Source organism: Nomascus leucogenys, chromosome 13 (assembly GCF_006542625.1).
Source record: "Nomascus leucogenys isolate Asia chromosome 13, Asia_NLE_v1, whole genome shotgun sequence".
Taxonomy (NCBI): domain Eukaryota; kingdom Metazoa; phylum Chordata; class Mammalia; order Primates; family Hylobatidae; genus Nomascus; species Nomascus leucogenys.
The window spans coordinates 88,354,021-88,471,384 of record NC_044393.1 but is presented as its reverse complement, the minus strand read 5'-3'; the positions used below and the strand labels follow the sequence as shown (position 1 = coordinate 88,471,384).

Here is a 117,364-nt window from a genome sequence, read left to right as displayed (position 1 = left end):
CACCTGTAGTCCCAGCTACTTGGGAGGCTGAGACAGGAGAATGGCGTGAACCCGGGAGGCAGAGCTTGCAGTGAGCCAAGATCGCGCCACTGCACTCCAGCCTGGGCGACAGAGGAAGACTCCGTCTCAAAAAAAAACCAAAAACAAAAACAAACATTAGCCAGGCGTGGTGGTGGGCACCTGTAATCCCAGCTACTTGGGAGACTGAGGCAAGAGAATCGCTTGAACCCGGGAGGCAGAGGTTGCAGTGAGGCAAGATTACACCACTGCACTCCACCCTGGGTGACAGAGTGAGACTCCGTTTCAAAAACAAAAACAAACAAAAAAAACTGTTAATAGAAAAAAGCTTAAAGAATAAGGATATAGGCCAGGCACGGTGGCTCACGCCTGTAATCCCAGCACTTTGGGAGGCCGAGGCAGGCAGATCACAAGGTCAGGAGATCGAGACCATCCTGGCTAACAGGATGAAACCCTGTCTCTACTAAAAATACAAAAAAAAATTTAACCAAGCGTGGTGGCGGGTGCCTGTAGTCCCAGCTACTCGGAAGGCTGAGGCAGGAGAATGGCATGAACATGGCAGGTGGAGCTTGCAGTGAGCCAAGATTGTGCCACTGCACTGCAGCCTGGGTGACAGAGGGAGACTTCGTCTCAAAACAAAAAAAAAGAATAAGGATATAGAGGAAGAAAATATTTTTGTACAGGTGTATAATATTTGTGTTTTAAGCTTAGTGTTATTACAAAAAAGTCAAAAAGTTAAAAAAAATTTATGAAGTTACAGTAAGCTAAGATTTATTATTGAAAGAAAATTACTTTTCATAAATTTAGTGTAGCCTAAGTGTGCAGTGTTTATAAAGTCTCCAATAGTGTAATGTCCTAAACTTTCACAGTCACTCCCCATTCACCCAGAACAACTTCCAGTCCTATAAGTGCCCCATACAAGTACACCATTTTTAATTTTTTTGAAGCGGAGCCTCACTCTGTCACCCAGGCTGGAGTGCAGTGGTGCAATCTCTGCTCACTGCAACCTCCACCTCCCAGCTTCAAGTGATTCACCTGCCTCAGCCTCTGAGTAGCTGGGATTAATAGGTGCCCTCCGCCATGCTGGGCTAATTTTTATATTTTTAGTAGAGACGGGGTTTCACCATGTTAGCCAGGCTGGTCTTGAACTCCTGACCTTAGGTGATCCACCCATCTCTGCCTCCCAAGGTGCTGGGATTACAGGCGTGAGCCACCGTGCCCAACAATTTTTGTTTTGTTTTTTTTGAGATGGAGTCTTCCTCTGTCACCCAGGCTGGAATGCAGTGGTGTGATCTCAGCTCACTGCAACCTCCACCTCCCAGGTTCAAGCAATTCTCTGCCTCAGCCTCCCGAGTAGCTGGGATTACAGGTGCTCGCCACCACACCTGGATAATTTTCGTATTTTTAGTAGAGACAGGGTTTCACCATCTTGACCAGGCTGGTCTTGAACTCCTGACCTCATGATCCACCCACCTCAGCCTCCCAAAGCGCTCGTATTACAGGCGTGAGCCACTGTGCCCATCCAATGTTTTTAAATTTAATTTTTAAACCGCAGCCATGCTAGTAGAGACTATATATGTGCTGCTGAAGCAAGCACTATTTATCTTTTAAAAAAATTTTTTATTTTATTTATTATTATGGTTTTTTTGAGAAGGAGTCTTGCTCTGTCACCCAGGCTGGAGTGCAGTAGCGCAATCTTGGCTCACTGCAACCTCCACCTCCCAGGTTCAAGCAATCCTCCTGCCTCAGCCTCGAGTAGCTGGGATTACAGGCGTGAGCCACTGCGCCCAGCCTATTTATCTTTTACACCATATTTTTACTGTACTTTTTCTATGTTTAGATACACAAATACTTACCATTGTGTTACAGTTGCCAACAGTATTCAGTGCAGTATATTGGAGTCAAAATTAAAATATAGAGACGAATCTCTAAATTTCTCATGTTATTTGGGATACCAGAATTGCAACTTCAGGCATACAAACAGACTGACTGGTCTTCAATATGTCCAAAGAACAAAGAGGAGATTTTATAAAAAGGAGAAATGTTGGCCAGGTGTGGTGGCTCACACCTGTAATCACAGGACTTTAGGAGGCAGAGGCAGGAGGATCGCTTGAGCCCAGGAGTTTGAGACCAGCCTGGACAACATGGTGAGACCGCATCTCTACAAAAAAAATAAAAAATAAGCTGGGTGTGGTGGCCCCCAGCCTGCAGTCCCAGCTGCTTGGGAGGATGAAGATGGAGGATCCCTTGAGCCTAGGAGGTTGAGGCTGCAGTGAGCCATGATTGTACACCTGCACTCTAGCCTGAGTGACAGAGCCAGACCTGCCTGTCTGACAAGAAAAGAAAGGAGAAATGTTATGCATTGTTTTTCCAGGAAGTCCATTAGCACTCGTAGAGTGTTGGCACGCTCTGATTGGTAAGTGGCTTCAGTGGGTAAAACTAGATTTAGAGCTGCAGCAGGTTGTTTCAGAAGCCATTAGATAAAACTGGTTTCAGGTGACAGCAGGCAGCTTCGGCAGCCAGGCTGGCAGAGAATTACATTCTTGGAGCTGTGCTATGTGCTCTAAGTGCTTTTTCCCCCTAGCTTCTCAACTGTTTTAACTGGGTCTGATAAGAATGGCCCAATTCAAAAGGCCGGGTGTGGTGGCTCACACCTGTAGTCCCAGCACTTTGGGAGGCCAAGGTGGGCAGATCACTTGAGGTCAGGAGTTCGAGACCAGCCTGGCCAACATGGTGAAACCCCCCCCAGCCTCTACTAAAAATACAAAAATTAGCAGGGTGTGGTGGTGGGCGCCTGTAATCCCAGTTACTTGGGAGGCTGAGGCATGAGAATGGCTTAAACCCAGGAGGTGAAAGCTGCAGTGAGCTGAGATCATACCACTGCACTCGAGCCTGGGTGACAGAGCAAGACTCTGTCTCAAAAAAAAAAAAAGAATGACCCAAGTCATATGATCAACTTTCACAAGTAACATGCTGTACAGGTTTGTGGCCTAGAAGTAATAGGCCATACCATATGGCCCAGGTGGGTAAGAGGCCCTAACCTATAGGTTCGTGTAATTAAATGACGTTTGCACAATGATAAAATCGCCTAACAACAAATTTCTTAGACATTTCCCTGTTGTTAAGAGACACATGACTATTTAAAATGTATTTGATCTGAAACTATCTCTTTCGAATGCTACTTTATTGGGTTTTAATGTTATGCTGACTTCATTAAAAGAATAAGGACTTTCTGTCATCTAAGCTCTGGAGTAAACACCACTGATGTGTTTGGCAGGGAAGGCAAGGAAGTGCTCAGAGTCTACCAGGTCCTGTCAAGAGAACTGAGGACCAACCTGAAGAGGCTGTCACTGACCAAAGGCAGTTTTCTTTTTAAATTAATTAATTTTTGCTTTAAAAAATCTTTTTTTCCTACGATGACTGTGATTAAATTAAGGGTCTTCAAATAAAATGAGCCTGGGTTACCCAGGTGTACCCAATGTAATCACAAGCGTCCTTATAAGAGGGAGGCAGGCGGGTCGGGGGGTGAAGGAGGAGGAAGTTGGATGTCAGAAGCCGAGGTCGGAGGAGGAGGGAGAACTCAAAGATGCTACATTCTGGCTTTGAAGGGGGGAGGGAACCAGGAGCTATGGACTGCAGGAAGATTCCAGAAGCTGAAAAAGAGGCTGGGCACGGTGGCTCACGCCTGTAATCCCAGCACTTTGGGAGGCTGAGGAGGGCGGATCACTTGAGGCCAGGAATTCGAGACCAGCCTGGCCGATGTGGCAAAACTCCATAATACAAAAAATTAGCCGGGGATGGTGGCAGTCACCTGTAATCCTGCTACTCAGGAGGCTGAGGCATGAAAATCGCTTGAACCCAGGAGGTAGAAGTTGCAGTGAGCCAAGACTGAACTACTGCACTCCAGCAGCCTGGGCGACAGAGGGAGACTCTGTCTCAAAAAAAAAAAAAAGAACCTGGAAAATGCAAAGAATGGATTCTCCCCTCAAGCCTCCAGGGGGAAAGTGGCTCTGCTGACACCCTGATTTTGGCTCAGTGAGACTGCAGACTTCTGGCCTCCCCAGTGGTAAGGTACAAATTTTGTGTTGTTTTGAGCCTCTAAGTTTGTAGCAACACTATCAACTGTATCACAACTTTAAAAATATCTTAGACTGGCCATGGTGGCTCACGCCTGTAATCCCAGCACTTTGGGAGGCTGAGGCGGGCGGATCATCTGAGGTCAGGAGTTCGAGACCAGCCTGGCCAACAGCCTGGCTAACATGGAAAGCTCGTTTCTACTAAAAACACAAAACATTAGCCGGGTGTGGTGGTATGCGCCTGCAATCCCAGCTACTCGGGAGGCTGAGGCAGGAGAATTGCTTAAACCCAGGAGGCGGAGGTTGCAGTGAGCCGAGATTGTGCCATTGCACTCCTGTTTGGGTAACAAGAGTGAAACTCCATCTCAAAAAAAAAATAAAATTTAAAGAGCAAAACTCTGTCTTAAAATATATATATATATATATATATATATATAAATTATTTAGGAAGGACTCTATAGGCCTTGCCAGATTACCGAAGGGGTCTGTGAAACCAAAAAAGGTTAAGAACCCTTGATCCATCCGCCCCCTGTGATTTCACCCTGTCTCATGGTATTAAATACCATCAATAAGCCGATGATTCCAGAAACATATCTACAGGCTGGGCTGCTCTTCTGAACGTCAGATCTGGTCCCCTGCCACCTGTCAGGCCTCATGTCCCTTCTTCCCTGGGCTCACTCCCCTCCAGCTGTTTCTCAAGCCCACCTGTCACTTCTCCTTCCCTCTTCATCTCCTTCCATGGCTGAAATCACCTGCTTTGAAATCATCTGTGTGCTTGATTATGCGTAAGCTCCACGAGGACAGGATTTGTCTATGCATGAATCCACCCTTGGTGCTTAGAATGATGCCAGCCCAGCCTCACGCCTGTAATCCCAGCACTTTGGGAGGTTGAGGCAGGTGGATCACCTGAGGTCAGGGGTTCGAGACCAGCCTGGCCAACATGGGGAAACTCTGTCTCTACTGAAAATACAAAACATTAGCGCAGCACAATGGTGGGCACCTGTAATTCCAGCTACTCGGGAGGCTGAAGCAGGAGAATTACTTCAACATGGGAGGCAGAGATTGCAGTGAGCTGAGATTGCACCACTGCACTCCAGGCAGGGTGAAAGAGTGAGAGACTCCAACTCAAAAAAAAAAAAAAAAAAAAAAAAAAAAAAAAGAAATAGTGCCAGCCCATAGGAAATGCTTAATTCCCCTTAGTGGAAAGGAGGAGGAAGGGATGAACCTTCCTGAATCTCTTTGTGTTTGGGTGAATCTCGTCTCTTGTCTACAGTTTGTTGGTTTTGCTTTATTATTCAATCTAAGGCTTCATAGGAAGATTAGCCCGTTTTTATACTTATGGATAGGAGAAAATGTTTGGTTTTAGCGCTGTCTGCATATTTATGTTCAAAATATTTCACTATTTAATCTGTTTGCTCTGTAGGATGTGTAGCTTATAGTTTGGGAGTTTTGTGTCATTGTACTAGTGACTATTTTTATATTGGCTGCTCATGGTGCCATAACAATGTACCATAGACTGGGTGCAAGGTAAACATAAACCACAGAAATGTATTTTCTTCCAGTTCTGGAGGCTGGAAGTCTGAGATCAGGGTGTCCACATGGTCTGTTCCTGGTGAGGGCTCTCCTCTTGCCTTGCAGATGGCCACCCTCTCACTGTGTCCTCATGTGGCACAGAAGGAGTAAGCTCTTTAGTGTCTCTTATAAGGTCACTAATTCCATCATAGGGGCTCCTCTTCATGACCTCATCTAAACTGAATTACCAGCTGGGCACGGTGGCTCACGCCTGTAATAGCAGCACTTTGGGAGACCGAGGCAGGTGGATCACCTGAGTTCAGGAGTTCGAGACCAGCCTGGCCAACATGGTGAAACCCCATCTCTACTAAAAATACAAAAATTAGCCAGGCGTGGTGCTGGGCGCCTGTAATCCCAGCTACAGTTAATATTGTCAACTTGATTGGATTGAAGGATGCAAAGTATTGTTCCTGGGTGTGTCTGTGAGGGTGTTGCTAAAGGAGATGACTATTTGAGTCAGTGGACTGGGAGAGGCAGACCCACCCTCAGTATGGGTAGAGGTACCATCTAATCAGCCTCCAGCGTGGCTAGGATAAAAGGCGGAAGAAGTTAGAAAGAGCAGACTTGCTGAGGCTTCTGGCCTTTATCTTCCTCCCGTGCTGGATGCTTCCTGCACTTGAACATCAGACTCCAAGTTCTTCAGCTTTTGGACTCTTGGACTTATACCAGTGGTTTGCCAGGGGCTCTCAGGCCTTTGGCCACAGACTGAAACCTGTACTGTTGACTTCCCTACTTTTGAGGTTTTGGGACTTGGGCTGAGCCACTACTGGCTTCCTTGCTCCTCAGTTTGCAGACAGCCTATCATGGGACTTAATCTAGTGATAGTACGAATCAATTCTCTGTAAACTCCCTCTCAGGCCGTGGTGGGCAGACGACGTCAGGAGTTTGAGACCAGCCTGGCCAACATGGTGAAACCCTGTCTCTACTAAAAATACAAAAATTAGCCCAGCCTGGTGACATGCCTGTAGTCCCAACTACTCAGGAGGCTAAAGCAGGAGAATCGTTTGAACCTGGGAGGTGGAGGTTGCAGTGAGCTGAGATCATGCCATTGCACTCCAGCCTGGGCAGCAGGGCGAGACTTCATCTCAAAAAATAAACTCCCTCTCATCTATACATACATCCTCTAAACATCTAGTTCTGTCCCTCTAGAGAACCCTGACTAATACACTTTTATTTTTTCCTAGGACTTGGTATTATACCTTATCAGCATGTTGATCCAAGTCATTTTATTTTTAGAAAGCCTTCTTGGCTTATTTTATTTCTTTAAATATCTTCCCTGGCCAGGTGCCAGTGACTCACTCCTATAATCCCAACACTTTGGGAGGCCAAGGTGGGTGGATCACTTGAGATCAGGAGTTTGAGACCAGCCTGGCCGACATGGTGAAACCCTGTCTCTACTAAAAATACATAAATTAGCCCAGCCTGGTGACATGCCTGTAGTCCCAGCTACCCAGGAGGCTAAAGCAGGAGAATCCCTTGAACCTGGGAGGCAGAGGTTGTAGTGAGCCAAGATCACACCACTGCACTCCAGCCTGGGCAACAGAGCAAGACTCCATCTCAAAAAAAAAAAAAAAAAAAAAAAAAGTTTTTTTCCTGTTCCATTATTTTTGTTTTTGCCTCCAGGAATATTAACTAAATGTATATAGTACTTCTTGGATCTTCATGTCTATCATTTTCTGTGTATTCATTTTAAACTTTTGTCCACTCTACCTTGTTCTTTACTATTTTTCTCAATCCCAATGTATTTCTTTTTTCTTGGTCTTCCTTTTTATGATTTCAGGATTACTTCTTTTCAGTTGTGCTGCATCCACTGTACCTGGCTGTCTGTGATAGCTTTTGTTTTGTTTTGAGGCAGGGTCTCACTCTGTCACCCAGACTGGAGTATAGTGGCATGATATTAACTCACTATGACTTTAGCCTCCTGGGCTCCCTCAATCCTCCTGCCTCAGCCTCCTATCTGGGACTACAGGTGTGTGCCACAATGCCTGGCTAATTTTTGTATTTTTTGTAGAGACAAAGTTTTGCCATGTTGCCCAGGCTGGTCTTGAACTTTGGAGCTCAAGTGATCCACCCACCGTGGCCTCCCAAAGTGCTGGGATTACAGGCATGAGCCACCACACCCGGCTAAGTTTTGCATTTTTGTAGACATGAGGTCTCACTATGTAGCCTAGTCTGGTCTTGAACTCTTGAACTCAAGCCATCCTCCCACCTCGGCCTCCCAAAGTGCTGGGATTACAGGTGTGAGCCACCGTGCCTGGCCTATCAGTCATCTTTGAATGAGGCAAGTCTAGACCACTAGATGTCAGGAGTTGAAGGGCCTGGGCTATGCTCTAGGAGAGCAGCATTCACCTGAGTGGATAACCTTCACTCCTCCTGTCTGCCGAGCTCACTGGATGCAGGTTCATGGTGGACAGTTGCTCCCCTCCGCCCAACCTCACTTGCAGATTCCTTCCATCAAACAAGGCTTGTCTGTGTGACTCTGCATTCAGCCTCACCTCCTGTGTTCACTCCAGCTCCCTACCTGGGTCTGGGCAAGTGTCCCCCCCACCCCGAGCATCCTGTCAAGCTTTGCTCCTTGGCACGTCACTGACTTTGGAGAATTATGCTCAGCTGGCTGCCTCCAGGACATGCCCCTCTCCTTACACCCATTTAACATTCAGGGCAGTTGGCGTCCCTTCCTCATACTTTCATGGCTGAGGGTTTCAGATGTCTCCTAGTTTCCTTAGTGCCAAGGTCTGGATTTCTGCTGCTTGTTCTCCTTACTGCTTTGGGGTAGATTTGGAGAGAAGCAGCATTATTCTGACATTTTTAAACAGGAAGTCTTTCGCTGTGTGCTGCAGCCTGTCTAAACAGCCAGCCTCGGTTCAGAACGTGGCAGCCAGAGGAGAGGCCTATTCAATAGATGAATCAAGAGATTCAATACACTTATTTTTGCTCTGTTGCCCGGGCTGGAGTGCAATGGCATGATCTTGACTCAATCCAATCTCTACCTCCCTGGGCTCAAGGGATCCTCCTGCCTCAGCCTCCCAAGTAGCTGGGACCACAGGTGTGCACCACCATGCCCAGCTGTTTTTTTTTTTTTTTATACTTTAAGTTCTGGGGTACATGTGTGCAATGTGCAGGTTTGTTACGTAGGTTTATATGTGCCATGTTGGTTTGTTGCACCCATCAACTTTTACATTAGGTATTTCTCTTAATGCTATCCCTCCCCCAGTCCCCCACCCACCGACAGGCCCCAGTGTGTGATGTTCTCCTCCCTGTGTCCATGTGTTCTCATTGTTCAATTCTCACCTATGAGTGAGAACATGCAGTGTTTGGTTTTTTGTCCTTGTGATAGTTTGCTGAGAATGATAGTTTCCAGCTTCATCTATGTCCCTGCAAAGGACATGAACTCATCCTTTTTTATGGCTGCATGGTATTCCATGGTGTATATGTGCCACATTTTCTTTATCCAGTCCATTATTGATGGACATTTGGGTTGGTTCCAAGTCTGCTATTGTGAATAGTGCCGCAATAAACATGCGTGTGCATGTGTCTTTATAGTAGCATGATTTATAATCCTTTGTGTACATACCCAGTAATGGGATTGACGCCTAGCTATTTTTTGTATTTTTTGGTAAAGACAGCGTTTTGCCATGATGACCTGGCTGGTCTTGAACTCCTGAGCTCAGGTGATCTGCCCACCTTGGCCTCCCAAAGTGCTGGGATTACAAGCATGGGCCACCATGGCCAGCCTCAATACACTTATAAAAGAAATATAATCTGCACAGCTGATGGTTGTCAGTTGAAGCTGACAGACTGCTAGATGAGGGTCATATAAATAAACAATAAAATAGAGCCTGCTGTTATAGATTGAATTGTGTCCCCCAAAATGTTGAAGTCCTAATTCCCAATACTTATGAATGTGACCTTATTTGGAAATGGGGTCTTTTAAGATGAGGCCGTGCCAGGCACTGTGGTACGTGCCTGTAGTCCCAGCTACTAGGGAGGCCGAAGGGGAAGGATCACTTGAACCCTGGGGTCTGAGACCAGCCTGGACAACATAGTGAGATCATATCTCTATTAAAAAAATAGATGAGATCATTAGGTTGGGCCCTAATCCAATTTGACTAGTGGTGTTATAAAACACACAAATTAAATCAGCTATGGTGGCTCGCAGCTGTAATCCCAACACTTTTGGGAGGCTGAGGTGGAAGGCTCACAGGAGTTGGAGATCAGCCTGGGTACCATAGGAAGATCCAGTCTCTACTAAAAATACAACAGAAAAAAAAAAGCCAGGTGAGATGATGGCACACGCTTGTAATTCCAGCTACTCAGGAGGCTGAGGCACAAGAATCACTCAAGCCCGGGAGACCGGGGCTGCAGTGAGCTGAGATCATGCCACTGCATTCCAGTCTGGGCGAAAGAGCAAGACTCTATCTTTAAAAAAAAAAAAAAAAAAAAAAATGTGGACACAGAGGCAGACATGCCTGTAGAGAGCACATCATGTGAAAAAGACACAGGGAGAAGACAGCCAAGGGACACCTGACGCTACCAGTAGCCAGGAGAGAGGCCTAGAAACGGATCCTTCCTTGGCACCATGAGAGGGAGCACAGCCCTGCTCATGCCTTGGTTTTGGACTCTGACCTCCAGAACTGTGAGAATAAATTTCTGGGTTTTTGGGTTTAATTATTATTTTTTAAACAAAAGCATCAGGTTGGTGAAAAAAAAAAATCTGTTGTTTAAGCCATCCAGTCTGTGATACTTTGTTACAATACCCCTGGGAAACCAACCCATCATCACCTTTGTGTCCACTATTCCCAACCAACATCCGCATCCCCTCCTGTGCCGAGGCAGGGGTCCAGGAGGTTCATGTTACCCCGCGGGCTTTACGTTTCCAGAGTATCACGTGCTGGAAATTGGGGAGGAAGCAGGGAACTACTAAGTGTCTTGAGGGATGGCAGCTTGGGCAAAAAGAGGAAGACTGAGTCTCTGGCCCAGCCTGGAACCCCCATGAGTGTCGGCCGCTCTGCTCAGGATAACAGCCGAATCAGGTCATGCACACAAGGCCCTTGCCACTTGGTCTCGCCCACCTTTCAAACCTCGCCTCTAACTGCACACCCTGGTTTCTCCCTGCTCCAACCATCTGAACTGTTTCCCCTTAACAGCACCCCAGAAAGCTCCCTCAAGGCCCTTCCCCGTGCCCCCCACACCCACTCCAGAGACAAACACTGTCCTGATGTGTTCCACCACATCCATCTTCCCTGTTGTAGAGTTCGTAGAAGCATGTGCACTGCATGCGGCATAATGCTTCTGGAAATTCATGTTGCACATATGAACAGCTCTTTCTGTTGGATGGATATACAGTACTACGATGTGTTTATCCATTCACCAGTTGATAGACATTAGTCTTGTCTCCAGTCTGGGGTGGTTATGAATTAAGCTGTTAGGAACATGTCAGTACAAGTACTTGTATGGAAGTGTTTTCATTTCTCCCGGATTCCTGGGGATTGGATCACTGGGTCAGGTGCTAAGTATATAGTTCACCTTTTAAGAAATTGCCAAGTGGGGCATGGTGGCTCACGCCTGTAATCCCAGCACTTTGTGGCGGGGGCAGTTGGGGCGAGTGGGGGGCAGGGATCGTCTGAGGTCGGGAGTTTGAGACCAGCCTGACCAACGTGGAGAAACCCCGTCTCTACTAAAAATACAAAATTAGCCGGGTGTGGTGGCACATGCCTGTAATCCCAGCTACTCAGGAGATTGAGGCAGGAGAATCACTTGCACCTGGGAGGTGGAGGGTGCAGTGAGCTGAGATCGTGCCATTGCACTCCAGCCTGGGCAACAAGAGTGAAACTCCATCTCAAAACAAAAATTGCAAAATGTTTCCCAAAGAAGGTGTTTCATGTTCTATTTCCACCAACAATGCATGAAAGTCCAGGTGCTACAAGTCCTCACCAACACTTGGTGTTGTCTTTTTACTTTCAGCCCTACTGATCGGTGTATAGTGGTATCTAATTTAAAATTGCATTTCTGATCCAGTGCAGTGGCTCATACCTCTAATCCCAATACTTGAGGAGGCCAAGGCAGGAGAATCTCTTGGTCCCAAGAGTTCTAGACCAGCCTGGGCAACAAAGCAAGACCCTGTATATACCAAAGAAAATAGCCAGGAATGGTGGCACATGTCTGTGGTCCCAGCTACTCAGGTGGGAGGATCAGTTGAGCCCAGGAGTTCAAGGCTATACTGAGCTACAGTCACAGCACTGCACTCTAGCCTGGGTGACAAAGTGAGACCCCTCCATCTCAAAAATAAAATTGCATTTCTGAACAATACACGTTTGGCTGGCTCCATCAATCTCAGCTGGGTTCCCCTACATCTGCAGGTTGGCTTGGGTGGCCTTCTCTAGCCTGGCCTTGGCTGGAGCAGCCCTGTTCCGCGTGTCCTTCATTGTCTTCCAGCTACTGGGATAGGCGGGCATAGTCTTGTGACAATGGCAAGAGAGCCAAAAGAAACACGCAAGGCCTTTTGAGGCCTAGGTCAGAACTGACACACCATCCTTTCCCCAACAGGCCACTGGCTGGAGCCACGGAAACAGCCAAACTCAGTAGACGGGGATGGGGGAGTCTAGCCAGTCCTGGTGTAGATGGAGCTGCAGGCTCAGGTGGCAAAGGGCATGGATGCAGGGAGAGGCGAAGAACTGGACCAGAGATGATCTCAAACACACAATCCCTTCTGTGAATGTTTCACAATTTATGCCTAATAACTTGTAGAAAAATGACTGATGGCCAGGTGCGGTGGCTCACGCTTGTAATCCCACACTTTGGGAGGCCGAGGCAGGCAGATCACCTGAGGTCAGGAGTTGGAGACAGTATGGCCAATGTGGCAAAACCCCATCTGTACTGAAAATACAAAAAATTAGCCGGGTGTGGTGGTATATGCCTGTAATTCCAGCTACTCAGGAGTCTGAGGCATGAGAATTGCTTGAACCTGGGAGACAGTGGTTGCAGTGAGCTGAGATCATGCCACTGTACTCCAGCCTGGGCAACAGAGCGAGACTGTCTCAAACAAAAAACTAATGATGAATCTATCTTTTTTTTTTTTTTTGGAGACAGAGTCTCGCTCAGCTGCCCAGGCTAGAGTGCAGTAGTATAATCTCGGCTCACTGCAACCACCATCTCCCGGGTTCAAGCGATTCTCCCATCTCAGCCTCCCAAGTAGCTGAGATTACAGGCACCCGCCATCATGCCTGGCTAATTTTTGTATTTTGGTAGAGATGGGTTTCACCATGTTGGCCAAGCTGGTCTTGAACTCCTGACCTCAAGTGATCCGTCCACCTCGGCCTCCCAAAGGGCTAGGATTACAGGCATGAGCCACTGCGCCTGGCCAAACCATTCATTTCTAGAATGTTTGTAGGAAGAGTCTAGAGGCTGGGTCTGTCAGTTCTGCACAGTGGCGTCTTTCTCACAGATGGCATTTCCCACTTCACAGGGTGTTAGGTTGTTCTTCGTCCCCTGTCGAGTCAAGCTCCGGCCTCGCCTCAAACCCCTAAGGTCCTTGCACACACGGTCTGGGTGAGGCTGTGAGGATCCAAGGACACCGAGTGAAGTGAGGACAGCAGGACCCAGTGCCTGGCCATTCTAGCTGGGATCATCCACCTAGCAGTGTCATAGCCACCATCTGTGGTGACTCTGCCATGCTCCAGGGAGTGTGCGTGAGCAGTTTATGTACAGAGCGCATGGAATTCCCACAATGACCCGGTACATTAGTGGGTTAGTTTGGCTTTTAGAAACAAAAACCCAATTCCAAGCTGCCTACGCAAGAAAGAGAAATGATTAGAAGACTCAGGAGGGCCTCAGAGAGGCCAAGAATAGGGATACAACTGGGCCTGGGACTGGCTGGAGCCAGGCTCCTCGTGTCTTGCCTTGACCTCTCTTCCCGTGCCTGGGTCACTCGCTTCTGCAGTGGACAGCTTTATCTGCTCCTGGAGAACATGGCGGCACATGGCCACTAACAGCTGTCAACTTCCGCGACGTCCTCAGTTCAAGAGAACAGCCAGTCCAAGCTAGAAACTAGTCCCAAGGAAGGGCTGGGTTTGTTTGAAACAGGCTCAGGCACCCGCCTCTGGACCACTAAGCTGTCACTGTTACCAGTGTGGAAACGTCCACATTGACTAAAACATTCGTGTGACTGCAGAGGCGTGAAGGGGAGGTTCCCTAGACAGTGGGGAAGGACAGACGGAACGACAGCAGTCTTCTTCCATGCTTGCATTTTTATTTCCATTTAATAGATGAGACTCGAGGAAAAAAGTGCACAGGTGGAGTGTGCTGGTTAAGAGTACAGACCCGGCCAGGCTCAACGGCTCACGCTTGTAATCCCACCACTTTGGGAGCCTGAGGTGGGTGGATCACCTGATGTCAGGAGTTCGAGACCAGCCTGGCCAATGTGGTGAAACCCCATCTCTACTAAAAAATACAAAAATTAGCCGGGTATGGTGGTGCGCACCTGTAATCCCAGCTACTTGGGAGGCTGAGACAGGAGAATCACTTGAACATGGGAGGTGGAGGTTGCAATGAGCCAAGATTGCGCCATTGCACTCCAGCCTGGGTGACAGAGTGAGACCCTATCTCAAAAAAAAAAAAAAAAGATTACAGGCCCTATATAAGATCTGAATAGACACTTTACCAAAAAGATATACAAAAAGCAAATAAACACATAACTTTAAGTGGATAAGCGGTAGGATACCCTTACAATGGATTCTACTCAATGTGAAAAGGTGGGATGTGCTGATGTACACAGCACGGGTGAATCTCAGCAGCATCGTGTTAAGGGAAGGAAGCCGGCACGAAAGTCTGTATGCCAATGACTCCGTTTATATAAAGTTCTAGAGAAGATAAAGCTCATGCTAGAGACATCAGTGGTTGCCGGGGCCAGAGGTTGAGGAGAGGATTGGGAGAGGCCAGGAGAGAATTTGTGGAGAGATGGAACTATTCTATATCATGATTGCAGTGGTGGGATACACTTGTCAACTTATTATATGCTTAAAATTGGTGATTTTTTTTGAGACAGAGTCTTGCTCTGTCACCCAGGCTGGAGTGCAGTGGCGCTATCTTGGCTCACTGCAACCTCCACCTCCAGGGTTCAAGAGATTCTCCTGCCTCACCGTCCTGAGAAGCTGGGATTACAGGTGCCTGCCACCATGCCGGCTAATTTTTTGTGTTTTTAGTAGAGATGGGGCTTCACCATGTTGGCCAGGCTGGTCTCGAACTCCTGACCTCAAGTGATCCACTCCCCTCGGCCTCCCAAAGTGCGGGGATTACAGGCGTGAGCCACTGTGCCCAGCCGAAATTGGTGAATTTTACTGTGGGAAAATTAAATCTCCATAAAGTTTTTTTAAAAAAGGTAGCCATTATCATTTTTAGGCATCTCTTATAGGTTTTGTCTTTGAATAAACATAATAAAAATAAAGTAGTAGGTCCTGGGATTAATCTAAACTACATTCGACTCCCCCAGGCCCTATTATGATACTTTGAATACCTTTTTGACTTTTTAAAGCCTCAGCAATCTCATCTGTAAGTCTGGAGATGATAACTTCTAGCTTATAGATTTATTGTTATGAAGGATGAAGAGATGATGTGGATAACTCCTCAGCACTGGGGTTATCTAGTCTGACTTTGGTAAATGTATTATTATTGCTGCCCAAGGGCACACAGCTTCTAAGTGGCAGATTCAGGGCTCAAACCGAAGACTGTTTCCAAACCCCAGCTCCCGGCCGCCCGCGCCGCACCGCCTCACTAGCGCCCTCTTGCGCTAGTTCTATGCTCCCAAGCACACTTCGGATTCTTTGACTTCCCCTGTAAGAACACAGCGTGCTGATCAACAAACCAGAGCATCTGCTTCTATTTATAACTCTAAGTAGAAAATTGACATTCAGCTTTTATAAATACTTTTAAAAAACAGGAACAGGCTGCAAGTCTTTTGATTTGGAAACTCTGAATAGCAAGGAGAGGGCTCAGGCCACAAGGAATCCATACGGCTTAGGGAGGGGAGGGCAGGCTCTGGCCCCAGCAACTCATCTAGATGACTGCCGTGTAAAGGGGTTTGGCTGTTGATGCTCCCAGCCAAGGAGGGAAGGTAGGTGGCCAGTGCCTCCAGCTGTAAGCGGAAGCCCAGGTGTCACTGGTTGGGAGTAAGAGAAGGAGAAGGAGAACAAACCATGATGATAAGTTGGTTCTGAATTATGACCAGGCAAAGGGTGGGAGAACTGTGGCCACATTTGAGCTCTGATAAGAGCAAAACTGGAATCTAAATATTTAGATACGGAGCCCTAAAGGATGTACTTGACAAGCAATAAAAATCTTAGAAACACTTCAGTAATTCTCATGGCTTGCTTCTTATTCCAACTGCAAATTAACCTGGCAGTCTGAGAACATATTCTATTTTAACTTCCAAGCTCCTCACAGCAAACATCCTGTGTCTGGGACATCAGAAGCCTTTCAGCTCCTCCCAGCCTCAGGGCCAAGTACCACAGGCTCAGGGCTCCCCAGGGCCAGGTGCCAGCTGGAATCACCTGTGAGGTTAAAAAATGCAGGTGATGCTGGGCGTGGTGGCTCACACCGAAGTGCTCCCAGCACTTTGGGAGGCCGAGGCAGGGGATCACCTGAGGTCAGGAGTTCGAGACCAGCCTGGCCAACATGGTTGAAACCCTGTCTCTACTAAAAATACAAAAATTAGCCTGGTGTAGTGGCAGGCACCTGTAATCCCAGCTACTTAGGAGGCTGAGGCAGGAGAATCGCTTGAACCCGGGAGGTGGAGGTTGCGGTGAGCCAAGAATGCGCCACTGCACTCCAGCCTGGGCGACAGAGCAAGACTCCATCTCAAAAAAAAAAAAAAAAAAAAAAAAAACACAGGCCAGGTGTGGTGGCTCACGCCTGTAACCCCAGCACTTTGGGAGGCCAAGGCAGGCTGATCACTCAAGGTCGGGAGTTCAAGACCAGCCTGACCAACATGGAGAAACCCCGTCTCTACTTAAAAATACAAAATTAGCCGGGTGTGGTGGCACATGCCTGTAATGCCAGCTACTCAGGAGACTGAGGCAGCAGAATCGCTTGAACTCGGGAGGTGGAGGTTGTGGTGAGCCGAGATTGCGCCATTGCACTCCAGCCTGTGCAACAAGAGTGAAACTACATCTCCAAAAAACAAAACAAAACAAAACAAAAACCCGCAGGTACTCAGACTCCTCCCAGGTGCAGGATTCAATCTGAGTAAGCCGAGGTAGTGGTCCGAGTGATCCCGGGGCCTAGAAATCTGGAACATTTTTGCTTTACTTGGTGAGGATGCAGACTGAGTGAAAGTCTGGTCTGCTATTCAAGAAAGCTACTATTGTCCCAAGTTGGCAAGCCAAGAAACAGCAGTATAAACATTATTTAGAACTATGAAAACAAATACAAGAGGGAAATGCAGAAAGCACCTAAAGTGGTTCTAACCAGTGGTGTCCAAAGTCAGAATAGTGATTATCTTGAGAAGTGGGGACTATTAGCTTGGAGCCTCAGGGAACTTTCTAGGGTGTTGGAAATGGTCCGTATCTTGATCTGAATGGGAGTTGGGTGTTGGCCCTCCCGATCCATGGATTCTGCGTTGGTGATTTCAACCAACCTTGGGTTTAAAATATTTGGGAAAAAATCATTAAAAAAATACAAATAATATACAAACAATGTAACAACTGTTTACGTAGCATTTACATTATATCAGGTGTTATAAGTAATGTAGAGGTGACAAAGTATACAGAGGATATGTATAGGTTATGTGCAAATACCACACCATTTTGTATGAGACACTTGTGCACCCTCAGATTTAGCACTTGAACCCAGGAAGCAGAGGCGGAGGCTGCACTGAACCGAGATCGTGCCACTGCACTCAGACCTGAGAAACAGTTAGATTCCGTCTCAAAAAAAAAAAAAATTGGGAGGGTCCTGCAATCAATCCCCCACAGATACCGAGGAATGACTGTACATATATAAAAACCCATCAAGCTGTACTCTCAAGATTGTGTATTTCGCCTACATATAATTTAAACTTTGTAAATGTCTCCCTCCAAAGAGGAATCAGTTTACAGCGAGACTAAGCTGCAGACAGACTTTTTTTTTCTTTTTCTTTTTTCAAAGACAGAGTCCCTCTCTGTCGACTGGGCTGGAGCGCAGCGGTGGGATCACAGCTCACTGCAGTCTCAACTCCTGGGCACCAGTGATCCTCCCGCCTCAGCCTCCCAAGTAGCTGGGAGTACGGGCACAGGCCACTGTGCTGGCTAGATTTTAAATATTTTGTAGAGACAGGATCTCCCTTTGTTGCCTGTGTTGGGCTTGAACTCCTGGGCTCAAGCAATCCTCCTGCCTTAGCCTCTCAAAGTGCTGGGATTACAAGCGTGAGGCACCATGCCTGGTCAGGACTGATTTTTTTTTTAAAAACATACATTAACAAACTTAAAACCATCTCCACCTTTTTTAAAAACACCATATTCATGTATCCTTTGATAAAAATAGAAATTAGATGTTTTAAAAGGTCCACAAGAGTCTGGTGTACAGCCTGGGTTGAGAAGTTCTGACTTCAGAAATGCTTCCTGCGACTGCTTTTTAAAAATAGCTTCTAACCCTTTCTTTCACCAAGGTAAATTCTCATGAGTTTCAACCTCTACTTTAGAGCATATCTTTTGCCTTCCATAAGCAGAAGTTTGAAGAGAAGAGCTACGCAGTAGGTTGGTCTGCATGGAATTCCTCTACTTCTTCTAGTCTCTTCCCACCAGGCACTGCCAGCTGCTATTGTTTGAAACTGACACTCAACATTACCACCAGCCCCAGCTTCATGTAGTGGAGCTTTTGAGGCCGGGCTCTGACTCAGGCTGGCCTAGCGGATCGCAGGCCACAGAAGAGCAGCTCTGGATATTTGGTTTTTCAGTAGGTCAGGCATGGGATGGGGGTCCCCAAACAAGGTCTTTCCTGGTTTTCCTGGTAATTCTGATGCTAGTTGGTGGTCCAGAAGCCACATTTTGAGCTACCCTGCCTAAAAGAGTCCATACTGCCAACAGGAAAAAAAAAAAGTGTATATATTTTCAATCAGATTTACTGAGGCATAATGAAGAAAGTATACCCATTTTAAGACTACCTTTTGACAAATGTATGCACCCATGTAACTACTGCCAATCAAAATATGGAAGATTTCCAACACGCTAGAAAGTTCCCTCTCTGCCATCAATCCTTGGTCCTCCCTGAGCTCCGGCCCCAGACAAACCTGCTTTCTGTCCCTAGAAACCAGTTTTGCCTGTTCTAGGATTTCACATAAAGAGAATTGATTGTACAGTATGTGTACTCTTTTGTGTCTCGTTCCTTTAGCTCAGCTTTTGATTAGCTCAGCATGTTTTAAAGGTATTCATGTTGCTGCTTTTGTCAGTAATCCCTTCCTTTGTAGAGATTTATCACAATTTATCCTTTTTTTTTTTTTTTTTTTTTCCCTGAGACAGGGTCTCACTCTGTCACCCAGGCTGAAGTGCAATGGCGCAATCTCGGCCCACTGCTGCAACCTCCACCCCACTAGGTTCAAGCAATTCTTCTGCCTCAGCCTCCCAACTAGCTGGGATTACAGGCACCTGCCACCATGCCTACCTAATTTTTGTATTTTTAGTAGAGACAGGGTTTCACCACGTTGGCCAGGCTGGTTTCAAACTCCTGACCTCAAGTGATCCGCTTGCCTTGGCCTCCCAAAGTGCTGGGATTAGAGGGGTGAGCCACCACACCTTGCCTGTTTATCTGCTTTCTAATTGATGGATATTTCCGCTCTTATGAATACAGCTGCTATGAATGTTCAAATGCAAGTGTTTGACTGGACATAAGTCTTCACTTCCCTTGGGTACCTAGGAGGATTGCTGGGTCATATGGTAAGGATATACTTATTTGTAAGAAGCTGCCTGTTTTCCAAAATAGCTGTACCATGTTACAACACCACTAGCAAATAGGAGTTCTGGTTGCTCTACATCTTCATTCATACTTAGGTGCTGTCAGTCTTTTTACTTTTGATCATTCTAGTGGATGTGTAATGGGATCTCATAGTTTTAACTTTTTTTTTTTTTTTTTTTTTGAGACGGAGTTTCGCTCTTGTTGCCCAGGCTGGAGTGCAATGGCTCAATCTCAGCTCACTGCAACCTCTGCCTCCCGGGTTCAAGTGATTCTCCTGTCTCAGCCTCCCACGTACCTGGGATTACAGGCATGCGCCACCACGCCTGGCTAATTTTGTATTTTTAGTAGAGATGGGGTTTCTCCATGTTGGTCAGGCCGGTCTCAAACTCCCGACCTCCGGTGATCTGCCTGCCTCAGCTTCCCAAAGTGCTGGGATTACAGGCATTAGCCATCGCGCCCAGCAGTTTTAACTTTCATTTTGTAATGAAGGATGATGGTGATTCTCCTTTTATGTGCTTATCGGCCATCTGAATATTTTGTGATTCTGATTCAGAATGTTTAGAGATCATATTTTGTGGAACCCTGCCTTAAAAACACCCATATATATGGCCTCCAGAAAAGAACGACTTAAAGTGATGATTTATTTACTTATTTTTTGAGACAGGGTCTTGCTCTGTCACCCAGGCTGGAGTACAGTGGCAAAATCTTGGCCCACTGCAACCTCCACTTCCAGGATTAAAGCAATTCTCATGCCTCAGCCTCCTGAGTAGTTGCAACTACAGGTGCGCACCACCACGCCTGGCTAATTTTTGTACTTTTAGTAGAAATGGGGTTTCATCATGTTGGCCAGGCTGGTCTTGAACTCCTGAACTCATGTGATCCACCCACCTCGGCCTGGGATTACAGGCGTGAGCCATCACGCCTGGTCTAAAGTGATTATTTAAATGGAAAATCTAAGAGTTCCTCCCCCCAACTTTGTGAAAAAAAAGTTGAAAAACCAGTGATCTACTTAGATCTAACAGTGAACAATTTGTTACACCTGCTCTTTATGTGTTTATCAAATTGTTGAACTATTTAAAAGTAAGCTGCAGACATCCAGATGCTTCATCCTTAAATACTTTTAGCACTTATCTCCTAAGAATATTCTTCTATGTAATGGCAATTCCACCATTATACCTAATAAAATTAACAATAAATTCATATTCAATCCATATCCTAATTTCTCCAGTTATTCCAGCCTTTTAAACAAAGATCCAATCACAGTTCAAGCCCTTTTACTGATTATCATCTCTTCAGTCTCCTTTGTATTTCATTACCTAGTATATTGTCGTATTGATTTCAAGTAATTTGTATCAAACTTTCCGAACAAAAATTTCAAGAAATCAAAAAATGTAACTGGCCAGGCAGGGTAGCTCATGCCTATACTCCCAGCACTTTGGGAAGCCAAGGTAGGAGGATCACTTGAGCTCAGTGGTTTGAGACCAGCCTGGGAAACATGGTGTGATCCCATCTCTGCAAAAAAAAATTTAAAAATTTAAAAAACAAAATTAGCTGAGTGGGAGAGTGGTGGGTAGGGGTGGGGCTATTCAGGAGGCTGAGGCAGGAGGATTACTTGAGCCCAGGAGGTCGAAACTATAGTAAGCCATGTGCACCACTGCACCCCAGCCTGGGCAACATGGTGAGACCCTGTCTGAAAACAAAAAACAAAAAATGGTAACTCCTATATACCATGTTATTTGGATAACTATGGGTTTTTTATCTGTTACAATCAGCTTGAGAGATACTATGAGACTAGAATAAAAGGTGCTGGAAATGGGAGAGTACTTGCAGTTATCATCCTGCTTCATTCATTTCAGTCTTTTTTGTAATGGACATTTCTGTTGCTTCCTTCTTGCCACTCCCACCTGAGACCTACCTGTCACAATACTTTATGCCAGGAAGAGCCTTTCACTTAGAATCAAAAAGGTGTCGGCTGACTCTGTCCTATTAGTCACTCAGCATGGCTCAGCTTCCTACTCTGAAAAACGGGCATGATGGTGATAGAATATGGTCCCTTCGAGTAACCACAGGATTACTATACGAATCAAATGAGATCGTGTGGGTTAACGTATGTTGGAAACGATGAGGCACTTCATTCATTCATTCCACATTCATTGAGCATCGTCTGTGTAGATCTCTGTGCCAGGGACAGAGATGTGAGAAAAAGGTTGCGAGGTTCTGGGAAAAGTTGCCTTGCTCTTAGGAGACACAAGATGAAATGGTTTCTCTTCATATGGATATAGGGATCAGGTGCTAGTCCAAGATATGGAGCTGGCATGCAACTCAATCACATGAGCTGCTAAGGTCCCTTCAGAGTTTAAGCCCATTTGAGTGTATTTTCTTTTACAGGTAGCCAACAGCATCCAGAGACAGGTGTGAACAGCATTTGGGACTTGAATCAGTCTCCCAAAGGAGCATCAGAGCAGATTTTGATGCTGGCACCAGCCTTTGACTTCTGCTTGGCTGACCCCATCTCTTGGATCCCTGCTTGACTGACAGCCCAATTCTGTGAGTCTCAATGCTTTGCTTCAGCCTAAACCCTCCAAAGCTGGCCATTAGCTTGCTCTGATCCCCAGATATGCCTATAGACCCCAAACCTCTAACACCCTAATGTTTCTGCTGCTACCTGGAGAACATGCCAGTGTGCTGCCTGCTGACCCTAGAGCCCCCAAGGCCCCACTCATGCATGGCCCCAGTACTACTCTGCTGGCAGACCCCTGCCTACTCTCCCCTACTCAGCCTCTGCCCAGGGAAACCCTGTTCTCTCAGCTCTCTAACCTTTCCTAACTCCCCTGAGGGAGCAAATGCTTTTTCAAATAACAGGCAGTACAAAGAAAAATACTGAGAAAGGGCAACTTCATATTGCCTTATTTATACCCCCAGAAAATTTTAATTATCAACAGTCACGATATAATAAAATCATGATGTAGGCCGGGCGCAGTGGCACACACTTGTAGTCCCAGCACTCTAGGAGGCTGAGGCAGGCAGATCGCTGGGACTCAGGAGTTGGAGATCAGCTTTGCCAACACGATGAAACCCTCTCTCTACTAAAACTAGTCAGGGATGCTGGTACACACCTATCGTCCCAGCTACTCAGGGGCCTGAGGTGAAAAGATCGCCTGAGCCCAGGATGTTGAGGATGTAGTGAGCCGAGATTGCGCCACTGCACACCAGCCTGGGCAACAGAGTGAGACCCTGTCTTAAAAACAAAACAACAACAAAAAACAACCCACAGCATTTATTTGAAAAAACTTACAGGTAGATAACCATTACCTAAAAACCATTATTGAATCAAATAGCCTCTGCTTTTTCAGATACAAAACAGACAAGAATGTGTTTCAAACTATTTAAGTCAGTATAGCATGTGGTAGTGAACTAATTCTGGAGGTTCCTGGCTGTGCTTGCTGGTCTTATGTTGGGGGCAGGCACTCAACTAGCCCAGGGCAGCAGCTAATTTACCAGTTAAGGGACATGTTGCAATGGTTTCACAACTGGGACAGCCATAACAGCTGAACATCCACATTAGGTATGTGGTTTTTTTAATATGTAATATTTACTTCGATTTTTAAAGCTAAAAAATCCATAAATGGGCTTGATGTGGTGGCTCATGTCTGTAATCTCAGCACCTTGGGAGGCTGAGGTGGGAGAATTGCTTGAGCCCAGGAGTTGGAGACCAGCCTGGCCAATAAAGCAAGACTCCATCTCTACAATTTTTAGTTTTTTTTGAGATGGGAGTTTTATTCTTGTCGCCCAGGCTGGAGTGCAGTGGCACCATCTCGACTCACTGCAACCTCTGCCTCCAGGGTTCAAGTGATTCTCCTGCCTCAGTCTCCGGAGTAGCTGGAATTACAGGCATGTGCCACCATGCCTGGTAATTTTGTTTTGTTTTTTGAGATGAAGTCTCACTCTGTTGCCCAGGCTGGAGTGCAATCTCGGCTCACTGCAGCCTCTGCCTCCCGGGTTCAAACGATTCTCGTGCCTTAAGCCTCCCGAATAGCTGAGACTACAGGTGTGTGCTACCACACCCGGCTAATTTTTGTGTGTGTGGTTTTTGTTTTGTTGTTTTGTTTTGTTTTTAGTACAGATGGGGTTTCACCATGTTGGCCAGGCTGGTCTTGAACTCCTGACCTCAAGTGATCCGCCTGCCTCGGCCTCTCAAAATGCTGAGATTATAGGCATGAGTCACCATACCCAGCCTCTACGAATTTTTTTTTTTAATTAGCTGGGCATGGTGGTATGTGCCTATAATCCCAGCTCCTTGGGAGGGTGAAGTGGGAAGATCACTTGTGCCCAGGACATTGAGGTTGCAGTGAGCTAAGATCATGCCACTGTGCTCTAGCTTGGTGACACAGCAAGACCTTACATTAAAAAACAAAAACAAAAAAAAACCTATGAACATTTAAAAATTATAACCAGCATTTATTTGGAAAAGCTTAAATGATGTACACAATCATTACCTGAAAACCATTTTGAAAGAATTTACAACATCAAATGGCAAAAGTGTGGAAATTGTAATGCATACTCAGCGATGGCTCAAAAGGCCAATGTTGAAAGCTATCACTAAAAATAGATGCTTAAAATGTAACATGGAGGGGAAAGAGGGAACTTGGAAAAGATAAAGGTATATTGGTTTTAGGTCTAATAATCACAGGTAAGAAAGTCTTTATTTAAAAAACAAGCCTGGCAGGGGTAGGGCGGGGAGGGTTGCTCATGCCTTATACTCCCAGCACTTTGGGAGGCCGAGGCAGGCATATCACCTGAGGCCAGGAGTTCAAGACCAGCCTGGGCAACATGACGAAACCCCGTCTCTACTAAAAATACAAAAATTAGCCGGGCGTGGTGGTGCACGTCTGTAATCCCAGCTACTCGGGAGGCTGAGGCAGGAGAATTGCTTGAACCCAGGAGGCGGAAGTCGCAGTGAGCTGAGATTGCACCACTGCACTCCAGCCTGGGCAACAAGAGTGAAACTCCGTCTCAAAAAAAATAAAAATAAAAAACACACCTATTTAAGGAGGCTCTTTTCCTCAGTTTTAGTTGGTGTTGATAAGCTCAGCAAAGGAGCTTTAGGATAGTACTTGATGACAGTAAAATGAAGGAAACCTTACTGAAGGTAAAAACTTAGCAAAACACTCCCCAGAGGGACAAAAGTTTTTTGCAAATACAATATATTTAGTTATGTTTTCTACCAGTCACCAACACAGAAAGACCAAAAATTGCGTATGAGAAAGTGATATTAAGATTTGAGGTTTTATTCTAATTCAGTGGCATCAATCATGTAAAGAACCATGCGGTTGAAGTGGTCCACCGTGGCACGCAGCCCCACAGTGACGGTGCGCTTCATGCCCTGTTCGTGTTGGGGCAGCCTATACCATCTAGAAACCACAACTGCAGTAACCACTGATATACAGACCTGTGTTACTTCTACAAGTGTTCCATTCCAACTGTACACATGCTTTAGAGTTCAAAATCTAAGTCCAGATACACTATTATAATGGGCCAGGTCCAGGCATTCTTCCTCACAGCAACCAGCTAGTGCTTTTGATCTTACTCCAAACCCCAATGTACGAAATCTGAAGTGCTTGTAAGGATTTAGAACAGCACAGACTACCAGGAACAAAGGAGACACAAAACATTTCTCAGCAACCAAAAATAAAAGAAGGGAAACGGGCTACTGAGGCAGATGGATCTCTCAGATTAAATGCCATATAAATTGCATGTGTGGAACCAAATACAGCAGAAAACCCTCAGTTAATGAGGCATAGCTTGGTAAATTGGGAGCTTGATGAGGGTTTTTTAACGTCATCTGGTATCACTTAGAATGGCCTTGGTTTCCCATTCTCTCACCACCTTCACAGAGGCCCACATGCCTCTGACATCAAATCTGTCAAACTTGGGGATGAAGGACATTAACAGTTCTTGAAAGGTGACCTTAGTGATACCCACAGATACTAATTTCATTACTTAAGGAATTCGTGTTCCTCAGAATTTCCAGAATCACAAGTGATACCTGCCAATTACAGTTTAAGTTACTAGTGAATATACAACTCTTCAATGCAGAAACTTAAGTCTCATTATGTTGGTTACATATACTGTTTTTATTTGGGTTTGTTGAATGAGAATAACAACACCCCAGTTTCTTCTCCAGGTCGAGCCCTTCTCTATAATGGTCATTACAAACAACCCTGAAGTGGCTGGAATATAGTCAGCAAGGGGCCCACATGAACAGCTCATCTGGAATCTTTGCAAGTACATATTTATGTCCTTTGGTGCCTTGCACAGTAAGGCACTGTTAATGACGTAACAGAACAGAGGAAATGCCCACAGCAAATAGTTCTAGTGACAATTTACTAGACAAGTTACAGTTTAATAATGGTGGTGGTGATTGTTTCTTTCATTTTATTATTATTTTTTTACAATAAGGGTGTAGCCTTTATACTCCACACACACAAAATAAAACAAGTGCTTATTACGAAGAGTCCCTGCCCCCACCCCCCTAGAACATCCTGAACATAGCAATTCAACAGAACAGAAAAATCAAGACAAGTTTGATTTCAAAATTTCAACAGAAAAGCAAAAGTATGTAATGCAACAGCTGTTCAACTTCCAACTCTAAATAGGCACCATTAAACAAAAAACCCCAGTATTTTAAATTTCTCCAGCACACATTCCAGGATCAATGCTCTGAACTGTAATCAGCTAGTAATTCATAACGGGGTACAGCCTTAGAATGGAAGCTATATTGCTTCCCTGCCCCCTTTCTCTTACAATTGGAGAGTGTAGGTATTAAGGGATACAAAGTCAGAGGAAGAATTAAAAAGAAAAATGCCCAAAGCTGCAGCTGTTTGGACTGGGAAGACAGCATTTTACAAACGTTCAAAAAATCCCAAGGCAAGTAACACAGTTTGTTCACTATCACTCTTAACTTGAAAGAATAAAGAGATCAGCATCTTATTATATAAAACTGTACTTTCAGAACTGTATTACAGGTTCACCAGAAACTATGGATGTAGTTTTAGGCATCATCAAGGAAAACAGGTTCAGTTCAGATCAAGTTAAGATACTGTACATCTAGCCTAGCTGGATCTGGTGTCTGGATCTGCTCACTGTCACCCTGAACAGCTGTGAACTAAACAATAGTACGTAACTCCATAGGAAGCTTAAGGATTGAAGAAATGTACACAGCTAGTTAGATCTCCCCTGCTTCGCGCTCTTCAGAGCTCCTCCTGTCTTCTGATCTGCCATTAGCACTTTCATAGGACCTCTTCTTATCTTTCCGATCTCTGTCACGAGGTGATCTGTCTCTTGAACTCCTGTCTCTGTCACATGATGCTAAGTCTTGGTCTCTGAATCTTTCTTTTGAGGATCTGAAAGATATTAATTTGAGGAGCAAAATATGTTGGGAAACCCAAAAACCCAAATTAAAGAATAGGATAAATATTAAGCTCTTGATAGCTGAAGATATATAGAAGAATATACCCATGACAGAGGAGTCAGTTTTCTGACAAATTACAGAGCACTACCATAGTTGATAAGGGCATTAAAACAAGAAGATGGGTGAAAAACAGCTGAGGGGCAGAAGGCTAAAATAATTTCTTACAGGCTACTCTCATTATCTCAGAGACAACACAGAGTTTCTCCAATTCATAAAAGGTATTTTAATATAAATAATACATAGATAATAGCTTTAAAAAGTGAAAGAAATGTATTTATTATCTAAATTTTAAATGGCTTAGAATAGGGGCCAGATGGTGACTATCTGGGGTGCTGCAGGTCCATGCAATCTTTGTGGCAGTTCTTTTCTTTTTAGAATGTAAAAACCATCCATAGCTTGCTGGTTGTACAGGCTACTGGCCAGATTTGGCCTATCGGCAACAGTTTGCCAACACCTGACTTAGATAAAGAGAACTACTCAATTATTAATATGAATTTAAATAACCACTTTTAAAAATCTACTCATACTGAGTTAGCTTATTCAACCAACAAGGGGAAATAAAAAAAGACAAAGATGCTCACGCTAATAAATCTTGATTAGCCAAAGCTGTTTACTACCTTCTCCATTCCCATACCCAACTTCAATAAGAAAGGTAAATAATAAACCAATCAGAAGGAAAACCAAACATATTATGGAATCAGAATAAACATGGAATCTTCTATACTTCCAACATCTAAAATTGAACAAATTACATTTATTTGGTTCTTTACAGGTGACACAGTACTTTTACATAATTATCTCACTCAACCCATATTCAAAATTAGGATCTGAGGCACTACCAAGAACCCGAATAATACTTTCAGGAAAATAAAAAATATGACTGTTCAGTTTTAGAAATATAGTTAAGGAGGGTTAAACAAAAAGTGGTTCCAAAATGTCAACTTTGAACATTCTACTTAATGTTTTAATAAACTTAAAATGATATAAAAAGACTGGGCACAGTGACTCACACCTGTAATCCCAGCATTTTGGGAAGCCAAGGCGGGCAGATCACTTGAGGTCAGGACAACACCAGCCTAGCCAACATAGTGAAACCCCGTCTCTACTTAAAATACAAAAAATTAGCTGGGCATGGTGGTGCGCACCTATAGTCCCAGCTACTCGGGAGGCTGAGGCAGGAGAATCACTTGAACCTGGGAAGCGGAGGCTGCAGTGAGCCCAGGTCGCATCACTGCACTCCAGCCTGGGTGACAGAGCAAGACTCCATCTCAAAAAAAAAAAAAAAAAAAAAAAACATAGTGCCAAGTCTAGTGATTCCACGTCTACACTAGTCCTATCCATAGCCTTTGTTGGAATAAAATATGAAAAGAGATGGTAAAAATGACACTAGTGTCTAAAAAGACACTAGATGCTAAACAGTCCCAGTGATCAGTAATAAAACTAAAAAAATAGTATCAACTACTATGTCCCACACATAAGTGGTTTCCATATACTATTTTACTCAAACTACCAATCATCTTAACAAAGCAGGTATTCTTACTATCTCCACTTAGTAGATGAGGAAAGACAGGTGAGATGATTAAATTAGTTAGCCAAGGTGGGAGGTGGTGGCTCATGCCTGTAATCCCAGCATTTTGGGAGGCCAAGTCAGGGTGGATCACCTGAGGAGTTCGAGACCAGCCTGGCCAACATGGCGAAACCCTTTCTCTACTAAAAATACAAATATAACCAGGTGTGGTGGCCTGGGCCTGTAATCCCAGCTACTTGGGAGGCCGAGGCAGGAGAATCGCTTGAACCTGCAAGGCGGAGGTTGCAATGAGCCGAGATCGTGCCACTGTCCTCCAGCCTGGGCGATACAGCGAGACTCTCGTCTCAAAAAAAAAAAATAAATTACTTAGCCTAAACCAATGAACCCAAGTAATCTGACTTTGGAGTGTGCACTAAACATGTTTCAACAGAGCAAGAAGAAAGATGCAAATGGTCCTCATTTACGCAGGGTACTATTGCCAGGAAGAGGTCACAAAGACAATCTATATCAGAGACAAGTATTTCACAGTAGGGAAAGGAGAACAGCAAAACATAAAAGGCTTTCAATAAGAACTTTTTACCTTGAAAAATTAAACCCAAATCTGTAGCAATAACTTGATGTCGTATGAAATACCAAGTAGGTTTTAACAGCAATTATCTGATAATTTTTAGTAAAAACAAAGAATGATGCTTTAAAAGAGAATAATTTGAATTCACAGATGAGAAAGTGCTCGAGAAAAGCAAAACTTTTAATAGTTTTACAAAAATAATCCTCTTTATGAACATGCTGACATCTTAGATATGATCATGTATCATGTATGGTGGAAAAAACTCCTATACAACTTCATAAACGCAGGAAGCATCAGGGAGTAAAATAACACAATCTCAGATGAGGGGACTTCACGCCCATCCTTCCCATACCCACCACCAATAAAGACATTTAGGAGTTCAGCAACAACAACAACAGTTGGGCAGATTGATACAAGAAAATGTCTAAACCTTCCATCACCTAGCAGGATAATTCTGAAAATTCATTGTGCAGATAAGACAGGTAACTTTTAAAAAATGCTTATTTCTGAACACTGCACTGAGGGTAGACCCCCAAAATCAGTTGCAAGAGTGTGAGGTAAGAGGCCTACAAATCACTCTGTCCTTTACAAACTCCCTGCTCATTCTCTGCATTTGCCTAGGATAGTCACTCTATATGGAAGATCTTTTCGCTAGCTGATTCTACCTGTTCAAATTTTACCGACTACCTGAAGCCATTTTTGATTACTGTTATTTGTCTCATCTAAACTCTCGGATCATTTATTCTATGATATGCAGTTTCGCACTTTATAACGTGGTAGTCTTATGCCAGTCTAATTGTTGTCAAATATGTTGATCCTGTGTTCTAACTCGCATAGGAAACTTTTTTTTTTCTTTGAGGGACAGAGTCTCGCTCTGTCACCCAGGCTGGAGTGCAGTCATGCGATCTTGGCTCACTGCAACCTCCACCTTCGGGTTCAAGCAATTCTCCTTCCTCAGCCTCCTGAGTAGCTGGGATTACAGGCATGTGCCATCATGCCCAGCTAATGTTTGTATTTTAGCAGAGACGGGGTTGGCTGGCCAGGCTGGTCTTGAACTCCTGATCTCAAGTGATACGCCCATCTTGGTCTCCCAAAGTGCTGGGATTCTAAGTGTGAGCCACCGTGCCCAGCCTCATATAGGAAACTTCTTAGAGCAACTTAAAGTTGTTCAACTATGTTATACATCTTTCTTATGTTTTACTAAGTCTAGTACAGTAAAACATATGCAATTATTAAAATCACCTTAATACTAAAAAACAATGCCAGAATATAAGAAATAAAATATTGAGAGCCTATTAACAAACTCAGCTTATGAGTGATTTCAGGGAATGGAAAGTTGAGTCAAAAAAAAAAAAAAAAGTAAAGATTTTAACAGCTTTCTGTGGATTATAGATTTTATGTGGAGTAATCCACAGAGTAAGTAAGACTAGTAGGTACTAGGCACTCAAAAAATGTTTATCATACATATACTTTTGAATAGTTGTCAAGAAAAAAGCAATTTTAAACATGGCTTACATTACACAGAAATTACCTGGTTTAAGGGCCATCATGTGACCTGAGAAGTTTTGAGAGTTTGATCTATACAGACTATGAATGCTAAACTCTTCTACCACATTATAATCCTTTGTCTATTCTTAATAGATATTCAAGTCCTCAAACATACCTTACCCTATGCCTGCACCTTTTGAATGTTCTCACTAAACCAAGGGAAGTCTTGGATCTTCCTTAGTCTGCCTTGCCAAGCTGAAGGTATGTAACAATACATATCTATAGTGCAGATAAAACAAGACTATACTAGAATGTGTCTGCTCTGAAAAAGCATCCCAGCTTAAATAAGTTTAGAAAACAATAAATCAAAGCTAAACAACTCTTTTAAGGAAAGGACTTCTCAGATCCCCTAATTTGCTGATCCATACTAAGGGCATTGGTATTTAAAATTATTTACCTGTGAAGAACTTTTTTCCAAGACACACTAAGCAGAGAAAAGCAATAACCTCTGCACATATTGGTTCCAATTTCTTGCTCTGGCTCATAAGTATATTCTTTCAAAACTACCCATATAATCACAGAAAAATGTTGTACACCCACACACAAATGTGTACATATTACCAGATGCAAAAGTTTCAAACCAATAAACTGAACTCTAAACATAAGTAACATAAGTAAACATAAACAACTCTAAAACATTAAGGTAGCTCCATATCCTCTGATTGACACATCAATACCTCCTCTTGGATCGTTCTCTGCTCCTATCTCTAGAACTGTGCCGACTTCTCTGGTGGCTACGGCTGCGGCTACGGCTGCTGGAGCGGGACCTGTGGCGATGACGTTTCTCCCGAGATTTGGATCGAGTTCTCCTCTTGCGTTCACGTGACATGGAGCGAGATCGATGTCTGCGATGCTCTCTGGACCTGGATCTACCAGACAAGATTTGATTTTGTTTTTACTTTTGTAATTACTACATTTCCATTTATTAAAGCCTTTTCTTTCTTTAAAGAGAAACTTTCAGTAGTCTTAATGTCAATTATATTCCAAGTCAGCTAAATCTACACTAAATTGCTGGTGTGTTAATAACTACATACTAGAATTCAAAATAAATCAATAAGTCTCAGCCAGGAGCCATGGCTCACACCTGTAATCCCAACACTTTGGGAGTCTGAGGCAGGAGGATCGCTTGAGCTCAGGATTTCGAGACCAGCCTAGGCAACATGGCGAAACTCTGTCTCTATAAAACATACAAAAATTAGCTGGACACAGAGGCACATGCCTGTAGTCCCAGCTACTCAGGAAGCTGAGGTGGGAGGATCTCTTGAGCTAGGGAGGTCAAGGCTGCTGCAATGACCTGATGATCACACCGCTGCAGTCCAGCCTGGGCAACAGAGTGAAATTCTGTCTCAAAAACAAAAACAAGACACTGATAATTCTCAGAGATCAATCAGTAATGTATAAATTTATTATCAGAAATAGTTTTTCAAGTGAAAGCAACTTTCGAACCACTACTATATGCCAGGGGGGCTATATTATCTAGATGTGTTATGAATTTAATTGCACTTAAGTATCTTGAACATTTTTTGTATTCTCTAGAAATTAAATAAGTACCTGACAGACCTGGATAGAAGGGAAGAGAAGAGATGAGGAAGAATACGTCAGGACAAATTACTCTCTTTCTGAATTAGAAAGGTGAGATAACCATAGAAATAAGTTTTTAATGCCCACAATATGCATGCCTAGTTGCAGTGTAATCAAAACAGAGTAAGGGCCAGGGGTGGTAGCTCATGCCTTTAATCCCAGCATTTTGGGAGGCTAAGGCAGGATGATCACCCAAGCCCAGGAAGTCAAGGCTACAGGGAGCTGTGTTCACACCACTGCATTCCAGCCTGGGCAATAGAGAGCAAGACAAACACAGTAAGACAGTTCTCTATTCAAGGAGCAAAGAGTTTGGGAGAAAGAAAACTTGAGAAAATCATTTTTGAGAACTCGATTCAGATGCAAAAAAAATGTATTTCTAACGAATACACAGAAATAGAGAACGAAACACATTCTGAAAAACCAGAAGATATACGATCAAGGTGCTGGCAAAATAAAAACATTTTTTGAAAAGAAAAAAACCCACAAGGTAAGACACTTTTATAGCCTCCACCAGGTCACAAACTAACTTGTGGGGTGAGTGGTGAGGGTGGAAATGGCATGCAGAGGACATAAATGTTTGACAGAAAACAAGGGGAAACAAAGGAATGCAACTTTGTTAGAAGAGTTACTTTAAAAATGATGGAAATGTTCTCAACTGGATTATGGTGATAATTTGCTAAAAAATCACTGACTTCAGAGTAAATCATTTATATATATATTTTATACCTCAATAAAACTAAGTCACTTTAAGAATGTGAGGTTTGCTCATAATTTGATACAGCAAGTTCAAAATCATATTATACATATGAGATAGTTTACAAATACAGTTTATCTTCAACTGATTGTTATGAACGATGCTTAAAGGCATTCAGCTTATATCATTATAGTCAAAGAAAGGTACATGACATGGACGTAGCTTTAAGCCACACTTAAAAAGCATATTTCTGGCTGGGCACAGTAGCTTGTGTCTGTAATCCCAGCACTTTGGGAGGCCACAACGGGAGGACTGCTTAATCCTTAAACGGGAGGAGTTCAAGACCAGCCTGGGCAACATAGGGAAACCCCATATCTACAATAAATTTTTAAAAATTAGCTCGACATGGTGGCACAAGCCTGTAGTCCCAGCTACTCAGGACACAGTGAGACCCTGTCTCAAAAAAAAAAAAAAAAAAAAAAAAAAAAAAAAAAAAAAAAAAAAAAAAAAAAAAAAAAAAAGGTTATTTCCACAGCTGAAAAGAGTAATTCTAAAAGGAAGCAGAGGGAAAAAATATAAAACTCTTTCAATGTAAGTTTTATCAAATCATATTTCGTTTAACCACTCATTTTGAGTTATTATGAATGCCATTTCTTCCAATGTATAACTTTATTCATCTTTTTAAAAATTCTAGGTAATTTTTTCATCCAAAAAATATACACTAGGTATTTTTGCACTCTTCTAAGTACTAAGGGAGGTTGAGCAGCAAGTAAAATAAAGTTTCTGAACTAAACTTAGTGCTTATACTATAGAAAGGGATCTATACAGGTTTGCAGGCAGTAAATAACGATATGTCAGGTGGTTAAGAAAAAAAAAGATCTATTGCTGGATACGGTGACTCATGCCTGTAATCCCAGCACTTTGGAGGGCTGAGGCAGGCGGATCACTTGAGGTCGGGAGTTCAAGACCAGCCTGGCCAACATGGTGAAACCCCCTCTCTACTAAAAATACAAAAAAAAAAAAACTTAGCAGGGCATGGTGGCACGTGCCTGTAATCCTAGCTACTAGGGAGCCTAAGGTAGAAGAATCACTTGAACCTGGGAGGTGGAGGTTGCAGTGAGCTGGCATCGTGCCACTGCACTCCAGCCTGTGCAACAGAGTAAGACTCCATCTCAAAAAAATTAAAAGATGTATTACGTAGGGTGGAGAAAGATAGAGAAAAGAGTGGAAATATTTATACGGAATAAGCAGGGAAGGCTTTTCTGATGGGGTGGCACTGAAGCAAAGCTGAAAGAAGAAAGGGAACAAGTGAATCAGTCATCTCAGAGAGGAGTGCTTCAGGCTGAGGGAACACAGATGCAAACTCCCTGAGGTGGGAAAAAGCTCAGCAAGTCGAAGGAAAAGACCAGTGTGGCTGGAATGAAGTGAGCAAAAGGAAGTAATATCAGGGTCTTACAGGCAGGATGACCAGGTACTTTATCATTCAAACTAGAAGGCTCTGAATAAGTTACTGGGTGTAATGAGAAGCTATTAATACATATTCTGAGATAAAAGACATAAACCAGAACTATCCCAGAGCAGTTTGGGCTATGCCAAGCTTGTCCAACCTGCGGCCTCCAAGCCGCATGCTGCCCAGGATGGCTTTGAATACAGTCCAACACAAATTTGTAAACTTTCTTAAAATATTATGAGATTTCTTTGCAATTTTTTTTTCAGCTCATCAGTTATCATTAGTGTATCTGATGTGTGGCCCAGGGAAGCCAGAAGATTGGACACCCCAGGCCACACTGTCACCCTATGTAAAAGCTTTGGTAAAGATGTTACCTTCTCGTATGAATGAGATGAAAAACCTTTGGAGAATCAGAGGGCTGATGTGATGTATTTCATTTTTTAAAGGCTCATCCTGGCTGATGTGTGAAAAATAGAATGAGGTGAAGAAGGGGAGTGGGCAAGCACAGAGAAGTAAGAAGCCCAGTTACAAGGCAAACATACTATCTAGGTAACAGGACTAGAGGAGCAGAAATTAAATTTCTGGCCCAAATATCTAAAATGTTCTATGTGTAATACTTTATGTTTTCAACCAAGGGACCAGCTTATAGTAATCAAATAGTAAACAAGAACAGTATCATAGTTTAATGTTTCTACTTATCATGCTAGATCAGAGAAATTCACCAATTATATAAATTAGCTGCCACAACTGGCCCCACTTATTAATGTTCTTTAGTTTTTTAGTATTTTAGGCAGAAATATCATTGAAAGATGTAGCTAACAGAACCATAAGTTTTTTGTTTTTCTTTTCTTTGAGACAGTCTCACTCTGTCACCCAAGCTGGAATGCAGTGGCACAATCTCAGCTTACTGTAACCTTCACCTCCTGGGTTCAAGTGATTCTCCTGCCTCAGCCTCTCAAGTAGCTGGGATTACAGGGACCTGCCACCACACCCGGCTAATGTTTGTGTTTTTAGTAGAGATGGAGTTTCGCCATGTTGGCCAGGCTGGTCTCGAACTCCTGACTTCAGGTGATCTGCCTGCCTCGGCCTCCCAAAGAGCTGGGAATGTAAGCATGAGGCACTGCATTCAGCCAGGTTTTTCTTTCGTAACAACAAATTCGCTACTTTTTAGGGAAAAGTTTTTGGGAAATAGTCTCTAGAGCTGAGAACTCAGAAGGTTTCTAAAAGAAGATGTGATCTGAACAAGACGAATGGTAGAATTTGGAAAAGACTGCCAAAGGGCATTCTAGGTGGGAATGGATTCATGAAGAAAGCTCAACGATTGGAATGAGAATGGCAAGTGAAGAATTGAGAAAGAATAATGAAGTACAACACATTTCCCTGCCTTTCTCAGACAAAAAAAATGTATCAGCAACTAGCAAAAACTATAAAGAAAGGTTTCAAACCCCAAATATTAATGCTGAAAGTCAAAACAAAGTATTGTCTTGCTCTTTAAGGCTGCAAGGCCGGGCGCGGTGGCTCACGCTTGTAATCCCAGCACTTTGGGAGGCCGAGGCGGGCGGATCACGAGGTCAGGAGATCGAGACCACAGTGAAACCCCGTCTCTACTAATAATACAAAAAAATTAGCCGGGCGAGGTGGCGGGCGCCTGTAGTCCCAGCTACTCGGAGAGGCTGAGGCAGGAGAATGGCGTGAACCCGGGAGGCGGAGCTTGCAGTGAGCCGAGATTGCGCCACTGCACTCCAGCCTGGGCGACAGAGCGAGACTCCGTCTCAAAAAAAAAAAAAAAAAAAAAAAAAAGGCTGCAAATGCCTCTCTGAAAGCTTTCTGTGATCACTCTAAAAAGGAATGGGTAATAAACTCACATAAAGTCAAGACTGGAGGGTATACTAAACATTTTGGTTTTGCTTAACCCACAGTGGATCAATCAAAATTTTATCCAACTATTAACCTACTTACATTTTCAACAGCTACAACCTCTTAGAACATGTTTCCTAAATGTACCACCCAAATCAATTTTTAAAAAATTAATCCTTTTACATATCTACTCTGAGCGTCTAAATGATTTCAAAATATATATATATATTTTTTAAGACAGAGTCCTGCTCTGTTGCCCAGGCTGGAGTGAAGTGGTGCAATCTTGGCTCACTGCAACTTCTGCCTCCCGGCTTCAAGCAATTCTGCCTCAGCCTCCTGAGTAGCTGGGATTACAAGCACGTATCACCGTGCCCAGCCAAAAAAGAAAATTTTTAAAGGACCATTTAATCTATAAAAACTACCTCTGAAAAAGACAACTTCACTACTTATACCTGTCTTATGTAATACACCCACCTTTTCGGATTCTTGCTGTGTGATCGGGACCTAAAAAAAAGAGTATGTATTTTTAGAAAAGTGGCTATAAATAAGAAAACAGTGCAATGTTACACCAAACTCGACAGATTTCTTCACCTTGCAGGGTTTGCTTAACTCAGAATACCTGGCTCTTAAAGAATATGTTCTTAGGAGATTAAAACACAGTACAGGTTGAGTACTCCTTCTCCGAAACGCTAAGGATCAGAAGTGTTTTGGATTGCTTTTTTTTTTTTTTAATTTTTACATTTTTTTTGTTGCCCAGGGTGGTCTTGAACTCCTGGATGCAAATGATCCTACCACCTTGGCCTTCCAAAGTGCTGAGAGTACAGTGGCTGATTTTTTTTCAAAATTTGAAGTGTCTGCATTATAATTTACTGGTTCAGCATCCCTAAATCCAGAAACTGAAATCTGAAATGCCCTAATAAGCATCTCCTTTAAATGCTGTCAGCACTCAAGAAGTTTCAGATTTTGAAGCTCACTGGATTTCATTTTTTGGATTTGGGATGCTCAAACTATACATCACAACTTGCTAATTTTCCAGAAACCACTTACCAGCTTGGAAAAAATTCTTTTATATCTGTCATTTCTTTGTTCCCTTCTGGGAAAAGAGTGAAATTTCTATGGTCTGAGATCGATATACTCTTGGAGCTACAACCTCATACTATATAATCTCTAGAACACCTAGTTCAATCTTACAATGTGTTTCTTCAAATGAAATGAGATGCTCTACATAAGGCACTTGTCACATTTCCTAGACACAGTTAATGCTCAATAAAATGTAAAGTGAATATTATGGCCAGTAGGACATCACAGGGATTTTTTTTGTTTTTTTTTGGATGATACACAGCATTGTTGAAAGCATGGCTTTGAGATCAGCCAGATTTGAGTTTTATTTCTGGTTCTACCATTCACCGTCTGTGTGACCTGAATAAGTTATATATCCTCTCTCAGCTTATTCTGTCACTAGCAAAAGAGGGATACTAATATAAATTTTACTGGGATGGAGTGGGGGTGGGGTTTATAAAGATTAGATGAATATGGATAAATTCCTTATTACAGTGCCTGGCATACAATAAGCACCCAGTAAATGATTATGATTTTTTTCTTTTATCCCATCTTGTATAATTTTATACGTTTCTAATTTCCTCATCTTCCATACTTCCATATTTCTTTAAGCTCACAGATTCAACAACTTTTTTTAACATTTCTGAAATTTGCATTGTATAATCACTGTCAAAAGAAACTTGCCATTTGGCAAAGGAGTAAGATGTGATAATACTTTTTCATCATCTACAAATGTGAAAATGTAGTCCTGCAAAGAAATTCTGTTCCATGTTACTGTCACCTCAATTGAATCTTAAAATGAGATTCCCAATATTATTGAAAATTCCACTTACATATGAGAATACTGGGCAATATTCCCATAAGGACTTAGTGCACACAAAAGAACAAGTAGATAAAAGTTCTGAGGTAAACTTTATGGTAAATGAAGCAATCTCTCTCTCTCAACAGAGGACTGACATCACTTCCCCTAAAAAGGGACCATACAGACATGTAGTTTTGTTTGTCATTATGGTGCAAAAAGATTACCTGGTTATAAGCCATGTAACACAAATGAAGTCTGTTTAAACTTCTCAAAATATACTGAGTATATAATATGCTCAAAGATTGAAGGAAGTGAACATAACCTAATACTACAAAGGGTTTTAATTAGCTTAAGCACATCTGCTAACTCTGAAGAGAAGGTATTTAAATTTCAGACATTTAAATGTAATATGATTCAGGGAACACTATAAATGAGGACTACAGGCAAATCTTTTGTGATATAACTGTCCATCCTAAAGCCACTGAAGAAGTTATAAAGATGAGTTACAAAAAAATGTTGCCACCATGATGCTATGTGATTTTAGCTACCAATGGGTAAAAGTGACTCAGAAGAACGTTTAGACATTCCAAATACTAGAATTATAAGATTTTATCAATTAATGAATACCAATGTAAGAGGAATTATATACATTTAGGTATTATTTTTAGACTTTTTAATAGTTTATGGCTCCTAGAATTGAGGAACTAACGAACCACAAGTTCAATGTAAAAAAAATCCTTCAATGAAACAACCACCCTTAAACCTTTTATTAACAAAATACATCATAAAAAAATAATAATTCTATGCTAACCTGGTGCAAATCTAGCCCAATATGAAAAATCAAAGGGTTAGAAAAGGATTTTGTTATAAATCTTACAAGATATGAAGCATTCTTTATTCACTCTTCCACACATTTTAAAGGAAATCACATTCCATTAAATGGCCAAGAGTTACAATACTTGTATAATTAAACATTTATATAATTCGCACAGTAATATTTTTTAAAGTAAGCAGAAGTTTCCCACGTCCCATAACAGATTTATCACCATCTAAAATTTAAAATCAATTATATCTCTTTTTAGAACCACAGAGATTCAACTTCAATTACTTGGCCCATTACTCCATACCTCCTCAGCTTCTCCCTTTCTTCTCTCTCTCTTTCTTCTCTTCGTTTCAGCCGTTCCTGGTTTCTTTTCTCCTGCTTCTCAGCTACGACTCTCTTAAAAATGGTAATAAATGAGGAGCATATTTACTGAGTCCATTCTCTATCAGCTTTATCCTAAACTTTACATTATCTAGTTTCTAATACAGTACAACTGCTGTCAAAATCTGTTTAATGATTCAATTTGAAGTACTGCCAGAAATAATCATTAGGCTTACAAGTCTTCTTTCCATAATCTTTCCCCATTTTGTGGAAGATGTGTAAAATTTCACCTTTCTCCATGATTTCTGCTTGTTTGTTTTTAAAATGAAAACAAATTATTTCAAAATAGAGATAGAATCTCGCTATGTTGCCCAGATGGGTCTACAACTCCTGGGCTCAAGTGATCCTCACACCTCAGCCTCCCAAAGTGCTAGAATTAACAGGTGCGAGCCACTGAGACCGGCCTATGATCTTATTATTATTATTTTTTTTTAGAGACAGAGTCTTACTATGTTGCCCAGACTGGAGTGCAGTAGCACCATCTCAGCTCACTGCAACCTCCACCTGCCAGCCTCAGCCACCTGAGGAGCTGGGATTACAGGCGTGCATCACCACACCCAATTTTTGTCTTAATATTTTTTAGTGGAGACGGGGTTTCACCATGTTGCCCAGGCTGGTCTCCAACTCCTGGCCTCAAGTAATCCGGCCACCTTGGCATCCCAAAGTGCTGGGATTACAGGCATGAGCCATCATACCCAGCTCCATGATTTCTTCTTATTTTATTTTTTTTTTTGAGACAGTCTTGTTCTGTCACCCAGGTTGGAGTGCAGTGGCACAATCTCAGCTCACTGCAACCTCCACCTCCCGGGTTCAAGCGATTCTCCTGCCTCAGTCTCCAGAGTAGCTGAGACTACAGGCACACGCCACCACACCCGGCTAATTTTTATATTTTTAGTAGAGACAGGATTTCACCATATTGGCCAGGCTGGTCTCGAACTCCTGACCTTGTGATCCACCTGCCCTGGCCTCCCAAAGTGCTACGATTACAGGCGTGAGCCACCGTGCCTGGCCTTTCATGATTTTTTTTTTTTTTTTTTTTTTTGGAGACGGAGTCTCGCTCTGTCGCCCAGGCTAGAGTGCAGTGGCGCGATCTCGGCTCACTGCAAGCTCCGCCTCCCGGGTTCACGCCATTCTCCTGCCTCAGCCTCCCGAGTAGCTGGGACTACAGGCGCCCGCCAACACGCCCGGCTAATTTTTTTGTATTTTTAGTAGAGACGGGGTTTCACCGTGTTAGCCAGGATGGTCTCGATCTCCTGACCTCGTGATCCGCCCGCCTCGGCCTCCCAAAGTGCTGGGATTACAGGCTTGAGCCACCGCGCCCGGCCTTTTTTTTTTTTTTTTTTTTTGAGACAGAGTCTTGCTGTCGCCCAGGCTGGAGTGCAGTGGCGCGATCTCGGCTCACTGCAGGCTCTGCCCCCGGGGTTCACACCATTCTGCTGCCTCAGCCTCCCAAGTAGCTGGGACTACAGGCGCCCGCCACCTCGCCCAGCTAATTTTTTGTATTTTTTAGTAGAGACGGGGTTTCACTGTGTTAGCCAGGATGGTCTCAATCTCCTGACCTTGTGATCCGCCCACCTCGGCCTCCCAAAGTGCTGGGATTATAGGCGTGAGCCACCGCGCCCGGCCCATGATTTCTTAATGACATTTCCAAGTCACTTCGAGATTTTCCTCCTCTAAATATTTTCTAGTATTATTTTCTATTTTTTAAAAAAACATCAACCATTATAAATCACTACAAGTTCTCATGCCCTGTGATTTCTAATATGGAAATGTTTAGGTCACTTCCAATTACCATCCTGATGCTGCTGCTTTTAAAGATATGAGTAAAATGCATGAGTTCTGTTGCTAGGTCTATATCTGCAAAGACTCCCAAGTAGGAACCACTGGAGTTTTAACTTGGAGCCCAATAACTATTTGCTATAATGACTCTTTTCGAAAATTTTTTAAAAATTACTTGAGATCACCCTAGCTACTCAGAATACTGAAAAGAGCCCACTGTTACCTGCGAATATGGAGATGTCCCTAGGCATTTTCTGATTCTACATTATTTTAAATGCTATGGACCTTGAGTTAATTCCGGTGATAATAGTTACAAAGAAAATGACTATCCCATGTTTCCCATCTGTCAGTTAGTCCTCTAGTCCTCAATTCATGAAAAAAACACTACAGTGCCACAATTCTTAAAAAGCTATCAGCATATTAAAAGGTAAATAGATTATATCCACCAACACTCATCTTTACCACTTCAGAAATACCACCATGCTTTTTTTGTGTTTATCCCCTCTAAACAAGAGTAAAAACTGTGTTGTCTTCCTCACAAAAGCCTATATATTTAAGTAGTAGTGATTTTCCTTTTAAAAAATATATAAATTTTTTCGTAAGTCCTTTCTGAAGTGGAAGCAGGAGCATAAAATAAAACTAGAGATTCTGCAAGCTTGCTATTTAATAAAGAATTGCAAAATATTTCAAATTAATATTGGGTTCATTTTCTCAAACTTCTTATAAATATTATATTAATACTACATTCTTATTGACCTTATTGAAAAGAACGATAACAATGAAATTTTATGGGACTCTATTAGTAACTAGTTTGAAAGATTCCTAATTCAGTGTCATATCTAATATAAAATGGTAACTCCCAAAATAACAGGATATTTAAGTCTATTTCTCAGGCAGCATCCATTAAACCAACATTAAACCAACTTGAATTTCCATCTGTAATCCTACACTGTTTAGTATTAATCATTAGATACTATATTACTGAATCATAGTCAAGAATATCATACAAAAAGACAACTGATACAGATCAAAAGAACAAGAGGATAAAGTGAGGAATATTTTACCAATGTACCTTTAATTCTTCAAGCTTCTCTCTTATTTCAATAAATCCCAGGTGCAGTTTACCACCAAAATGATCAGCCAGTCGTCTGTCATTATCATGAAGTCCTAAATAGGCAGAGCAGACTTCACAGACTCGAAGTTTCTGCTGTTGAAAACTGGAAGCTGGCATAGAATTCCGATAAACTTCCTAAACAAAAGTGAGAAAAACAATGACCATATAAATCTCACTAAAAGTCATACAATTAAATAAAATATACTATGCTTATACCAAAAATGTTTTCTAAAAAATACACAAAAGTGGCCGGGCATGGTGGCTCACTGGGGCGAGACTCCAGCTCAAAACAAAAAACAACAAAAAAAAACACAAAAGCATGGCTATTTTGTTATGAAAATTATAGGTTCCCTTTATCCCCATCCTCTATCCTTAGGGCCTCTCTCCACTGGAGTATAAGGAAATAATAAACATGAACAAAAATCAATGAAATAGAAAACAAGAAAAAAACAATAAAATCAGAAGACTGGTTCTTCGAAAAACAAAATAAAACTGACCAGCTAGATCAATCAAGAAAAGACACGAATTGCAAACATTCTACAGATATTAAAAGAGAACACTATGAACAACTTTATATCAATAAATACAACTTAGATTTAGTGAAAGACAAATTTACCAAAAGTAATTTAAAAAACAACAGCAACAACAACAACAACAACAACAACAACAACAAAACAGGCCAGGCGTGGTGGCTCACGCCTGTAATCCCAGCACTTTGGGAGGCTGAGGTGGACAGATCACCTGAGGTCAGGAGTTCAAGACCAGCCTGGCCAACATGGTGAAAGCCTGTCTCTACTAAAAATACAAAAAATTAGCCAGGCATGGTGGTGCACGCCTGTAGTCCCAGCTACTTGGCAGGCTGAAGCAAGAGAATCGCTTGAACCCGGGAAGCACTGGTTTCAGTGAGCTGAGATCGCACCACTATACTCCAGCCTTGGAGAGAGAGTAAGACTCTGTCTTAAAAAAAAGGCCTGGCGCAGTGGTTCACACCTGTAATCCTAGCACTTTGGGAGGCCAAGGCAGGTGGATTGCCTGAGGTCGGGTGTTCAAGACCAGCCTGACCAACATGGAGAAACCCTGTCTCTACTAAAAATACAAAAATTAGCCAGGTGTGGTGGCATGGGCCTGTAACCCCAGCTACTTGGGAGGCTGAGGCAGGAGAATCGCTTGAACCCGGGAAGCAGAGGTTGCAGTGAGCCGAGATCATGCCATTGCACTCCTGCGTGAGCAACAAGAGCAAAACTCCATCTCAAAAAAAAACAAAAAGAAGAAGGTTCGACTTGAACTGGACTCAAGCGATCTGCCTCAGCCTGCAGAAGAGCTGGGACCAAAGGCACGCACCACCACAACCAGCTTTTTCTGTGTTTTGTTTTGTTTTTGTCTTTTAGTTCAACTTCTCTTTAATAACTGTTCAATAATTTCCATTCAAATATATGTTCTTAGAGAAGTATAGATACTGAAGTTTCATCTACTACTTTTATTTTGTAGTCTTACCAAATTAAGCAGAATTCGTCTACTACTATTAAGAATTTACCTCTGCTTCTCTTTTCTTTGCCCGTGCTTTCTCTACTTCATCCATTACTTTCTGGGATTCCTCCACATTCCCTTCAGCTCCTAGTTGTTCCACCTTGGCTAATAATTTACCAATTTCTTCATTTAACTCATGAACACGTTCTGCCTAAAAAGAAATAAAAAAGAAGATCATGAATAAACAAGACAATGAATTTTAAACTTCAAAGTATTTCAGAACTGCTGAGAAAAAACTTGTTATCTAAGGCAATATGAGGTTAAAGAATGCTTTCTCAGCATATCCCAAATGAACTACTGAGACATCAGGATGTTCTGAGTCTGCCTGCCTTACCTCAATGAAGTCAGGGCTACTACTGGGCCCAATATAACTTTCTGTCCTCTGGCGAGGTGGTGTATTCCTAGTGTAACATACCATTTCTTCCATGATCTGGCCCTTTGTACTTTTCTAAACCATCTCTTGCTACTTCCCCACCTCACAACCTAATCTATAGTTTCCCAAACTTATCCTGTTGTTTTCTACCTCTGTGACTTTGCACATACTCTTCTTTCTGGGATGGGATCCCTTACCTCTCTTGTCTGCCTACTGAATATTCATTCGTTCCAACAAGATCCAACTCAAGGGCCATTTCTGTAAAGCATTCCTGAACAATCACCACATCCCAGCCCCACTTAAACACATCAGCAAAGATGGCCATACTTTCTCCTTTGTGTCACCTTTGTATCTTTTTTGACAGTTCCTTTCATAAATATCATACTACTTTAAGGAGAGCTATCTGTATTTCCCATCTTTGTATCTCTAGTGCTCAGCAAATAGCCTAGGCTCAAATACGAGTTAAAGAAATGAATTGGTGGATCAAGCTCAGGAGTCCATCAGATCTGACTTATTGCTGAACCAGTTACTATCTGTGTAATTTTGGCCACATTACTTATACCTGAATCCATTTCCTCATCTAAGAAGTACCTATCCCACAAAGTTGTGAGAAATGAGAAAATATGCCTTGTATGTACACTGCATAGCACCTTGCTGATTTTCAGCATACTCGCCTGGCAACTCCACTCTATGAGTCCTTAGCTTTCCACCGGGATTAACTCTTGCCTTGGGAAAGAATACGTTCCTCTTCCTCATCACCATCATCATCCTAGCAACTTAGTTCATTCTTACTGTTGTAATGGCACATAAAACATACATATAATCATTATTTGGGCCACAAAGTCTTTGCTGTATGGCCAATTATAATATGTTAGCAAAGAAAGTTTTAGATTTTTGTTATTGTTGTTTTTGAGATGGAGTCTTGCTCTGTCACCCAGGCTGGAGTGCAGTGGCACGATTTCAGTTCACTACAACCTCCGCCTCCTGAGTTCAAGCAATTCTCCTGTCTCAGCCTCCCACGCAGCTGAGATTACAGGCATGCACCACCATGCCTGGCTAATTTTGCAGTTTTTGTAGAGACAGGGTTTCACCATGTTGGCCAGGCTGGTCTCAAACTCCTGACCTTAAGTGGTCAACCCACCTTGGCCTCACAAAGTGCTGGGATTACAGGTGTGAGCCACCACACCCGGCCGAAGGTTTTAGTTTGGTATAAGTTTCCAGTCCCAACAAACCAGTTTACTGGTTTAATTAATAATCTTTATTTCTCAAATATCCTTCAACCCAAAATATTTCTTCCCTCAATGAGAGTCCAATTCTATTATCACTATCCTCCCTCTCTACCAAATGGTATTTTCCTTTAAATACATCACTGAATGACTAAACTGTTGTCCAAAACTCTTCTTTCTTCCCTGTATCCATGTCCTTGACCATGTAATCGTGTACCATCGTACTCTGACTCTGAATTTGGCCATGAACTTGCTTTGGTTACTGAGATGGTAGCAAATATGACCAACGGAGAGGCCTCTGTGAGGGGGCTTGATGCTTCTGTACCTCTGCCACCACCATGAGAACACGGCCAGGCTAGCGTGCTGGGCATGGCTCTGCATCCTCTAGCGGACTGCAAGGCATGTGAGTAAGCCCAGCTGAAACAAGAATAACTGCTCAGTCAAGTTCAGCCTAAATCATTGACTGCAGAGTCATGGGCTAAATAAATACTTACTGTTTTAAGTCACTGAGCTTTGAGGTGGTTTGTTATACAGCATTTGTGTAGTGATGGATAACCAATACAACCAATACAACTCGGGCTCTACCAAGCACTTACAGATCTCTTCCAACCACGAGATACTAGATCCTTTGTACTTGAGGATGCCCATCTTTCCAGTCACCATCTTCAGAGAATTTTCAGAAAAGGCTGACGAAAAGCAACCCTTTTCTCAAACGATGGAATCTATTTTCATTTGTATATACATATCTGAACACCATATTTTAATACTGTCATCTAAACTCCACCTGGGTAACTCTTTTTCTCCCATTCTGCATTTTCATAAAACACACTAGATCATACTGAATGGAATATAATTATGTTGTAATAAGTCATCAACAAAATGTAATATAAAAGACCTTGTTTGGATTCTAATAACAAATCGACTCTATATAAGAAAAATAAACATACACTGGATAACATTAAAAAAATTACTGTTAACTTTATGTATGTATTACTGTGGTTATAATTTACAGGTGAAATATGACATTTAACATTTGCTTTTAAAAGCAAATAAAAATACTGTGGTATATCTGTACAATGGAGAAATAAAAAGGAATGAACTGATACACACAACTTGAATGAATCTCAAGAAAGTTATATGGAATGAAAAAGGCCAAATCTCAAAACGGTACACAGGATTTCATTTATGTAACACTCCATGAAATAACATAACTACAGAGATAGAGAATAGGTTAGTGGTTGCCAAGGGTAGAGATGCTGGGTGGGGGTGAAGATAGATGTAGCTATAAAAGGGGTAACATGAGGGAGTCTTGTGGCAATGTTACAGTTAAGCATCCTAATTGTGACTGTAATTACACATGTGATTAAACTGCAGAGAGCTGGCCAGGCGTGGTGGCTCACACCTGTAATCCCAGCACTTTGGGAGGCCAAGGTGGGCAGATTGCTTGAGGCCAGAAGTTTGAGACCAGCCTGGCCAACATGGCAAAACGCCGTCTCTGCTAAAAATAAAAAAAATTAGCTGGGCCTGGTGATGCACGCCTGTAATCTCAGTTACTCAGGAGGCTGAGGCACGAGACTTGAGCCCAGAAGGCAGAGATTGCAGCAAGCCAAGATTACACCACTGTACTCCAGCCTGGGCAACACAGCAAAACTCTGTCTCAAACAAAAATAAAAACAAAAAAATTGCACAGAGCTATACATGCAGACATGCATACACAAATAAATGCATGCATAACTGGCAAAATCTGAATAAAATATAAGGATTAGACCAATGTCAATTTATTTGATATTGTACTATATTGTATAAGATGTTTACATTGGGGCAGACAAGTATACAGAATTCTTTGTATATGTCTTTGCAATCTCTTGCAAATCTAATTATTTCAAAATAAAAACTTAAACAAAAGGAGTCAAAATAATACTTTGTACTAATGAAATGATTAAAATTCTTACCTTTGCTGCTACTTCAGCACTAATCTCTTCTTGAGTTTCTGCTAATCTTTTCTTGGCCACTTCTGTTCTACGATCACAATCTGCAATGAATGACTGCAAATGATCCATGGCCTACAAAGTTTAATTAAAGACAATTATTGTCAGAAAGTCAACTTTATTCAGAAATATCTTCATACAAAAATCACACTGCTTTTTAAAGTGCTACCATGGCGGGGCACGGTGGCTCACGTCAGTAATCCAAGCACTTTAGGAGGCTAAGGCAGGCAGTTCACTTGAGGCCAGCCTGGCCAAATTGGTGAAACCCCGCCTCTACTTAAAAATCCAAATTTAGCCAGGTGTGTGGTGCACACCTGTAGTCTCAGCTTCTCGGGAGGCTGAGGTGGAAGGAACACTTGGGCCCAAAGAGTCTGAGGCTGCAGTGAGCCCTGATGATGCCACTGCACTCCAGTCTGGGTGACAGAGTGAGACCCTGTCATTAAAAAAAAAAAAAAAAAAAAAGCTGGGCGTGGTGGGTCACGCCTGTAATTCCAGCACTTTGGGAGGCCGAAGCAGGTAGATCACCTGAAGTCAGGAGTTTGAGACCACGCTGGCCAACATGGTGAAACCCCGTCTCTACTAAAAATACAAAAATTAGCCAGGCATAGTAGTGCGTGCCTATAATCCCAGCTACTCGGGAGGCTGAGGCAGGAGAATCACTTGCACCTGGGAGGCGGAGGTTGCAGTGAGCCAAGATCGCACCACTGCATTCTAGCCTGAGTGACAGAATGAGACTGTCTCAAAAAAAAATCACTTGAGGATATGGAGAAATGTTCAGGATTCACTTGTAAATAAAAAGGAAATTACAAATGTTATGCAGTAAGATCCCAATTTTGTAAAATAAAGACAGAAAAATCTGCTGCAAGTCTAGATCTGAATGGACAAAAAGAAAATACAGAAAAAATGGAAAACTATACAAAACGCTAACAAGTATTTCTGAACATTTTTACCCTTTTTTCTTTTAATTCTCTAAACTGCTTTAGAATTTTTTCCTTTTTGAGACAAGAGTGTCGCACATCAGGAAAACTTATTTTTCAGAGAATAAACCATTGAGAATTTTAGCAGTATCTACACTATAAAAATTCAATATTTATATAAAAGACATCTGTGAGGCACATATTAATGTCTACAATGAATAGTTCATTTAAAAGTAAACTTTAAGAATTCATTCTCAAGTCTGGACTTCCAAATCTTCCTGTACAGAAATATAACTCATGCTTTGTTCTTTTGGCTTAGGATTGACTTGGCGATGCGGGCTCTTTTTTGGTTCCATATGAACTTTAAAGTAGTTTTTTCCAATTCTGTGAAGAAAGTCATTGGTAGCTTGATGGGGATGGCATTGAATCTATAAATTACTTTGGGCAGTATGGCCATTTTCACGATATTGATTCTTCCAACCCATGAGCATGGAATGTTCTTCCATTTGTTTGTATCCTCTTTTATTTCATTGAGCAGTGGTTTGTAGTTCACCTGACTTCAAACTATACTACAAGGCTACAGTAACCAAAACAGCATGGTACTGGTACCACAACAGAGATATAGATCAATGGAACAGAACAGAGCCCTCAGAAATGATGCCGCATATCTACAACTATCTGACAAAAACAAGAAATGGGGAAAGGATTCCCTATTTAATAAATGGTGCTGGGAAAACTGGCTAGCCATATGTAGAAAGCTGAAACTGGATCCCTTCCTTACACCTTATACAAAAATTAATTCAAGATGGATTAAAGACTTAAATGTTAGACCTAAAACCATTAAAATCCTACAAGAAAACCTAGGCAATACCATTCAGGACATAGGCGTGGGCAAGGACTTCATGTCTAAAACACCAAAAGCAATGGCAACAAAAGCCAAAATTGACAAATGGGATCTCATTAAACTAAAGAGCTTCTGCACAGCAAAAGAAGCTACCATGAGAGTGAACAGGCAACCTACAGAATGGGAGAAAATTTTTGCAACCTACTCATCTGACAAAGGGCTAATATCCAGAATCTACAATGAACTCAAACAAATTTACAAGAAAAAAACAAACAACCCCATCAAAAGGTGGGCAAAGGACATGAACAGACACTTCTCAAAAGAAGACATTTATGCAGCCAAAAAACACATGAAGAAATGCTCATCATCACTGGCCATCAGAGAAATGCAAATCAAAACCACAGTGAGATACCATCTCACACCAGTTAGAATGGCCATCATTAAAAAACAGGAAACAACAGGTGCTGGAGAGGATGTGGAGAAATAGGAACACTTTTACACTGTTGGTGGGACTGTAAACTAGTTCAACCATTGTGGAAGTCAGTGTGGCGATTCCTCAGGGATCTAGAACTAGAAATACCATTTGACCCAGCCATCCCATTACTGGGTATATACCCAAAGGACTATAAATCATGCTGCTATAAAGACACATGCACACGTATGTTTATTGCGGCACTATTCACAATAGCAAAGAGTTGGAACCAACCGAAATGTCCAACAATGATAGACTGGATTAAGAAAATGTGGCACATATACACCATGGAATACTATGCAGCCATAAAAAATGATGAGTTCGTGTCCTTTGTAGGGACATGGATGAAACTGGAAAACATCATTCTCAGTAAACTATCGCAAGGACAAAAAACCAAACACCGCATGTTCTCACTCATAGGTGGGAATTGAACAATGAGAACTCATGGACACAGGAAGGGGAACATCACATTCCAGGGACTGTTGTGGGGTGGGGGGAGGGGGGAGGGACAGCATTAGGAGATATACCTAATGCTAAATGACGAGTTAATGGGTGCAGGAAATCAACATGGCATATGGATACATATGTAACAAACCTGCACATTGTGCACATGTACCCTAAAACCTAAAGTATAATTAAAAAAAAAAAGAAATATAACTCATTCAAGATACAAATGTTTAACTAAAAATACAAATTTATTCAGCACACATTGAATTCCAAAAATAGTTGGATAACCCAAGAATTTCTTCAATGTGAAAAGCAATAAGGATCATTTTTTAAAAAGCTTTTATCTGTGATAACATAAAAATTGTTAATTTCTTTTAATTTGAAATTTTTAAAATTACAACAGAAATCTATTCAAATTTCCTTATGTAAAGATAAAGGTGGCATCTCAAAGCAGTGAGAGAAAAGATGGACTAATTAGCAAATAGTGTTGGGTGACTAAGTAGCTATGTGGGGTTGGGGGGAGACTAGATCCATATCTCAGTTCCTTAAACCAGAATAAATCTGAGATGAATCAAGGACTTAAAAGTCTAAAAATGAAGCCAAAATATGCCAGCAGAAACCACCGGAGAGAACTCTTAGCACCTCAGAATAAGAAAAGCGTTTAGAATTAATGCAATAGATTTGGTTTTTCTGTTTGTTTTTTGAGACGGAGTCTCGCTCTGTCCCCCAAGCTGGAGCACAGTGGCACGATCTAGGCTCACTGCAACCTGACTCCCGGATTCAAGTGATTCTCCTGCCTCAGCCTCCCGAGTAGCTGGGATTACAGGCACCCACCACCATGCCCGGCTAATTTTTGTATTTTTAGTAGAGAGGGGGTTTCACCATGTTGGCCAGGCTGGTCTTGAACTACTGACCTTAGGTGACCCAACCCTGCCTTGGCCTCCCAAAGTGCTGGGATTACAGGCATATGAGCCACCACGCCTGGCTATAGATTTGTTAAAGATTGATAAATCAGAAGATATAAATATAAAAATACTCCGCAAGGCCAAAAACCACCAAAAAAGTAGGGAAAGTGTGTTGTAAATTATATTTTTGAAAACAATTTCATTTCCATTAGCAGAAATTCTTGGATATTCAGAAGACAGGAGGACCTATTTGTTGGTTTATCTCCTAAACCAAATTTAAAACATCTATTATTTCACTAATAAAATGTACCATAAGATTTATGCACATGAGTATGTTTTATGTAATGCTGATTGTTATGCTTTATATATAAGCAAAAAAAGTTTTTATGCAAACGATTTTCATATAAAAGCAACAATATAAAGTTACATTTCAGGCTGTTTTAGGTATCTAAATGGTGTCTTCCATTTCTTGGTTTTTCATTAAAAACATCGTCCTTAATATCCCCCAAACGGCCGGGCGCAGTGGCTCACGCCTGTAATCCCAGTACTTTGGAAGGCTGAGGCGGGCAGATCACGAGGTCAGGAGATCAAGACCATCCTGGCTAACACGGTGAAACCCTGTCTCTACTAAAAACACAAAAAATTAGCCGGGTGTGGTGGTGGGCGTCTGTAGTCCCAGCTACTTGGGAGGCTGAGGCAGGAGAATGGTGTGAACCTGGGGGGCGAAGGTTGCAGTGAGCCGAGATCGGGCCACTGCACTCCAGCCTGGGCGACAGAGCAAGGCTCTGTCTCAAAAAAAAATAATAATAATAAAAAAATCCCCCAAACACCCATATGCATGTCCCTCAGTATCTGTGGGAGGTTGGTTCCAGGATACCCAGTGGATACCAAAATCCATGAATGCACGTTTTTTAATATAAAATGGTGTAATACTTGCATATAATATAAAATGGTGTAATACTTGCATATAATCTCCCAGTACACATCCTCCCATATACTTTAAATTGTCTCCGGATTACTTATAATACCTAATACAATGTAAATGCTATGTAAACAGTTATACTGTAATGTTTGGGGAATAATAACAAGAACAAAATGTCTGTACATGTTCAGTACGGAGGCAACAATCCATTTCTTCTGCTAAGTATTTACAATCCCCAGTGGGTTCCTTCTACAGATTCAACAACAGATATGGGGGGCCAACTATATATACATGTATATATATGTAAGTAGATTCAAAAATAAATACGAATGTAAAAACTCAGTATATTACTAAAGATATGTCCTTATATACACTATAAAATTAGTTGCTTACATTTGCTCAATATTTCCTTAATCATTACTACTTTGTTGGGAAGAATATGCTTAATTTTCAAAAGAACATATGAATCATACGACTTTTACACATTTTCTTAAAATACAGTCTCACCGGCCGGGCGCGGTGGCTCACGCTTGTAATCCCAGCACTTTGGGAGGCCGAGGCGGGCGGATCACGAGGTCAGGAGATCGAGACCACGGTGAAACCCCGTCTCTACTAAAAAATACAAAAAAATTAGCCGGGCGTGGTGGCGGGCGCCTGTAGTCCCAGCTACTCGGAGAGGCTGAGGCAGGAGAATGGCGTGAACCCGGGAGGCGGAGCTTGCAGTGAGCCGAGATTGCGCCACTGCACTCCAGCCTGGGCGACCGAGTGAGACTCCGTCTCAAAAAAAAAAAAAAAAAAATACAGTCTCACCTCATATTTTTAAAAGAGTTGTCAACAAAGTACATGATCTTACTTGAGTCTTACCCTTCATATAACCAGAGGATAAACTGCTAAGAGTTTCTCCTATTAAGAGATATTAATCCACATTCACAATGTTTTACAGCAAAAGATAACAACAAACCATTAAAGCAAAATCACATACATCAAGTTCAAAGAAAAAATCTTGTTCTTTGGATGCAATTTCATAATCCGCTCTTAAAGCCAGGTCATGGACTTTCAGACATTCTCCAAGATCCATTCTCTGGAAGGGAAAAAAGACATAATATTAAAATAAAAAAAAAAAGTTTTTTAAAAAATGCTTCAACAACCACAGTTCTTTTCAGAATACATATTAAGTCTTACAGACGTTTTATGTAGGGGCTTCCAAATTACAAAATTTCATAGACAAATATAAAACGTGGTGTCAGAAGAAAAAATGGCACCAATTCTGTCTACCAACAGATGGGAACAGGGATCACTTGTATTTAAGAATAAATGGATATGGAAAAGCTTTTCAGAATCTGAAAAAAGCTTCTAGCTTCTATATCACAACATAGTTCATTTAGCTCCACAACACAAAAAAGATAATTTTAAACCAAACTAAAAGAATATATAAATCGAATTGTTGAGACGTCAATGTGCTTTGAAGAACATCCTATTTTTCAAATAAAGGTGGAGTTCTCAAAAAACAGACTGGTGGCTGGGCATGGTGGCTCATGCCTGTAATCCCAGCACTTTGGAAGGCCAAGGCAGGAGGATCGCTTGAGCCCAGGAATTTGAGACCAGCCTGGGCAACACACTAAGATGTGTCTCAATTTTAAAAAATAAAAAATAAAAAAAAAACCCACAACAAAACAGACTGGTGACTTTGATATAGTCTTGTCTGGGGACAAGACTCCATGTAAACTAGTAAAGGTGTGATTTACTACTAAGACCCAATATAAGTGCACAGAGATCAGGCATTTAATCCCACTTACAATAAGCATGTATCAGGGAAATAAATACTCTTACTGAACCTAGGGTCCTTCTACTTGGAAATTCCAATTAGGTGTTATTTACCAAACCAGACGCTTTCCTCATATCTGAGACAAAATATCTAAAAATCTACCAATTTTTACATGTATCTGAGCAACTGGTAATATCTTTCATGAAACTTTTTTGGGGGAAAATATGAGAAAAAATTGGCAAGATGCAAGGATCATTACAGGTACGATTAATCAGTGATGAAAGCAAGGCAGAGATTTTCCAACTGGAGGTGTGACCACCTTTGGAATACCTCAAAATCTGTGGAGGGTTGGTAAAAAGGGAGTACAAGTCATTCTCCTTCCTTTGACTATTAAGTTCCCACTTGTGGCAAGCACTATCTTAGGTGCTAAGGATATAGAGTTAAGTGACACAGACAGTCTGACTTCATGGAGCTTACATTCTATTTGAGGGGAAACAAAAAACAAGAATCATGTCTATGGAACAAAGTTAGATGATGTAATAAAATAGCAATGCTCCCTATTATTACGGGGGGCTACTTGGGATGAGTTGGTCAGAGAAGACCTTTCTGAAGAGGATACAATTAAACTGGATCTAAAGAGGGAGAAACAAATGAATCTTAGGAAAAGGCAAAAAGTAATGTTCCAGGTTGTACAGAAGATTTAGAAGGCAGATCTTTAAAATATTTATTTATTTATATGCCACTATTAATCACAGGGAAGTTTATGGTAACAGGGAACAGGAATAGAGTATGGCACACAGGTCTGAGCCTTAGCTTTGTATACAGTATCTAAAAATGAGTATGCCTATTTAACTTGTCAACAACCTAAATATGTATAAAACAAAAGTATGATAATTAATTTTGTAAAATATCCCAACTAAAAAGGATAGTTAATTCACAAGATCAAGATTCAAAAGTATTAACAGACCAGATAAAATTTAAAAGAAATAAATATGAAGTCCTATAGTTACGTATCCAAGACAATAAATTTACAAATAAGTAGGTATGAGCAGAGAATCAGACATTTAAAAAAAGTAAGTAGTCAAGAGTAACGGTTACAGTATGGCACAACTGAGAAAAATCGATATTGTCTAAAACTGTATCAAAGAGGACACACTATAAACAAAGTAGGAACTCTCTACTGAAGGCTGGTTTTAAAAGCAAACCACTGCTCTCCAAAACACACATTCTATGTACTAACACATTTCAAAAGGAATATGAGAAAATTAGACAAAGTATCTCAAAACTAGGCTATACAAAAAAGCCAGGGAACAGAAATAGAGAAGACAAAAGAAAGATGTGAACCAACTTCAATCAACTGAGGAATTTTTCATAAAGCAGCAGAAATAGATTTGTTTTATTATGGCCCGAAGGGACTCCAGTGAGTCAGACTTTAACTCTCTGAATACTTTTTCTTCTTTTTTTGAGACAGGGTCTCACTTTGTCACCTAGGCTGGAGTGCCGTGGCATAATCATGGCTCACTGCAGCCTCCACCTCCCAGCTCAAGCGATCCTCCCACCTAAGCACCCCTCCCCGACAAGTAGCTGGGACCACAGTCTCCCGCCACCATATCCAGCTAATTTTTTTTTTTTTTTTAAGTAGAGACAAAGGGTGCTATCTTGCCCAGGCTGGTCTCAAACTCCTGAGCTTGAGTGATCCTCCCACTTCGGCCTCCCAATGCTGGATTACAGGTATGAGCAACTGCACCTGGCCAAGAAAATATTTTCAATAATCAAAGCTTTCTGAAGGTAGAACAAACATCCTCAGAGTTAGTGAGTTCCCAGATAAGTGAGGTGTTCAAACACTGTTTTGACAACCATTTTACTAGGATATTAAGGAAATAATTCAACCACCAGGTAGCTTTTTTCTTCGGACTCTTAGATGCTGTGACTATTAAAAAAAAAAGCCAACGTTTCTGGCCACAGTGGCTAATGCCTATAATCCGAGCACTTTGGGGGGCCAGGGTGGGAGGAGCGCTTGAGCCCAGGAGTTCCAGACCAGCCTGGGCAATATAAGAAAACCCCGTCTCTACAAAAAGTAAAAAAGAAAAAAATTATCTAGGCATGGTGGCCCATGCTTGTGGTCTCAGCTCCTCAGGAGACAGAGGCAGGGGGATCACTTGAGCTCTGGAGGTCAAAGCTGCAGTAAGCTGTGATCATGCCACTGCATTCCAGCCTGGGTGACAGAGCTAGACCCTGTCTCAAAAGTAAAAACAAACAGAAAATGTTTTTCTGTAAAACTATATTACCTTCAGTTCTTAATTATATAATGGAATGAATGGGAACATATAAATTCTGCCCCCAAAGTTATCCTTTGGGAAATGAGGACTCATCACTGTTATAAAAGTCCTCATCATGCTTAATGGTATTAAAGTACTGTACTGTTACTGAGCATGCTGAGATTTTTCCCGGCTCCAATCCTTAACCCCGATTCATTAGTCTGGTTTAACAAGCTAAGGAGTTTTTCAGTGACAATAAATGAAAAGTAAAGTTTTCTATGGATGTGTAGAAATTCAAATTTAAAAGGTGCTCATTAAACAATTATTAAGAAAATGCAGAAAAACTTAAATATTCCTAAGAAAGAATTCCAGAAAATATAACAGGAATGAAAGAAGCTAATGGCAGAAGGATGCTGTCATTGTCTTTGATATGCCAGGCAGTAGGTTTCTGAAATTAACAATTTCTAAACATCAATCACGCCAACAACTTCCTTAATATTTTATTTCCACAAGCTATAGCTGTTCACATGATGCTACATTTTATTTTATTTCATAAAATGCAAGATGTCACAGTTGGAAAGGCTTTTTGATACACTGTGGTTCTCAACCTAGATCTGGTGAACTTTTACACAATATTGATGGAAGCTTTTAAAAAACAGTCCCAATTCCTACCTCCCAAACACTGACTGAATTGTAAAAGCCTCCCAGGTACTTTTAATGTGCAGTGTTGAGAACCACTCACTGATCTAGTTTTATTCCCATTCTTTGCACAGAAAGAATGACTTGCTCAGGGTGCTTATCAGAAAATCTGGTTTGACTGATTCCTAGTCTAATATTGCTTCCACTTTACCATGCTAGTTCCGGTTATTTCAGTACTAACTTACCTTTCAATATTTTTCAGTAAGTCATTCCCCACAACATCTAAAAAAAGCTCACGGCAGAGATTCAAAGCAGCTGTCTACTTCCTTTCTTCCGTATCTCCTTTATCTTACTTTCATCAGTTCTCTGATCAACTACATTTCCAAACCCTATTCAACAAAAACTTAAAAGTAACACATAAATTTTGCCTCATTGTTTTTAACCTAAACATCTCTGTCTCTATTGCAATAATTCTAGGCTCCCTGTCTCCACTTCTTTAAAGTTACATCACACAACCAACCAAAGGAAGAAAAGCAATTATGTAGACCAAGAACAAAATGAACACAAGAAAAGATACAATGTTACCACTATAGTAGAGGTAGACTTTTTGGTGAGAGTAGCGTTTTGGGGAAGGCATGCCATGGGGAGATGCATGAGAGGGGGAAGATTAACTCACTAAAATGTGAGCTCCATAGGGCAAGGATTCTTCTTTTTTATCTACGATGTGCCTATGTTGAATAAATCAAACTAGGAAAGAGGGCAAAGAAGAACATTTGGCACAGGGGGGCTTATTAACAAGCCAGAGTGGTCAAGATGAATTCCAGGACAAAACTGATCTAAGCTTCTGGAGCGGAGGTTCTTCTTAGCCTCTCCTTGGATTATGTCCTTTGCTTGGACTCCTTACCTTCTCAAGTGTTTTGAGCTATTCTTTTTTCCTCCAAGAGGCAGGCTAGTTGGGCTTGTCACTTTCTGGGCTATGAGTCTGTGAGTTTATAGTCTAGCCTGACTCATCATAGTAGATTTTGGTGTCAAAGCCCTAGGACCAAGGGCCTAATTATAATAAAGAAGGCTTTTTTTGTATGTGGAATATCCTCAGTGGTTATCTCTTCAGGGACCTAGAGGGACAGTAAGTATAGCCAAGGCAGATTTTTCAGAATACTAGGCATCTATGTTCCTCTGTCCACACCATGATGACTACTAAGCATCTACTCTGGCACTGTGCTATGCACATGAGGAGTATTTAAAATTTAAAACAAGGTCAGGTGCGGTGGCTCACTCCTGAAATCCCAGCACTTTGGGAGGCCAAGGCAGGCAGATCACTTGAGGTCAGAAGCTCAAGACCAGCCTGGGCAACATGGTGAAACCCCGTCTCTACTAAAAACACGAAAAACAGCTGGACATGCTGGCAGGCACCTGTAATCCCAGCTACTCAGGAGGATGAGGTACAATAATCACTTGAACCCAGGAGGCAGAGATCTGCAGTGAGCTGAGATGGTGCCACTGCACTCCAGCCTGGGAAACAGAGTAAGACTCTGTCACGAAATATATATTTATTTATTTATTTATTTTTACTTTTTTAGAGACAGGGCCTCACTCTGTCCCCTGGTCTGGAGTACAATGGCATGATCTCAGCTCACTGCAACCCTACTTCCCAGGGTCAAGCAATCCTCCCGCTTCAGCCACCTGACACCTAAGTAGCTGGGACCAACAGGCACACATCACCATACCCGGCTAATTTTTTGGAGACAGAGTCTCGCTCTGTTGCCCAGGCTGGAGTGCAGTGGCGCAATCTCAGCTCACTGCAACCTCTGCCTCCCAGGTTCAAGCAATTCTCCTGCCTCGGCCTCCCTAGTAGCTGGGATTACAGGCGTGCACCACCACACCCGGCTAATTTTTTATTTTTAGTAGAGATGGGGTTTCACCATGTTGGCCAGGCTGGTCTCAAACTCTTCACCTCAGGTAATTCAACCGCCTCGGCCTCCCAAAGTGCTGGGATTACAGGCGTGAGCCACCACACTTGGTCTTAAAATTTTTTAATTTAACAAGTAGTTGCTGGGTGCGGTTGCTCATGCCTGTAATTCCAGCACTTTGGGAGGCCAAGGCGGGCAGATCACCTGAGGTTGGGAGCTCGAGAACAGCTTGACCAACATGGAGAAACCTCGTCTCTACCAAAAAAAATACAAAATTAGCCAGGCGTGGTGGTGCATGCCTGTAATCCCAACTACTCGGGAGGCTGAGGCAGGAGAATAGCTTGAACCTGGAGGGCAGAGGTTGCGGTGAGCCAAGATCACACCATTGCACTCCAGCCTGGGCAACAAGAGCGAAACTCCATCTCAAAAAAAAAACAAGTAGTTTACTTCATAATTAAATTCCTTCCACAAGTTTATTCTTGGTTTTTAATTTTTACATCTAAATGCTTAGATTGTAGATTTTTAAAAAAACGCTTATTTGCAATTAAGTTCAGTTCTGCATTTTGTCTTCATTCTGAATCCACTACTCCATGAAATGTTGACCAAATAACTATACCTGATCCTGGTAACTTATAGCCCCACAGCATTTTATACTGTTTTACTAACAAAGGTAACAAAGTTAAATCGTCAAGAATTTTTAACTTTTCTTTTGAAATTCCAAAAGTGAATGTTATTTCCCCAAATAAACTCTAAGCTTCATTAGAAAAATGGTCCGTTTCTCTTACTTACCCCTCCCAGAAGACCAGGTTTTGCACAAACCATGACTATTGAATAAATCTGATAATTTGACTACGGAATTCTATTTCTAAGGAATTAAGAAAATAGTGAAATAATTATAAAAAGATAAATGGAGAATAAAATTTAACAATGTTGTTTTTTAGAAAACGAGAAACATTTTAAGAGCCTCTCAACAAGGGTTTGGTTGATTCAGCTATGGAATAGCCATACAGTGTCTATTTAGCCTTTAAAAATGATGTTCTTGATATACCAAGTGGAAAAAAGCGAAGGTGGCAAAGAAAGACATAATAAAATACGAATTTTGGTATTTACAAATCTATATTACTTATGAGGGTTGTTTGAACTTTCTGGTACTGGTTGAATTATAAGCAACGAGCATGTATTAGTATTACAATTAGAAAAATCAATGAAGCCAGGCCGGGCATGGTGGCTCACACCTGTAGTCCCAGCACTATGGGAGCCTGAGGCTGGCAGATCACTAGAGGCCAGGAGTTCGAGACCAGCCTGGCAAACATGGTGAAACCCCTTCTCTACCAAAAATATAAAAATTAGCTGGGCATGGTGACGTGCCTGCAATCCCAACTACTCAAGAGGCTGAGGCAGAAGAATCACTTGAACCTGGGAGGCAGAGGTTGCAGTGAGCCAAGATCATGTCACCGCCCTCTAGCCTGGGTGATAGACTGAAACCCTGTCCCAAAAAAAAAAAAAAAGCCAATTTAATTTTAGAGAAAAAAATTGAGAGGCATGTGAAAACTAAAATCAACGAATAGAAATATTACGGTAGAGCAAAAAAAAAAAAAAAAAAAAAAAAAAAAAAAAAAAAAAAAAAAAAAAAAAAAAAAAAAAAAAAAAAAAATATAGAGCAAATCAAAAGGTTGATTTATACATTTTGAGTGTACTGCTAAGTGTAAATTAATAGCAGTAATGTTAATGAATATATAAATGATAGAATTTGGCACAGTAATAGCTCCAAGTAATTGTAAATATACCTGCTTTGTTATGTGTTTGAACATTTGTTCAGTTCTATGAACCAGATCCTGAATAAAATTACAAAACAGCATGAGAATATAATTTCTACTATCAAGGAATTTATATTCACAATGGAAATCAAGACCTTAAACTAAAGCAACAGCTACAAATGTCTACAAAGATGTACATGCAAGGATTTGACTGCCACAGTGTACACCAAAAACAGAAACAAAGACTATTAATATATTAATACTCACTGCATAAAAGATAAGAGAACAGCCACACTACAAAATATTATTCAGGCATTTTTAAAAATGCAGACAACTGATATGGAAACCAAGACAAGTGAAAAAAATTCAAACAATATAATGCCATCTGTCAAAACACACAACCTTGTGTAAACGCACAAGCATTTACACAAGGCGAGTGAAGATGTACACTAAATTGTTGACAAGGTTTAGATCTGATAAGGAGGGTGATGTATAATTGGAAACATTCATGTTTTATGCTTTATTCTCTTGTACTTAAAAACTACATTGTCTAAGTAATGAGACAGACTAGGCCAGACACAGTGGCTCATGTCTGCAATCCCACCACTTTGGGAGGCCGAGGCAGGTGGATCACTTGAGGTCAGAAGTTTGAGACCAGCCTGACCAATACGGCAAAACCCGTCTCTACTAAAAATACAAAAATTAGCTGGATGTGGTGGCATGTGCCTCTAGTCCCAGCTACTCAAGAGGCTGAGGCAGGAAAATCACTTGAACCCAGGAGGCAGAGGTTGTGGTGAGCAGAGATGGCGCCACTGCACTCCAGAGCCTGGGGGACAGAGTGAGACCCTGGTCTCCAAAAAAAAAAAAAAAAAAAAAAAAAAAAAAAAAAAAAAAGAGAGAGAGAGACTGGGCACTGGACCACATCAAAACACCTCCCTTTACCTCGTACTATCCATTTGATCCTGATAATCAAAACTTAAACTCTCTGAACTTCCAAGCTGGGGTGCAGTGGCACAATCATAGCTCACTGCAGCCTTGAACTCCTAGGCTTAAGTGATCTTCCCACTTTAGTCTCCTCACTAGCTAGAAGTACATGTGCATGCCACACCGAGTTAAATTTTTCTTTTGAGATGGGATCTTGCTATGTTGTCTAGGCTGGTAACTCCTGGCCTCAAGTGATCCTGCCTGCGCCAGCTGAACTTCTGTTTTCTCAAGTACTTCAGGAATGCTGTTCAGATCAAGTAAGATGTTTATAAAAGCACACTTTTTGCATATTGATTGCGATGGGATATAAGCTCAATGAGGGAGGAACACAGTCTTTCTTGATCACTGTAACAGCCCCAATCAGGTAACATGGTCCACCACATAATAGGTACTCAATATTTTGTTACATTAATATTATATTACAGCTCAATATTTGTTCAATGAATAACTTAGTTCTTTGGCTCATAACTTTATGTACTTCTAATGCTTCCATTTTCAAGCGAATTCACAAAAGAGGGCTATCTTTATTAAATATCAGTGTGTATGAGGCGGTTTCTAGGACAAGTGAAGATAATTTACACAGAAGACAAAGAACAGAGGGAAGAGCCAGAGTAAATGCTTCAAGAGGAGAATACAGTATTTCCTATCGGGAAAATAAAGAGGAACAACTTTACTGGAACGAGATGATTTCTACTAGAAGATAAAGGAAAATGATGGGGTGAAAGGGGGATGTAGGATTACACTGGCCCACAGGCCACTAGCTTACAGCCTCTGACTAGATTGTGAAAGAGTCTGAAAATGAGTCAAAAAAATGCAGAATTTATTCTGCAGGCAAAGAAGAATGCTTGACTACTTAGGCAGAAATATGACACAATAAAATACATGTTTCAGAACCATTAACACTAGATGGATTGACCAAAAGAAAGAGACAAAGGGCAAGAGAAGATACTACAAGAACCTAGGAATAAAGCCACTGGGGTCAAATTAGAAGAGAAAAGAGAAAGGAGGTGACAGAGGTAAACCAGAGTGCCGAAGAATTTAAAAAAAAAAAAAACATTTAAAAAATGTGAAGTGTCTCTGGAATAATGAATCCCATCACACCTTCTTACAAATATGGAAATCAAGACTCAGAGAGATCAATATTTGCCTAAGATCATAAGCTAATGGCAGCAGAGTAAAAATCTCAACAGGTCTTTAATATAGCTCAATATTCTTTCAATAACACAGTAACTTTCAACCTACAAGTATTAGCTAAATGGAAATCAAGTGTGGAAAGAAAAAAGTCAGGAGTCTTCTCAGGGTTTCAAGTATTTCAAACATGAGAAAACAATGATGCCACCAAGAGAATTGACTAAATCAAATGGGAAAACCGATCTATGAGGGAAAATGTCTTGTTCTGGACAAGATGATTTTGATGTAATAACAGGAAATCTAAGTAGCAGCACCTAGTATGATACAGATATATGACTACATTCACTACAGGCTTTCTTTATCCAAGTTTTCCAGGATGAAAGTTCTACACATTCCTCCCCAGAGCTACAGCTCAAGCATTTTTCCAAAAGACCCTCTAACAAATTATACAAGAACACAGAGTCTGACCTCCATGCTAACAAGTACACCTTACACGAGTATAGGGTGAAGAGAAATGGGGCACATTGTGCATATGTAACGTTGCTGCTTTTCTACCACTTCCCAATTTCTTAACTTCCTCTTCCCACTTGTATATGTTCCACCTCCAAACCTATTTTTCCCAGAGTAAAGATAAATCATGATATTTTTCTACCTTTTTGTAATTTTTTTAAGAACACAGGAAATATTTTTGTTATCCATTTCTGACCCTAGATATGCAACGAAAATTAGAAAAAGTTAAAACAAGAGGTCTTACCGCACAAAGACTATGGTGTACTATCTAACTGGAAAGAGAGAGAGAATGAGAATATATACACAAATGAGATGAATTTTTTTTCAGTAGTACAGAAAGCAGGTGCTGTACTGGGGTTCAGAGGCTAAATTGCTACAGGGTAAGGCAATCGAATATAGTAAGCCAAATAGGATTTAAATTTGTGGAGAGGAGAAAGAATATTGCAGGCAGAGGAAAAGAGTGTAAACAAAAATAAGAAGCATGTGAGGGAAAGAAAGAAGTGAGACGACAATAAGTAAATCAGTTTCGTCAAACGAGTGAACCAGGCCAGAAATGGTGGCTCATGCCTGCAATCCCAACACTTTGTGAGGCTATAGCAGGAGGATGACTTGAGGCCAGGAGTTTCAGGCTTCAGTGAGCTATAATGACACTATTGCACTTCAGTCCTGCGTGACAGAGCAAGATTCTGTCTCCAAAAAAAAAAAAAAGGAAAAGAAGAAACAACTTATACTATTTATTCATTCAAGGGAGAAGTAGCCTGGGTAAGTATTTTAGATTTTTCAGTACAGGTATAAACAATACAGAACTACCCCAAGTTTTGCATAGGAACAAAATGGCAAGTTGATTCTCACTCAGAAATGACTACCTTCTTCTCCACATTCGATCTCTTCAAATGTCACTTCATCGAAAATTTTCTCCATTAGGAAACAAGAGCTCTCATATAAAAAATAAATAAATAAAATAAAAATTTTCAGCCAGGCGCAGTGGCTCACACCTGTAATCCCAGCACTTCAGGAGGCCGATGTGAGCAGGAGTTCAAGACCAGCCTGGCCAACATGGTAAAATCATGTCTATAATGAAAATACAAAAAAGTAGCAAGGTGTGGTGGCGGGTGCCTGTAGTCCCAGCTACTCGGGAGGCTGAGGCAGGAAAATGGCGTGAACCCGGGAGGCAGAGCTTGCAGTGAGCCAAGATCGGGCCACTGCACTCCAGCTTTACAAGTCATATTATATGAGTAAAATCAACACCTATCTTTATTTTTGATCCTGTAAGCCAAAAAAGTTTATGAGACCTTGTATTCTCAAAATGCTTTGGCCAGGCATGGTGGCTCACGCCTGTGATCCCAGCACTTTGGGAGGCTGAGGCGGGCAGATCATCTGTGGCCAAGAGTTCAAAACCAGCCTGGCCAACATGGTGAAACCCTGTCTCTACTACAAATAGAAAAAATTAGCCAGGCATGGTGGCATGTGCCTGTAATCCAGCTACTTGGGAGGCTGAGGCAGGAGAATCGCTTGAACCCAGGAGGAGGCTGCAGTGGGCTAAAATCAAGCCACTGCACTCCAGCCTGGGGAACAAGAGCAAAACTCTGTCTCAAAAAAAAAAAAAAAAAAAAAAGCTTTAATCCTTTAATCCTATATAGGTTAAAGCAAAACACTAATGAGCTTTTAGAAGTTCCCTTAATGAGTAAGAATCAACTAGAAAGCATTTAGGTCTTGCCTAAAGGTAGAACTCATCACATGTTAAAAAATATTTCCAGTGACAGAGGACTTGTAATTCTTTGTAAATTTGCTTGATGTTTGTGGCTAATTGCCTGTATAAGAATATTTTTAGCCTGGGCACAGTGGCTCAGGTCTGTAATCCCAGCACTCTGAGAGGTCAAGGCAGGTGGATTACTTGAGGCCAGGAGTTAAGACCAGCTTAGCCAACATGGCGAAACCCCATCTCTACTAAAAATACAAAAATCAGCCAGGCGTGGTGGTGGGTGTCTGTAACCCCAGCTACTCCAGAGGCTGAGGCATGAGAATCACTTGAACTTGGGAGGTGGAGGCTGCAGTGAGCCAAGATTGTGCCATTGCACTCCAGCCTGGGAGACACATCAAGACTCTGGTCTCAAAAAAAAAATTATGGTTTTCAAGTTTTCATTTCTTACTATTGTGTTCAATGAACTACATCCAAATGATGCATTTATAACTCCATATTCCCTTTTTCAACAAATAGTTTCAGAGAACACACTTGTTTCCTTAGAAGTGTTAAAATACAGTTGATAGAACTACTTATCTCTAAAAAACATCTGGAGGGTCCAGGAAATACTAACAGAATAATTCCTGATCCTTAGGTAATAAGCATTTATAAGCATTTATTGAGACTCATTGTACAAAGAAATCAATGTGACACTGAAATATATTAACCACTACTAGACTATGAAAAACAATCTGCTTCAATGACTCCCAGACCACCTACTTTGTTTGGGAATAACTGGTTTTTACTACTTTCTTTAATTTCAAGAGTCATCTTACGGCTGGGTACAGTTGTTCACATCCATATCCCAGCATGTTTGAGAGGCCCAGGTGTGAGGATCCCTCGAGGCCAGGAGTTTGAGAAGAGCCTGGACAGCATGGCGAGAGTTTGTCTCTACAAAAATTTTAAAATTAGCTGGGCATGGTGGCATGAGCCTGCAGTCCTTGCTACTTGGGAGGCTGAGGCAGGAGGATCACTTGAGCCCCAGAGTTCAAGACTGCAGTGGCTACGATTATACCACTGCACTCCAGCCTAGGTGCCAGAGTGAGAACCTGTTTCTTAAAAAAAAAAAAAAAAAAAAAAAAAAAAAAAAGTCATCCTAACTGATAGGTTCAAGACTTTTGAAGATGTGCTTCAAAAAAAAGCTGCAGGGGGAATATATGTGATTATAAATAAAATACAGTAGGCTGTATGTAAAGTATTTCCTGAAGCTAGCTGATGGGTACATGGAAATTCATTAAATAAATATCAACACAACAGTCCGCCATACCCATATGAACGTATATCTGTACTTATTAATACAAGTAATACACAAAAGTGCTGACAACCCTCAACTAGAAACAAAGACTAAACCAGAACAAGATATTACTATACATGGTTTATGGGTCACCGTGGGGAAAAAAATTACCTACCTCCATAAGCCTGAATTGTATTATTTTAAAAAGTATATAAAATGAATGATCTAAGATTATTCAAAATAGAGCCAGATATGGTGGTGTGCATCTGCAGTAGTCCCAGCTACTTAGGTGGCTGAGTTGGAAGGATCACCTGAGCCCAGGAGTTCAAGGCTGTATTGCACCATGATTGCTCCTACAAATAGCCACTGCACTCCAGCCCGGACAACACAGTGAGACCCCCAACTCTTAAAAAAAAATTATTATTCAGAATGACAGAAAAGGATTATTTCCAAAGGGTGTAAGTACCCCAAGTTTACTATTTTTGAGTATTCTTGTTCCTATTTGCCAAAAATGCTTTAAACGATTAAAGCCTTGATTTTTAAGGTTTAATAGTAAAATTTTAATTATTCACTGGCAATCTTTTAAAGCACTGTTAACTTCCTGGGCACCAAATGCATTTCTTATTTAGGCAGTCTCCAGAAATAGTTAAGAGAATGTATATTTTTGTAATAGACTGAGAAAAATAAAATACAGCAAATCTGCTTAAAATAAGAACACAACACACTTCAAACCTAAATTTGGAAATTAGCTGGGCATGGTGGTGCAAGCCTGTAATGCCAGCTACTCGGGAGGCTGAGGCAGGAGAATCGCTTGAACCCAAGTGGCAGAGGTTGCAGTGAGCCACGATCACACCACTGCACTCCAGCCTAGAGTATATATGAAATATACATCATATATATACATATGACTAAACATCAAGCCAATAATCAGGGTTAATGCCAAAAACATCAGATCTCCACATCCAGATCTCTTCAAATTTTAATCTTAGTTAAACAATACTTAAACCCTTAAATAATACCAAGACAGCTCAAAATAAACCATTTATGGGAAAATAGTTACACAATTTACAGACTGATTTTTCACACTTGCACAGGTAACCACTGGTGTCATATTTTGGTAAGAAATCCAGGCCAGGGCCAGGCAAGGTGGCTCACGCCTGTAATCCCAGCACTTTGGGAGGCCAAGGTGGGTGGATCACTTGAGGTCAGGAGTTCGAAACCAGCCTGGCCAACATGGTGAAATCCTGTCTCTACTAAAAATACAAATAATAATAATAATAATAATAATAATAATAATAATAATAATAATTAGCCAGGCATGGTAGCGGGGCACCTGTAGTCCCAGCTACTCGGGAGGCTGAGGCAGGAGAATCACCTGAACCCGGGAGGCAGAGGTTGCAGAGAGCCGAGATCACGCCACTGCACTCCAGCCTAGGCGACAGAGCAAAACTCCATCTCAAAAAAAGAAAAAAAAAAAGAAAAAAAAGACATCAAGGCCAGGTGCAGTGGCTTGCATCTGTAATCCCAGCACTTTGGAAGGCCAAGGTGGGCAGATCACCTGAGGTCAGGAGTTCAAGACCAGCCTGGCTAACATGGTGAAACCCCGTTTCTACTAAAAATACACAAAATTAGCCAGGCATGGTGGCGTGCAGCACCTGTAATCCCAGCTACTCGGGAGGCTGAGGCAGGAAAACTGCTTGAGCCCGGGAGGCAGAGGTTGAAGTGAACCAAGATTGCGCCATTACACTCCAGCTTGGGCAGTAAGAGCAAAACTCCATCTCAAAAAATAAATAAATAAATAAATCCAATAAAACCAAGATACTCTCCAGCTCTGTATCTATTAAATGGTAACCCTTTTGCCATTAATGACTGTTAATTTTTGAAATTCAAAGTTGGTTTTTGAAATAATTTATGTAGCATTCTACTTTTGGGCAGACTGATTATTCATTTGACACAATAAATGGACCTGTTCTAGATGCTTCGGATATAGCAGTAAACAATACAATGTCCCCGCCCTTATGACCTTACATTCTAGTGGCTGGTTGAGAAAATTTTGTGCAGGTCTACTTCTCAGCACTTATTCTGGATTTCCATATTTTCATGGCTTTTAGGTATGTACCATCAAAGATACTTCAGGGCCAGGCATGGTGGATCATGCCTGTAATCCCGGCACTTTGGGAGGCCGAGGTGGGCAGATCTGAGGTCAGGAGTTTGAGACCAGCCTGGCCAACCAACATGGCGACATCCCATCTCTACTAAAAATACAAAAATGCCAGGCGCAGTGGCTCACGCTTGTAATCCCAGCACTTTGGGAGGCCGAGGTGGGCAGATCACTTGAGGTCAAGAGTTCAAGACCAGCCTGACCAACATGGAGAAACCCCATCTCTATTAAAAATACAAAAAAAATTAGCCAGGTGTGGTGGCACATGCCTGTAATCCCAGCTACTCGGGAGGCTGAGGCAGGAGAATTGCTCAAACCTGGGAGGCGGAGGTTGCAGTGAGCCGAGATCACGCCACTGCACTCCAGCCTGGGCAATAAGAGCAAAACTCCCATCTCAAAAATAAATAAATAAATAAATAAATAAAAATACAGGCCGGGCGCAGTGGCTCATGCTTGTAATCCTAGCACTTTGGGAGGCCGAGGCGGGCGGATCACGAGGTCAGGAGATCGAGACCACAGTGAAACCCCGTCTCTACTAAAAATACAAAAAAATTAGCCGGGCGTGGTGGTGGGCGCCTGTAGTCCCAGCTACTCGGAGAGGCTGAGGCAGGAGAATGGCGTGAACCCGGGAGGCGGAGCTTGCAGTGAGCCGAGATTGCGCCACTGCACTCCAGCCTGGGCAACAGAGCGAGACTCCGTCTCAAAAAAAAAAAAAATACAAAAATTAGCCAGGCATGGTGGCGTGCGCCTGTAATCCCACCTACTTGGGAGGATGAGGCAGGAGAATTGCTTATACCTAGGAGGCAGAGGTTGCAGTGAGCTGAGATGACACCAGTACACTCCAGCCTGGGCAACAAAGGGAGACTCCTCCAAAAAAAAAAAAAGATACTTCAGCAGTTTTTAAAGTTTGGGTTTGTATGTACCCATGTAGCTGATTTTTACATCAGGCTTTAAAAGAGAGTCAGGGAAGCAATAAAAAAAGGAGTTTGAAATCATAAAAGGTGCACTTGGGATAAAACCCGGAACCTACTGGGGCAACATAAAATTCGGTCAGAATATCTGACAACTAATAATCCCATCCAATCACTTCAAATAAGCAGATAAATTTTTACTTTAATGACTTTAGGCTGGGCATGGTGCCAAATTCCTGTAAGCCCAGCACTTTGAGAGGCCTAGGCTCATGGATCCCAAGAGCCCAGGAGTGTGAGACCAGCCAGGACAACATGGTGAAAGTGAAACTTCGTCTCTACAAAAAAAACACAAAAATAAGCTGGGTGTGGCTGCGCATGGCTGTTGTTCTAGCTACTTGGGAGACTCAGGCAGGAGAATCACTTGAACTCAGGAGGCAGAGGTTGCAGTGAGCTAAGATAGCACCACTGCACTCCAGCCTGAGCGACAGGGAGAGACTGTCTCAAAAAATAAATAAAGACTGTGACAATATCAAAGTCCCCAATAAAAAATAATATTGACTGCGACAATATCAAAGTCCCTAACCCCATCTGTAAGTATTTTTCAAGATTGGTTTTTTTTTTGGGAGGCTTAGGCAGGCAGATCACTTGAGGTCAAGAGTTTGAGACCAGCTTGGGCAACATGGTAAAACCCAATCTCTATTAAAAATACAAAAATTAGCTAGGGGCAGTGGCTCACGCCTATAATCCCAGCACTCTGGGAGGCCGAGGTAGGCGCACCACGAGGTCAGGAGATTGAGACCACCCTGGCCAACATGGTGAAACTCCGTCTCTACAAAAATACAAAAAATTAGCCAGGCCTGGTGGGGCGTGCCTGTAGTCCCAGCTGCTCGGGAGGCTGAGGTAGTGGAATCGCTTGAACCTGGGAGGCTGAGGTTGCAGTGAGCCAAGATCACGCCACTGCACTCCAGCCTGGTGTCAAAGCAAGACTCCGTCTCAAAAAAAAAAAAGGCCGGGAGCAGTGGCTCATGCCTGTAATCCCAGCACTCTCTGAGGGTGAGGCGGGCAGATCATCTGAGGTCAGCAGTTGGAGACCAGCCTGACCAACATGGCAAAACCCCATCTCTACTAAAAATACAAAACTAGGCAGGCATGGTGGCGTGTGTCTGTAATCTCAGCTACTCGGGAGGCTGGGGCGGGAAAATCACTTGAACTTGGGAGTGGGAGGTTGCAGTGAGCCAAGATGAAACCACTGCACTCCAGCCTGGGCAACAGAGTGAGACTCTGTCTCAAAAAAAAAAAGAAAAAAAAAATTAGCCGAGCCTAGTGGCGCACATTTGTAATCCCAGCTACCCGGGAGGCTGAGGCAGGAGACTTGCTTGATTCCAGGAGGCGAAGGCTGCAGTGAGCCGAGATGACACCACTGCACTCCAGCCTGGGCAAGAGTGTGACCCTGTCTCAATAAAATAAAATAAAATAAAATAAAATACGTAAAATTCGAGTTGAAATAGAATGAACTAGCCTACTCCTAAATCCTTAGTGCATGAGATGGCTCCAAGGATGTTTCAGAAACATCTGAAAGTCACTGCCCTAGGTAACTGAATCACCTAAAAAACTAACAAAAAATTGTTTTAAGTATTTCTAGATTTAAGATTCCTAAATGGTATAGAATACTGTGGTTTTTTTATTGAGACATTTAACAGCACAATTTCTCTAAGCCTTAGTTTTTCTGAACTGTAAAATGATGACTTCACACTAGAAGATATGAGGGCCTATCAACGGTAAAGTTACACTATAATGAGGGCTATAATAAAATCAGTGGTGTTGATTTCTGAATTTTGAACCAGCATACTATGAAAGTATACATTTTCCACGTCCTAAGATCTTAATTTCAAGTTTCTGTTAACATCTTTGCTTTATATTTAAAGTCTACTATAAATTATTAGTCATGTATCTTTTTTCCAGACCACTAGGAACTAGATGGAAATATTTTTTAAAGCATGTCAATTTCTTTATCTTTCCTCAGGGAAGATACGTACCAGAAGAAATGTGTTGGGGAAAAAAATGACAGCTTGGTTTAGGTTTTTTTGTTTTGCCTAAATCTGAAAGGGCACACTGCCTACAGTGAATTTAGCAGGGGGAAAGTGGGCCAAAACGAGGAAAAGAGAGAGACTACAATATGAAAATATTCTAGAAGAATAGAAAAGTAATCCAAGCTTCTTATTTTTTTATTATTTTTTTTAAACAGTGTCTCGCTCTTTTGCTCAGGCTGGAGTGCAGTGGTGCGTCTCAGCTCACTGCAACCTCCACCTCCGGGGTTCAAGCGATTCTCCTGTCTCAGCCTCCCGAGCAGCTGGAATCACAGGCACCCGCCACCATGCCCGGCTACTTTTTTTGTATTTTTAGTAGAGACGGGGTTTCAACATGTTGGCCAGGCTGGTCTCGAACTCCTGACCTCAGATGATCCCCCCGCCTCGGCCTCTCAAAGTGCTGGGATTACAGGCATGAGCCACTGAGCCCAGCTGCAAGCTTTTGAAGTATAGTAACTTTCTGAGATAAAGAAAATATTAATATTTCTTATAAAAATCATTAAATGTATATTTTGATCCTCTGTTCTGTCTTACCTCCTCTGATTAATTTTTTATTTATTTATTTATTTATTTATTTATTTTGAGACAGAGTCTTGCTCTGTCGCCCAGGCTGGAGTGCAGTGGTGTGATCTCGGCTCACTGCAACCTTTACCTCCAGGGTTCAAGTAATTCTCCTGCCTCAGCTTCCCGAGTAGCTGGGATTACAGGTGCGGGCCACCACGCCCAGCTAATTTTTTGTATTTTCAGTAGAGATGGGGTTTCACCATGTTGGTTGGCCAGGCTGGTCTCAAACTCCTGACCTCAAGTGATCGGCCTCCCAACCTGCTGGGATTACAGGCGTGAACCACCATGCCCAGCCCTGATTAATTTATTATTTTAAGAATTAGTTATGCCAGACCAGGCACAGTGGCTCAGGCCTATAATCCCAGCACTTTGGGAGGCCGAGGCGGGCAGATCACCTGAGGTCAGGAGTTCAAAACCAGCCTGGCCAACAAGATGAAACCCTGTCCCTACTAAAAATACAAAAATTAGCTGGGTGTGGTGGCGCATGCCTGTAATCCCAGCTACTCGGGAGGCTGACGCAGAATCGCTTGAACCTGGAGGCAGAGGTTGCAGTGAGCTGAGATCACGCCACTGCACTCCAGCCTAGGCCAACAGAGCGAGTATCTGTCTATTTAAAAAAAAAAAAAAAAAAAAAAAAAAAAGAATTAGTTATACTAGAGTAATGAAAGGTAAAATGTTATAAGTGCATTTTCATGAAACTCAATTGCAAAAAATTCCAAACTAACTTGTCAGTTATGAAGAGAATTTTTAGAAATCACACTCTCCATCTCTAAGTGCTTGACATAAAGTTCCAACTTCTTTATAATGAAAAAAAGGCAGGAAATGCATTTCTGGATACTTTTTTCCTCTGTAACAGTCTTACCATGTTGTCCAGGCTACATTTGAAATCCTGAGTTCAGGCAACCTTCCCACCTCAGCCTCCAAAGTAGCTGGGGCTATAGGTATGTACCACCATGCCTGGCTTTTCTGTATTCTTTTTCTAAATAATTTAAAATATTGGTAAATCATATTCTGCTGCAAGTGACAGATCTTAGGCACACCCAATCACGCCTGTAATTCCAGGACTTTGGGAGGGCGAGGCGGACAGATTAAGAGGTCAAGAGTTTCAAGACCAGCCTGACCAACATGGTGAAACTCCGTCTCTACTAAAAATACAAACTAAAGGGCAACCTTTAGTCATACAACCTTTAGGTACACAACAAAGAAAAAGCATCATAAAATCAACAGTTAAGGCCAGGCACAGTGGCTCCTGCCTGTAATCCTAGTGCTTTGGAAGGCTGAGATGGGAGGATTGCTTCAGTCGTGAACCTTTCAGAATTTATGCAGAGTTTTGAGGACTCGGTAAAGGACGTTGTGAGACTCCAAAAGTGTCATACAATGGTGTCCTTAAAGACCTGAAAAACTTAACAGCTTACCCTATGTACAAATAGCTTATAATTATAGAGCTATGGCTTCTCAGCAGTCAATCCCTAAAGAACAAATGCTTTTTGGGACAGAGTGTGATAGTTCACACATCTTTATGTTCAAGATGCCTATTTCTTTTCTGACGTTAAATGAAGAATGAAAAACACTGAATTGTAACTATTGATTTTTCTTTTTTTTTTTTGAGGCAGGGTCTCACTCTGTTGCCCAGGGTAGAGTGCACTGGTGTGATCATAGCTCACTTGAAGTCTTGAATTCCTGAGCTCAAGCAATCCTCCTGTCTCAGCCTCCCAGGCAGTTAGGACTTCAGGAAATACCACCATGCCAGGCTAATTTTTTTTTTTAATTCTTTTTGTAGAGATGGGGCTTCACTATGTTGACCAGGCTAGTCTCAAACTCCTGGCCTCAAGTGGTTTTGTTAATGTTGTTCTCAAAATTTATCTCAAGTGGTAATTTAGCCATTAAATAAAAATTAAATTTTTTAAATTAAATAACTTTAACAGTTAAATTTCATATAATATTAAACATGGAGAATCACAGTATACTATAGACAATCATAGATTTTATAGATTTCAGATGCAGCATAGCACGGTATAAAATAATTATGAAAATGTTAGAAAGTAGATAAAGGAGTTTATTATGGCCGGGTGCAGTGGTTCACGCTTGTAATCCCAGTACTTTGGGAGGCCGAGACAGGAGGATCACTTGAAGCCAGGAGTTTGAGACAAGCCTGGGTAACATGGTGAGACCTAGTCTCTACAAAAAAAACAAAAATTAGCCGAGCATGGTGGTGCGTGCCTGTAGCTCCACCTACTCGGGAGGTTGAGGTGGGAGAAACTCTTGAGCCCGGGGGATGGAGGCTGCAGTGGGCAGTGTTCACAGCCTGGCTGACAGAGGAAGACTCTGTCTCAAAAAAAAAAAAAAAAAAAAAAGGCCAGGCGTGGTAGCTCACACCTGTAATTCCAGCACTTTGGGAGGCTGAAGCGGACAGATCAAGAGGTCAGGAGTTCAAGAACAGCCTGACCAACATGGTGAAACCCCGTCTCTACTAAAAATACAAAAATTAGGGCCGGGCGCGGTGGCTCATGCCTGTAATCCCAGCACTTTGGGAGGCCAAGACAGGTGGATCACGAGGTCAGAAGTTCGAGACCAGCCTGGCCAACATGACAAAACTTCATCTCTACTAAAAATACAAAAATTAGTTGGGTGTGGTGGTGGACACCTGTAGTCCCAGCTACTTGGGAGGCTGAGGCAGAAGAATCGCTTGAACCGAGGAGGCAGAGGCTGCAATAAGCCGAGATTGTGCCACTGTACTCCAGCTTGGGTGACAAGAGCAAGACTCCGTCTCAAAAATAAATAAATAAATAAAAATAAAAATACAAAAATTAGCCGGGCGTGGTGGCACGCAAGTGTAATCCCAGCTACACCAGAGGCTGAGGCAGGAGAATCACTTGAAGCCAGGCAGTGGAGGTAGCAGTGAGCTGAGATCACGCCACTGCACTCCAAGCCTGGGTGACACAGCAAGACTCTGTATCAGAAAAAATAAATAAATAAAGAGTTTAGAGTTTATTATATTTATTATCTGTCATAGTCCTTCCAAATTCCTGCGCTCAGAAACTGGATTTCTTGCCTTGTAGTATTATACTTTAAAATAAACTTAGGCTCTTTTTTCCCATTAACATAATATAGTTTCAACTGTCTTTCCTACTGGAAAAAGTCAAAGGTGTTTCCTGTTGCATATGCCTTGACACATTATCTCTTTGGGGCATGTCCTTAATTTTAACTCTTCCTATCAAAGAAGAAACCACTCATTTGGCTAAGAAACCCATTGCTTCTGAAAAGGCGAGTCAGAAATCTTTCTTCATTTCAGTCATTTCTGGCAAATGAGAACTAAAGCCAGCTTGAGGTTTAGCCCCTACTAGCACCCCACCAGCATCAGATGCAGCTATGAAGGGAAGCTACTTGTAATCATTTCAACCAAATCCCAAAGTCAGAGAATCAAATTCTCTGTTCCATATTCCAACAGGTCCATCATCATGCAGTTTATCTTCCAAATTAAAACGATGATACTCTAAGATCAACATCTCTGCACACACAGTATCTAAATTGAGCTTTACATTATTAGCAGGAGCAATATTTTAAGTGACAATACTCCCAAATTAAGCTGTGTGGATATAAGTATTTACTAATATATTTCCCCACTGATTCCACAATATAAATGTGTACAAATCTTAACAAAAATGCATACTGTACTAGATAAAAGTCTACTCTGTTTAACAGTAAAAGGAACTTTAAAAATAAATTATTTTATTTCTGAACTAAAAGTACAAATGCTATATAACTACCTCTGTATTCCAAATAAAACATGCTTTTAAAAAACTGCTCTGAAGAATGGAAAAAATTATAAAACAAAACATATCAACCACTTTTGTGAGGAAACCCATTATTGAAGATTTAAGTAATCATCCTGAATAAACAAACAATAAAGGATGCAAATCTCCCCTCACAAGTCAATTCTTTTGACAGAATTAAGACTTTATCAAGTAGTTCATTGCTGCAGCATATCAGTAATCAAACAATACATTTAGTAAATACATACAGTTCCAGAAAGGACATCATGAGGACAACAGTTGAGAAGGTGACTCTTGCATACTCTGTCATCACTGAATTTGATTCGTTGACGAGTAGTATCTCCTGTAATATAGAAGAGTTAATAACATTCAAGGTTAGACAACTGGAAAGTATTTTCTGAGAGCCCTACTATTACTAGCTTTTTATGTGTGGCTATATACACACATTATAAATCAGCTCAAGAAGGATTAGTTTTTATATACATCCTATAGAAAAACTATTTTAGACAACATGCAGTTGCAGTAAGTGTACTGCATACATAATTCAAATAGTCAAAGTGAGAAAGCAATGCATTCTGTTAAATAGAGTACTTCAGAAAAGCACAGGATTTTAGAGTAGGAATGGACTTTTAAAGATTATCGAGTCCAACTCCTTCATATTGCAGATGAGAAAACTGAGGCCCCGAGAGGTTAAGCAACTTGCAGACCCACTAAGAGAGTTTAGACTGGTATACAATGTTCCCTTCTTGACACTAAGTATTGATATATTTTTATTTACAGTAATTAAAAAACATAAAAAATAATCTTGCAAACATTGCATACACACTGCGAATCCCCACTGAACCCCAGACGCCATTTCTTCCACTATTTTGTTCCAGCTGAAGTTCTCCCTTTTGCTGCTGGGAGGAGTTAGAGAGGGTAGAATAACGCGTTTAAGAGCGTACAAACCTGGAAGAAGGACTTACACACCAGTCAAACAAAGGCACATTGCCTAATGAAACGTTAACTTTAATACGTCCAAAGGTTCCATACCTCCAAGTTTTATGTAGTCTGAGCTTTTTTATACTGCCAAACTAGGTATATTTAAATTCATTCTGTCTTCAAAAAAACACAATCCACCTACCTCCTAAGCAACAGAAGCATCCAACCTGCTCATCAAATATGGCTATCTACTCAAAACATTAAAGAATCTAAGAAAAAGAAAGGTAACTAGCTCCAATAACAAAATATAGATGTTAGTTACAATTTTTTTGCTTAGAATCCCTTTGGAAAAACAAAAGAAAAAACTCATAAGGATGTTTCCTCTTTCTATATAGAATGATAAGCCCTAAGAAATGTGTTTTATTTTAGCCTTAAACTGATACATTATCGATGAATGAAAACCTACTGGTGAATTACTGAAGCAAGAACTATTGGTGCCAAAAGAGATATAAATACCTCTGTACTTCACGTGATATGCCTGGAGCACTCCAAAAACTTTCGTGTAGGATGTGATTCAATCATTTAGTTTCTGTATTTTCACAAGTAAATAACAAAAAAGATTAAAACTTTACCCCTTTATATGGTCATATACTAAAGAGCTTAACTTAAATTCAACTAAATACTATCATTTTTAGATGGGGTAAGATTTTGTTCAAATTGTTTTAACTTGGTTAAAGATATTTTTAAAACATTCTAATTTGCAACCAGGGTATATAAAATTTTAACAACAGTAATTTATAGTTAAAATGATAGCTTCAGAGCAGTTCAACAATAGGTTTTCTAGAAGCTTGTCTCTAGTAGGTTATTTCTGACACAATTTGGAATATTCAGTTTAGTGTTTACGCCTGCTACTATAATAAAAGTTATTTTGATGGTCCTTTTTCCTTTTAAACACAACTGCTTTTGTTCCACATTCATTAACACATCTGAAAAGTTAGCAATAACTCACGGCTTGGCGAATGCGGGGCCTTTCTGACACTCCCTTGCAGATTGAGGTAGGCAGGCATAGATACATTGAACCTTTACAAATAAAACAAGGGGCCAGATTGTTCATTTTGTATAGAATAAACTCTGCCAGCAATTTCAATACAGCATCTAGAAGTACATGTTGACTGTAAAGATTGTTTTATATAAAAACAAAAGTGAACAAAATCAGGGTGTTTCATTTTTTTAAATACTGACTTAACAAGTACAACCCCAGATAATTGTATGACTGTCTACAGGTTAAAAGTCCAAAGCTGGAGCTCTGGACAATGTCTTTGAGCCAAGTGGGGTTTCAAAAAATTATTTCTTTAAAAAGTATGTTTCATCAAGACTTTGGTGAGGACCTCAAGCTCATGTTAGAATGGTGCTATGATAAGCTCATATCAGAATGTCAATGCTATTTAATTAGAGGCTTTTTGCTTCCTACCATTTAAGAAAAAAATTTCATTTTAAATCTGTACCCTAATTATATTAAGCAATTTTAAAATGATAAAATTTTAAAGTTGAAACAAAACAAAACAAAAAAACCCTTATGTATCTAATAGTCTTCCTGCTAAAAGTATCTAAATGTTTTGGTAATGTGACAGCAGAATCATTTCAGTGCTTTGTTAAACTAATGGCTCAGGCCTTAGAATAAAATCAGTATTCATGAAGTTCTACTAATTAAACATTTCATCAAGTAGAGTAACTGATTTGTGCTTAACAACTTACATTCAAATATTAAGTTAATTGTGCCCTGAAGACACAGCTATCAGTTAAAATATGAACAATTCCTAATAGGAATATAGCGAACCAGAAGTATCCCTGGTGAGCTTGTGTTTTTTAAAATTTTTATGGATACATAATAGTTGTACATATTTTCCCTGGTGAGCTTTTAAAATCAGAATCTGTTTCTATAAATGCCAAAAAGTATTTTAAAGTAACTCCTCACCTCAAATGAGTGGGTGCTCCATAAATATTTGATAACTGTAGCAAACACAACAAATACAGCTATCAAATAGCAGCCATTATAGAAATCTTTAAAACAATGAAATAATAAAACGCTTAATAATTTGAGATACAGAAATACCCTGAGAGAGAATGGCAACTAACTTTATTCATATTTTTAAAGTTCTGCTTAGGGGACTTTAAGGTTGACATTTTAAAACAATCTGGCTGCATAACCATGCAGTACTTAACAAATTTATTTGGGCTTATTCCATGGAAGTACAATTCAGCTAAACCAACAATGATTTTTAAAAGAAAAATGCTGGTAATTTGGCTTCTGTCAAGATATCTGGCCCAAACCATGTTTTTCATAAGAAACTAGGTAAAACAGCGCCTATTTTATAAAAAGAAGAAGAAAGAACTGCAAATAGGAACCAAATCACCTTATAATACAAGAAATTATTTTCAATTTAATGTGCTTTATCTTTGGGTTTTGTGGGCATAAAGTCATATAAAAATAACCTAAATAATGGGGGAAAAAAGTATCCTGTCACAATGACATTGGATCCAAATCACAGAATCTAACCTATTAGTGACCACATCTGCTGTGCTAGGCAATGGAATTACAAAGGGGCATATAAGACAAGCTCTCTCCCCTCAAGGAGCCAATGATTTTGCTAAAGAAAGAGGACATACTAATTTTTTTAATTTTTTAAATTTTTTTGTAGAGACAGGGTCTATGTTGCCCAGGCTGATCTCCAACTCCTGGCCTCAAATGACCTTCCCGCCTCCACCTCCCAATATGCTGGGATTGTAGGCAGGAGCCACTGTACCCAGCCGAGGATATATTAATGGAGTAATAAGTTATAATACAAGATAACATGATCCAAGTATCAAATGTGTTTCAATTAGGTAGTACTTCAGGAATTCTTAGACTAAAATTACCACCAAGAATGGAGATATTGGGAAAAGCTTCATGCAATAAGTAGCCAAAATTTGAAGGAAAGACAGGACTTAGATCAAAGGAAAGTAGAAAAAAAAGCACTACAACCTGGAGTAATAGCTTTGACAAAGCTTATAAGAGCAAGAAGGTTTGGGGGAACAGTAAGTAAACCATATTTGGCTTTGGCAAATGGCTTCATGTAGAAGAATTGCAGAGTTGGGATCAGAACAACACTTTTTGAGTAACATTTGATTTCTTACATTTTTATTTTTTAATCCAAATTTTTAGTGTATAAAGTAAAAAAAAAAAATTAAAACAATGGAACAGATATCAGGCGAAGTTACTTCTGTCAACAACAAAAAACATCCCACCTATAAAAACATGGAGATCTCTCTGTCCTATAACCTCTAAAATAGTTAATTAGGCCTTGTACATAACTACACAGCCAAGTTTTTAGAATTAGAAACTTGATTTAGAACTCTAGCAAGTGAGGTGTTTTTCATTTTAACAGAAACATCAACTTTTCTATTAATTCCTATTTCTACCAAATTCTCTACCAAGCAACAACTCTCTTACCTCCCTCTTTTGTTCAATCCCTTCATGAGTTTCATGAATTATAATCTTTGAGAACACCTGAGTCACAAGTATACAATAAAAATGAGGATGCATATTATTCATCTCCAGGTCTGTCACCAATGTATCAGAGCCTAAGGCAGTCAGTTCCAGTCAGGGAATATGGACAGGTCACTTTAAAAAGAGGCCTCCTCTCTAAATTATACTCAAATACTGCTATTCTCAAAATCCCCTTCCATATATCAGGAGGGAAAAAATAAGCCCACTGTAATTCCCAACACTGCCATTCTATGGTCCTGCCTTTTCTGAAACTTACATTAACACTTAAATTTTATTAGCAACATTACAACCTTAGCCTAGGTAGTATCTGACATGATTTTATACGTTGCATGCTATCTTCCCAATATCCGCCCCCTCCCCCCAGTACTACCCACCCTCTCCCTCCCATACAAACAAGAAACCAAATCAACTTTCATAGATTTAGGTGCTATTTTAAAAACATCAAAATTTTACTTTACCCATTCTCTCCGATGCTCCCTGTATTTTTTTAAGCTGTGAGTGGATGACCATGCTATGTGATCAACAACTGTGAAGGCTAAGCAAAAGTGAACTGAGTTTAGTATTGTAATTTCAAAAATAAAGTTTGTAATATTTGACATATTTAATGGTATGCAGAATCCTATTTTACTGTACATTATCAGGCATTCATGGCAAGCAATTTACAAAAACAGTATTTATTTTGTACAGAATTAGCTTAGAGCTTAGCTTAGGGAAAACAAAGGGGGAGGAGAAAATGCAAGAGCATACAAAGCAATGGAGACACTCCCATGTCTACAAATGGGGGCAGGGGAAGGGAAGCCCTCCCACACTCTCTAGGGTGGCAACTGAAGCCCTCCCCACAGGTATACTAGTTAAGGGTCACGTATCACAGTGGGCTTGGGACAGGACAGTTTCCTTCCCTCTGAAATAAGATCCATAACCCCTCAGTGAAAGGAAAGCTAGAGCTACAGAGGTGTACAACCAAAAGCTTAAAGCTTGTTTTCCTGACCCCTTGAATGCCTAAATGCAGAGAAACGTTCCTCCCTCTTTTTCCCTCCAATTTCCTCCCTCCATTTCTTCCAACATAAGCTGCTGAGTTCACATAATAATGTGGGAACTGTATAAAGATCCATGGCCAATTTCTAGTCTAGTTCAGGGCAGGAAGGGATCTAAAGCAGTACACAAGTAAAAACCTTGTGGCACTGGGCACGGTGGCTCATGTCTGTAATCCCAGCACTTTGGGTGGCCAAGGCAGGCAGATCACCTGAGGTCAGGAGTTCAAGGCTAGCCTGGCTAACATGGTGAAACCCCGTCACTACTAAAAATATAAAAATTAGCTGGGTGTAGTGGCACATGCCTGTAATATAAGCTACTCAGGAGGCTGGGGTGGGAGAATCGCTTGAACCTGGGAGTTGGAGGTTGCAGTGAGCTGAGATAGCGCCACTGCACTCCAGCCTGGCTCGCAGAGCAAGACTCTGTCTCAAAACAAACAAACAAAAAACCCTTGTGTCTTCATGTGGAATCAAAGTAAAAGCGATGACTACTGCTGCACAATAACTCTTAAACTAAGGAACCAATCTGATCATTTTTACATCTTCCTCAAACTTTCTCACCCACTCTGCCAACTTCTCCCACCTACCTTTGTTGTTCCTTTAGAATTCAGCTTAAAATCCACCTATACAAATCCTTTTGTAATTAACCTTTTAAAAAAACATTACTCCCTTGCTACATGTTCCCTTGTTAAAATATACACTCAGTTTAACCCACTGTATTTTTAAACAGTCCAAAGTATAGGGTTCATTTTACAAAAGGACTCATCACCATGTCTTAACATAGTAATACAGATGCTTTGAAAACATTTAATATGTCTTGATCTATGTAAAACTTTCCAGGCATATATTTATTACATAAGGAAAGGGAAGAGTACTATGCCAAAAATGGCAACGGGAAAAAACAATTATGACAGTCTGCCTTCCAAATGTGACATCAAGTCATTTCTAAAAAAACAAAGCAGCTTTCCTTTCCTCCAGAAAATGCAAACACAAGGGTGCTATACAGCTCAGAAAAGCTATCCTTCTTAATATTCTGGTTCATATGGTCCCATAAGTTTATAATCAGAAATAGGTACCAGTATCACCCCCCACCATAATCCCCATGACAAGCCGAACATTTTAAAAATGTAATGCCCATTGTAGAAGAAATTTCCAGAACAAGTTCATTCTTGCTGGATACGATCAAAGATTAATGTTTTTAAAATGTTAAAAATCTGGCCCACTTGTCTGTGAAAATCCGTATCACAAGATTATAAGAATGAGACTGGGAAACAGCCTTGTTAGTAGAAGAAAAACCTTGTAGGATCTTTTGAAGCTAACCAGAATGGTGATGATGAAAATGTGACAACAGGAATACTAAAGAATCTCCATTCCAAGGGCTCTATTCCATGCCCTGCACCTATCTTCTCTCATTATATTAATACAAGCAAAGGGTCTTGACAGCTGACAGGGAACAATGCCATCATGTTTTGGGGGGTACCTGCTTTAGGAAATCTTTCAGCCTATTTCTCTTCTTAAATTTACAAGAGACATCAGAAAAGCCTGAATAGTTACTTTAAAATTAAGTCCTAAAATGGGTTATATAGAATTTATTTTAAGATACATGGCATAAAAAGTTGCAGCCTGCTAAATTTTATATTTTGATACTTACTTGCAGAGCTGCAATTCTGATATAGTAACAATTGCACTCTGGATAGCTGGTGCCTTCTATCATCCAGAACTTTCTATATACAAAATTAGAAGTAACTAAAGCTATCTTTGGCTATCAAGCAATAGCTGAAAATAATCAAAGAAAAAGTAACTGGCTGATTTATCTATTAAAAGACAAGTTCTCATCAGCTGGTGATAGTTACAGAAGCCAACTAGAGCCTCCCCAAATCCAAAAGAAAAGAAATAAAAAAGATGAGAATATCAAAGGACAGAGGTGATAGACAACCCAATGATAAAGGAAGAAGTTAAAATGAAAAACAGATTAACATGAAGGAGACGTGAGCCTTAAAACTAAACAACACAGCAGAAATATTGCCTTACAGTGAATATGCAACAAATTTACAAAAAGGATTGCCTCTGGGGAAAGGACTGAGACTGTGAAGGGGACCACAAAAGACTTTATTTGTAATGCTTTATCTACTTTTTCCTTTTTTTTTGAGACGGTGTCTCACTCTGTTGCCCAGGCTGGAGTGCACTGGCACCGTGTCGGCTCACTGCAACCTCCGTCTCCTGGGTTCAAGCAATTCTCCTGCCTCAGCCTCCTGGGTGGCTGGGATTACAGGCACCCACCACCACATCTGGCTAATCTTTATATTTTTAGTAGAGACAGGTTTCACCATGTTGGCCAGGCCAGTCTTGAACTCCTGACCTCAGGCTGATCCACCCACCTTGGCCTCCCAAAGTGCTGGGATTATAGGCGTGAGCCACAGTGCCCGGCCTCTTTATCCATTTTTTAAAATTTGACAGAATATACGAAATAACATTTGTTCAATCATATAGATGCTTGCTTGACCTTTGTACTTTTTAAAACATTTTTTAAATGCAGACGCCTATAATCAGTATCACAGAACTTATTACTTAAAAATAAACATTCAAGTATAATTCTTCATTCCCATTAGACTTTTTGTCAAAAGATGACAGAAGCAAATTATGTCTATAATCTCTAAGAAAAGGAAATAAAGATATAACTAAAGCAACTCAGCAACCTGGGGATACTATGGAAAGTTAAGAATCTATTGCTATAAATAATTACTATACCCTAAAGCACATCAACCAATAAATATATAGAACACCATGTGCAGGGAAGCATTCCCTCTAACACAATGGAGTAAATTAAATTGTAACAGGAATTTTTCTTTTTTTCTTTTTTTTTTTTTGAGACAGAGTCTCACTCTGTCGCCCAGGCTGGAGTGCAGTGGCGCAATCTCAGCTCACTGCAAGCTCCGCCTCCCAGTTTCATGCCATTCTCCTGCCTCAGCCTCCCAAGTAGCTGGGACTACAGGCACCCGCCATGACGCCCAGCTAATTTTTTGTATTTTTAGTAGAGACGGGGTTTCACCGTGTTAGGATGGTCTCGATCTCCTGACCTCGTGATCCAGCCGCCTCGGCCTCCCAAAGTGCTGGGATTACAAGCGTGAGCCACCGCGCCTGGCCGGTGGAATTTTTCAAAATATTTATACATGGTGTCCAGACTCAGGTGAATCAACTGCTTAGTCCTAGCAACATGCCCTGCCGCTCTGGTCCCATCCATAATGCAGACTCACAGCCACTTCCCCTAGCATTTCTATCAGGCCTCTCTTTGATAAGTAGCTTTCCCCACAGCCAGGCACCTTTTCATATTCCCACTGTGGAACCAGTTGGTGAAATCCTGCAGAACCATCGACCCCCGTGGACCAAAGCACTAAAGGAGAGGTGAGAAATTGAGCTAAATGAGGTAATTTCACCCTGGAGGTCTAGATGGACCTCTCTAGGGATCTCCTAGATCTCTCTGTCTCACAGGCTTGTATTTCTGTCCAGTCATTTCTGCTTACTGGCTTGGGTATATATATAGTTCAAACAGCTTTTCTTTCACATGAATACTCCCTGGAACAGTAATTTCCAAAATATGAGATTTGCACAAAAGACGACTTTGGGTGTTACATGATTTTGCCAACATATTTTAAATACCACTCAGTAAGAAAATTATTAATCACGATTAAGTCAAGAAAAATGTTCCCATTTTGCAACAGTACTTGTTTAATAAATTTAACAACTTCTAATTTTTAGCACAGGAACGATTCCTAAGTGACGAGTCTAGTTATATAATATACCATTTTGTTTTCATTGTATTTATTTTTATGGTGGTATCAACTTTCATTTTAAAATTAACTTAAAATTTTTAGAAAGTGAGTTGACATAAAGGAAAATATTAAATAAACAGAAAACAGTAAAAAATAATAAAGGCAAGGCTAGGCATGGTGGCTCATGCCTGTAATCTCAGCACTTTGGGAGGCCAAGGCAGGTAGGTCACTTGAGGTCAGGAGTTTGAGACCAGCCTGGCCAACACAGCAAAACCTCATCTCTACTAAAAATACAAAAATTAGCAGGGCGTGACAGTGCACGCCTGTAATCTCAGCTACTCGGGAAGCTAAGGTAATCGCCTGAACTGAGAGGCGGAGGTTGCAGTGAGCCAAGATCAGGCCACTGCACTTCACGCCTGGGTGACAGAGACTCTGTCTCAAAAAAATAAATAAAAATAAATAATAATAAAGGCAGTAAGTGTGACAAACATTTGGGAAACATTTATCTAGAAGAGGGTTTCTCAAACTTTTAATGTGTATCAGAATCACCTGGAAGGTTTCTAAAAACATAGATTACTGGGGCCCATACCCAGAATTTCTGACTCAGAAGGTGGGTCCAAGAATTTACATTTCTAACAATACCACGTGATGCTGAGGTGATGCTGAATTGCTGGTCCAGGGACCACACTTTGAGAATAACTAAACCAATACAGTGATCAACAAGCTTTTTGTTTAAGAGTCAAATGGTAAATGTTTTAGGTTTGCGGGCCATGTGACTCTGTTGCAACCATTCAACTCTGCTGTCATAAGCCAAAGCAGCCATAGACAATATGTATATGAATCGGCATGGATGTGTTCCAATAAAACTTTATTTACCAAAAGCAAGAGGCCATAGTGCCAGTCCCTGATCTAAAACATACCCTCAAGTAACTTTAACTATTAGTTAAACTATTAAAGTTACTTTAAGAGAAAAGTCTACCGTTTAAACTAATATTAGGGCAGAATACAGAACAGCCAGGTATACTATAGATACTATCCAATAATTATCAGTTAACTCTAAAAGAGAAAACTGGGGTCTGCAGAAATCTAAGGTATTAAGAAGATTAAAAACAAAAACCATTTACCATATTCAGGAGACAAGATTCAGCAAGGGCAGCTGGTTAAATTCCTTTCATGTTGAGTCAAGTAAGTCAAACACCAGTTGTACATGGTTCACAACTACACTGGAACATATGGGTCAATACTGAGTGCTTTTTGGAAAGAAGTTTTAAAGATTCTTTTCTATGCTAATAGCAAAATATGACATTTATTCAGCTGAATGGACTTCATGTTACTTTCTGACGGCTTTGACTTCTCAAAGTCCTAAGTTACTCAGTTCAAACAAAAACTTGGAGCTGCAGATTTCAGTTTTTACAAATTACTTTTCTCTATATCCTCAATAATCTTGCAAAACTGAGTAACTGACCTATTTTGGCCCTGCCTTCCAATATCTATTCTAGCAGCTGCTAGTGCATGAGAACCTAAACAAAAAGGAAACAGAACAGCTTTTCTGCAAGTTCTGAATTCACAAGATTCCAGTCAGAAACTTACCCTCATTCACTCCCTCATTCTTTTTCCAGTAAGATGTCCCAACTTCCTTCATCTTCTTATAGTTTCTTAGTAGACTGATTAAGTTATGTCAAACTGCTTGTTTCCTCAAGAACTCTACATATTAACAGCAGTAGTCTTTAAGGACTCAGTCCTTTTCAAGCACCTTTCTGGAATTCCATCTTTGGGGAGTATCTGCCTCATTTAACTAGTCTTGCCCACTTACTGACCTTTAGTTTTAAACCATCTGCCTGTCTTCTCAACCCTCCTGCTTACTGAACTCACAGCAATTTTAAGCTTCAATGCTTTGTATGAACCACCTGTTACTGAAGAGTACCTGATTCACTAAACCTGACCTTGATCCATGACACCTCATGGCCACTGAATTCCTACTACCCATCTTGAACACGTAGAACACTACCATCTATCCTTACATGACAACAACCAACCTAAACAAAAATAAAGAATTTACTTGCTCCTTATAGAACTGACGCAGAAATAGACAAAATGATTTTCTTTGTTTTGCTTATATTTACCTGAAGTAAAAGAATGTCTCAGAAGCATATGCTTACTTGAGAAGAACTAAACAACTGTAGAGAATCCAGGAACGATGCAATGTTATATGAAGCGATACTTTTATTGTTTTCTGGGCTGCTGTGTAGACAGAAATATTATTCAGAGTTCAAAATGCAAATTGAGGAAAACTTTTCTTTTTTCATTGATTCACTATGCAGGTGCTTTCAGTGTTTTGGATATGCCTGAAACTCTGATAAAGTTAAATAGTTAACTGAAACTCAGAGAAACTACTGTTTAATCCTATAAAACTCCTTATATTAAAGAATTTACAAGCTCTAGACTAAGAAATATCCTGTTATTATTTTAAAAATGTCTGCTTATATATTAAAGGCTCCGCCTCCTTCACTTAAAATGAACAATCCAAGTGGAATAAAAGAATGGCTTACAACTGACCAAGAAATGAATATGGTTCATTATGTTAATGAGAAAAAATTAAGAGAAAATGTTTTCAATGCTGATGAAAAGTCAAGGAACACAGATTACAGTAAAGATGATTTTATAAATAAAATCCATTAAAGAACGCACTACTTCAAACTTTGATTCAATAATTTTGCAGAAAGGCAGAAATGTCATACTATCTTACAGATTATATGGTTATGTATTACTAACCTTACATTAGCAACAGGTAAATGGCTTTCTTAACTGTATTTTCCCGGGTATGAGGATGAGTATCCTTTCAGTTTTATCTCCCACAAACTATAACTACTGTACAACTGATCAGCAAAAATATTATGATTAATATGTTAACTGAGGAAGTATATCCTACAATTTAGAAAGATTAACATTTAAAATAGTTAAAATTATTGAAAGTTTTAACTTGCCCAAAACAGTCCCTAACCATAACGGACAACTAATGATGCTATAAAATTCTATCTAACATTCCTAGTCTACTTGTTGTTTTGTAGGGCAGGCTGCCATTCCTGCCTGTTTTAATCTTTCAAAGGTGGGCTCTACTCCCATTTAAAGGTATAAGCAATTAAGAGATACAGAACCCTCAGAACTACCTTCTGTAACTTACCTAACTGCTAAGCTTAAAATTGTAATCTAGGCTGGGTGTGGTGGATCACCTGAGGTCAGGAGTTCGAGACCAGCCTGGCCAATATGGAGAAACCCCGTCTCTACTAAAAATACAAAAATTAGCCAGGCGTAGTGGCAGCCACCTGTAATCCCAGCTACTCGGGAGGCTGAGGCAGGAGAATCACTCGAACCCAGTAGGTTCGAGGAGGTTGCAGCAGTGAGCTGAAATCGTGCCACTGCACTCCAGCCTGGGCGACAGAGACCCTGTCTCAAAAAAAAAAAAAAAAAAAAAGATGTAATCTAAATCCACACCCTCAATTTTATTTAATTCTTATTGCATGCATCTTCCCAGCCTTTCCTGGGATCAAGACCAGAGACTTATGACCAAACTGTATTTGTTGGCAAAGGGGCTTTAGCTAAGGAACATCCTTGCAATTAATCCAACTGAGCAAAAATCATAGTCTGTGTGAGGATATCAGGTTCTTCCAACTGTCACACAGACAATTCTCAAACTGGTTCTTGGATTTTCCTGTGCACCTCCTTCCTGCTTTCAAATAGAATGAATATGTTCAGGGAAAACAAATTATCCCTCTCCCCTCTGCTAATACTAACAACTAAAACAAAGATATTTGTAAAATGTAATGAATCATAAACGAGATAAAATAAGATACTAGTAATTACTATCTACTTATAGTTCCTCCTTTCTAAAAAAACTTAAAATATATTTATTTTTCAACATTTCTGAGTATAACATAGGAAATTATTTGGTTTCCCATATAACAAATTACAGATTTAACTTGAGGCAAAAAAGGTTAAGTGACTTACCCAAGGTTACAATTAGAGGTACAGCTGGGGCTAGAAACCAGGTCTCCTGAGTCTCAGCCCAGTGCTCTTTTCCTTAGCCCATGATGCCTTATCAGAAAAATCCAAATACAGTCAGACCCCCAGTTACATGGGTATGAGTTACACTGATTCACATATACAAACTTTATATAGTGTGACCAATGTTTCAACTCACGCGGTACCCTGCTTCCATTTATGCAGTATGCCAGGCATCGGCACGATTTTCAGTGGCACACAGGCGGTTGCCACCACCAGGGCCCTAGGCAAAATTGCAAAGAAGGCAGAGTTTGTCTTTGGCCCTCCCACCTCCCTTATGCATTCCTCTCCCACCTCCTGGCAGTCCCCCTGCCCAGCCTCCCGGCACCATCATGCTGCCCTCAGATTGTCTAAAGCCCCCAATTTCCACCACTCACCCAGGAATGTCCTTTCTTGAAGTACCCAGTGATCCAAAATTACCTCTCCATTTCTCTGCTAACAAAATTCCTACTCCTAAGGATTCCAGTGAAGTTCAGGTAATCTAAATGATTAACTACTTTATGTAATTCAAGTTAAGGTACATTTAACTAACAGACTTAAATCTCCAATGAATTTTAAAAGAAACTAATTAAAAACTGTCAGGAAGGGGAGGGAAAAACCTTGAGGGGGTAAGGAGGTAATGTTTTCCCAAAGCCCCAGGACTCTGTGCCACTTCAGATTCCTTCACAGACAGGACACTAAGGGTTGAGGGGGTCACTGCCACCTTGAACCCCACTTCCAAAAAAGAGAGTAGCTGGAATTTCTCTGGAATTTAAGAAAAAAAAGGACAGACTTGCCTTAAATACCCTCCTACCTACCTTTTCCATCTCTCTCCCACCTCCTGGATACCCATTTCCACCTCTTAGTGCCAGACACCCAACAGCGTTCCCATAAGCTGTTTGTGTGTCCAATACAAGGCTTCCCATTAAATGGTTTCAAATTACATGGTGTTATTCAGGGGATGTTTCCATGTTCCCCTATCCCTGGGTAACTTGAAGTTGACTGTATGCTAAAAAAGAACAATCCTAATTATTAAAAGCCCTGAATCATAAAATGATATATATAAACTCATTAAATGGTAAGAAAAAAGAGAATGTTCTGATTCTTATTTTGCATATATAGAATTTTGATATCTAAAAAAAACTCCACTCAATTATTTTTCCTTGAAAGTAGTATATTTTTTACTTCTAACCCAATACAACAGTGAAAAATCCAGTCATTTCAGCTAAACAATACTGTGGACTCGTAAATAAGAGTTCGATCATAAATCCCCTAAGTCTGAAGGTAAAAAAAAAAAAAAAAAAATCCAGCAACAGACACATAAAAAAATACACAAAGTGGATTTTAAGAAATCCATGTTTCTGCTGACTACACACACAGAAATATGTATATTTAAATTTAGCTTTGCAATACTAGACGGGCTGCCTAATTCAGAAACTTATCAGGAGATGCTTTACCTTGATCCAACTACCCTCCCAGTAAAACTAAGAAATCCAATCCAAGAAGAAGATCCGAAAAATGGTATCCATCAAGGATTAAAAGGATCATGTAAAGCAAGTCTTAAATAACTTCTTTAATTTTATTACACAGATTATTCTGTTAGCTAGGATCCAATGAAGTCCGTTCCCAATACCCTCTCTCATGTTGGAAAAGGAGGAATGTTAAGACATGCTGCAGTGATAAAGTAACCATTCTTATCTAAACGTGAGAAATGATAACAGTTAAAAGTTTCTCCAGTGACATTTTATGTTAATGTTAACTTTCCATACAAAACTCATTTCCTTCCCAATCTTTCCTCTCTACACAACCACAAGTAGGTTTGCCATCTACACCTATTTGTCTATATATTCTACAAAGAAAAGTTCCCAATATGGGTTTTTATTAAAACTGAAAATGTGAACACTGAAAAGCCACTCTATGCGCTGCTGAAAGATTTGAATGCAATGAAGTTTTTAAAATCTACTCATATTTTGCTGTAAAGCACTCATGTAAATTAAAAGAGTAACTTAAAAACTAAATTTAAGATGTGCCTTTTCTCTTACATCAATACACTTAAATAACTTCTGAAGAAAAAAAGCATTTCCTAAGTGGCTAAGAAACTATCCGCCTAAACAAGCAACACATAAAAACTACCAAGGATTTTGCTGTGCTAAGAAAGTAATGAACTAGACCTTTCCTACATATTTGAATGTATTTAAGTTGAATTTGAGAGTACATTACTAATTATCATCACCAAAAAAGCAACAGCATTTCATCATTTTATTTAGAAATTTTCTTTATGACAAGGGATAATCCAGCAATTAAGGGCTCTCTATACAGATTCTAAACTAAGCGCCTGAAAGGATCTTTGTTCTCCTCAATTCTACTTCACTGGGTACCAAATTTTCAAAATCGTTCTATTTGGGACATGCAGGATGTGTCAATATTTACTGAACAAAGCCTCTATTAAATTGTCTAACAAAATGGAGGTCTCTCGGAAAAACAGGCCATAACATGTTCCTTCTCACAAAATGGGGCCAAACACACCCACTTAAGAAACCATGGTTTGGGTCAGATTTTCCATAAAAATGGTTGTTTCTGTGGGGCTCGAGGGTGCATCTCTGGGACTGGGTTAGTAATAAAGGTTTCCTCCTGACCCAGGAAGAGGAGGGGGAAGCTTCTCTCTAGATACTCTGGAGAACGGCGGCGAGGGATGATCCCAAAGCTCTGGGTTAAGGAATTAGACCGGGGGTGGAGGCCTTAGCTTTCCGCAGGTACCTAACCAGCGACAAAACGGGCCCCCCAACTACGCAACAGAGACGCGGGCTCTCCCATCTCAGCCAAGTCAACATTAAAAGCACAAACTCTCCTTTCTCATCCAGGCCCCGCCTCACCCCATTGGCAGCAGTTCCCGCCAATCCGCATGGTCACCGCCCCCCGTGCCCGCCTGCCAAGCCCTGATTGGATGGGACGGGGGCCGGGGACCTCGTGTTACCAATCTGGGAGCCCCTTACTCAGCCACACGCGCGCGCCCAGGTGCGCCCTCGGAACCCCTTCCCTTCGTCGTCCCCGTCCCCTCCCCCACCCCCAGGGCCCTGGCAGAGACTTACCGTCCCGGGAGGTGCCCATCAACTGGTCCAGCATCGCGCGCATCTGGGCCTGCGCCGACATGGCGGCGGCGTAGCGGGCGGACGGGCGGGGATGGGGCGCAGACCGGGCCCTTTTAGGCAGGGGGATAAGGGGAAGGGATGGGGAAAGGTGCGCTGCTGTCTCGGTGGCCGCCGCCGCCGCCTCGAGGCGTGCGGAAAGGGAGCCGGAGGGGTTGCGGGAGAGTCCGGACTGCGCTCCTCACGACGACGTGTACGTGGAAGACGACAGCCCCCGACAGCGACCCTCGTGCCCTCACTCTCCGTCTGGTTCTTGGGACAGAAGCGACACGGGCCAAGCAAGCTCTCGCCTTCAACACCGCCACCCGCCAGAAGCCGTCAACCCCCCCTCCAAGCTCTGACGCCGCTCGCCGCCACCGTCGCCACGACGGGAGCGCGCACGCTCCTCGCGCTCAGTCGTTCCCGCGGGGGCTCCACCAACTGGCGTCCAGCTGTATCGCTCCGCCCGCCCCGCCCGAGTGGAGTTCCACCCTAACGGCTCTGGGCGCGTCCACGCGCGCTCCTCTCGTCCCTTTACACCGGATCTCGCGATACTCTGGTTCCTTAACTGACTGTACAAGCCGGATCCGCCCTGAGGCGCCAAACCTTACACTCTCTCCTGGCTGTAGGGTTGGCGGCTAAGGCTGCGCTGCCCGCGGCGATGGCGATTTAGACCCAAATTAGCAAAATGCGCTAGAGGCTTAGCCTGGGCGGAAAGTAAGTAGAGACCATGCCCATCGCTGACCCGACTGCAGTCAGCCTTCTTGGCGTCTGAGGTGGGCGTGCTCTGGGCGAACGCCCGCCCCGAGTGGCGTGGACGCGTCCTGGTTCTCGTGCGCCTTTCCCGGCCGGGAGCAGCCTTGTCTCGCCGCCGCCGGGGCCGGGCCGCGTTCCTTCCGCCGCGTGGGGCTCTAGGGCTCCTCGGCTGGGAAGTGTCAACTTAAGGAGAAAGCGCCCGAAAGCAGTACTCTAGGATAAACAGGCTCGCCGACCCATTCGGATTCATCTTTACCTACAAGGTCACGGGCAACTTAGTCTGAATGTGAAACCATAAAAACTCAGCGTATTCTGAGCTACTGGGGAGGCGATCTCGGGGAGCAGGGAGCCAGCGGCGCTGGCCGCAGGGAAGCCTGGGTTCTGAAGCCCGGCCAGTGACTGACTGGGGCCTTGGCTTTAATTCTACCCCTCGTAGGGCTCGTGGAGGTGGTCACACGTCTCCTATGGCGTGGCTGTGAGAACAAACGAATAAAATACTTAGCCCAGAGCCTTTCCCTGGTGTTTCTAAAAACTGTTGTAGTAAAATATTAATTCTTTGCCGGGCGCGGTGGCTCACGACTGTAAACCCAGCACTTTGGGAGGCCAAGGGAGGCGGATTGCCTGAGGTCAGGAATTCAAGATCAGCCTGGCCAACATGGTGAAACCCTGTCTCTACTTAAAATACAAAAATTAGCCGGGCGTGGTGGCGGGCGCCTCCCCAGCTACTCGGGAGGCTGAGGCAGGAGAATCGTTTGAACCCGGGAGACGGAGGTTGCAGTGAGCCGAGATGACGCCACTGCACTGCAGCCTGCGCGACAAAGCGAGACTTGGTCTAAAAAAAAAAAAAAAATTCCTTAAGACAGACATATAGGTCAGTGTGCAGGAAGAAAGGTTGCTTAAAAAGAAATTTATAAGAAAAATGAATGAGTTAATAAAATCAAATGTTTAAGAAGACAGGCACTTTCTAGATACTTTGAAAGGAAATAATAGAGATTTGTGTTCCATTAACACTGTATATTCATCGCCTTGGAACTGTTATTAGCAGATCAATAAAAAACATGAATAGTAGTAATGGTCCCAATATTCCTTTAAATGTATATTGCGGCCGGGAGCGATGGCTCATGCCTGTAATCCCAGCACTTTGGGAGGCAGAGGCGGGCGGATCACCTTGAGGTCAGGAGTTCGCGACCACCCTGACCGACATGGTGAAATTCCATCTCTACTAAAAATATGAAAATTAGCCCGGCATATGGCCGGGCGCGGTGGCTCAAGTTTGTAATCCCAGCACTTTGGGAGGCCGAGGCGGGCGGATCACAAAGTCAGAAGATCGAGACCATCCTGGCTAACACGGTGAAACCCCGTCTCTAGTAAAAATACAAAAAAAAAAAAAATTAGCCGGGCATGGTGGCGGATGCCTGTAGTCCCAGCTACTCGGGAGGCTGAGGCAGGAGAATGGCGTGAACCCGGGAGGCGGAGCTTGCAGTGAGCCGAGATTGCGCCACTGCACTCCAGCCTGGGGGACAGAGCAAGACTCCGTCTCAAAAAAAAAAAAAAAAAAAAAAATTAGCCTGGCATAGATGCGCGGGCCTGTAATCTCAGCTACTCAGAGGCTGAGGCAGGAGAATCACTTGAACCCGGGAGGTGGAGGTTGCAGTAAACAGAGATTATGCCACTGCACTCCAGCCTGGGGATAGAGCAAGACTCTATCTCAAAAATAAATGCGTATTAGGCCAATGAAAATTTCTGAGGCCGGACGTGGTGGCTCACACCTGTAATTCTAGCACTTTGGGAGGCCAAGGCAGGCGAATCACGAGGTCGAGAGTTTGAGACCAGCCTGCCAACATGGTGAAACCCTGTCTCTACTAAAAATAGAAAAAATGAGCTGGGCGTGGTGGCGCACGCCTGTACTCCCAGCTACACCAGAGGCTGAGGCAGGAGAACCGCTTGAACCCAGGAGGCCGAGGTTGCAGTGAGCCGAGATTGCGCCACTGCACTCCAGCCCTGGTGACAGTGTGAGACTGTCTCAAAAAAAAAAAAAAAATTTCTTTTGAATCACGTTATCTTTAGTAATAGACAAAATAGCTTCTCTCCAGTTATTCAGAGAACTCTGAATTCCAAACTCCAAATACTAGGATATCCTTTGGGAACTGATTTACAATAATAGAAAAATGTGCAAATTAATATGTCTTAGAGGGATACACTATTATGTACACAATGTTATCTGACCCTGAAAAACAATGTATTTAGGGAAATAAACTAAAACAAATAATTATGTTTTGGTGAAGAGATCTGAGTTCTTGTTTATATTTTAGATGTCTCTTATAAACAGCATAAAATTGGGGCTTAAAAAATAGTCTATACAATACATAATGATCAAAATTGAGGAGTGAAATTGAGTGAATTAAGTGATGTTCACTCTTGGAAGCATTGATGATTTACATTCATGTAATTACTCCTGTGTTTGGGTTTAAAACTTATTTTTGTCTATTTGTCTCACCTATTTCATGTTTTTCTCTCCTTTCTGGCCTGATTTTTAATCATTCCAATTTTTTCTGCTCTAGTAGTGTGGAAGTTTCATCTTACTATATTTTTATTCTTTCAGTGATTACCCTAGAAGTTATAATGTGTATCCTTAAGGTATCAAAGTCTAATTTAATCAATACCTTTATACCCCCCTTCCCCAAGAGAAGTAATACAAGGAACCTAGAACACTAACTCCATTTACTCTCATCCCAAGTTATATGCTCTTGTTACCAGGTCTTTTAGTTCTCTTATTTTTTAAAACCAAGTTTTATATAATCAATGTTCTTTATTTACCACTTATTTTGCTCTTCATTCCTTTGGAAATCTCTGCATGTCCATCTGGGATCATTTCCCTTTTGTCTGAAGTTTATCCTTTAGTACAGGAGTCAGCAAGCTATGGTCCACAGGCCAAATGCAGCCCACGGCCTATTTTTGTGAATAAAGTTTCATTCAAATACTGCCACGCTCGTTCATTTACATACTGTTATGGTTGCTTTTGCCCCACAAAAGAGTGGCTTGTGAGGGATCCCATACTGTGTGGCCTACAAGACTCAAATATTTACTATCTGACTTTTTTTTTTTAAGACGGGTTTTCACCATGTTGGCCAGGCTGGTCTCAAACTCCTAACCTTAAGTGATCCACCTGCTCGGCCTCCCAAAGTGCTGGGATTACCGGGGTGAGCCACTCACTGTGCCCAGCCTGACTATAAAGTTTGCCTACCTTGCTTCAGGGTTTGCTTTTGTGTTGGTCGGCTAGTTGGGAGAACGCTCCCATTTTGTTTATCTAAAAAGATCTTTATTTTGCTTTAAATTCTAGATGGATTTTTTTTTTTTTTTTTGAGACGGAGTCTGGCTTTGTCGCCCAGGCTGGAGTGCAGTGGCGCGACCTTGTCTCACTGCAAGCTCCGCCTCCCGAGTTCACGCCATTCTCCTGCCTCAGCCTCCCGAGTAGCTGGGACTACAGACGCCTGCCACCGCGCCCGGCTAATTTTTTGTATTTTTAGTAGAGACGGGGTTTCACCGTGTTAGCCAGGATGGTCTCGATCTCCTGACCTCGTGATCGACCCGTCTCGGCCTCCCAAAGTGCTGGGATTACAGGCGTGAGCCACCACGCCTGGCACTAGATGGATATTTTTATCAGCTAAATCCTAGGTTGGAGATTCCTTTTTTTTTTTTTTTTTTTTTTTTTTTAGATAGGGTGTTGCTCTGTCACCCAGGCTGGAGTGCAGTGGCGAGATCTTGCCTTGGCTCACTGCAGCCTTGGCTTCCTGGGCTCAAGTGATCCTCCCACCTCAGCCTCCCAAGTAGCTGGGACTACAGGTATGCACCACCACACTGAGCTAATTTTTAAAATTTTTCTTGTAGAGACAAGGTCTCTCTATGTTGCCCAGGCTGGTCTCAAACTCCTGGGCTCAAGCAATCTGCCCACCTCAGCCTACTGAAGTGCTGGAATTACATGTGTGAGCCACCATGCCCAGTGGTTATTTTCTTTGGGCACATACATTCTACCTGACCTTTTACCCTCCACTGCTCCTAAGATGTCAGTTCTGTTTTTCACTCTTTTAAAGATAGCTGGCTACTTTATCGTGCTATGGACTCACTGAACAATGAGCTTTCATTAATTCATTCATTGAGAATCCATCAACTAACATCTTTTGTCAATTTAGGAAATTCTTAGCTCTTACCTCCTCAGATACTGCCTCTCTCATCAACTTCTGGACATTTAAATACATGCATATTAGATAGTTTTCACTGTATCCTATCTCTTTACTCTCAGTTTTGCACTTTTTACCTTGGTCTTTCAAAGCTGATGCCTTTTTCTGACAAATTTTATAGTTAATTAATGTCACTATAGAGCTGTATCTAATTTGTTGTTAAATCCATCAGTTGAATTATTTTTCAGTTCTAGAATTTGTATTAGGTTCTTTATCAAACCTATAATGTCATTTTACAGTTTCTGGTTCCCTGATGAAATTTCCAAGCTTGGCTGCTTCTTTGACCTTAGTGAACAATTGTGTAATCTGAGTTGGCCAATTCTAGTATCTTAAGGTTTTTGCGGTCTGTCGTTCGTGTTGGTTCTCACATATGAAGTCTTTTCTTGTGTGCCTGGTTTTCTTTGTGTGCTAAACATGTATTTGTAAAAAAAAAAAAAAAAAAAAAAAGTATAGAAATAATATAAGCCCTAAGTATAATCCTGTCTTACTCTAGAGAGGATTTTTATTTTACTTTGTTAGGTAATTGAAGAGATTACTAGTCAGGAACCACCATAATACAGGTTCAAGGCCTCATTTATCTTGACCAACAAATGACAAAAATCTGGGCAGAAAGTCTGGCAAGGAGGCTGGGTGGGCACCATGGCTCACACCTCTAATCCCCACACTTTGGGAGATCCAGGCGGAAAATCACTTGAGGCCAGGAGTTTGAGACCAGCCTGGGCAACATGGAGAAACCGTCTCTACAAAAAGTAAAAAAATAAAAATTAGCAGAGCATGTTGTGTGCCAGTAATCCCAGCTACTCAGAAGCCTGAGGCAAGAGGTTCTCTTGAGCCCCATGTGGTCAAGACTGCAATTAGCCATGACCTTACTACTGCACTCCAGCCTGGACAACAGAGCAAGACCCTGTCTCAAAAAAAAAAAAAAAAGTCCGGCAAGAATTTTTGTTTTGTTTTGTTTTATTTACTTCCAATTCACATTTGGGATTGAATTTCAGGATCCTAGCTTCAAGTGGGTGTGATTTATTAGAGTCTCTACCTTTGTGAGCCTAAACTGCTTTTTTTCTCTCAGTCCTACAGCTCACTCAAAGTGCAGCTCAGTTTCAGTACTGAAGCTATGTCTACTAAATTGACAAATGCTGGCAGGGTATAGTGGCTCATGCCTGTAATTCCAGCATTTTGGGAGGCCAAGGCCAGTGGATAACTTGAAGTGAGGAGTTCGAGACCAGCCTGGCCAACATGGTGAAACCCCATCTCTACTAAAAATAAAAAAATTAGCCAGTTGTGGTGGCGCGTGCCTGTAATCCGAGCTATTCCGGAGGCTGAGGCAGGGGAATCGCTTGAACCCAGGAGGCAGAGGTTGCAATGAGCCAAGATCGCACCACCGCACTCCAGCCTGGGTGAGAGAGAGAGAGAGACTCTGCTTCAAAAATAAATAAATTGACAAATGCCATCATGCCAACAATGTGTCTTTGTGTGCTACACTACTTGTCTTGGTTGTCTTCTCCTATGTTCTGACCCAGCATTTCACCACTAGTTTTATTAGCTCTTTAATGATTTCAAGAATTTAAAAAAATTTTGACTTTTTTTTCAGTTGTCGTCAACAGAAGGGTCACTCCAAATTACCTAGACTGCCATTAACAGAATTGGAAGTTTGTTCTCCTGTTTGTAAATTTTTTCAAGTTGTTTTCTTTTTTTTTTTCTGAGACTGAGTATCTATTGCCCAGGCTGGAGTGCAGTGGCGTGATCTTGGCTCACTGCAACTCCCGCCTCCCAGGTTCAAGCAATTCTCCTGCCTCAGCCTCCTGAGTAGCTGGTATTACAGGTGCCAGCCACCACACCCAGCTAATTTTTTGTATTTTTAGTAGAGACGGGGTTTCGCCATGTTGCCCAGGCTGGTTTTGAACTCCCGAGCTCAGGCAATCTGCCTGCCTTGACCTCTCAAAGTGCTGGGATTACAGGCGTGAGCCACCGTGCCTGGCCTTAAATTTTTTTTTTTTTTTTTTTGAAACGGAGTCTTGCTCTGTCACCAGGCTGGAGTGCAGTGGCACAATCTAGGCTCACTGCAACCTCCACCTCCCAGGTTCAAGTGATTCTCCTGCCTCAGCCTCTCCGAGTAGCTGGGACTACAGGCGCCTGCCACCACGCCCAGCTAATTTTTGTATTTTTAGTAGAGATGGGGTTTCACCATGTTGGCCAGGATAGTCTCTGACCTTGTGATCCACCCGCCTCGGCCTCCCAAAGCAAAATTTTTAAATGTAGTAACAATGTATTCATCTTAGCATCTGAAAAAAAAAATCTCTGTATGTCTATGTCTACATTTTAGCAATGATAACCATACCTCTTCCAGGAACAAGGTCTCAGAGGGAAACAAAATCATATAAAGTAGGATTAAACTATACATTTAAAACTAGGTAATTAAAACAGAATAGGTACAAGTAACATGTTTTGCTAGCTGTCCAGAACAGACAACTCTTCAATTTATTGTAATTTATTAACTAAATACGGTAAATAAAGGCTATATCATACAAATTAATATTGCAGTTTTACTTGGGGCGTCAGTACATACAATCAAATTTTATAAACATAGTGCCTATTAATTTTTGAGACAGTCTTGCTTTGTCGCCCAGGCTGAAGTACAGTGGCAGGATCTCGGCTCACTGCAACCTCTGCCTCCCAGGTTCAAGCGATTCTCCTGCCTCAGCCTCCCAAGTAGGTGGGATTACAGGTGCCCGTCCCCAAGCCCAGCTGATTTTTGTATTTTTAGTAAAGACAGGGTTTCACCATGTTGGCCAGGCTGGTCTCGAACTCCTGACCTCAGGTGATCTGCCCGCCTCAGCCTCCCAAAGTGCTGGGATTACAAGCGTGAGCCACCGCGCCCAGCTGGTGCCTATTAATGTAGATTTTAAAATTCAAATTTTTTGAAAATTACCATCTTTTAGTTGGATAAATTAAAACTTACTTTACAGTCTGCCTTGGATTAGCCTGCCTTTAGTTCAGAGCAACACAGATTTCTTTTCCTACCACATAATCCTAGTATGTGAACATCTTGTTCTTATCACATGTTCATATTTGTATCTCTAACACTTAACCAGACAAGGAACTCAATACTTTATAGCCAGAAACATCCTCAGTTCTAGTGAAAATGTATTAATATCTGAAGCTTGTGGAGAGGAGAAATGACAAGAGCCAAACCTAAACCAAAAGAACTAGTTAATTGGTTTATTCAAGACAGGGGAATTAAAATCGGTAAGCATACAAACTATATTGCTTGAAATAAACTTTTTAAAATAATTTATTCTTTGAGATGGGGTCTTGCTCTGTCACCTGGGTGAGTGCAGTGGCACAATCATGGCTCACTGCTGCAGTCTTGACCTCCCAGGCTCAAGGGATCCTTCCACCTCAGCGTCCTGAGCAGCTAGGATTACAGGCATAAGCCACCATGCCCAGCTAATTTTTTTATTTTTATTTTTGTAGAGAAGGTGTCTCCTTATGTTGCCCAGGCTGGTCACAAACTCCTGGCCCCAAGCCATCCTCCTGCCTCAGCCTCCCAAAGTATGGGGATTAAAGGTGTGGCCCACCATGCCTGGCTTTTTTTCTTTTTTAGAGATGGTATTTCTCTGTCGCCCAGGCTGGAGAGCAGTGGCTATGATCATAGCTCACTGCAGCCTCTAATTCCTGGAGGCTGAAGTGATCTTCCTACCTCCGCCTCCTGAGTAGCTGGGACTATGGGGGCATGCCACCACACCTGGCTAATTTTTACATTTTTTCTAGAGACAGGGTCTCATTATGTTGCTCAGGCTGGTCTCAAACTTCTGGCCTCAAGCAGTCCTCCCATCCAGGCCTCCCACTGTGCTGGGATTACAAACAGGAGCCACCGCCCCACACGTTTAAGAGTGAAAAGGTAAAGGTAGCTAAAGCAGTATCACCCATGTAGTAGGCATTCATAAATCCTTGTTGAAGGAAGAAAAGAGAGAAAGTGAAATTTAACCTGAAATCCTGAAGAATGAATAGGAAAGAGCTATTGAAGGGGAGTATGATTGGAAGAAAAGCTTTCCCTGTATAAGGAACAGCAAAATGTTGAAATCAAGACCATGGCGGTCGGGCGCTGTGGCTCACGCCTGTAATCCCAGCACTTTGGGAGGCCAAGGCGGGCGGATCACGAGGTCAGGAGATGAGACCATCCTGGCTAACACGGTGAAACCCCGTCTCTACTAAAAATACAAAAAAATTAGCCAGGCACGGTGGCGGGCGCCTGTAGTCCCAGCTACTCGGGAGGCTGAGGCAGGAGAATGGTGTGAACCCAGGAGGCAGAGCTTGCAGTGAGCCGACATAGTGCCACTGCAGTCCGGCCGGGGCGAAAAGAGCGAGACTCCGTCTCCAAGAAAAAAAAAAAAAAAAACCATGGCTCCCAATAACTGAATTTCTGTATTCAGTTCTAGCTGGACTGTCAAAAACAGAGAACAGAGATGAAGCTGAAGAGGTCTGGCAAGGGCCAGGCCCTGGAGGTTCTTGTTAAAGTCTTTCTTTGAAGGGTTCTGAGTAGGGTGACAAGATCCGATCTGTGTTGCATAGGGGAAAATGGACTTGAAGAGAGCACAATTGGAGGTAAAAGGGACCAATTAGGGAGGGCAGTGGTTAAGGGAAGAGATGTAAGAGGTCTACACCAGGATAGCAGCGATAAAAATTGAAGAGCTTGTTAGGAAGTAAAATCTGATTTAGTGATTGTTTAACTGAAGATATGAAGGAGAGAAAGCAGTAAAGAATAACTTAGATTTCTGGCTTCAGGGACTGAGTGAAAGTGTCATTGAACTGAGAGGGAATACCAGGAGAGATTTGTAGGGGAAGATGAGGAGGTTCCATTTTGGACACATTGAATTTGAGATACCTGAGTTATCTAAGTGGTGTCATCTGCCAGGCCATTGGACATACAGGTCTTCAGCATGCCAGAGGAGGCTGAACTGGAGTTATCAGCATTTTGAGAATAATTGAAGTCATGGAAGTGAAGGTGATCACTCAGGGGAAACCATGTAGGGTGTGACATAAGGACCTTGGTCTGGACCCTGAGGAATACCCAACACATAAGGGATACACAGAACATGAAACTGAAAAATGACCAGAGTAAGAAAAAAAACAGAAGAATGTGGACCAGGTGCAGTGGCTCACACCTGTAATCTCAGCACTTTAGGAGGCCAAGACAGGCAAATCACGAGGTCAGGAGTTGGAGACCAGCCTGGCCAGCATGGTGAAACCCCATCTCTACTAAAAATCCAAAATTAACCAGGCGTGGTGGCGGGTGCCTGTAATCCCAGCTACTCAGGAGGCTGAGGCAGGAGAATCACTTGAACCCTGAAGGCAGAGGTTGCAGTGAGCCAAGATCGCACCACTGCACTCCAGCCTGGCGACTGGGCGAGACTCCATCTCAAAAAAAAAAAAAAAAAAAAGAAGAATGTGGTGTCATCAAAGCCAAGGGAAAAGCAGGGAATTGCCCATAGTGTCAAATGCTCCCTAGACAACAAACAAGATAAAAAATAAGCCGGGCGCGGTGGCTTGTAATCCCAGCACTTTGGGAGGCCGAGGCGGGCGGATCACCAGGTCAGGAGATCGAGACCACGGTGAAACCCTGTCTCTACTAAAAATACAAAAAAAAAAAAATTAGCCGGGCGTGGTGGCGGGCGCCTATAGTCCCAGCTACTCGGAGAGGCTGAGGCAGGAGAATGGCGTGAACCCGGGAGGCGGAGCTTGCAGTGAGCCGAGATCGCGCCACTGCACTCCAGCTGGGTGACAGAGCAAGACTCCGTCTCAAAAAAAAAAAAAAAAAAAAAAGATAAAAAATAAATAGGATCCACTGGGTTTGGTGTCTTGAAGGTCATCTGTACCTCTGGGTTGCAGTTTTGGTGGTAGTAGAGGGGTGGAAACCAGACTGCAGTGCACTGAGGATGAGTAAGTGGTGAAAATGCAGAAAATGGATACATAACAACAACATGGATTACTAACAAGATAAGGTGGCCGGGTGCGGTGGCTCATGCCTGAAATCCCAGCACTTTGGGAGGCCGAGGCAGGCGGATCACGAGGTCAGGAGATGGAGACCATCCTGGCTAACACAGTGAAACCCCGTCTCTACTAGAAATACAAAAAATTAGCTGGCCGTGTTGGCGGGCCCCTGTAGTCCCAGCTACTCAGGAGGCTGAGGCAGGAGAATGGCGTGAACCTGGGAGGCGGAGCTTGCAGTGAGCCGAGATAGTGCCACTGCACTCTAGCCTGGGCGACAGAGCAAGACTCCGTCTCAAAAAAAAAAGATAAGGTTAAGGCTCAAAATCAGTACGCTCAACAAAAGAAGCTGCCTCAAAAGAGTGCATACTGTATGGCTGCATTTGGATAAAATACTAGAAAAGCCAAATCTATAGTGACAAGCAGGTCAGTGGTTGCCGAGACCAGGTGTGGGGAAGGGGAATTGACTGCAAAGGGGCACAAGATAACTTTTTGGGGTGATGGAAATGTTACATAACTTTACTGGGATGTTTATGACACAGGTGTAGTCATTTGTCAAAATTCATTGACCTGTACACCTAAAATGGGTATATTTATTATATGTAAATTTACCTTGATACAACTTCAGAAGTTTCAAAAATACAGCAAGTGAATATAATTCATTCAAGTCTTTGAATACATTCATTCATTTGTGAAGAGGAACAGTGGGTAGTAGCTGAAAAAGCATTTGAGATAGAGGCAGAGTGGTTTTTAGAAGGAAAAGTCTTAAGCATATTTAAGTACTATTAAAGGAAAATCCAGAGAGGGGGAGCAGTTGACATTAAAGGAGGTGAGCAAGAGATAGCAAAATGAAGTAAAGCACTTATCACTAGTGCTTTATCACTTATCACTAGACTAGTAACCAAAACCTCAGGATTCCCAGGCTGGGACCTTCCAGTATAGAGAGTTTACTGCCAATATAGTTTGTGTTCTAGAATCAATTCTTTCTAACACTGACTTCAGCTGATTATTGATGGTGCGACTATGAATAGGAGGTACAGGTTGGTTATATGTGAACAGAAACGGCCTGAGCAAATTATTTAAACCATAATAACATAATACGCATATACTTCTGAAGACTGGTGGCAGTAGGGCTTAAAAAACGGTTCATAATAAAAGGAATGAGAATAAAGTAAAAAGATAAAAACAGTAAGATTTTCTCTTTGTTGAACACTCATTATGCACCATGCAAGTGTTTGATTTTTTTGTTTGCTTGTTGGTTTGTTTCCGAGACAGCGTCTTGCTCTGTCACCCAGGCTGGAGTGCTGTGGCGCCATCTCAGCTCACTGCAACCTCTGCCTCCCAGGTTCAAACAATTCTTGTGCCTCAGCCTCCAAAGTAGCTGGGATTACTTGCATGTGCTACAACGTCTGGCTAGTTTTTTGTATTTTTAGTACAAACGGGGTTTTACTATGTTGGCCAGGATGGTCTCAATCTCCTGACCTCAAGTGATCTACCTGCCTCAGCCTCCCAAAGTGCTGGGATTACAGGCATGAGCCACCACACTCAGCCCTAAGTGTTTTATATAAACATTATTCTCATTTATTACAACAACCTTGTTGGCCTTCCCATTTAATATAAGAAGGAAAAAGCACAGGTCAACTAACCTGCCCAAGATCACACGTCCGGTAAATTATAAAAGTAGAATCATAATATAAATATATATTTTTTTTGAGATGGAGTCTCACTCTGTCACCAGGCTTGAATGCAGTGGTGTGATCTTGGGTCACTGCAACCTCCGCCTCCCAGGTTCAAGCGATTCTCCTGTCTCTGCCTCCAGAGTAGCTGGGACTACAGGTGCACACCACTACGCCCAGCTAATTTTTGTACTTTTAGTAGAGACAGGGTTTCACCATGTTGGCCAGGATGATCTCAATCTCTCGACCTCGTGATCCACCTGCCTCGGCCGCTCAAAGTGCTGGGATTACAGGCATGAGCCACCGTGCCCGGCCTAAATTATTTATTTTTTAACAATCTAAATCTATATGACTTCAAAACCGTACTATTTCTTACCATTAGACAATTCTGCTTCAAATCTCTTTCTTGAAAAATAATGGCCAGACATGGTGGCTCATGCCTATAATCCCAGCACTTTGGGGGTCCTAGGTGGGAGGATCACTTGAGCCCACAAGTTCAAGACCAACCTGGGCAACACAGTGAGACCCCATCTCTATTTTAACAAAAAGGAAAAATATTATTATATATTATTATATGTATTATAATATTGTATATTATTATGTACATATTATAATTATTATATTATTGTATATATTCAATATGGTAACAACAAAGGAAATCAAAACATTAACCTATCCTCACCCTTTTGCTGTCTTCACTCTTACCAAAGTAAAATATCAGTATTAATAACAAACCTGCATCCATGAAATAAAGCAGAGAACAAATAAACATATGTCAGCTGGGCATGGCGGCTCACACCTGTAATCCCAACATTTTGAGAGGCCCAGGCAGGCGATCATTTGAGGTCAGGAGTTCGAGACCAGCCTGGCCAACATGGTGAAACCCCATCTCTACTAAAAATACAAAAATGAGCTGGACCTGCAGTCCCAGCCACTCAGGAGGCTAAAGCAGAAGAATCACTTGAACCTGGGAGGCAGAGGCTGCAGTACTCCACTGTATTCCAGCCTGGGCAACAGAGTGAGACCCTGTCTCAAAACAAAACAAAACAAAACAAAAAGAGTATGTTAAACATTTCTTTTAATACATTCAGTCAAATAAATGCTTGTTTGACCTATTAATACTATTATTTTAATGTTAACCTCTTAGAAGAGATGGTGTTTTGAATTGCCTTTTTTTTTTTTTGAGACGGAGTTCCATTCTTGTTGCCCAGGCTGGAGTGCAATGGTGCAATCTCAGCTCACTGCAACCTCCGCCTCCTGGGTTCAAGCGATTTTCCTGCCTCAGCCTCCACGCCCAGCTAATTCTGTAGTTTTAGTAGAGATGAGGTTTCTCCACGTTGGTCAGGCTGGTCTGGAACTCCCAACCTCAGGTGATCCGCCCACTTCGGCTTCCCAAAGTCCTGGGATTACAGGCGTGAGCCACCACACCCAGCTTGAATTGCTTTATGAATAGTTCTGTTGAGACTGTACTTCTCCGAGTGGAGCTATGTATTCAAAAATATTTAATACATGCAATGTGTAAGTCACTGTGGAAGGTGCTTTGGAAATTGCAAAGATGAATGAGACATAGTCCAGGAGAAAAGAGGTTATCTATCTACCAGAAGAAACTGACATATACCATAAAGGAGCCAAAGGTAAATAAGTGTTGGCAATTCACAGAAAGAGAATGATTTTTGAGGAAATAAGGATATAAGAAGCAAAGGGACCCTTTAGGAGACTATTTTATTGGTTCAGCCAAAAGATTCTCAGTGCTTGAACTAGGACAGAGGCAGTGGAGACAGATGGGGGAGAAGGTTATTAGAGCTATTGCAGAAGCTGAAATTGCTGAATAATTGTGAAAAATAAGGAGACAGGAATACCAAATGAAGCCCAAGTTTCTGTCTTGGTTAGCAAGTGCATGGTGGAACTATTTGCCCAGATAGGGAGTTCAAGAGGAGGAACAATTTGACAAGATTAGGATACAGAAAGAGATGTCTATGTACTTATCCATCCCTCTCTGTGAGTTATAGCTGAGCTGTGGCCATGTTCCTCAGCTTAAGGGCCTGCATTGGTCAGGCCTAGGGAGGTTAGAACTCTCCACTAGAGAGTCTCTCTTAACCTATTCTGTCCGGGGGCTGCCCAATTAAAAATAAAATATAAAAAGACCTCTCTACTATTGAGAATCCCTAAGAGCTTCACCATCTCGACCTTAATTCGCCCACATCTTTATGTATCCCTTTAACTCTCCTCAATGACCCTATTTGAGTGTGCCACCTATTTCCTGCCAGGACTGTAACACATCAAATTTATGTATTTTTAAATGAGATATGTATGTATAATTGTATATGTATAGGAAATATCTGGAAAGACGCACATCAAACTGTTAGTAATAGTGACCACCTGGTAATGGGGACAAAGGAGGAGGACAAAGGAAAAGAGGGTTTCTTTTATAACATTTGAATTCCTTAAACAAAAGGCTTGTACTACTTTTTTTTTTTTGAGATGGAGTTTCGCTCCTGTTGCCCAGACTGGAGTACCATGGCACGATCTCAGCTCACGGCAACCTCCACCTCCCGGGTTCAAGCGATTCTCCTGTCCCAGCCTCCTGAGTAGCTGGGATTACAGGCATGTGCCACCATGCCCAGCTAATTTTGTATTTTTAGTAGAGACAGGGTTTTTCCATGTTGGTCAGGCTGGTCTCGAACTCCCGAACTCAGGTGATCTGCCTGCCTTGGCCTCCCAAAGTGCTGGGATTGCAGGCGTGAGCCACCACGCCTGGCCAAGGCTTGTACTACTTTTAAAATTTAAAAAAAAAAAAAATTTTTTTTTCAAGTAGAAAAACAACATCAGTCTAGTGCAAAAAGTTCAGTAAATTCACTGAGAGTAAAGATGAAACTTTCAGTTAATTCCCCTAAGAACTAGTAAACAAAATTACAGAGAAAAACCTTAAACTTAAAAAAAAAATTTAATGATAAATACATATTGATAGAAATTATTCAATTCTCTTATGAATGCAGCATCCAAGGATACTCTCCATGTTCATGGCTCCCAGCCCTTCCCTCCAGGCTGACGGGGCAACTTGAGACCCACCAAGCCAGCAGACTCCTCCACTGAGCGCTCACCCTTGCCATGAAATTCCTGATGTAGGGCCACATGTTCCCGGATGCTACGCAGGAGGCAGAGATAGGTGGCAGCTTGGAAATGAAGCTCATGTTGGGCTCTGCACAACTTTTCACTGGTGACCTAGAGAAGCAGCAAGTCAGAAATTCTTAACCCAGCTACAGATACAGGTCCACAGAGAAAGATTTAATAAATAAGCATTCACTAGAGTGAAAGTAAATTGCACAGAGGAAATACAGACATGTATGTATATACATGTATACTTAATACATCTATAGAGGCACTCTATAATTATTAGTAAAGCTGACCTCTAGTTCAGATTTTTAAAAGGAGTTGCATTGAATGTCCCTGTATTCAGTCAGTACTGCAAGAAGTCATCTAGTTTCAATTCCTTAATTTTACAGATGAGGAAACTAAAGTCCAGAGATGCTCGGAGGTTGGTTAATGGTAGATATGGAAATTATAATTAGGTCACTGATCATTAATGTCACCTAAAGAATATTATGTAGAACTTTCTCCCTTTCAAGCAAATAAAGGACTGCTTTATTTATATTTCTGGGACTCTGATTAACGTGGCATATACCTTTCATTACAATGAAAATTGAAAACTTGGCCGGGCACGGTGGCTCACGCCTGTAATCCCAACACTTTGGGAGGCCGAGGCGGGCAGATCACGAGGTCAGGGGATCAAGGCCATCCTGGCTAACACAGTGAAACCCTGTCTCTACTAAAAATAGAAAAAAAAAAAAAATTAGCCGGGCGTGGTAGTGGGCACCTGTAGTCCCAACTACTCAGGAGGCTGAGGTGGGAGAATGCTGTGAACCCAGGAGGCAGAGCTTGCAGTGAGTCAAGATCGGGCCACTGCACTCCAGTCTGGGCGACAGAAGGAGACTCCATCTCAACAAAAAAAAAAAAGAAAATTGAAAACTTTTGTCTGAAAAATGATAGCTTTGTGCTAAATAGTAACAAATGAAGGTTTTATGTATAAAAGTAATATGCTTATGTTCATATTACTTATTACAATTGGCCCTCCATATCCATGGGTTCTGCATCTTTGGATTCAATCAACTTCTGATAAAAAATACTCAGAAAAAAATAAAAGGATGATCATGTCTTACCAAACATATGTTTTGTCATTATTCCCTAAACAATGTAGTATAACAACTATTTACATAGCATTTACATTGCATAAGGTATTATAATCTAGAGATGACCAACTATACAGGAGGATGTGCATAGTTATACTGCAAATACTACAGCATTTTATGCCAGGGACTTGAGCATCTGTGGATTTTGGTATACCTGAGCGGGGGTGGGGGGTGTCCTGGAACCAATCCCCACAGTTACTGAGGAATGGCTGTTCTCGCTCTCACAATTTGCTTATCCATCTTGAAAAATCTCAACTCATGACTTTAAGAAGCTAGAAATTCCATATCCATTCCAAAGTCCCCAAATGACTCGAAACCTTTTTTCTTCATCATACTTAACTTTTGAGATTCAATGCACCCTCTTTGACTAGTTCTGTATTCAAGGCTGTGAGAAAGGGGCAGGAAAGGTGAGATGGGGATGTGTGCATAGCTCTGAGGGACTAAAGGAGCCATGTCCAAGTGTGGATGAATCTGGGCACCACTGCCTAAATAATCTGCCCCCTACCAACTTTTTTTTTTTTTTGAGACAGGATCTCACTTTGTTGCCCAGGCTGGAGTGCAATGGCATGAACATGGCTGTCGATCTCCCCAGCTCAAGTGATCCTCCTGCCTCAGCCCCGAAGTAGCTGGGACTACAGACGCACGCCACCACATCCGGCTAATTTTTGTATTTTTTATAGAAACAGGGTTTCACCATGTTGCCCAGGCTGGTCTTGAACTCCTGGGCACAAGCAATCCACCCGCCGCCTCCTCCCAGAGTGCTGGGATTATAGGCGTGAGCCACCGCTCCTGGCCTAATCCCCTTTCTCTATCTGAATATCTAGGGTTAGAATCTGAAAACTAGAACGTGTGTGGCTTCTTGGTTTTTGAGACAGGGTCTTGCTCCGTGGCCTATGCTGGAGAGCAGTGGTATGAACATGGCTCACTGCAGCCTCGATCGACTTCTTGGGCTCAAGTGATCCTCTCACCTCAGCTTCCCAATTAGCTGGAACTAGAGGATGGGCCATCACGCCTGGATAATTTTCAAGTTTTTTGGAGAGGAGGTCTCACTACACTATGTTGCCCATGCTGTTAGAATGTGGGTTTTAGGATCTGCAGATCGTGTTGAAAGCAACATTCATTAGCTGCTTAAAAACAGAATTAATCTGCTTTAATACAAATTGAACTTTTTAGTAATTTAAATTTTATGAGAAATCAACACCAATGTCTACCATTAACAAATCATAGCATCCATTTCTATTAATATATAAGCCCAAATTTGTGGAATTTGACATGGGAATTCTAAGTTAATGTAGGATAGAATACTGCTCTTGATTCGGTTGAGCCTGAATGATGAGGACAAAAGGGTCAGCAATAGACAGGAAACAGTAAATAGATCACAAGAACCCAAAAGAGATCAAATGAAATAGAACACTGCATTTTCCCTGTGGAGAAAGGAGAGGTTTCTCCCTAATAGAATCCCTTCTCCGGAGGGAAAGGATAGAGAAAATGGGATGGTTACTGAGTTAGCTGTGAGCCTGAAGGAAATAGAAACCGTTTCCCCTATGCTCAAGTGCATTCCAGAGCGGTATTTGCAGAATGTACCATGAATTTCAGAACCATTACCAAGTCTCTGTCTCAAGGGTAATAATGTTATCCCCATAAGGTACAACTATAATCATGTCACCTCCTTAAAAATCTTAGAATGGGGCCAAGTTCGGTAGTTCACACCTGTAATCACAATACTTTGGGAGGCCGAGGCAGGCGGATCACCTGAGGTCGGGAGTTCAAGACCAGCCTGACCAACATGGAGAAACCCGATCTCCACTAAAAATACAAAATTAGCCAGGCATGGTGTCGCATGTCGCCTGCCTGTACTACTCGGGAGGCTGAGGCAGGAGAATCGCTTGAACCTGGGAGGCGATCCCAATCTTAGAAGGGCTTCCCATTACACTTACAATAAAGTTTAAATTCCTGTTCGGCCTACTACTTCATCTACCTCCACTTCACCCACCACACCCTAGGGCTAAACCACTCTAAATTGGCAATTTTTCTCCCCTTGGGCTTTCAATTGTGTAGCTTTTAAACCTGGACCCTAACCCCAATTTACTTGCTAACTCCAAATTAGCCTTCAGGTCCCTGATTAATTCCTCTGGAAACCTTCCCTAACTACCCCTTCTTTATACCCCAGCCCCTGTTGTCTACACATTGAGCACTTATTTATCCTAAGTACTTTACTGCATGGCTCCTCAGGTGGGCAGCAAGCTTCTTAAAGGACAGGACCCATGTGCATCTGATTCTTCCTGTTTAGACCAGGTTCCTAGCACAGCCCCTAACGTTGTCATCTTTTAAAAACTAGGTGAATTTGAGTTCTAAGATTTTACATTCTGACGTCCATGGCTCAGAAATCCGACAGTTGATCGTTCTCCCTTTCCCCACATTGCTCAAGGGCAGCAAGTTTCCTTCCCTAAAGCCCAGTTGTTCTTTTCCGCCTCAAAAAGAAATGCTTTTTAGAATAACTTTTCTAGGGGACGGGTGAGCAAATTGTTGGCCAGATGCTGTGGCTTTAAGTCTAGCGACAGTACACCCTTCAACGCCGTCTTCATTCTTTTATCCCCGGCATTCCCTCCATTCCACTTTCCTGACTTTACCCTCCGCAGAGGCAACAGACCAGCCAATGAAATCCTTCGGGACGGGTCCGCCCCTCTGCAGGACAGACTGACGTCCCCAGAGCGACTCTGCGCCCCCGCCGGTCCTTTGGTCCCCGAGTTTATGCCAGAGCACGGAGCCTAGGGCCTGGGGTGGTTTGGTCGGAACCAGGGCTCCGTGGGAGGACTCGCCTCAGAAGTGCAGGAATTAAACACCGTGCTCCCCACCCTAGCCCAGAGCCGGCTCTTCCTCCCTTCCCCAGCACGTAGAGCACCCGGGACATGGCTCCCGTACCCGATGTGCACGGAAAGCCTTCACAAGGTACCGATAGGCCGCGGTGTCGCGATAGGGTCGGCCGGTGGCCGCGCTCAGGTAGCGCAACTCCCGCAGAAGTCCTCGAAAAGTGTGCGCCGGGGACCCTAAGGCCGCCATTTTCCTGTCCTCCGAGCCTGGTTCCCGACGGCGTCCTACGACCCTGCAAAACCCCTCCTCCCGCCCAGGCGCCTAATGGTACGGTCAGACCGACTACCGACTCCCCCTATCGACTGACGAGCAGTGGAACCGCTCACTTGTCCGTTGTACCGAGCCTTATTAATCGAAGGCCGAGGGGCGCCCTAACAAGAAAACCAAACGAAACCCGACTGTTAACTGACGGTACCAGGTCCTCTAACCCAGAACAAGGGTTTGGGGAAACAAGGGCCTTTCTTCACTGCGTCACTGAAGATGCCCGTTAGCCGACCAACCGCTGAGTCTCAGGAGAAGCGGGCCCGGCGGGGGGTGTGGGTGTGGATTTGATATGGAACACGCTGAGAAGACATTTTTAAATGATTTATAGAAGGGATATCAAAATTCAACGTACTGACGTTTCCCCAAATCCCAGGGGACCTGCGGCTCAGCGAAAGGACATGGGAGTGTGGAGATTCTCGAAAATTGCAGCCTACCAGCTAGTAAAAACACACACACGCCTCCCATTTAAAAAAAAAAAAAGTTGACATATTTCGCTTTGTTTAGAAGAGGAGAAAAGTATTTTAGAGGCCAAAAAAAAAAAACTCATGCCACCCCAGATGGGACTCGAACCCACAATCCCTGGCTTAGGAGGCCAATGCCTTATCCATTAGGCCACTGGGGCTTCTGTGAAGGACGCCTCACACAACATATTCAACTATTTTCCTCTTTGGTACGTCACATCATTTTATTTTCGCCTTACCCTATCCCACGAAACCACACCTAGCGCCCACGTGAGGGGTGACGTATGCTGGGAGTTGTAGTTAGAGCACAAAAGTCCACATCACTGCGCCAAAGGCTTTACCCTCGAAACTGCACAGATGCTCCGGACGTTGAACGGGCGCGCGCACGCTTCTGCGTTCGCGCTTGCCGGCGCAATAGTCTCCGCGCCTGCGCCCTAGTCCCCGCGCCTGCGCAAAAGCGGGCATGCGTCGTCGCGGAGCACAGCGCCCTCGACAAATTGGCCGGATTTTCGAGACTCGCCCTCTGAACGTCAGTTCTGTTGGGTTTTTACCGGAAGCAGCCGGACCTTTTCCGGTGTTGCGACTTTCCGGGAGGAGCCTTGCTCCAGCGGCCGTTAGATGGCGCCTGCGGCGGTCAGTTTCTCTTTCCGGTTGAAGCGTTGAGGCCATTTCCGCAGGCCGGGCGCGGTGGCTCACGCTTGTAATCCCAGCACTTTGGGAGGCCGAGGTGGGCGGATCATCTTAGTTCGGGGGTTTGAAACCAGCCTGACCAGCACGGATAAACCCTGTCTCTACTAAAAATACAGAATTAGCCGGGCATGGTGGCGCATGCCTGTAATCCCAGCTACTCAGGAGGCTGAGGCAGGAGAATTGCTTCTGGAATCGGAGTTTGCAGTGAGCCGAGATCGCGCCATTGCTCTCCAGACTGGGCAACAGGAGCGAAACTCCATCTCAAAAAAGAAGAAACATGTGCCGTGTCCTTTGAATTGGTGGGTCAGCGATAAACATGGGACAGCGGGGAAGTAATAGTACATTGATTAGGACTTAATTTTAAAAATTAGTTCATTTTTTGGTTCCGTTCCTAATTGTATAACTTGAACAAATCACTTCGGAGTGCCAGTAAACTTACCCTTACTTATAGTATCACAGGGGCTTCCCATTGTCCCTGAGATAAAGTTCAGACGACATAAATTGATCCTCGCTTGTACCTTAATCTTCATCTCTCACTTTTCGCTTCTTGTCACCCTCTGCTCCAGGTATCTCTACTTTCATTGTCTCTTTCCCACCACACACCTTACCTGATATTCCCTCTGCCTGAAACTTAACCATTTGTGTTAATATGCCTCTTTACCCTTTGGGCTTCAGCTTACTCCACAAGTCTAGGTTAGACGCTTCTCTAGGCCCTTGAGGTCAATACGGCAAGGTGAAAATTATTCATTTCACCTCCTCTGGTCCCCTGTTGCTCCCTTTATTTACTCATCATAAATAACAATGTAGGTACATGGCCACTACTCCATACTGTAGTTGTCAGTCTCTTCCATCAGACTGGGAAATTGTTGAGCTCCGAAAGCCCTGTGCCTAACAGAAAAGCCTGTTTCTTCACCAGGCTTATTCCTTAGTAGCATAGTCATAACAGCTTAGTCTGAAGCTCCTAAAGGGATTGGCACTGTCTGGCCCCAGTGGCTAGGAGACATAAGCTACTGAGCAGGAATGACAAACAAATGGAACATCATTTGTTCATTAATGAGTAAAGCTGGCTTGGTTGGAAACCTGGTGAACTGGACGGCGCCTAGCCCACCTGTCCAGGGGGCAGCCATTACTCACCTCCACTGATTGTTGCCATTTTAGGAAAGCAAATCCTTTAAAAAACATTTTTTTTTTCCCAGAAAACTCTGGAAATCTGTTTTAATGCTATAGCTTTCCTTCTAAATATTGGCCACTAATGAATACTTTAAAAGTACTGCATGCCAAACAAAACAGCCCACAGACTTCTAGTCTGTAAAGAAAGAAGAAAAAAAGGGCGACAGGATTCGAAGTTAAGAAAAGGTAAATACGTGTGGCGTGCCTACTTCGTGGGAAAAAAAGCAATGCTTTGATGATCCTGCCTTTTTATTTTTTCTTTTTAGAAAAAATTTTTAAAACTTTATTGTCTTTTTAAGTTTTTAAATGATTTTTTTTCTTTCCTATCGTCTCCTTAGCCTGATACCCTGCCTTATCTTTAGGAAAAAAAATGCTCCTCATAATAAATACAAAATATAGTAAACTCATTTGTATTAACATGTGAGGTTCTGTTTAAAACCCAGTCTCATTTTAGTCACTCTTCAGCACCCTCAGCTGATTACCACACTGGCTAAATTAAGGAACTTTAACATCTTAAACAGCCTTCTCAAGATTACCATTTTAAATGTTCCCCACTCTTGGCTGGGTGCTGTGTCTCACGCCTGTAATCCCAGCACTTAGGGAGGCTCAAGGTGGGCGGATCACTTGAGGCCAGGGGTTCAAGACCAGCCTGGCCAACATGGCAAAAACACATTCTCCACTAAAAATACAAAAATTAGCTGGGCGTGGTGGTGCGTGCTTGTAGTCCCAGCTACTCTGGAAGCTGAGGCAGGAGAATTGCTTGAACCCGGGAGGCAGAGGTTGCACTCCAGCCTAGGTGACACAGCAAGCGCGAGCCTATCTAAAAAAAAAAGTTCCCCACTCTTACGTATTTCCAGATACTAAGGGTTTTCGGATAGTACTTTTTGGCTAGACACACCAACTAATTATTTAACTGAGTGTACAGTGATAGAATTAAATCTCTCAGGAGCCTGGGCAACAAAGCAAGATCCTGTCTCTATAAAAAAAATAAATCGCTGTATATATGGTGGTACATGACTGTAGTTCTAGCTATGCAGTAGTTTGAGGATCACTTAGCCCAGAAGTTCAGGGCTGCACTGAGCTGTTATCTCTCCACTGCATGGCACCCTAGATGACACCAAGACACTGTCTCTAAAATAATAATAATTGTTGGGAGCAGTGGCCCACGCCTGTAATCCCAGCAACTTGGGAGGCTGAGGCAGACGGATTGCTTGAGCTCAGAAGTTTGAGACCAGCCTGGGCAACTGTGAAAACCCACTTATACAAAAAAATTTTTAATTTAGCCAGGTGTGGTGGTGTGTGCCTGTATTCCCAGCTACATGGGAGGCTGAGGTGGGAGGATCGCTTGAGCCTGTGGTGAACCTTGATCACACCACTACACTCCAGCATGGGTATCAGAGTGAGACCCTGTCTCAAAATTTTTTTTTCTTTTTGTGAAGGTTTTTCTATTTTGTTTTGTTTTTGTTTTTGAGATGGAGTCTCACTCTGTCGCCCAGGCTGGAGTGCAGTGGCATGATCTCAGCTCACTGCAACCTCTGCCTCCCAGGTTCAAGCGATTCTCCTGCCTTAGCCTCCCGAGTAGCTGGGACTATAGGTGCACGCCATCATGCCCAGCTAATTTTGTTTTTTTTGTTTCTTTGTTTGTTTTTGAGACGGAGTCTCGCTCTGTCACCCAGGCTGGAGTGCAGTGGCGCGATCTTGGCTCACTGCAAGCTCCGCCTCCCGGGTTCACGCCGTTCTCCTGCCTCAGCCTCCTGAGTAGCTGGGACTACAGGCACCGCCACCAAGCCCGGCTAATTTTTCGCATTTTTATTAATTTTTTTTGCACACAAAAACAATAAACATTTTCTAAAAATACATACAAACAAAAAGATGCATATCAAACATATTAGGAAGGTTACACATGGGAAGTCGGGGAATAGAAATGGGGGGTGGGAGTTAAAATAAGGTAGAGAGGGACTTTATGTGGATCAGTGATAATAACTCAATCCTCTATTTGACAAAGAAGAGGGAGAAGGAAGAGGAAGAAAAAGAAAGTGGGATAAAGGATCAGAAAGGGAGGAAAATAGAAAAAATTAGAGTATGACTCCAGGGTAGACCTGTTTTGTTGTCACTGAATTGGTTGGTTGGTTTGTCTGTTGTATTTTTCATGTTTCGCCAAGTTGGCCAGACTGGTCTCGAACTCCTAGCCCGAAGTGATCAACCCGCCTCGCCCCCCAGAGTGCCGGGACCACAGGTGTGAGCCACCACGTCCAGCCCCCACATTGCTTCTGGCCTCCATGGTAGACCTCCCAGACGGAGCGGCCGGGCAGAGGCGCTCCTCACTTCCCAGACAGGGCGGCCAGGCAGAGATGCTCCTCACTTCTTCCCAGACGATAGGTGGCCGGGCAGAGGCGCCCCTCACTTCCCAGACGGGGCGGCCGGGCAGAGGCGCCCCTCACTTCCCAGACGGTGGGTGGCCGGGCAGAGGCGCTCCTCACTTCCCAGACGGGGGGCCGGGCAGAGGCGCTCCTCACTTCCCAGACGGGGCGGCCGGGCAGAGGCGCTCCTCACTTCCCAGACGGGGCGGCCGGGCAGAGGCGCTCCTCACTTCCCAGACGGGGCGGCCGGGCAGAGGCGCTCCTCACTTCCCAGACGGGGCGGCCGGGCAGAGGCGCTCCTCACTTCCCAGACGGGGCGGCCGGGCAGAGGCGCTCCTCACTTCCCAGACGGGGCGGCCGGGCAGAGGCGCTCCTCACTTCCCAGACGGGGCGGCCGGGCAGAGGCGCTCCTCACCTCCCAGACAATGGGTGGCCGGGCAGAGGTTCTCACCTCCCAGACGGGGGCCGGGCAGAGGCGCTCCTCACTTCTTCCCGGACGGGGCGGCCGGGCAGAGGCGCTCCTCACTTCCTCCCGGACGGGACGGCCGGGCAGAGGCGCTCCTCACCTCCCAGACGATAGGTGGCCAGGCAGAGGCGCTCCTCACTTCCCAGACGGGGCGGCCGGGCAGAGTCGCTCCTCACTTCCCAGACGATGGGTGGCCGGGCAGAGGCGCTCCTCACTTCCCAGGCGGGGCGGCCGGGCAGAGGTGCTCCTCACTTCCCAGACGGGGCGGCCGGGCAGAGGTACCCCTCACCTCTTCCCAGACGGGGCGGCCGGGCAGAGGCGCTCCTCACTTCTTCCCGGACGGGGCGGCCGGGCAGAGGCGCTCCTCACTTCTTCCCGGACGGGGCGCCCAGGCAGAGGCGCTCCTCACTTCCCAGATGGGGCAGCCGGGCAGAGGCGCTCCTCACTTCTTCCCGGAC

The 117,364-nt window shown here is 42.3% G+C and overlaps 2 protein-coding genes, 1 long non-coding RNA gene and 1 other non-coding gene across 13 annotated transcripts; 1 reads left to right on the top strand and 3 right to left on the bottom strand.

Annotated features, from left to right (window-relative positions):
* Window positions 1–22,010: 22,010 nt before the first annotated feature.
* LOC105740787 lies at window positions 22,011–31,802 on the top strand. The gene is made up of 3 exons (XR_001116876.2): window positions 22,011–22,133; window positions 25,771–25,871; window positions 31,413–31,802. It is a non-coding gene; the product is annotated as an uncharacterized LOC105740787 (long non-coding RNA).
* LOC100601581 (putative RNA-binding protein Luc7-like 2) lies at window positions 25,702–92,162 on the bottom strand. 10 transcript variants are annotated; one of them, XM_030825824.1, is made up of 13 exons: window positions 91,684–91,771; window positions 88,562–88,838; window positions 80,214–80,290; window positions 77,218–77,288; window positions 75,536–75,630; window positions 52,845–52,943; window positions 47,320–47,430; window positions 43,776–43,919; window positions 42,200–42,376; window positions 39,272–39,363; window positions 36,758–36,787; window positions 31,379–31,570; window positions 25,702–26,989 (listed from the first exon to the last, which is right to left on the bottom strand). In XM_030825824.1, the coding sequence occupies exons 4-13, from the start codon at window positions 77,273–77,275 to the stop codon at window positions 26,812–26,814; spliced, it is 1,176 nt and encodes a 391-aa protein (XP_030681684.1). In that variant the 5' UTR covers window positions 77,276–77,288; window positions 80,214–80,290; window positions 88,562–88,838; window positions 91,684–91,771; the 3' UTR covers window positions 25,702–26,811. The 10 variants fall into 10 exon arrangements, with proteins under 10 accessions (XP_030681684.1, XP_030681683.1, XP_030681687.1 ...); XM_030825823.1 differs by lacking the exon at window positions 80,214–80,290 and having other exon boundaries at window positions 88,755–88,838; window positions 91,684–92,054; XM_030825827.1 differs by lacking the exon at window positions 77,218–77,288.
* Window positions 92,163–107,302: 15,140 nt separating this feature from the next.
* On the bottom strand, window positions 107,303–112,363 carry FMC1 (formation of mitochondrial complex V assembly factor 1 homolog). The gene is made up of 2 exons (XM_003261411.4): window positions 111,547–112,363; window positions 107,303–107,599 (listed from the first exon to the last, which is right to left on the bottom strand). The coding sequence occupies exons 1-2, from the start codon at window positions 111,682–111,684 to the stop codon at window positions 107,396–107,398; spliced, it is 342 nt and encodes a 113-aa protein (XP_003261459.1). The 5' UTR covers window positions 111,685–112,363; the 3' UTR covers window positions 107,303–107,395.
* On the bottom strand, window positions 112,309–112,381 carry TRNAR-CCU. The gene has a single exon. It is a non-coding gene; the product is annotated as a tRNA-Arg (tRNA).
* Window positions 112,382–117,364: the final 4,983 nt, after the last annotated feature.

Bases quoted from the DNA above. Each gene is read 5' to 3' on its own strand.
- FMC1 (XM_003261411.4), bottom strand. From the start codon at position 111,684: ATGGCGGCCTTAGGGTCCCCGGCGCACACTTTTCGAGGACTTCTGCGG. The intron at 107,600-111,546 runs GTACGGGAGCCA...CTGCTTCTCTAG, and splicing joins AGGCTTTCCGTGCACATCGG to GTCACCAGTGAAAAGTTGTG.
- LOC100601581 (XM_030825822.1), bottom strand. From the start codon at position 80,390: ATGTACAGTAAAATAGGATTCTGCATACCATTAAATATGTCAAATATT. The intron at 42,377-43,775 runs GTAAATTCTTAA...ACTTTTGTTTAG, and splicing joins CAAAGAAAAGAGAAGCAGAG to GAAGTTTATCGGAATTCTAT. The intron at 31,571-36,757 runs GTGGGTGTATTA...CTTGTCTGGTAG, and splicing joins CACAGCAAGAATCCGAAAAG to ATCCAGGTCCAGAGAGCATC.